At 42.0% G+C, this 139,628-nt stretch overlaps 11 protein-coding genes and 1 long non-coding RNA gene across 19 annotated transcripts; 5 read left to right on the top strand and 7 right to left on the bottom strand.

The window, feature by feature from the left end:
* Positions 1-20,422: 20,422 nt before the first annotated feature.
* LOC110017684 (uncharacterized) lies at positions 20,423-26,964 on the bottom strand. The gene is made up of 2 exons (XR_002293156.2): positions 23,605-26,964; positions 20,423-21,845 (listed from the first exon to the last, which is right to left on the bottom strand). It is a non-coding gene; the product is annotated as an uncharacterized LOC110017684 (long non-coding RNA).
* A 14,367-nt stretch (positions 26,965-41,331) lies between these two features.
* Positions 41,332-46,444, bottom strand: gja1b (gap junction protein alpha 1b). Its single transcript, XM_004083534.4, has 2 exons — positions 46,306-46,444; positions 41,332-44,522 (listed from the first exon to the last, which is right to left on the bottom strand). The coding sequence occupies exon 2, from the start codon at positions 44,504-44,506 to the stop codon at positions 43,328-43,330; it is 1,179 nt and encodes a 392-aa protein (XP_004083582.1). The 5' UTR covers positions 44,507-44,522; positions 46,306-46,444; the 3' UTR covers positions 41,332-43,327.
* A 3,072-nt stretch (positions 46,445-49,516) lies between these two features.
* On the bottom strand, positions 49,517-51,030 carry LOC101173275 (gap junction Cx32.2 protein). Its single transcript, XM_004083627.5, has 2 exons — positions 50,900-51,030; positions 49,517-50,752 (listed from the first exon to the last, which is right to left on the bottom strand). Exon 2 carries the CDS (start codon positions 50,734-50,736, stop codon positions 49,897-49,899), a length of 840 nt encoding a protein of 279 aa, XP_004083675.1. The 5' UTR covers positions 50,737-50,752; positions 50,900-51,030; the 3' UTR covers positions 49,517-49,896.
* Positions 51,031-53,724: 2,694 nt separating this feature from the next.
* LOC101173030 (gap junction Cx32.2 protein) lies at positions 53,725-56,612 on the top strand. The gene is made up of 2 exons (XM_004083626.5): positions 53,725-53,783; positions 55,260-56,612. The coding sequence occupies exon 2, from the start codon at positions 55,269-55,271 to the stop codon at positions 56,034-56,036; it is 768 nt and encodes a 255-aa protein (XP_004083674.1). The 5' UTR covers positions 53,725-53,783; positions 55,260-55,268; the 3' UTR covers positions 56,037-56,612.
* A 329-nt stretch (positions 56,613-56,941) lies between these two features.
* On the bottom strand, positions 56,942-66,400 carry mcm9 (minichromosome maintenance 9 homologous recombination repair factor). Of its 3 annotated transcripts, none has more exons than XM_004083625.5 (15): positions 66,167-66,400; positions 65,554-65,743; positions 64,785-64,944; positions 63,765-63,871; positions 63,359-63,565; positions 63,212-63,293; positions 62,933-63,133; positions 62,732-62,857; positions 61,963-62,082; positions 61,711-61,885; positions 60,719-60,921; positions 60,373-60,576; positions 60,078-60,160; positions 58,868-59,013; positions 56,942-58,782 (listed from the first exon to the last, which is right to left on the bottom strand). In XM_004083625.5, exons 2-15 carry the CDS (start codon positions 65,719-65,721, stop codon positions 57,414-57,416), a joined length of 3,351 nt encoding a protein of 1,116 aa, XP_004083673.1. In that variant the 5' UTR covers positions 65,722-65,743; positions 66,167-66,400; the 3' UTR covers positions 56,942-57,413. The 3 variants fall into 3 exon arrangements, with proteins under 3 accessions (XP_004083673.1, XP_078798730.1, XP_020570181.1); XM_078942604.1 differs by having other exon boundaries at positions 66,066-66,356; XM_020714522.3 differs by having other exon boundaries at positions 65,554-65,738; positions 66,167-66,310.
* Positions 66,401-68,111: 1,711 nt separating this feature from the next.
* Positions 68,112-77,647, top strand: cep85l (centrosomal protein 85L). Of its 2 annotated transcripts, none has more exons than XM_004083624.4 (13): positions 68,112-68,288; positions 69,078-69,212; positions 69,722-70,521; positions 70,911-70,996; positions 71,065-71,182; positions 71,255-71,422; positions 71,496-71,648; positions 72,397-72,551; positions 73,226-73,343; positions 73,422-73,472; positions 74,567-74,677; positions 74,779-74,953; positions 75,204-77,647. In XM_004083624.4, exons 1-13 carry the CDS (start codon positions 68,252-68,254, stop codon positions 75,356-75,358), a joined length of 2,262 nt encoding a protein of 753 aa, XP_004083672.1. In that variant the 5' UTR covers positions 68,112-68,251; the 3' UTR covers positions 75,359-77,647. The 2 variants fall into 2 exon arrangements, with proteins under 2 accessions (XP_004083672.1, XP_011489974.1); XM_011491672.3 differs by having other exon boundaries at positions 72,400-72,551.
* A 320-nt stretch (positions 77,648-77,967) lies between these two features.
* On the bottom strand, positions 77,968-81,395 carry nus1 (NUS1 dehydrodolichyl diphosphate synthase subunit). The gene is made up of 5 exons (XM_004083533.5): positions 80,741-81,395; positions 79,660-79,791; positions 79,401-79,553; positions 78,574-78,673; positions 77,968-78,496 (listed from the first exon to the last, which is right to left on the bottom strand). Exons 1-5 carry the CDS (start codon positions 81,120-81,122, stop codon positions 78,406-78,408), a joined length of 858 nt encoding a protein of 285 aa, XP_004083581.1. The 5' UTR covers positions 81,123-81,395; the 3' UTR covers positions 77,968-78,405.
* Positions 81,396-81,984: 589 nt separating this feature from the next.
* psmc6 (proteasome 26S subunit, ATPase 6) lies at positions 81,985-89,492 on the top strand. Its single transcript, XM_023953327.2, has 14 exons — positions 81,985-82,369; positions 82,854-82,933; positions 84,132-84,171; positions 84,453-84,505; positions 85,165-85,232; positions 85,367-85,481; positions 86,636-86,723; positions 86,823-86,884; positions 86,958-87,081; positions 88,091-88,152; positions 88,389-88,509; positions 88,606-88,686; positions 88,774-88,845; positions 88,915-89,492. The coding sequence occupies exons 1-14, from the start codon at positions 82,285-82,287 to the stop codon at positions 89,031-89,033; spliced, it is 1,170 nt and encodes a 389-aa protein (XP_023809095.1). The 5' UTR covers positions 81,985-82,284; the 3' UTR covers positions 89,034-89,492.
* A 457-nt stretch (positions 89,493-89,949) lies between these two features.
* On the bottom strand, positions 89,950-92,877 carry cgrrf1 (cell growth regulator with ring finger domain 1). 2 transcript variants are annotated; one of them, XM_011491669.4, is made up of 6 exons: positions 92,722-92,877; positions 92,216-92,352; positions 91,950-92,124; positions 91,240-91,387; positions 91,038-91,142; positions 89,950-90,749 (listed from the first exon to the last, which is right to left on the bottom strand). In XM_011491669.4, exons 1-6 carry the CDS (start codon positions 92,823-92,825, stop codon positions 90,477-90,479), a joined length of 942 nt encoding a protein of 313 aa, XP_011489971.1. In that variant the 5' UTR covers positions 92,826-92,877; the 3' UTR covers positions 89,950-90,476. The 2 variants fall into 2 exon arrangements, with proteins under 2 accessions (XP_011489971.1, XP_004083670.1); XM_004083622.5 differs by having other exon boundaries at positions 91,038-91,145.
* A 1,453-nt stretch (positions 92,878-94,330) lies between these two features.
* On the top strand, positions 94,331-106,258 carry ddhd1b (DDHD domain containing 1b). 3 transcript variants are annotated; one of them, XM_011491670.4, is made up of 14 exons: positions 94,331-95,117; positions 95,467-95,643; positions 97,405-97,533; positions 97,813-97,960; positions 98,048-98,157; positions 98,910-99,016; positions 99,514-99,770; positions 100,190-100,265; positions 100,622-100,771; positions 100,856-100,920; positions 101,488-101,666; positions 103,051-103,308; positions 103,881-104,073; positions 104,958-105,171. In XM_011491670.4, the coding sequence occupies exons 1-13, from the start codon at positions 94,514-94,516 to the stop codon at positions 104,063-104,065; spliced, it is 2,445 nt and encodes an 814-aa protein (XP_011489972.1). In that variant the 5' UTR covers positions 94,331-94,513; the 3' UTR covers positions 104,066-104,073; positions 104,958-105,171. The 3 variants fall into 3 exon arrangements, with proteins under 3 accessions (XP_011489972.1, XP_078798732.1, XP_078798731.1); XM_078942606.1 differs by lacking the exon at positions 104,958-105,171 and having other exon boundaries at positions 103,881-103,941; positions 104,017-104,157; XM_078942605.1 differs by having other exon boundaries at positions 103,881-106,258.
* A 573-nt stretch (positions 106,259-106,831) lies between these two features.
* On the top strand, positions 106,832-112,023 carry stxbp6l (syntaxin binding protein 6 (amisyn), like). Its single transcript, XM_004083532.5, has 7 exons — positions 106,832-107,075; positions 108,284-108,451; positions 109,417-109,547; positions 109,621-109,930; positions 110,012-110,110; positions 111,172-111,335; positions 111,446-112,023. The coding sequence occupies exons 2-7, from the start codon at positions 108,292-108,294 to the stop codon at positions 111,467-111,469; spliced, it is 888 nt and encodes a 295-aa protein (XP_004083580.1). The 5' UTR covers positions 106,832-107,075; positions 108,284-108,291; the 3' UTR covers positions 111,470-112,023.
* Positions 112,024-121,894: 9,871 nt separating this feature from the next.
* meis2b (Meis homeobox 2b) lies at positions 121,895-136,202 on the bottom strand. 2 transcript variants are annotated; one of them, XM_023953239.2, is made up of 13 exons: positions 135,816-136,149; positions 135,527-135,717; positions 135,287-135,452; positions 135,103-135,153; positions 134,808-134,858; positions 134,533-134,679; positions 133,388-133,499; positions 127,634-127,773; positions 126,313-126,389; positions 125,288-125,346; positions 125,092-125,181; positions 124,348-124,443; positions 121,895-122,988 (listed from the first exon to the last, which is right to left on the bottom strand). In XM_023953239.2, exons 1-12 carry the CDS (start codon positions 135,831-135,833, stop codon positions 124,385-124,387), a joined length of 1,161 nt encoding a protein of 386 aa, XP_023809007.1. In that variant the 5' UTR covers positions 135,834-136,149; the 3' UTR covers positions 121,895-122,988; positions 124,348-124,384. The 2 variants fall into 2 exon arrangements, with proteins under 2 accessions (XP_023809007.1, XP_023809008.1); XM_023953240.2 differs by having other exon boundaries at positions 121,896-122,988; positions 135,311-135,452; positions 135,816-136,202.
* Between the last annotated feature and the right edge of the window lie 3,426 nt (positions 136,203-139,628).

Here is a 139,628-nt window from a genome sequence, read left to right on the forward strand (position 1 = left end):
AAGTCCGTCTAAACTACGTTCACAATCACACAGCCAGTTTCAATGTTAAGTCAATGTACAGACGCAGATAGACGTCCTGCAGTGCGTTTTAAGCATTATAGCAGTCTAGCAGCAGCTAGAATCTGATCGTTCTCCTCCAGAACTTTAGGATATTTTTATTATTTGCACCGAGACAATAATAAAGAGGTCCTCTTATTACATTACATTTTTCATTTTTTCCTCCTCGGACTACTGAGTGGTCAAACTGGGTCACAGATAGATGAAAGTTCAGCTGAAAGTTTCCGTCAGTCAGATGCAGCTCCTGCAGTAGATAGTGAACGTCACCGTTCGAAAGATCTTATGAACCCAGACATCGGGGTACTGATGTGTTGCAGAGCTCTTCAAAATAAATCAACCTAATCTCTCAAAGTCATTCGTGTCTTTCGTGCATTGGGATAAGGACATGCAGTCGGTGCTTCCATGTAGCAATGAGGCTAAAAACCTTTGACAGTAGCTTCTTCCACATGTGGTGGGAGCATTACGTCTATGAACATATTTTTGGACTTGCATCGAGCAGCAAACAGAGAATATGCCGCTCAAATTGCATTCAGTGTGAATGAGGTGCCAACTTGAGCATTTTTTTGCATCCATTTCCCATGCTTATAACTGCCTGGCAGGTACATATATTTTTATTGCTTGGATTTTTGCAGCGCAGCCGTCTTGTCCAACTTTAGCCCCCTTGCCTGCTCCCCATAATGCAGGGGTGTAGGGATGCAACCTGAGCCCATTCTCCTGACCATCAGAGGTGTGTCTCACTTGGAATCTTGGGTTTGTTGTAAGCCTAAGGCTCTTTTTCTGGGTTACTTATGCTGATTTATCGGAATTAAATGAGGGCTCATCATGTCACACCCCCTGTGAGACCACATAGAATCTAGCAGGTGTGGTAAGAGGTGTTTTAGTGGCAGCCAGAAGCATTTATGTGCAGACAGAAACTGTGGGACGAAAACTCCTGCTCCTGATTATAAAGAGATCTTTTTTAGATGAGATGGCTTCCTCTCACTGAGAGCATCTCTAAGTAACTCCCATGAGTGGAAGTGCAGCAGCTCTGGCTGTCACTGTTCTGCATCACCTTGGAGGATTACCAAGATAACCAAGCAGAAGATTCGGCTCAGTATCCAGTCGCTTTGTGTGCGACCCCACATGACCCTCAACTGCTAGTTAGACGACATCCAGCCGAATGAGTCATCCGAGCCTTTCTGAGTCAGGTTGATCCAGAGAATGACTTCTTCGCTAATCTGGTCTGTGTGTGCTTGTGTGAAGTATGAAGTAAGAGGCTGTGGAGCTGATTGGAAAGAACAGACATTTTCCACTGGATGGAGAACTTGGACATTGGTTTTATAGGTGTTGTTCTCTCTCATTACCTGATTAATATTGAAGTCTAGCAGGACAAAAAAGACTGTGCAGAAATAAAAGAGCGGCGGTGCTGCTGATCTCAGCACATTTATTTTTTAGCCTAATGAATAGAAATGTTTTGGAGTCTGCCAAGCAGGAACTGAGCATCCAGACTGCCAAACGAAAACTTTACTGCACTTTCAAACAATGTTTGATTAGTGTGACTCATCAGGTATAAATCTATGTATTAGGAGGTTTGGTATTTCAATGGTCTTAATCATGAAGTTAACACGGTTGGTGTTCTTTTCCCTTTTTGGAGGCTCCTCTGTTAAAAGAAAGTGGAAGATGAAGCTTCAGAAAAGTTTCTCAGAACAGCCAGTCCTACCTAACACCCAAATCTGACCGTGGGGTCTATGACTCAAGAAATCAGAGCTGTGCTGTCTATGAGGAAGACGATCTAAAGCATAGAAGTAACCAAAAAATATGGAAGGAAAGAAAATGGAAATGTGATGGACAGCTAAGCAGAGACACTCACAAGCCACTTTTTGAATTTTTGAATTTTTAGGTTCAAGTAAAGTTTTAAGCTTTTTACACCAAAGCTGTAGCTACAGTGTTTACATTCTGTCGACTACCGTAACTCTTCAACCGTTTACTTTGTGTCAATATGCAATACTGTATGTCAGTAATGTGTTAGATTTCAGTGAAAAGCCGATATGAAAAGCCGCTTTTTCTGCACGTCAGAATCAGCTGATTGACATTGATAGTGGAAACGCTCAAAGATTTACAGGAGGTCAAAGAGCGTCTTTTATTTAGATGTTGCTGAGCACATTTAAAGTTTCAGGTCAAAGTGAGCATTAGACTCTAGCAAATTATCCACATAAAATGTTTAAAAACCAATAAGTTCAAACTGGGAATGTGAGGTGTGTTAAAGAATGCGCTTTTTTGCGTTTAGTTCACAATGGAAAAGCAGGAAGGAGCATCTTCTTGTACTTTTTCTACTGTTTACTAGAGAATGTCTGCCACCTGTAGTTGGAGGAGGCTGAGTGTGAAAGGTCGAAGAGATGCAAATCTTGTAAATCTTCCTCCCAGCTTTTTCTTTCCCAGCTCTATTCCAATATATGAAAAACTTGGTGTTTTATAATTTCAGCCAAGCACAAACTGTCCTGATCAATTTTAAATTAGTACTTCTGTGAATTAAAAGGAACGCCATATATACATCGCTACCGAATCCGAGTTCCTGAAGTTCAGAGTTCAACCTGGTTTAACTTGCAATGCACGGTCAATATGTAGAGCCCCAAAACGGTCTTAAAATGCCTGACCGCAACTGTTTTGAGCACAGAAGCCCAAAACATGCATTAAAGATGTTTACATAGACTTTCCATTGAAAGTGATAACTTGAGCCCACAACAGTCCTACATCCAGGTGCTGTAACTTCACAGTAATATGAATCCAGGTTTACAACTTCTTGTTTTAAATCTGCCCACAGTTTCTTCTCCTTGTAGCTCTGTCTGGAGTGAATGAGCAGTCCTTTATTGAGTGTGGGAGACAAAATCATAATGCTTAAAAGTGCATTACTTTAGACACGATCAGGACAGAACCATGGCTGCAGACTGGTGGGAGGAGCCAGAGCATCAGTGTTACAGCGGGAGATACCCTTAAGACTTCTTAAATCTGTAGCTTCACATAATATTCTTTACAACAAGTATCTGGCAATGACGCTCAAACTGTGAGGCACAGTTCACATAAACACTAACTATCCTGCTTAAACATGGCAAATTTAGTATTATTACACTGATCTTTGTTTGAACAGAAACACAGATTGACCTGAAGTCAATACAGAAACTGAATCTATAATGAAAGAGTTGTGGTTGTTTCAGCTTTCACTGAGTCCCACAGGTGGTGTGGTATAGAGTTTTATGCCTGATGCCCTTCCTGACACAACCCTGTCTTTTATCTGGACTGGGGACCGCAAAGTAATTAATGATGTTAATTGTCTAAAACTGTTATGATCAAAGATGACAAATCTTGATTTTTGCCGTCTAAATGTGTCGTCTGTGCATTTGCTTCAAGGTCCAAGTTAGGGTTGGATGAATGAAATGAAGAACTAAAGAAAGCAGTGCAGAGACAGAAGGAAGCATAACTCCAAACCCCAGACACAAAAATCTTAAATGTTTAGTTTAACACCCAAGAAAAACTCACTTTAGTTGATCAACCCTTCAAAAGGACAACAGTTGAACATGTTGGAGCGTGTTTTGAAGTTCTTTCACTGCAATGATCCCAATGAATGTGACCTGGTGCCTTGGATTTTCTTCACTGGAAGTTAAAGTGTAGGTTCTTGCCGTCCTTTGAAGAGGGCCCCAAATAATTACCTCTAACTGCAGACCTGTGACTGGATCCATGTCTTGAAAAGTGGAGACGACATGTTGGGTCACTAGGTTCAGTGGAGTTCAGTCAAGCATCTCAGTCTCCCGTTACTAACCAGGTCAAGAGTCACCATCCAAGCTTTTTTCTACCAATCCAGACCTACTCATAATCTTTTAAAATAATCTCTATCTAAAATTTTCTCAGGCTTTCTGAACAAATGTCAAAGTTAATTTTTCCTGTTGTTTATAATTTGGTCACTACTTCATTCACCCTTGTGCTAACGTATGGGGTCCAGATGACCCGATCCTTACATTGACGTGATATCACTACCATGACACGGGTGGATAAAGGTGAAGAGGATTTCATGTAATCCATGGATAAAGGGTGAAGATCACAAATCGTTGAAGAAAAAAGGTTTAGTGCACTGTCTTGTGAGGTCTAGATGACCCCACTCCCAATGTTGCCAAGGATAGCACAAGGGTTACGAAGTTGTATTGTCTCTTTATCTTACCAAAGACAAAGTGGTAACATTTATTTCTCTTCTAAACTTTTCACCTAAAACGGTTTTAAGAAAACACACTAAACTGTTTGGTGGATCAGAGTAGACCAGATTAGACTCGTCTTGACTGGATTTGATTGAAACGAGTCAGTGTGGACCAAGCTTGTGTGTTGACAATACACCACTGGACCAGACTGGACAGGGCTAGAGTAGACTGAGCTAGGCCTAAATTGACTGGATTGAGTTGGCTAGATTGGTTAGGGATGAACAGTAATAGACTGGACTGGATGAGACCATAATAGCATCTATTGTTCTGTACTGGGACTGTTTTCCAGAATTCACACAAACTGGAATCAAGTAACCTGGACGGGAGTGGTTTAACCCTTTAACACTGGAGATGTCACTGGTAACACCTAAATAACAAGCTGTTTGACATACCAAAATAACATCTGATGCAATATCGGCTTTGCACCATTTTCACCACCTCAGAATTAGCTGATTTACACTGATTGTGTAAACGCTCTGCTACTATGAAGTGTTGCATATTAGCACAAAGCTGCTTTTCTCTGCTTAAGAATCCATTGGAAATATGTTAATTGCATAAATGGTTGAATAGTTACATGGTCGAAAGAATGCAACCACTGGAGCTAGATCTCCAGTGTAAAAGGGTTAAATTTGATTTCATTGCTCCTGATGGTTATAGGTTGAGATAGACAGCGGAGCCGCCATCAGTGTGTGAATGTGTGACTATAAAGTACTTCGGGCCTTCTGAGAAGGTAGAACATCTGTATAAAAGTATTTCCATTTACTGAACTGGATTATTCTGGTCTGAATTAAACAGAACCAAAAAAACTGAGATTGGATGTTATTCCTTGGTCCATATTGATCCAAACATACATCAACCCACGTCTGCTCCAAAATTACCCTAATTTAGCATCACTTTGAAATCAAACTCACAGGAGACATTTTCTTTCACAGCTGGAAATAAACTCAGACATCAAGGGGTTATAGGGGACTTACTGCAAATTGAAAATAGGTAAAACAGGGTAGAAAGAAAAGTTTTTAACTGTATTTTTTGGTTTTTTACTAATTTTCTTTAGCTTTGGTGTTTTTTAATGTCTGAACAATTGTCTTTGCTGCCTTTGTTGATGTTCTAATTTTGATACTTTTCTTTCTGGTTTCTAAACTGATTACATGCGCTCATTGTTCCTCTGCAAAGTCTTTCACAGAACAGTTTCTTCTCCTCCTTCATCCAAGTTTTCTGAATCCCAGCAGAGTTTCTGGCTCTCCTGTTCCTGCATGTTTCTCGTGTGTCTCCATCAGCTGCTCTCATGCTGCTTCTCCGGGTTCTTGTTGTTCCTTTAAATATGTTGTGAGGATTACATGCTTGGTTGTGAGAACCTCACACTGCTGAGCCGTAAACAGCTCCTTTGCAGTAAGCAGAGAAAACCATAAGGAATGTTAATCTGTAGCTCCTCCCTCGCGGCGTCTCCCCGCCGTCTGTGATGTGGTCGTAAAGAAGAGCTGCAGGAAGAGAGAAGAACAAGCAGAAGGTGGAGGCAGGGCGGCAGGAGGGCTGACAGCGAGCTGTAATTACATGTTTACTCAGCAGCAGAACTACATGCTCGTTTGGTGGTGGGAGTTTCGGAGTGTGCATGTGTGCAGGGGTGCACGTGTGTGTGCATGTGTGTGGTCAGTCGCTCAGGGTTTGGTCTCCGGCAGAACAGCTCAAGCTGAGCCTGGAACACACTTCCTGTGCAGTCCAGCAAAGGAAGGCTGTAAAAGCTGCAGAGCTGTTGGTTCTGATGGTCCATTTCTGTGTTTGCCACTTGTCAGCCATCAAACACCCAAACTTTCCGATTCTTCCTTGGAGAATAAAAAGGAAACTGCAGACAAACAAACAGACTTCACTTCAAGGTTTCAGAAATAATAATAATTTGAGCAAAGCTCCCTCCTCGCAGATTCTTTCCCATAAAGGGGAGATTTGTTCTCTTTGTGACAGTGTTGCAGTAACGAGCTGCTCCCACAGAAAGCCACTGTGTTGAGTAATTGACTGTAAACACTCAGGGAATGTTAATTAAGCCTCTCAGCAAACCAAACATATTCAGTAGGTCGTACTGTACACACGAGGAAACTTCATGGAAACCTGTCAGAGGGAAGCTGCAGATTTGCTGAAGTCACAACAGGCCTGAGGCTCCTGAGAATCTCCTCCTCGATTGAATGATTGAAGAAGAATTGAACCATTGAATCTCAAAGAGAATTTTCAGGATGAAGATTTCAATGTCAAGACGACGAAACAAAAAGAAATCAAGTTGTAGCTTTGTCGGTCCACTTGTTCACTAATGATACACAAACTCTTCTGAAGCATTCACACTAAAAACTTTAGTCTTGCTTTACTTGTAAAGAACACTTTGTTTGGCAGGTGTGAAAACTCATCTTAACTTTGGTGTCGACCAAACAAGCTGATTCACTTTAAAAAGTGTTGCGAATAAACGCCGGTTTTCAGTGAACCAAAGAATGTAAGCCAATGAAAACGAGCGATCAATTTTGTTGGGAAAAGTTTCCAGAGTGCAAACTGGAAGAAGTGTGACTTGCAAAACAGTTAGAAAATAGATAAAGGTAAAGCACCTTGGGCTTTTTAAGAAGGTAGTAAAGCGCCATACAAGTATACCCCATTTACCATTTTAATAGTCATCATCCCAATTAGAACAAAAGAAAACCTTAAGCTGCACTCATCTCAACTGGAGCAAACCATCTTAGAAATGTTGCGCAGTTCCAACAGCTCGATAGGGGGAGGTGTTGCAGAAAATAAGCTTTAGGCAAGATGGAAAAGAAGTACGAAGAAAAGTTCCAACTTCTGCCCCTCCATCCATCTGTCTTCTTCTGCTCATCCAAGATTGGGTGGCAGGGGCAGCAGTTTAAGTAAACTCTATGTGACTCCTTTACTAGTCCTCTTATGACATTAAGTACTCTCACCTCTGCACAACCCGCACACAAATATTTTCTAACTTTTCTGTAATCTATGCTTTTTTTCCTTTTTTTTACTGCCTTCCTGCTCTTTCTGTGTCCTGCTGAAGAGAGTTTATTTACTATCTTAAAATCCAAGATGCTTATATATTCTCCCTTTTTTTTATTTCTGGAAAGTCTTTGTACATATAGTTAATCTTTTTCTCCCTTTGTTGTGACTTTTAGAAAAGTACACAAACATTGTGTTAGATTTTTTCTTTTGCCAGCTTCCCAACTGCAAAAGTTCTGAAAATAGGGACAGAAGAGGAGTTCTTCATAATTCTGCAGACACAGACTGACTCTTACAAGTCAAACTTCCAGATCGCATGCTACTTAAAAAGATAAGCTCCTCCCACTGGTTGTTATATTTTATTGACAAAAACAAATTATAAATGTAACATAATAAATCTATCTTTTAAACCCACTGAATCCCTTTTGGGGTCAAGGGGTTACTGGACCCTATCCCAGTTTGGGATAATACTCTTATTTTGTCTGTCTATTTTTACATCTGTCTGTACACCCTTACATCTTTTAACCTTTTAGTTTTTAGTTGTTGTGTTTGTGTTTTTATATTTAATTCTTTTTTTTTCTTTCTTTTAGTTAACTTTGGATTTTTGTGGGCAAAAACGTTTGGAGGAGAGGGCAGTGAGGCACTCAGGGGGAATTGCCCCCTGTCGTCTATGTCCACTTTTGGTGAAAGCGCTGAAGAAAACAAGCATTTTCCGTCTAAGAAGAACACAGAAGCATGCCAAAGGTCTAAAAACCGGCTCAACCATGAGAGTCCGATAACGTCATGCAGAAAACTATTACCAGTTTTCTGGTATTTCAGCGTGAGATCAATAAAAATGGCTCAGTGTGATGTGTTGTGTTGCTGTTTATCTCAGTTTGACATCAGTTTAAGATGTGGGAAGAACCAGAGGGTTTTTATTTTATCCTGATGTGTAAAACCTTCTAACAAATGGAAGGTGGATTTTTATTTTATTTCAGAACTTGTTTCAAAGAACATGCTCAACGTTTTTAGTTTGTAGTTCAATGCCCAGAGTCCAAAACATTCCCACCAAAGTCTCTGAACCCCACTGTGATCCTCTCAGAAATGTTATATCCAAAACAATGCTTTCATTTCCTGCTGCATTAAGGCTGTAAAGTCACCAGACAACTTCAATAAAGTCGAACAATTGTTCTGTAAGTTTCTCCCTCTGGGTGGAAACGCGCTGAAGAAAACGTTCTGTTTGACACGAGACAGGATGATCTGTTATTAAGAGCGCCGGTGCGGTCACCTGCAGGAGGTTAGCCGCTTCTTCCATGCCAAACAAAGCAGAAGCATCCAAAGAAAGATGCATTCTAAGCTTGAAGGGGAAAAAAGTATCAGTTGGGCAGACATGCCCCTTCTGGTTTTACAGTAACAAGATATTTTTGTTTTTCCACGAAAATTTCACATTTTTTAAAGAAAAAACAGAAAACTTTCACAATTTAGCTAAAATTTACCATAAAACCTTTAAAATATCCTACAAATACACAAAAAATATTGGAAGTAAAAAAAAAAATTGTAAAATTTTACAAAAAAAATTCCTAGATTAAATGTTTCCTTTAAAATGTCCCCAAAACAACAATGCAGTGGTGAGTGTCTACCAGTTTCTTTTTTGTATGTGTGAGTCTGTGTGGGACCTTATGCAAGTGCATCTTAGTGCTGTCTCAGACACACAAAGCTGTTGCTAAGCTGGACCTTCAGCCTCTGAAGTAATGCAGTGTTTGCTCTCGGTTGTTTGGGTTCCTCCTCTCCGGTGATGGACCGGCACCGGCTCCCTGAGCGGGCCTCCTTTGGCTGCCGCTGCCTGGAGGAGAAGAACAGAATCTTGCATGGTCAGGGTCCAGTAACCACCAGAATGATAATAATATGTACCCTTAATGACGGAGATGGTAAATGTCTCCTTATGTTTTAGAAGCAGCTCAATTTGAGTAATAAAGCTGGAGTTACTTGGTTAATTTGCAGGGTTATAACTGAAAAGTAGTTTTGATGGATGTTGATGTCGACAATACTGTACTAAAATAGGTGCCGGTTCTGTTGTGTCTTCTGCTGCGTGTGGTTCTGCTGGGAGGCCCTGGCTGTTTGTGCCATGAATACTCCTTTATCAGCTTGTCCAAATGATGCAGTGTCCCATGGGTGCCAAGAGTCTGTTCAGAAGAGTCTGATCCGAGGGGCCCAGTTTCACAGGGAGCCCAAACCCATTATGTTCTGGACACGCACACACACAGAGCCCACAAATACCCACACAAACAGGGCCCAAGGATGCACACTCCAACTCTTAATGCAACTGGAGATAATTATTCTTTTGTCACATTAATTTTATTTCGTTTATGTAAGATTCTGAGAGGATTCAAAGGTCCAAGATGAGTCACTGGCTCTGATTGGATGCTGCTAAAGCAGCTCTTTGTGTCACAGATGAGGACTTGGATTTGAGAATCACACTTGACTTGCTTCAGCGATCACAGGCAGACTTGAAACTCAACCTCAAGGATTTGAAACTTGATGATTAGGACATATTCAATGGTTTATTCTTATGTTTACCTGTCAGGTCTAAGGAAAGGTCTCCGTTTTTCACCATTGTTTCATTTGTAGGAAAGCAGAAACACAAATCCAAATAACAGAAACTATTTTTACTAACAGTCACTTGACAGGGTTCATTCATCTCTCTGTCAATGGATATATATATGGACAGACTCTGTGGTCATGCGACCCATTGGTTCAAATTTGGGGCCATTTATAGACAGTTTCTCATCTTCACCATTGTTACCATCGAGGCCTGATGTGACTTCCCCCCTATGCCTACTTTCTAAAAATAAAAATTGTGCAAAATGTTGAAAAAAAGTTAGTTAGTTAGTAAGTAAGTAATTTAAAAGAAAAGTCAAACTTTTCTAATTCTTATGTAACACCTAGCAGGAAGAGAAGAGTACCTGAACCTCTATTCTTTTTGGAAAACTACTCCTTACTCCTCAGAGTCAAAGCAGCAAACACGTTTTCACACCAAACTAACTGATTTACTGGTTTCAAAGTTAATCTGTGAATTTCCTGAAAACATGATTAAATCTGATGTTTAAAAATGTGCAGCCAGCTGCAACAGACATGTGAAGAATTAAGTTCCTGTGAGAAGTGTAAGGTTTTTTTGTATCTGGGAATTGTGACAATCCTTTGAGGCCTGAGAAGGACTGAAACACTTTAAGTCATTATTTACTGAACAAAAAGTCAGATTAAATAAATGAATGAGCAGTGTGAGAAAAACTCAATCTGGTTTATGATAAAGCAGCTTGTAAATCCTCCTTCAGGAACAGCATCTCTCCTCGTGTGTAGAGAATGATGCTATCAGTCTCTCTTATGGTTGTGGAGCAGGTTTGGTTTAGTGACAAAAAAACAAAAACAGGATTATTCAGGGTGTTAAAAACATGTTTTCATTCAACTGTTTAGTCTAAATGAGAAAAAGTTACTAAGATCTGTGGTTCCTAACCTTTTTCAGACCATGGAGAAGTTTAATGTCATTTGGTATTTCTGATAGAAGTTGGTGTCTTTTTAGCTTCTGGTGTTCCTTACGTTTTTAGGGAAAAACAATGTATCCCATCAAAATGGTCCCACATAATATCTAGTGTAAAAGGAAAGTTTGAAACAGTTTGATGAAAATTCAATGAAACAAAGTCTCTGACTTGTGAAAATGTATTTGAGGAAAAGATTACTTTTCATTTTCATAAACTTTTTCATTGTTTTCGTAAAATGTTCATATTTATTACGTTTTTGCAAATGGGTGACGCCATAATTGCCATTAAAAAAAGTAAAGCAGGGAGAATGTATTTAATTTAGCTCAAGAGGGAGTCACAGACCGATTTAGTGGAAAGAATGTGGCAGTTTTTCAAAATTAAATTGTAATTTATGTATTTTGTTCTGTGTGGCCCAGTACCAGGTAACCCATGGACAGTTTCATTGCCCGGGGGCCTGGGGGTTGGGGACCCCCAAACTAGACAATTCCTTAAAAAATGTAAAATGCTCCGTAAAAAACAAGTTCTTGACTTTGAAGCTCAAGATCTATTTTTTTATTTTTGAAACTATCATGCGACAATAACCAACATTAATTGACATTTGTGATTTGAAAACACTACATGTACAGTGTGTGCACACAACTACATACCATCAGAAAACATACAAAACAGAATTTTACAGAGACACGATCCAAAATCACACTGACCCACAACATCACACAGACACACAACATCAAAATGAGACACAAGGAGACACTACCATTACCCTGTTACTTAACACAACAATAAACTGATGCACAACAAAACAACCAACAACTCAACACTGTTGAGTAATCCAACATCCCACTGACACACAACACAAAAACCCACTAATATAGAGACACACTGTCTACAGCACAGCACTGACACACAAACACAACATCCTGCAGCAGAGTGCAGTGAAGGCTTGTGTGAGTTAGAGTCTTTGTGTGCGTGTCAGTCAGTGAGATGACAGGAACTTCTCACCATGGGAACTGTGAGCAGGAAACTCTGGATCCCACCAGAGAGAACTAAACTAACCCACAAACACAAAGGGAAAGAGCCTCCCCCCACTCTGACATACACACACAAACACAGTGTGTCAGAGTGTTTGTGTACAAACAGACCCCCCATCCTCTGTTGGGGTGCAAACATGAAGATCATCCAGAGCTGCTCTCAAGGGGAATCCAGCTAATCACAAGAACATATGTTCCTGTAAAAATGCACCAAAACAATCATTTAGTGTTTTGGGAAAGTTTATTTTTCTACGATACAGTAACTAGACGAATGATAGTTTAGATAATACTTCATCACTTTGGCCGTGGTTTGCTACGTGCTGCTGGGCCCGTTAAGACCAGTGACCCGTCGGACAGAGACCCCTGTTCTCTCAGGCTGTCAAACACATCTGCTGGATGTGCAGACACCATCTGCTACCACCACAACAAGCAGATGTGGAGGCCACCAGAACCACAGGTCCAGATGTGGCAAAGAAACATCCCTGATGGAGAGAATTGTTAGGAGAATTCAAGGAGAACAATACAAGAAATATGACAAAGTGAGGACAACGTATCAGGCAAACAAAGGCTGCATCCACGCAGCTGAAAGCTACATCCGGTCTGACGCCAATAAGTCCTCTGACAGATGTGCAGCTAAGACTGTGACCCGGTTGTGAAGGTCATTATGGCTGACCACGTTCGGAAACCACAAATGATAAACCACAACAGAGCCCTCATGAAGGTCCCTTCATGAGAACGCTCTTTAGAAAGAAAGATTTGTGAATGGTAGTTTGTTAAACTGATAAAAAGTTCTCGTTGGCTGACAAAATCCAAGAGATTGTCACGCTAGCAGCTTCTTGAAGAACTTCTTACATGAATAGAGGAGACTACTTTTAAGTGGAGGAAGGGTCCCTTTGATGTACTTTGTTGGTTTTGGACTCTTCAACTCACAGACAAACCTAATGTTTCTCATGATGTCAAGGCCTCAGAGTAGACGATGAAAGAATAGTAATAATGGAACAGTAATTTGAATAAAGGACCTTTGAAGAACAAAAACTTTTCATTGGTGGTGGTCACTTAAACGCACGCTAACAAGGACGGTCTGAACGTAGCTATGAAACATACATTTAATTTTAATTAATTAGTTTTTGTTGCAAAATAAATCCTTTTTTTGTCTGTAAAATATTTTATTAATATTAATATGTTGATTTGACTGTATATTTGACAAAAGTATTTGGTGAGATTTAGATTTTTTCCTATGAAATTGTCAGGAACTGGTGGTAAAGGACCCAAAATGCTGGAGACTGGGCTCACTAACTACAAAAACAGAACCATGATAAAACCATGGGAGCAGACGGCCTGACATGGTGGAACTGAAAACCAGACACTGTTGATGATCAACATGAACCAGCAGTGACTGATGGAGGAACATCTCAAAACATGATCAAAACCAAGAACACAACTGAAAAGCCAAACCACAGCACAGAATACTTACAGGAATTGAATATTAGAGACTGGAATGTCACTGGATTTATGAATCGGAAAACCTACATTTTTGTGCCTAACATGCCCAATCCGGAGAAGTTGATGCCTGTTCTGATTCTGGATTTGTACATATCTTTTTTTTGTTCTTTTTTTTTAAACAAACTGTAAGGATTTTACCTTTTGAAAGCTTCGTTTCCAACCCTCATTTACACCCCAAGGAGGGCAATGGACCGGTTACCTGCAGGGCAAATCTCTGTCTGAGCTACCAAAACGTTTTTGTTTATATCCTTCACATAGTTTCATTTTTTTCTCTATTTTTTTTTTCTCTTCATCCCAACAAGCACCTCTCTCATGCCATCCAGGAGTTAAAAAACAAGTGGCTCAACAGTTGGTCCTGCTTGAGTTGTGCAATCACAAACAACAAAGGCTCTGTGGGACTTTTATTCTGGATGTGCCTGGGAAAACGTGAAGAGCACACTGAGAAGGCCGGTCTCCACACCGCCTCATTTAAAGCCCACTCGGATGGACGACGTGCCAAAGCCTAAATAAAAAGCTCATTTTGCCTCTTCCTCTGAACAGCCAAGCAGGCAGAAAGCCCTCCGAGGTCTCCTCTTAATCCCAGTACTCTGCTTTATGAAAAGGCAATATGCTTTTAGCACTGCAGGCCTGTTTAGCTCTGAGTTTAACGTTTTTTTGTTTTGCTTTTTTCACGGTTGCTCAGAGCAGCAGCAGGAAATTCTGAAGCATATGTACCGATACATGTTCACTGATCATGTTTTTAAGTGGAATATTACAGCGTTACATGAAACAGCACTGTCTGGTTGTAGGGGGCTGACCTTAACCTTTGTGCTGATTTATGCACAGGCCCAAGCAGGTTGCTCCACTCACATCATTAGAAGTTGGGGGGGCTGGCTCAAAATACCATGCATCTCGTGCAGATCAGGGTGAAGGGGAGAGGTCAAACTGAGATTTGTGAAAAAGTGGGAAGAGGATCTGCTCTTTAAATGTAGATCATCCAAAATGAAAAGATGGTTCCTATGTACAGAAACTCAAAATTCCAACCAGCTAACCACAAAACATGCGAGCACTGAACTGCTCGCATGTGTGGATACAGGCTGTTTGCAGGTTAAAAATGGCTAATCCTGTACGAGACGTGCAGGTGGGCTGCAGGAAATATCAAAGTTGTAGACCGCTTTCTGACCCTGAGGAGAGAAAATGTTCATGCACGTTTTTGTCTGTGGCATGCTCACAGGAGAGCAAATTTTCCAGGCATTTGTTCTGCTTTTATAAAGAGTGCCATGTGAAAATAAACCAAAGCAAAATATAAAACATTATGGCATGACAGGAGAAAGATTGTTTGCCTGTCTTTAGGTGGGAGGAGTCCTCCTGTGCGAGGGGGAAGAGTTTAAGTATCTTGGTCATTGGTGAGGGAAGATCAGAGTGTGGGATTGACAAGTGGATTGGCGTGGCGTCAGCTTTTATGCGGTCGCTGTACCTGCCTGTTGCTGTGAAGAGAGAGCTGAGTCAGAAAGCAAAGGTCTTACAGGTCAGTCTTCGTTCCAACACTATGGTCATGAGGTCTAGATCAGGGCTGGCCAACCCTGGTCCTCAAGACCCACAACACTGCCTGTTTTCCTGCTCTCCCTGGAATGCATAATGCTGGCTACCAAAAATCAGGTGTGTTCAGTCAATCAGGACATAATATCACTTGAGTCAGCTAATCTGGAAAACAGTCAGGGCTGTGGCTCTTGAGGACCAGGGTTGGCCAGCCCTGATCTAGGTCATGACCAAAAAAAAGAAGTCCTAATTACGGGCCGCCGAAATGAGCTTCCTCCTTGGGGCGGCTGGGCGCTCCCTTAGCAATGGGGTGGGAAGCTTGGCCACCTGCAGAGAGCTTGGAATAGAGCCGCTGTTTCTTCCAGATGCCTCAGACGCCCCCTGGGATGAGTCCTCTGGGAAGACCCAGAACAAGGTGGAGAGACTCTGTGTCTCGGCTGGCCTGAACGCCTCCTTCCTTTTCAGGAAGTGGCCGAGGTGAGGGAAGTCTGGACATCTTTGATGGTTCCACGACCCCTTTCCAGATGAATGGAAGAAGGTGGATGAATGGATTATAACACGCCAAGCACAACCAAGCCAAGTTGGCTGGACTTTTATGGTCTAAATACACCGAACTTAGGAAGTGCTCCTGTGGTTCTCCTTTCATCCATATTTCAAACCCACTTTGTCACTTTTGGGGTCACAGGAATGCTGGAGCCTATCCAAGCCACTATTGTGTGAAGACAGAGTTCCCCCCTAATGGTTTGCCAGTCCTATGGTCTCCCATTTTCTGAAGGGATTTTCTTCTTGAGACTCGATCAAGGGTGGGATCAGTTGTACTGTCGCAGCTCAGTGTGAAGGTTTGATGACACACAACTTCTGTGTGTGTGAAGAGTTGTCAGTGTCATTAATATGCGAGGTCTAAACTGCTCTGAGGGGCGAGTCATAAAACAAAACCAAACACGTCAAAGAATAGAGACAGAGAACATATGGACAGACAAAACGAACCAACACTGAAGACAAAGAGTGAGGTCCTTAAACATGTGGCTAATCAGAAAAGTGCAGGCAGCGGTGACAACTCAACAGGATCCACAGGTAAATGGGAGAAATCACAACCGGCCTGCATAGAAACCCAAAGAAAGACAAAATGAGAACAAAAGACAACATTCAAACACTCAAACCATGACACTTGAACCATTCACTTACTTAACGTAATTTCAGTGGATTCTAAAGTGGAGAAAAGCAGCTTTCCACCGATATGCAACACTTTACACTATTATCTAACACAATCAGCGTTAATCAACAGATTTTGACACAGAAAAAACACTTTACATAAGTAAATCAGCTCAAAGTTAGTTTTCTTCACATCAGAATCTGTTGGAATCACGTAAAATGCGTAAACAGTAAAGCCTTTTTTTTACTCACAGGCATTCATGATGTTACGGTGTGGTCTTCAGAGGAACGGCATCTAAAAAACCTGATCATGTGAAAACTGTTCAAACCCCTGAAAACATAGGCACTGGAGCAGTCCAAAGTCCTTACTAATCGGTACACATTCTAATAGGTAAAATCACAAGAAAATTTTAGCTAAGATTACCAGTAAATTATGTTTTTTTTATGTATTGTGAACCCAATACTTGTATCACAACATGGCCTGTTGGTACAGTTATGTCACCTGACAGCATAAGAGCTGTAGAAGTGAATCACAGAAAGGTGGTACAAAGAACGGTGCAGTGATGCATCTGTCATCTGTAGACTTCCAGAAAAGTGACTGATCAGGAAAAGACTGGTGGGAGCTTTTGGATTAGCAGCAGTTACACAATGACTGTTTATGAAAGGGTCACAACCCTACAGGAAACGGGACTTTAACAGGAAGCAGATTATTGACATCATCCTAGTCATTACAGGCATCTGAGTCAATGATGGTCCTGTAACTACAGGAGGCGCTCTAAATGGCACAAACCTGTTCCCGTTTCTGCTGGACCCAACTTCAGTAAATGTCGAGCCAAAGTTAATGAATAGAAAAATTCAACCACACAGTTGTCATAATCAGAAAACATAATGTTCAAAAGGTTACATAAATTTGTTTGTTTTTGTTTATTCCGATATATGAAAGACATCCAGGCATTTTCTCTTTCACGGTCGCTTTTCAAATGATTGGCACTTCTGTGTTTTAAAAAAGGATGCAACCCATAAGTCATTACCAAATCCAAGTCCCTGATTGGACAAAGTTCAACTGGTTTAACTTTTGATGAGCGATCAATTGCAGTGCGCTTTGTACCTCAGTCTGGAACGCAGAAGCCCAAAACACGTAAATAAGTGCGTTTACATTGACTTTTCATTGAAAGAAGTCGTTTTTAGCCCAGTGTCAACACAGCATTATCTTACACCAAATTACCAAAAACATTCTGCATTAAATCTGTCTCGGTCCAAACCAACATTTCATCAGAAGTTCTGTAGCTTAGCAAAGAAGCAGTGACAGCATCTGGCAGTTAGGATGTGTTTTTGTCACGGTCTGGTCTGTGTTGGCAGTTGGGACGGACCTTGGACCTGACAGGCCTCCTTCAGGTTCTCTCTAATAGGTGCTAATTGCATTCCACTGGTGCCGGTCAGCAGCTCCCAGGAATGTGGACGTTACCATGGAGGAGGTGTGGAGCCTCGAGCCATCGGTACATTTCTCTGAGCTCAGTCAGAATTTCTCCTGTACCACCAAGGTGTGAAGCGGGCCGCTTGGAAACCATGTGTTAGATGTCAGCGGCTGAGGAATCAGCTGAATGACTGTTACACCACTGTCTAGGGGCTTGTAAAAGGACCCAGGCTGCAAATAAACTGCAAATATATTTACAGAAAAGCTCAAAACTTAAAAAAAAAAAAAAAGACAAGAACCAAACAAGCAAACAAAGTAAATCTTTACGGCTGCTAGCTGGGAGTGTTCCAACAGATGATGAGGCAGTGTTAAAACCCTAAACTGGACGTCCTCAGCCAATCAGGTGCTCCGGACAATTGGGACTCTAATCGGCAAACAGATATAGGAGGGGGGGAAAAAGAAAGACAGAACCTTCCACTGCAGCAGAAAACAAAAGAAAACAGAGACAGAAAAACTTTCCAAAAGTACAAACAAATCAGTATTACGGCACAGCCATAACAATGACAGTCGTTCAGCCACTCAGAAGGCAAGAGGTCAACCCTGATCCGGTCAAAACCAGCCACAGATCAGCAGCTTAAAAAAGAAACTTACCTGAAACTACACAGTTAAAAGACTGCATGCAAAAAATAATAATAAACAATTTGAATTGTCAGCAAACACCACTAAAAGTCGGCATTTCAGAAAAGAACTGGTTGAAAACAGCCAAAAAAATAGGCAAAAAGCAGTGAATTAGCCTGATACAAAAAGCCTGTTGAAAAGGTGATATGAAAATGTGGTTTGTCAAAAAACACCCTGTCAAAGATCAGCTCTTTAGGACGAGTTGGTTTAAAATCATTTTGTTAAAGAAGAATAATCAAACAGGCTTTCAGAAATCGGTCTGTAAGCAAATAAATCTCGTAAATCTATTCCCATATGTGTTCTTCTTCTGTGAATTAAAGGGGACGTCATCCATATGTCACCACCAAATTCGAGTCACTGATTGGTCAAAGTTCAACTGGTTTAACTTTCAATGCATGTTGATTGGGTACATGTGTGCACGTGGAGCCTAAAAACAGACTTAAAGGTTTTGCATGCGAAAGCCCAAAACGCACATTTATGTGTGTTTACATAGATTTTTCATTGAAAGTGGTGGTTTAAAGGCGCGTTTCTGAGAGCGGTGTGCGTATAGCATAAGAGCAATAAAAAATGTATCTAAACTAATTTACATGATAAAACACAAGTTCTATAAATTGAGTCTCCAAACAGGCAAAGTTGGGAGGCTTGCTCATCATCAGCTTAGCCAACAATGACAGGAAACATCTGAGGAAAGGCAGGAAAGACAGGAGAGCTTTGCTCTTCCTCTTTGTGCGTTTGCTCACAATGAGCCTCTGGAGAGACAGAAAGAGGAGAGACGGAGAGACGGGCACCACCAACGCCAACTTCCTGCTGTGTTCTCACACCCAGCACGGTCCTTCCCACCTCTCTGGACCAACCCCTCAGCTCATAAACACTAGGGAGGCCCTCCGAGTGCATCCTACTGAGGCCAGATGGGTTATGAACTGACTCCTCAGGTGAAAGAGGAGTTCCCACAAGTATTTGCTGCTCTCTTAGTTTATCCACACCGAGTGGGAGAGGGTGTTTTCATATCCTCTGTTCCAGGCTGGCCCGGTTCCAGTCCATCCAAAGCTCCAACACAATGACCTGAAGGTCAGCCAGTGGAAAAGCCAACAGGGCGTCACAGACAGACGAAGTACGCCGATTTGTGTTTTCACAACGCCATCCCTTCCCGCCACTCTTCTATCTGGTTTGCTTTGTGACACACAGGGATGACTCAGTGGAATTCAGAAGTAAAAACTACACGAGTTCGTGTTGACATTCTTCATGGGAGAGATGTTTTACTCAAAGTGAAGGTTTGTCCGAGCGCATCCCTTCCAAGGTTACAGGTTCCCTCACATTCAGATTCAGTCATTTTACTCAGCAGTTGCTGTCGATGAAACACAAAGTTTCTGCAGCTCAACCACGTTCATGGGAACATTTTTATTTAAAGGCTACAGTCAATGTCAAATATTCTCAAAACACTTGAAACTAATAAAAAAGAAAGAGTTAACCCTTCAACACCAGACCTTTAGTTCCAATGTTGGCATTTTTTTGACTACCATTACTCTTCAACCAGTTACGCAATTGATGTAATTCCAATGGATTCTGGAGCGGGGAAAAGCAGCTTCGCACTGTTGTGTAACAGTGTTGTGCTTTACTTACACAACTCAATTTAGCTGCTTCTGTCATGGTAAAAAAGCATCCATTTGCCGTTATGTAACACTTTACATTAGGGATGTGTTGCACATCGGTGCAAAGCTGAGAATAAAAGTCGCTTTTCTGCGAGTCAGAATCATTGGATTCACGGTGTAAAGCTACGCTCAACAGTTCAAGAACATGATAAATGTGCAGTCTTGAACGTGTGTTTTGCCCAGTGTTTCGCAATCTTGGTCCTCGAGGCACACTGTTCTGCATGTTTTCCATGTTACCCTGCTTCTGTACATCTGATTCAGGTCATCATCAATCAGGCTCTGTAGAAGCCTGACAATGACAGTCATCAAAGGCAGGTGTGTTTGAGCAGGGTTAGAATAAAAAAGTGCCTGACTATGAAAGGGCACATAGCAGGGAGGGGCTTCTTTTTTATCTACTAGTGTATGTTCACCACCTACAGTCAGAAGAGGCTTGGTGCAAAATGTTGAAGCAGTGAAAAATTCCAAAATCTTCCTCCAGAATTTTTCTTTCACGGCTCTATTCCAATATATGAAAAACTTGGTGTCATATAATTCTAGCCGGCCACAAACCAAAATTTTTGAAAAGGGACGCCATCCAGCAAAAAGTCCCTGATTGGTCAAAGTTTGACCTTGTTTCACTTTCAACACATGCTCAATGGCCGCACGTTTTGTACGCAGAGCCCAAAAACAGGTTAAAAAATGTGAAATCCGAAGCCCGAACCACACATTTACGCACGTTTACATAGACTTTTCTTTAAAAATGACTGCAAAGTTGCTGACGGCTCTGTGAATGAGCTCAAGCGTTATGGTGTTTACAACAAAGGGTTAAACACTGGAACATTTGAATAAGAAAAACACAATCAGAGTTTTGATCAGTAGAAATTCAGACGGAAACTCGCATATCAGTTGAAACTCAGATAGAATATAGTATGTCAGAGTTTTTAAAACAAGAAATGTAAATATAAAAAAAAACCTCTTTATGTAAGAGTGAAGAATTGCAAATGAAATCTGCAGTGAAGGTTGATTCTGAAATGACTTCTTTAGGATTTTGAAGATCAACACAAACAAATGCACTGCATCTGTCACAGGAAAAATGACTAAACCCATAGATACATATGCACACACAAACTAACACATGGGAACATTTGTCTCACATTTGTCATGTATAAACACTCATTTGGCTCCCTTTAAATCCTTTGTCCCAAGCACACTCAAGTGCACCCCCACTCAAGTCAAATTTACTTAAGTCTTCTCTATTCCTAATTATACAGTTTTTCTACATTTATTGTTGGTGTAAACTGGTTCTGTTCCACAGCCTTACTCTATGTATGGATACACAAAATTGTTCATTGGCTTGTGTGTATAATTTCACTTTTTTCTCCTGAAATTATACTTTTCCTGTCTTTTAATAAACAACTTTTGTAAGTTTATGTCTACAAAAACTATTACTTATCAGAGCATATTCTGATGGATCTGTTTACTCTGAAAACTGAGATTGAAACTCTTTGAGAAACACAAGATGTCAGAGATGATTGAATTTCCCACTTTCAGCTTTCTGAGATTACACGACTTGAGCAGCTTCTGTTTCAGTTCAAAAAACATTGAATCACGATAAGTCTCCTTTAGAACAAAGATCTACTTCTTATGACTGTGTCTGTGCAGCCGCATTGAGGGCTGGACTTAATGTGTGAATGTCTTTTAAATTGTAGTGGTCATGGATCACAGGGAACTGCACACAGTGAACAATATTGTCCTCCACCTCTCTCTGAATGCTATGAAGGGTGGAGCAGCGTGGAGTCGGAGCAGAGAGGACACCGTAGAAACTGAAGGCCCCACCACCAGCTGGTGGAGGCAGTGCAGAGTCAACAAACCGTCTCTGATCCGGGTTGTCGGTTGTTTAAGCAGATGTCCCAGGTCAAACAAACACGAGGGAGAGTCCATTAAATCCAGACTTTCTCAGTCAGCGAGACCCAGAAACTTGTTTTTTTCCTGTTGGAATGTTCTGGGGTCCTGGAGAGATCGATGCAGGAACTGGAGCTGCTCTCGGTCAAACAAGGGATCGGTCTTCATCAAGTGGTTCGAGACTTCCTGCTGCTTCTTCAGGGCTCAGCGCTATAATGAGGAACCAGATCTGCAGGTCAAACTGAGCAGATAACCTGAACGAAAACAGAAAAAGCACAAACAGCGCTCAATGAAATGCACGTTCCGCTAATCATGAACCTCTGTAAGAAGGTTAGTCAAGCTGCATGTGATGCATGTACTCATTCACATAGGAGCACATGCACCATCATTGTGGCATTCTGCAAAAAGTGTCTGCATCTAACTTGTGTTTAATGAACAGAACTGAATTGTTCCTGTTTCATGAAGGTTCTCCCAGCTTAAACTATTATTTTTACATATTTTATAACATCTATTACATTTATTATATGAGACTTTTTCATCACTCGTGTCTGTGTGTGAAGGGATGTCAGTGCAGAAGTTCTGCATAGCAGTGTTTGCCTACCCTGGTCCTCAGGATGCTATACTGCAACTTTTCATTTTGACCCTTCATGCATGCACCTGCATTTAACCCTTTAAAACCGGGGCTTTAGCTCCAGTGTTTACATTATTTTTGTTGTTTACGCTATTATTCTGAAGCGGAAAAAAGCAGCCCTGCAATGATATGCAACATTTTACAGTCGTGTCATAAGTGCTTACGCAAATAACAGAAAACTGCTGATTGTGTCGTGGAGAAAATGCAACACTTTACGTTAGTAATGCAACACAACACTCATGCAACGTTCATAGGGCTTGGAAATGTGTGTTCAAGCGACCGCTTTCAATGAAAAGTCTATGTAAATTCTCGTATGCGTCTTGGTCTTTACTGTTCAAAACTCTCATGTTTACGTGTATCTATGCAATTTTTTGAGCTTGTTTTTTTATAAGACTTACTTCTTACTCTCTTTCAGATACTTCTTGTAATTTTTTTAATCCTGCCCTATCTTTCCTTTAAAATGTGTATCTGCTCTGTATTCACAGTAAAGAAATACTCAGAAATGCAGTTTTCATCTTAATTGTCTTTCTATCTGTCCTCCATCATGAGAAAACCCCCACAAGAACATGTTAAAAAACACCCAAAAAACCTTTTTTCATTCGAGTGGGTCTTTAAATATCAGAATAAACATGGCAAACAGAAAGTGATGAAGTTCTTGAAAAAGTAACAGATAGAAGAAAACTTTAATAATTCCCAACCCAAATCGTATGATATTTTTATGTACACGTTTACATGTTGGACATGTGATAATTATTCACACAAAGTAATTATGTATAAATAAACAATTAGCTGTTACAATTGTATGTAGATTGTCCCATTAAGCTTCTCATTATAAGTTTCCAAAATGTTCATGCTTTAATTTGTGTTACATTTTGACTTATTTTGATACTTTCCTTCATATTACTTCACAACCTTACCCCACAGACAGAAATGCTCATACTTATTAGTGTTGTCCTTACACAAGGTTTGTTTCATTTAATTTTTCTTTCTTAGAAGAAATGTTCCTTCTCTTTCCTGAAACAGTTTTGTATGTTCTGTGGAAGTAGGTTTTTTGTTTTTTTTTATAAAGTTTTGCAGTGTCTTATGTTTTGTTATTTCTGTAACCTTTGGTAATCTGTATTCATAGAATCAAATGGTGTTGTGTTCTCTCTGTGACCAATTTATTCTGCTTTTCAAGACCAAAAATATCCTAAAATAAAATAAAGGATTATCATGGACCTTTTGATGATGGAGCTTTAAATTAATGATGTTAGAACAGGCCAAAGTTTCAGTTAAGATTGGTCATTACAGATGTGTGCTGGTAACAGGGAAGTCTGCTGACGTCAGAATTTCAGGATATTCAGGACTGTCTGTGGAGGTGATGGGTGTATTTGAAGCAGAACCTTCAAACAAAGCCGTGTTCGTCCAGTGCCCGGTCCGTCCCGGTGTTGTTCCAGGGGGAGGGTGTGGAGGGCAGCTTGGGAACGTCTGCACGTCTTTGTTCTCTGCCATTGTTTGTCCTCAGGATGTCCTTCAGGAATGTTTCACAGGAGGTCAGAGGAGCAGTTGTGTGGAAGGAAGCCAGCGGAGCAGCAGGCGCTCACGTCCCGGCACAGATAACAGCAAAGCGGGCTGCGTATTCTGACCGCTCACTATACAGTAAATGCGGAACTTCCCGCATGAGAACCTGTGAATGTTAAATAATTAAAGTTAAATACCCCTCCTTTATGACCACGAGTGTGGTTTCCTTAGGTCGTTTGAGTACTGTATGTCTGTGATGGAACAGAACCATTGTTCATGGAGCTCTGCTCTTACTGGACATCCCTTCTCAAGTAAAGGTTGGAAAAAATACTTTGACTCTGTCCTTTTTTATCACATGCTTTCCTGAAGCTGTAAAACATCACAAAACTATCCTACCACCATAGTCACTTGTCATAAAACCTGTGAGATGGTTGAAGAAATATCCATCGCTGTGATTCCTTTCAGGGCAAAAGAAATGCTGGAGTAAACCAAGCTCCTGTTGAGTGGAGGCAGCTACACCCTGAACAGGTTGCCAATCGGTTGCAGGCCTAAAGAAACATGGTGCAACAGTTGAGTTGAAGCAGTACCTTCTAACCACTGGTCATACATATTGACATCATGTATTAGTTTGAACCACAGGTGTATAAATACTGTATGGATCCTCTTTGAGGTCACCCTTGGAATTCTGGATGTGGAAAATAAACATAGCAGTGTGGTGGACGCTTTGACATAACGTTTCAAAAATGGGCACATGGGGCGTGACAAAATAAAACAAGAGTTTGGTTGAGTCAATATATTGTCCAACTAGAGGCCAGTCAAAAAACTGTTGACTGACCTCCATTGACAATCAATCAATCAATCAATCAATCAATCATGCACACGAGCCAAGAGTCTTGAGATAAGAGATACTGTAGACCCAATCACTCAACAGGTAAACATTTAAGGAGACAGAATAATTTCCTTAAGACAAAAATGTAAATGTAGCAACTTTTTCTTGTTTACATGCATTTAAAAAATTCCAAAAGAGGAAGTTTAAAATAATGCAACACATAAATAAAATTCATCCTTAAAGAAAATCCCTGAAAACTGAACTAATAAATCTTTAAAGATTTCAGGTTTCGCACGGAAAATATTTTGTTCTTTCTTGTCTATGTTTTTGTGCTACGAGTTAATAAACTCTACTTTTTAGCCTCTGAGGTTTAAAACAGTTTTCTGCTGATCAGAAAGTTAGCAGTTGGATACCCAATCTCAACAGTCAGTGTGTAGCTTAAAGTTTAAAAAAAAAAACAACTAAGCACTATAAAGCACTTTGAGGGTCTAATCAGAACCAAAAAAGAGCTGTTTCAGTCAGATTTTGTGAGCATATAACTTTAGTGGGTGCAGACATGACACACAAACACGCCCTCACTCACCCTGGCATCACTTTAGCTGAGCTGTGTGGCAACTCTCCCAGCATGTGAAGGTTGGCTCAGCAGAGAAATGGATCATCAGCTCAGCTGTGGATCATTTTGCAGCATCAGAGCGCTCATTTTCTCTAAGTCCTAAACACCAAACCCTCTGTTTGCCGTCTGGCTGCCTGCTCATCACTCGCTAAATAAAGGCTTCGTCTCTGTATGTTTCGTCTGTCAGTCTGAGGCTGAAGCTGACGTCTGCCAGTCTCAGGTGGAGCTTACATTTCTGACATAATAACTATAATCATCTGCAGCATTGCAGTTGTGTTTAAGTCTCATATCAAGAAGGTTCTGATTTTCTCATCAGACCTGAAGCTAAGACATCACAGAACTCTGAGTCACCTCTTTCAATGACGATATTTACAGCAGCGCGGTCGAGCACTGGATGACTTTATTGAGAAAGACTCGTTTTTTCAGTTTAAATAAAATCACATCGACATCTAGCAATCTTAGAAAATCTTTTTTGCTAAAAAAAAAAGGGAGAGATGCACAAACCAACTGACACAACAGAGAACGTTGCCTAAGTTTAGCTGAAGTTGTATTGGCACTATCCAAACATATTCATAGCTTGCTTTGGTTTGTTAATTCACACAGTTATAGCTGCAATGACAAGTTTAGATTTGGTGTCATTCAACAATTAACTTAATCAATCCATTTTCTGAACCTGCTGAATTCCATTTGGGGCCACAGGGCTGTTGGAACCAACCTAGCTACTTCTAAGCGAGGGCAGGGTACACCCTGGCCCAGTCACCAGTCCGTTGCAGTGCCACCCACTGATACTCATTCATATCTGGAGACAAGTTCAAAGCACCAATTAACCTAAAGAGCATATTTTGAACTGTGGGTGGTAATGGAAGTGGGTATAAGAGCAGGCAAGAAGCACACACTTATCACTTGAACAGACTCATTGCGCAGTCCACAGGATTTGGGAAGAATGGAAACACAACGATGCATCTTACCCCTGCTCCTGTCCATGACCCTCCACAGGCAACCCAAAATCCTGCAGTACCCATACAGGTCAATCCCTGTATATGTGCATGAGACCAAGGCTTTAGCTGTATAAGAGTCAGACAATAAGTTAGACAATATTTAGGTTCTCCAGACATTCCTTTTTTTCAGCAAAACTACATACCTTTTGCTTATTCTTTATTCTCCATTGCATTGATTAAATGTGCACTATTCAAAGTGAATGCTAAATCGTCACTAAATACTGATGTTTGTTACTATTATCACTACCACAGTCGATCTTATTGAATTCTTCAATGAAAAGTGTGTGAATGCAAATTTATGACCTTCTTGTTGGATCTAAGGCAATCAGGCACTTTATTCCATTGGTTTCTATTGTTTTTCTGGCTTTCTCTGTATCGTCTCAAAAAGGCATAAAGAAATGTTTCTGTTTTCTCGAGAGTTCCAAAGCAAACAGATGAGAGAAGACTGTTTGTTCAGAGTCTGAAGATACTGCTGGCAGGCTCACAGAATCTAATGAAATAATGCGATAATAGATTTTTAGAAAACACGTGTCGTAAGTTCTATTAGCCTTGTGGCAACAGATTTTATCTTGTTCTTTCAGACAAAACTGTTGTCATGTCACAAAGGTTGGTGTTCAGTTCAAACAAAAAGTATGTGAGGATTGTCTGTGTGCCTTAACTGTGAGTCTTTGGATCATGCTGGTGTGTTTCTCCAGCACAAGTCAATCTGAGGGTCCTGGAGTTGAGAGGACAAAGGCTAAACTCAACACATCTGTCAGAGGCGATGCAGCTGGACCTTTGATGAACAGCTTTGAACATAAAGACGCATCTTTATTCTAAATCCTTGTCAACCAACCAGAGAGCAGCTCTGGATACCTTCTTTTTGGTAGCCAGTGCATAGTGTGATGGGCAGGGTGTAACGTTTACTGAATGAGGTTATTGTTTTTCAATATGAAAGAACAAAATCATTAATTTACCTGAAACAAACAAAACTTAAAATATGGGAAAACATTAGTAACTAATAAAATTAACTGGACTGAATAAACTGGATCCAACAAGACAGACTGAACTAAACTGGAACAAAATCTAGACTGATTCTAGTAGATTCAACAAGAGTAAACTGGAACAAACAAGTTTAAACTTAATTTAATTTGACGGAAATGCTGAAAAAGGTAGTTTGTCCTCTCTGGGTGGGTGGAGTTTAAATATCTTGGGGTCTGGTACACTGAGCTCTCACCCAAAGTATTTTTTGATGTCTCCAATGTGTTGCACTTCCCTGTACACCCTCAAAACTGTATCATGGCCCAGGTCCAAAACTTCACTTTAGCATCTTAATGTGTGTGGAACTTTGAAGGTACATTCACACAAGCCTTGGCTAGTGAATTCAAGTGACCACTTCCAATGAAAAGTCTATGTAAACACGTGTAATTGTGTGTTTTGGGCTTCTGCGTTCAAAACTCTGGCTCACACATCACTATGACTGTTTTTGGCCTTTAACTACAAAATGCACAGCCACTGAACGCACATTGAAAGTTAAACCAGGTCAAACTTTGATTATTCAGGGACTCTGAATGGGTAGTGACATATAGATGGCAGCAAGTGAATGCTGGAGGTAAATGCCAACATGTATCATGTTCTTATATAAGAATAAGTTCCCCTTTAGTAATTGATATTGGTTTTAGAAATTTAGTTAACAATACAGAATCCCATTTTTCAAAAATACAATTCCTCTATAAAAATGGATGGTCTTCAAAGCAAACCTGAACTTAGCCTGGGTCTAAACTAATGTTTTGGGCAGATGCTCATGCTTCACTCACTCTCCAACCTATGGCACTATAAAAAAAGAAGATTGATTTGATAGCTTGATAGCTCTAGACGTCAACCGGAACTTAGAAAGGTGGCTTGAGCTTCAGTGCTGCTCGTTGCTCTGATTGAACACTTTCTGGTTTCAAACCAGTGTAGTTCCACCTGACTCCACCCAGCTGTTTGGGCTCTGCAGTGACGGGAACCCTCGGGTCTTCATGTCAGTGTCACATGGCTTTAATATCATCTCACACTCTGTTGACAGTATTTGTTGAAATGCCTGGCTGATTACATCCTGTTGCTGCTCTCACCTCTGCAGATCCACACAAAGCTGGTGACACCAGCATCTTCTATTTTCCAACAGAACCATTTAATTCTTTCTCAAGGGTGAGGAGCTTTTTAAAGCTCCCACTCCACTGAACGTCAGGATCCAGTGATTCTATAAAGGCTCATCCCTTCATTGGAAGGTAACCTGTGATTATAGTTCAGGTGGACTTGTGAACTTTTCCCATTAGAAGTCTTATGGTTCGTGACGCTGCCTGACTGTAAGACATCAGTCAGGATTATAAAACTGTTGTAAAGATGTTTCTTAAACACCTTTGACACCAAGAAAACACCCATAAAGCCAAATTAGATTACAGTTAATCAGATTGTGGGACATGAGCTCGTCTTGGATAATTTCCCACGACGATGAGATGCGAATCAGGAACAGATCACTACCCTTCCCTCCCGTCCATTTTATTTTATTTATAATAAGATAAGTTGGTGACGCGTGACCTCTGTTTGGATGTTGGTTTGGAGTCAGAATGCAGCATGCTGGAAATTGCTCCTCCCATTTCCTTATGAAGAGAGTATTAAGCCAAAAAACATGGATGGATGGTTGGATAGTAAATGATGTATACTTGTATTGCGCTTTTCTGACTTTCCTTGAAGGCCCAAAGTACTTTACAGTCACAGCCGCATTCATCCAATCACACCCATTCACACTCCGCTGTCAAACACTGGTGCCAACGTATAACCATCAGAGGCAAGGTGGGGTTCAGTGTCTTGCCCAAGGACACTTCCACACATGGGCGGGTATGGCGGAATCAAACCTGCAATCAGAGGTCTACGGCCCTACATCTGCTCCACGGCTGGATGGATGGAAAGGTGGATGGACTGATAGATGTATGGATGAAAAGATACTGTAGATGGGCAGATGAATGGATAGACAGATGGATGGATGGACAGATTGATGAATACACAGGTGGACAGAAAGATAGATGGATGGATAACCGAATGGACAGATGGATGGATGACTGGACCTCTCGGTACCGGTGGTATCTCTTGATTGGTACCCATTGACCTCTTGACCAGTGGAGGCACTTTCACACATTTGGCAGAATCCAAGGAGATTGTAGTTGTCACTGTGCATTAAGAGCAGACCAAAATGCCTGGAAATGTTATAAAGGTACAACAGCTTCTCATTTGAAGGTGCTATTGCCTAAAATAATCACTTACCAAAAACAAAACAAGACAAAACAGGAATTTAACAGTTGGCTAGTACCATTTCAGTCCTCTGGACTTTCCATCCATCCACATTTCAAACCTGTTGAATCCCATTTAAGGTCATGGGGTTTCTGGAGCCTATCCCAGTCGGCAAAGGTGGGGTACACCCTGGACAGTTTGCCTGTTCATTCCAGGGCACAAAAGACTCAAAGAAGCAAACTTTAGTACGAACCAATGTCCCGGTGTGAAAGCTCTAAAAGAAAAATAAATGGGACTAACTCTGCCTAGCACTCAGCATCAAGGAATGAGGATTTTATGGCCTCATAATTCCAGCATGAACCTGCTCACCTTTCCTTCTGCTACCAGTTAGAGTTCACTCTAAAGGTCAAGTGACTCTAAAGTAACGGAAATTAAGTTGTAGTTCGATTTTTTGTCGCTCATTTTTTTAATCCATTCCTTGTTTGTGATGGAATTCAGATGGATTTCAGTCACTCATGAAATACCAATAAATGACTCAACCCAAAACAACTGAATTGAAATGGAAACATAGATCAGCAAATACCACGTATGGACTAAAAGTGGGAAAAGAAGGCTGTCAATGTCCTTTATGAGGCTACCAGACTCTAGTCTGTGAGATTTGAACATTTTTCTTGTGCAGCCTGTTAATCTTCATCAGTCTATCAGAACTGGGAACCAGTTTAGTCAACTGAGAGGCTGCAACCAAAGCAGGAAAATCCCAAAAAACAAGCAGTGGTAGATCCTGAGGAACAGGGTTGAACAGTCTAATTTTTACCAATCCTAAACAATGAGAAAAATTAGAGCAAGGAAGTTTGGAATATCTCATCATGTGATCAGTAAAACCAGCAGATGTGAGCTTAAAGATCAGACGAGAGCTTAGGCTTCATACAAAGCAGCGAAAAACCCAATTGTTCAAGGAAAAACCAGCACAAACGACAGCGTCTTTGCAATTTCAAAGACTGTTTGAAGAGGACGAGGCTCCTCCTTGAAAGCCCACTCTCCTCTGAACAGAATCAAAGTGGCTTCAAATCAAAGGTGAGAACATTTCTGAGGACAGAACCTGTGGCTTTCGTGGACTTCTTTGTGTTTAAGCAAACAGATCCACCAAGAGTTTTGGGCACAGTCAGCCTGGAAGCAGTGTGTTCTCCTGCAGGAGCAGCACCCGCTCCGCCTGTCTACTGTATAGGGAGTCAAGTGAGGCCACAGCTTCAGCTTTCTCCTCCAGAACTACTGGATGTGTGAGCCTGTATGTGAAAGTCAGTCGGTCTGTGAGGAGAGTCAGGCGAGGCCACGTGCACGCCGAAACTCAGCTTTCTCAACTGCAACTGCTGTGTGTGTGTTGCACAGTATGTGTGTTTGTGGCACACACATGGCGTTTTCTGCAGAGTCAGTGCTGTTCTCGAACATGCCATTGATTGAGCTGCGGCTTTTCCAGCCAAAAGCAGTTAAAAATACTCAAGCCGACCAAATGAGGTGCAATTTGTTTGTTTCTCTTTGAGCCTGTAAAGTGGAACCATGTGAGGCAAAGACTTATATTTCCTCAAGGCCTTTCTTTCTTGTCTTCTTTGGAAATAATTGGAAATCTCGATATTTTTGTTACCACATTTTAAACTTAATTACAAGCTTCAGGCATTGTTCTCTTGTCTTATGTGGTATGATGGCTTTTTTCTTTGGTATAAAAAAGCAAAAGAGGCATTAAGTTTTTTTTTTCCTGCCTCTGTTCTAATTTGTTTCAAAACCACCTTTTTAATGAAGTTCTAAAACGCTAAAACATCTCACATTGATCTAGCTTTTAGAAGCAGAAGGGGAGCATCTTATTGGGGGGAAATAAAAGAAGGAGAAGAGAAAAGTTTCCACACCAAATTTCTACTTTATCTGCACGTCAAAAATAGTAGTGACGTCGAAGTCTGAGGATGGTTCGTGACTTTAGGCAGCTTCAGCAAGCTGGAGGAGCTGAGAGCCAGCTGCTGAAAACTATAATCATCAAAGCTGTAATCCAGGGCTGAGGTCTGGAGCTGGCCTCCCCCTCAGTCAGCCTCTGCCACACCATGAAGGGGGCTAACAGAAGAGGTGGGGGGGGGGGGGGGGGGTCAAGAGACGCACCGCAGATGGACCAATGTAAATAAGTCTTCAGACACTTCGTCAGGTGGTGAGGGGCCAGGATTGGCCTAGGTTGCGCCTTGGCCTTGGGGGTTGAGCTTTTTGGCAGTGGTAGCTCAGATGTGATATGACTGGGGATCCTTTTACATCCGGGGCTCATCCTAGGGTGTGTTTGGCTTTGAACTGGACTCTGGACAGCTGGGAGCCCAACCTCCGCCCTGACTGAGGTACTTCATACTCTTGCCTTCTTGGGAGATACCGATTGACTGTGGAATGAGCTTCATCATTAAACAACATTACTGTTTGACTGTGTCCAGAGTTGCTCCCTTATTGTTGATGAGTCAGCAAATTCTACTATAGGACCCAATATGCAGAAGTCCACACTTGGTGTAAGAAACTTCAATAAATAACCTTTGTCTTGACAAAACCTATGGAGCAACAAAATAGTGAGAAAACAGATAACCTGACAATGAAGAAGTAAAAAATCTGATGCTTATATACACTGAGGGTCATTAACACAAATCAAGACAGCTGTAGATAATGAGCAACATAAACCTGCTGTGACTGACAGAGGACAAACAGCAAACAGTACAAAAGTTACGTATGTAACTACGGTTCTATGAACCCCGGATGACAACCTGGGTTCCAGGTCCCTGGGGTTCCTTTTTTTTTTCGCGAGATGGGTGACTTTTTAGCCTCATGTGGGTCACCGGGAGGTCACAAGTGACTTTGTTGTCAGTAAATTCTCTAATTACGCATGTGCAGGATGGATTATTTAGTGCTTGAAGCACCGCCTCCGGCAGTCAGGAGGGATGAAACTAAAGCGCTCAACCCTCACAGATGTTCCTTTTTTCCACAATTGTTCCAGTTCCTGTTTGTTCAGGGTCACAAGGATCTGCTGGATCCCATCTTTCATTAGATTAGAAAGGATTCACCTGCACAGGTGTCTATAAGATGAAGTGAACCATCACCACAACTTTGAACAAAGCTGGAAATCCTGAGAAGATTCTCAAAGAAAGACCAAAGTTTGGATTCAAAGCACCACCTCTGCAAGCTAAAACACCAACTGTAAGCGCTTATGAAAACCAGGCTGTGAAGTACATATTAGGAAAACAAATAACTGTTATATCTATTGTATCTCTACATTTCACTCCAAGTTTTTTTTGATGGCTTTAAACATGTTAAAAGAGTTACTTTAGCCCAAATTTGAAGGATTAAGGAATTCAAAAAAGAATGAAAAATTTACTTAAACATTTTACTCCAATTTGATAGTATTTCTTTTGCTTTCAAAGTTCCCTTTTCAAATTAAAATATCTTAATTAAAAGAAAAAAATCAAAAAGATAATTATGGTATGTTATATAATGCAAAAAATAATATAAATGCATACAAAACAAATATTTTAAAGTGTTTAATCATATATTTACTAAATTTGACTTAATATGAACACATTTTTTTGCACATCTTTCTACCTGCACTGTCTGTAAATAGCTTTTTAAATTATACCACGTTATTGTTTACATTTATGTTAAAAATTTTTGTTATTATATTGTTCGTATTCTTTTTTTTCTCGTATGTTAATGCTGTCATTTGCTACGGTAACGAGCAAATTTCCCACGTGTGGGATCAATAAAGTAATTCTGATGCTGATTCCAGATTTTCTGCTCCTGCTATAACAGATTTCTCTCAAATAAAAGCCAGAATACTACCCTTTTTTGAGTTTCTGTAAAAAAGGCGACATGGTCAGATGTTTTGTTGCTTTGATCTGCTTGTAAATGCAATTTTAAACGTTTGTTTTCAAATTCTGTCAGAAAACGAGAAAAGAATGAGAACAATGTCCGCCTCTGCAGCAGTTTTAATGACAAGTTTTGTGAAGTGACAGGGTTTTTATGGGTTTTGTTCCACTCCCTCAGAGCTCCCATGTTTGAATCTTTTTCTATAGTTTAACAATGATTGACAGCTTTTCTGTCAAGTATGTATAAAATAATCATCAGAAGAGACACTTTTACCTGAACATGTACAGATGAAGGTGGCTGAACCCCCTTTGATAAATGCAGCTCAGGGTAAACTGAGTGTGGACTGGGTTGGGGAGTGGGGGTTGTCACGGCAGGGGAAGAGGTCGACAGCCAAAAACACTTTGCTATAAAAGGGATAATTTCTTTGTTTCTGCTTCATGCTGACTGCACTGCCTGGAAACCCCAGAGAATGTCAGCAGGCCTTTGAGACGCGGGAACACGATAACTGCAAACCAAATAAATAACCTCAGCCTCTTTTAAGTGACCTCACCTCTCAACCTTTTTTAAGGCGCACACACTTTCCTCAGTGAATGTCAGCACAGGTCTCCTTCTGAACCCTTTTTAAAACGATTACGACCTGGACACTGGTATCTGCAGCAAAGAAATAACTCCCAACATGGAAAAACTGTTGGTTCCAAATATCTCCATCCAGAAGCCACCACTGCTATGACCATGACTTACATGCAGTCTTTTTAAGTAGGAATAAATCACACGTTGTTAGGGTTACAGCTAAATACTCTTTCAAAGTAAAAAGAATGATGTCTCTTGAAGGGGTGTAACGAATAATCAATGAATCAATTTCTATTCATATGATTCAACCAGATTTATCTGTCTGAGGCAATTGAACTATAACATTTTAGATCGCTTCAAAATAAAATTTTAATTTGGAGAATACCATTTGGATTGAGGTACAGTAGGTTTTTTTTTAAATATAACGTGAAAAAGACTAAGTGCATCACAGCGGACAACATACATGTCATATCAGCAAAAACTGATCAGTCCATCATTCCAGTCTAATGTGTGGAAACACTTAGATTTTTGCAAAGACATGTGACCATACAGTGAGCTAGAAAGTTCTAATAATGTTCCCTTTGAATTATTTTTGGTGTGGAAGAACAACAGTGGGTTGAACTTTATGAAACTAAAATGTGAATGGATTTTCCATGAGGTATTTATCTGAGTCACACTGGTTCAAGTTTTAGCTAAAGATGTCCTTGATCGATTTGTGGTCAGTGACTTAGATCAAATCAGATCATTCAAAACGAATGGAAATTGACTGTGAATCGGCTTGGCAACCACAAATTATGATATGAATCAAATTGTTGTTAAAATGAATTGTTATACTCCTATTCTCTTTTGCAATTATCGGCCGATATCAGCAAAGAACTATCACCCATCCTCACCAAAAAAAAGGTTCAAATGTTATTTGCTCTTAGACACATGTCAAAAACTGTGTTCATAAAATAGAAGCTCAGACGTGTGTGGGAGGAGCCACTGTCCAAAGTTTTCCGCCTCATCGCAACACGGAAGCATTGACTGTCTATCTGTGTATCTCACACACAGTCACTGCAAGGAAGGCATGGACGATGCTGAGAGATCAGTTTTATTTATTTTGAAGAGTTCTATAAAAGCATCAGAGATCATGCCTCCATGTCTGGGTTAATGTGATCACTCAGGGACTCTCCCAGTACGGTGAGGTTCATCGTCTACTGCAGGAGTTGCATCTGAAAGACGGATCCTTTTAGCAGCACTTTGGTGTTTCTGGGACCCAGTTTGACCACTTGCTGTCCTGCATTAGTCGGAGGAGGAAAAACATAAAAATAAAAACAAACTTAGAGGACATTTTTATTATTGTCTCTATACAAAGAACACAATATCTTAAAGTTCAGGAGAACAATCAGCTTCTCCTCAATGTTGGTTTTGGACTCCACCGACTCGTCAAGTCATCAACACGTCGGGGCCAAAGCTGAGGTCCTTAATGCTACGCTAAGCATTTTCTTCGCCGAAGTTCAGATATTTGAGCTCTGAACTCGCTGGGACACTCGAAACGCGCAGCTGCCAGACCGCCATTTTGCGACAAACGCTCAAAACGTACTGCAGGACCTCTGATTGCACCTGTACATTGACTTAACGTCGAAACTGGATGCGACGCCACGCGAAGTCAGTGTGAATGCAGCTTTAAGGACACTTTTCTTTTAATCTTTTTTTTTTTTTTTTACACAAAGTTACTTCCATAAATGAAATGGAGTAAAACTACCCAATTACTACTTAAGTTTTTACTTACGGAAGTCCTCCTAACCTGGCAGAATCCTGGAAAAGGAAGGTTGCAGAGGTGAGACTCTTGGAGCCTCATTCAGTCCATGTGCATCCACACTGTTGCTGGGCGATGAGCTAACAAAAGTGCTTCATGCTCTGCTTTTGCAGCTTTTCTCAGTTTAGCTCTTACGAAGAGGGACAAATGACTTGTTTTCAGACTTTACGTGAAAAGCTGAGGCTTTTGACCAGTTCTTCAACATTCAGAACTCAGGTTCCTCTTTTGAGATAAATGTTGCTTTCTCAATTGGATAGTCCACTGAACTCTGAAAAAGTAAAAAAACAAAAAAATAAAATTGTAAATTTTGATCTAGCTTTGTTTGTCTCTTGTTTTCACTCCACAGAGTGAAGCAGTGACGGAAGCAGACTATACCCCAGCTTGAGGGTGGTATTCCCTGGACTAGCTCTGATCTTCATGGAAACAAAAAAGCTCAAGAAGAAACCCGATTAAAAATCTAAACACTTTTACCTCAACTTCCAACTGCTTGGTCTCTGAAAAATCTGTCTGGATTCAAGCAGTTGTTGAGTCTCACCTGGGTTCACAAGCCAAATGATTTGTTCAGTCCATACCAAGGTTCAGATGAGCTTTTAAATCTGTTTAACAAAGGGGAAAACCAGGCAAACCAAGGGGTTTGGACCAAACGGACCAGTGTGAAAGTGCCATCGCAATGTGACAGCCCATTTCCAGTGAACACAGAGTTCTCCACAAACTTTGACGCAAAGAGCTCAGAGGCTATCGGTCTACCATCAATGTGGGGAGTGTTTACATATGTGATCTCCAGAGACCTTTGTTCAGATCTGAATGTTTCCACGTGGTATGTACTGGAACTGAACATAAACGTCGAGCACATTGACGGCAGAATGCCGTCTCGAAGGCCTTTCAAGTTAAATTGTTTGGGAACAGATGGATCTACGTGGTCACTGAGAAGAAACCGAGTCAGCTGATGGTCAACAAGCTCAGACACAGAAAAAAAAGACCCAGCTGCCTTGGAAACATGAAGCTATGAGATTCACTAAACGTTCTCTGTTGTTGTGATGTCAGGAAATGTGGTAAAACTTTATCTGGATCCATCCAAGCTGAAACTTTCAGTCATCACCAGCCTTCACCTTGTCTCAGACTGGCAAAGAAAGAGCCAAGAAACTGGATGCAACCACTATGGAGACTAAAAAAGAGACACTGTCCCTCTGAATTCTTCAGAAGGTCTCTAAGGACACAGAACGCAGTAGAACCTCAGACTTCCTGCTGCTCCCTCTTAGCTCCTGACAAATCCTTCAAGCTCTTGCTGTGTGAACTCCTACAACTCAGTAAAGCTGCTTCATTCAAGCCTCACTATTTATCTGGAGAAAGCCTAATAAATAACGAGCTGAATGTAAAGCATTGAACTCCTTTGGAGATCTCCTTGATGCCTAAATCTTTCTGTTTGCTCCTGTAAAAGACAGGGCTGCAGCTTCAGTCCAGATTTTTATTTGGGTGGAATCCTCCAGGAGGCAGAAAAATGCAGTAATGTTCTCAGCCAGTGTTGTGTGACAAGAAGGTTGACTGTTTGAGTGAAACAGAGATGGATTAGATTAGAAATTGCATAAGGGAAGCATGTTTACATTGACAAGTTTAGTCCCCATTTGGTCCTCATTTATCTTAAATTTATCTGAAAGGCAAACACAATGGAATGTTGGTGGTGAGGTGTTGCCAGCAGAAATTTCTTCCTGAATTATTCCTAAATTTGATCCTGCAATGTACTGGCGACCCGTCCAGGGTGTACATTGCGCCTTTGCCTAACAGTGGATGGGATAGGCTTTATCTGTTCCTTGAAATCCTTGAAAAAAGTTAAGTTATTTAAAAAAAAAAAGATCATCATTTTCTCCTTTTTTCAGTCATGTAGGTATAATTGATTAACTTAACCCTTAAACACCACCGACTTCAATTGAAGTGAACTAAGCAGCATCTGGATGAAAATGATCCCCTGAAATCAGGTTCTCACCTTCCTTTGGCTGCTTCAGTGCTTGACCTCACCAGAGTTCTGCTTTCAGAGCAGAGTTCGGCTGACAGGTTCATTGTTGCAGCTGCAGACATGCTGGACCAGAGCTGCTGTTCACCAGAATGGTATCTTCAGGAGGCGTTAAGACTTGGTGTTTGCAGACATGTGCAGGTGAAACGTCTCAGCAGGCAAACTTGATAAGACGTCTAGCAGGTAAACAGACTCATTCTTTCTCTGAACAGATATTGATATCCAGCTCCTGCTGAACTCTTATGCAATATCAGCTCTCAGTGTCTCAGTGTCCTACTGCAGAGCCTCACATCAACCTGCAGCACTTAACCCTCTGTAGTCCCTGGCCTCCATAGTGAGTTTGCCAATCACATCAGCTGTTCACAGCGATGCTGGAATGACACCCCCATTAGTGATGTTTTCCTTCAAAATTTATCGTAAAGGGCTCAAGAAGCTTTTAGCTTTTATATTTTAGGTTTAAAACAAACATAAGAGTTACGACACATATTTTAAACCCTGTGGAGCTTTGCCAGTTTTTTAGAAAACATTCACATGCTTTTAACCTTGTCTTTGATTTTTTGTGACTTTATACATTTTTATTTTGTGTCTTTATGTTTGATCTTCATTTCATACACACACCTTTGTTAAAAAACATAAAACTTCACTTGCACTGTTTAGTACCCAGGTATTTTCTCTATGAGTCACACTGGTGTACGTTTCGGAGAAAGATGTCCTAAATTTTTATCTCATCTCCAAAATCAACCAACAAAACTGGCAGAGACAGAATACTTAAAACTTCTGAAAATAAATTTTAAAAACGGGTTTTTCCATGACTGAAAAGCTAGTCTGCATTCTGTTGGTGCCTTTGAACATCAAATCAGTCAGTGTGTCTGTTTAATGGGTTGTCAGGTAACAACACCAGCTTATTATTTAGAAACAAAGATGTTTCGGCTAAACATGGACGAAGTTCTGGTTCTGCTTTTCTGCATCTGACACAAAAAGCCTTGAATCTCTGCAAGTTTAATGACATCTCAGTATGATCAAAGAACACTGAAGTCAGAAAGTTTGGTTTTAGTCAAAATTTTTGGATCTTCCAACGGGAAAATGATCTAAAACTCAAAAAGCTTAAAGCGTCCAAGAATGGTTGAAAATAAACCTTGAACTGTTCTCTATCAGCCTTGATCCAACACCTGTTTAACATCTGTGGAAGGAAGAGAAACACGTCATCTGTGGAGGGAACCATCAAAACTGGAGACAAATGGATCCATTTTTGCTCTGGAACGTTGAATTACAGCACCTGCTGACAGGTGTAGAATTCTCACTAACAGTTATAGAAAACACTTGGTTGCAGTGATTTTTCTCAAATATGATTATAAAGGAAGCATCACTTTTGTACAAGCTGTTTCATGAGTTTGTTTTTTCAAATGATTCTACTGAAAAACAGTTCAGATGTGGTTTGGATTGGAAGCTAAAGTTTCTTTTTTGTTGTTGTTTTTTTGTTGTTGTCAGTTTCAAGTTCTTTTAGTGACCTCTGGGTGCTTTTCTTTCATTACCAGGGAACTACCAGGTTGTGATCCTGCTCCAGCAGGCTCTTCGGGTGATCGACCTCTCGCTGTCTATATAAGTAGACTTCACGGAGCAGATCTCTGCCAGAGAATCTTCTCCTTCGCTAGAGCTCTGTTTGTTTCCCGTGTTGTTTTGGGTTCTGGATTCTGATCACACTGCATTCATAACCAGGGATTTACTCCTGCCCCATAACTGTTCTATTTTTCCTCTTATGTACTTTTAGGGTGTTTCTGTCCTGACTGTCATTTGTTGTGATACCCCCAGTAAAGGTTCCAAGCCGAGACACTTGAATACATTAAACATCTTTCCTCAGAATTACTTTTCCTAAGGAGATTTCACCTTTTTGGGTTCTTCTAAAAGATTCTCATTAAATTCAGTTGCATTAATCCTGACCTGTGTAAATTTCTGGGGTCCACTTGCTTTTCACACCCTGACGTAACATTTCTGTCGGTCATCTTTCACATTACTACATTTGTTAAACCTATCTTAACGCTGCACAAAGCAGATGAAACGTTCTCATGTCCAGATGCTCTGCTGACCAGATGTTTGACTGTTCTGATGTCCGCTCTGCAGATGGTGAAAATGAACTCATCTAACCTACTGACGCCCGCCTTCCTCCCACTGCAAAACTTTATTGGTGCGAGCCAGCAGCTGTGGGAGTGCACCTTTAATGTGCTCGACTTACAGGAACCGCAGAAGACGAAATATGGAAACCCTTTTCTTTGAGCAGCAGTCAAACCTTTAAAGACCCACTCTGATGAAAATTTTGTTTTTGGTGTTTTTAACATGTTCCTGTGCCATTTTTCCGATAATAGAAGAAGTATGGAAGGAAAATTAAGTTTAAAATTGCATTTCTGACGTTTATTTAAATCTGACTCAGGAGCAGACGATAAAATATTGTATTAATTACATAGAAAATAGACTGGGTGGGGCACGGAAATCCCTGCTCCGCTCCATTCTGATGTATCCACTTGTAGGGTAAAGAGAGAGCTCTCAGCGATGAGAAAGAGGGGCAAGGTTGATCTGCACCAGTGGTTCCACCCACAACTCAGAGGTGGATTCCTAATGAACTACTGCAGAAACTATGTCCTAGAAAACGACACAGATTATTTGATTTTGGCTAAAAACAACAAGTTGATCATTAAAAGAGCAGATGAACGGAGTCTAGAAGACAGAGAAAACTAACTGAAGGCAGGACTTTGGAGATGTGCCTTTGTGTGTCCGATCAGGGCTGCTGGATACTGATGTGATGAGAGAGCCAGCTCTGTAGTTGCTCAGTCTGCTGGAAGGTCTTCACTCATTAATGAGGCTGAACCCCTCCAACCCCCACCCCACCACTGTGGCTCCGCCCCCTCACTGTAAGCCACATGTGGTCTTCAGGCCTCAGCTCTGCACGTCCTTCAATTAAGAGCTCTTAAACAGTAAACTGGAAGCTTTCACGCAAGCTTTTGACTTGGAAGCTTCGTCAGATCTTCGTAGACCATCATCTACAACGATGTGCAGAATTTGACACACCTCATTGTGCAGAATAACCCACTGCATGCTGAGTTTCTGTTGTCAAACAATAAAACTTCATCAGGAACAACTTGTTACCCAACATGTGGCGGCTCCACATTACAGGCTGATTTTAGGCAAACGGTGTTCTCGGCACAGCGGTCAGTAACAGCAGGTGGCCTGGGAGGAATGTGGCAGCCCAAAGCTCTGCAGTGATGAGACCTCCAGCCTGGATGCTCTGTCAGAGCTGAAGCAGCCAAGCGGGACTCTGTGGTTCAGTGCTTTACTCCAGTTACAGCACTTCCGGGCATCGAGCTGTTGGATGGGATTTTACAGGATGAGGAGGATACAAGGAAGAGGAGCCTGATCCAGACAGCTAGACCTCCAACAAGCACCCAAACAGAAATAGCCTAGCAGGAATTTAAACCAACAACCCAAAACATCTCACCCCACCAGAATAGTTCATTTGTCTTACTCCTTAATGTCAACTTCCAAAAGAACTGTTAGCTTTGAAACACAAACAAGATACCTAGTGATCAGGAAACATCTGGTCTCGTCTGTGAATCCAAATTTTTGGAGAGAAAAAATCAAACTATTGTTTTGTTCAAAAAAAGGTGACACAGTCAGGATTTAAGAAAGAAAACTTTATTGGTTAGAGAAGCATTTCACAGATACAAAGAGCGACTCTGTCTTTTATTATCAGGCACTTTCACTGTACAACAGTGGATCCTCGTGGGTCAGCACCGCGCGACAGACCACTGGTCCGGTTCTGTCACTGGTGTGCGCCACAGCTCCCTGTGAAACCAGGTGATTGACATCGTGTGTGGCTGACTTTTGTGTTGTACAATAAATTAGTAACATGTCTGTAAGAAAACTCGTGCTTCAGAAAACATCTTCTAACACCAAGATCTCAGTGCAAACATCCAAAACATGAGTACCGACAACATGATGAACAGGTCAAGATGAGGACGGGAGGGGAGGGACAGCTGTGGAGCTACCAGGGCAGACGTTAACACACACCACTAAAAATTAGTCTACAAACTCACATTTCATCTGGACAGCTAGTTACAGTTACAGTACTACGTCTCTATGTGTCAGGCAGCAGCGGTTAAACAAACCCTACAATACTCAACATTCAGAGTTCCTGTTCGCCTCAAGAGACGAGCTCAATCCGAGCTTGATCCGAGCGCTAGGTGACGGTGACGCACGGAACAAGAAAGTCGTGAAACAAAAGCACGTCATCACACAGATTCAAAGTCTCTCAGGAATCCACTGTATAGTCGGCTGCGATTGTAAGGCAAACGGTTTGGTTTGGTGTTCAATTAATACGAAAGGGGGTTGGGTGGAAGACGATTGTTTTTTTTATATGGCAGATTCAGGGCAATAATCCTGATCTTCCACATGAGATGAAGACCTGTTTAAGACAAGTACTCAACGAAGAGCATAGAAAAACTTCACCAAACCACGACTCCAGTTTTTTTGACAAAATTCTCAGTTAGAACTCAAGAGGGGTATCGCATGGACTACAGTCCTGTATCCCAACTATATTTGGCACCTGTTCATTGAAACTGCAGTTTTCTACTGCAACCAAAGGTTTGTGCCTCCCTGAAGGTCATGGTTGGTTAGGGAAACCGCTGCTCAGAACGTTTCAAAAAGTTGTTTACAATCAGGTCCTAGAGAGGACTAAATGGTGACTTCTGTCTGTAGCAACGGTAGAACCAGTAAAGGATCAGAATCCATTATCTGGACGTACAACCCTGGAATATCACCACAGGTCCTGGTTGTTCAGGGCTTGTTTGTGGGTCTACTGCATGTTCAAACAATAAACACTATAAGCTTTACTAAGAACTAGATAAACCCCCGTTAGTCGGCAGGTTAGTTTGGAGTTAAAGGTTAAGAAGGCAGCAAAGTCATCAAGGGGGCCAGAATACGAACAAACCCTGACAAACCAAAACCTAGAGTGTTGAACGAGGCTGGTTTCAAAGATCTCAGAGCATTTGAGGACCAACTCCATCAGGGCTGAGTTTTAAAATCAATTCTGTGACAGAGGGGGGTCCTACTCTACAAGACTTATCAATGTGTTTCTCTGGTTAACAAAAGCTGTCTGATGCACCGCCCACCAAGTACAGTGTTTTCACTAAATAGTGCAGGCTACAAATACCAAAGAGACGTGTGTCAATAGGAGGCGGCTCTGCTCAGGTTCCTAAATCCGAGCAGATGGCCCTGCCTCTTGTATGCCCTCCACCTTGTTTGTTGTTCCTTCTCTGTTGCCCCTCGCCGGCTGTAGCTCCACGGCGGTGGTCTAAAGATTTTGAAAACTTATGGGTAAAGGATGAACCGGCTTTCCGTGTTCTGAACCAGCCCTATGGCTGCTGTGTTTTTTAAAGCTGGACTAATGGAACTACAAAGTTACAGTACAGACAAAATAGTTGCGAGTTGTACCTTTTGAAAGTGTTACACTGAAGCTTTAATGTCTCTGACTGACACACAGTCTCTATCGTGAGGACAGTGATTGAGGTTAGTCCCACCTTCTTCATGACCCTTTCTGATCAAGTGTTGCCTGATTGTCCGCCTGCAGCCTCACATCCTGTCGGCCAGGCAGAACGGTAAGGTCGCCAGGGCCCGTTAGACATCCAGGTCATCGGGTCGGGCTCTGCTGCTCATCCTGCTGCTAGCCCGGCTGCACGGCCTGGGGTCCATCAGCGCCAGGGGCTGCAGTTCGTGTCCCGCTGATGATGTGAGTTTCTTGTGCTCATGGGTGTCATCAGGAAAGTCAAAGGCTTGTGCGTGGGAGTTTGAAATGGTACTTCCCGCACCAGTTTGACCCAGCCGGTTCTGCTCCGTAGAGTAGTTGGCCCAGTTCTGCTCATTGGCTTGCTTATTGTAATTCCGGCAGGAGCCGGTTCCACGCTCCCCTGTGGCGAGCTTGTAGCCTGGAGGGGACATGGGTGAGATGGGGGCGGTTGGGGATGAACAGCCGTTGTAGTAAGCGTACTTTGTGGTGGACAGCTCTTTGGGGGTGGGGCTCAAAGTTCCTCCTCCCCCGGGGAAAAGCCCGGCCTGCTGCTGCTGCTGCTTTCCCTTTACGCGGTCTTTGATCCTCTTGAATAAGACGTAGAAAAGCTCGATGACGTTGAGCATCAGAGAGACCAGAGAGACCACCAGCATGAAGATGATGAAGACGGTCTTCTCTGTGGGCCGCGACAGGAAACAGTCCACCCTGTGAGGACACGGGTCCCTCTCGCAAGTGTAGACGGCGTTCAGACTGAAGCCGTAGATGTACCACTGGATCAACAGGAAGCCCACCTCAAACAGAGACTTGAAGAAGATGCTCACAATGTAAGTTCTGAGGAGGCCTCCCTTCATCTTCACTTTTCCGTGCTCCTCAATGCCGTACTTCATTTTTTTTAACTCAATTTGCCTAAGCGGGATGTCAACATCACCCCCATCATTCTGAACGGCTTTAAGCTCCTCCTCCTTTCTGTTGAGTTTCTGTTCCTTCCTGTGCAGATAGAAAACGTGAGCCAGGTAGAGCAGCGTGGGCGTTGATACAAAGATGATCTGCAGCACCCAGAAGCGAACATGGGAGATGGGGAACGATTTGTCGTAGCAGACGTTTTCACAACCAGGCTGCTGGGTGTTACACTTAAAAGCCGACTGCTCGTCACCCCAGGCCGACTCCACTGCGGTACCCAGAACCAGGATCCTAAAGATGAAGAGCACGGACAGCCAGACCTTCCCACCCGCAGTAGAATAGGCCTGGACTTTGTCCAGCAGACGACCCAGAGCACTCCAATCACCCATCGTTGGGGAGTGTTAGCTGGTGGAAGAAGAAAAGAGAGAAGTTGAACTGACAATGTCGTGAAGTCAAACAAACTTTCAGTGTTGGCTGAGTTGCAGCCAGACGTTGGATAAAAGCAAAGGAGAGTGATAAGATCTTACAGGAAACATAACTGAGAGTTATTACTTTGGACGGAAAATTTGTGGCTTCAATTCACTTTTCCACTCACTGTTCTCTCAGTTTGTTCCAACTTCTAGTTTTTGCATAAAATAGTGTTGCATTATAATCCGTTTTCTTAATTTTAGTTGGGTTTTGCTAATTTACAATCATAAATCGGATGTGGAGATCCTCTAAAATTAGGTTTTCTTTTTTGAGAAACATTAATATGTTTGATGGAAACAATTAATTCAATTGAAAGAACTTTAGTTTTTTGTTTGTTTTTTTGAAGGATTATGTAATTAAGGAGAACTTAAGGGGACCAAACGAAATGCTTAATGACGCAACAAGCTAATCCAATTAGTGGAGCAGGGGACAAAGAGCACGTTTTTGTTCTTTTCCTTAAGAGCTTCACTTTAAATCCAGACTGGCTTGGAAAAAAGGAATTAAAATGGAAAACACATTCAGATTCTGCTGAATCAAAGCGCTGTGGAACTACTCTCATCATCTTGTTTTCTATTAGACACTTTTAGCAGAAATGAAGGCGACAAAACTTATAAATTCAGACAGTTGGGTTTTAAAACTGATCAGAACTTTCAATGGTGGAGCCACAAATCAAAAAATAACTCTAACACTGAAGGTTCTGGTTGGTTCCAGCTGACTGGGTCCCTAAAGGTCTTCAGGTCTTCATCCTGTAAAAGTTTTGGCGCTTAATGTGCATTAATCCCTTTGCGCATTTGGGTGCAAATATGCATCAAACCACTTCTGTTACAAAATTACCTTAATAAAAAAAAAACTGGAAAAGAATGTAAGCGTCAAGAGCCAGAATGTGGCCCCAGAGGAAAGACAGAAAGACCAAAAAAGATGCCGACAGCTAACACAAGGAGGCTTGGTTGAGCGCCGCCCGAGCCTCTGTGCTGTGACGGGGTTCAGTCGGGGCATCAAGAGCCCAGGAGAAATCCTGCTGCAATACAGATGCAGAAACAGGAGGCAGAATGTTGTTTTTTCATGTGACTGATACAACAACAGGTCCTTGAAAGGCTTTCAGATACTCTGACTGTCAGACAGAAGCACTGGAGGTGCATCATGTAAAACCCCAGCTGTAAATCATGAAAAAAGAGGATCTGCAGACTTTACTGACCTCATGGAAACATCAGGTCAAAAAAAACAACCCAACAGGACATTAAATGCTGGTGCATGTGACACATAAAAAGATTCTCAGAGTGGGCCTCACAAGAAAGACCTTTGTGGATGAGCAGGAAGCTGCAGGCTGGTTCAATTCTCTGCATGTGCTCTCACTTATCTGGAAGCTCTGCAGGGTCCAACTCCTGAGGAGTCCGGGAGGAGAAGAACAGTTGCTGACTGTTAGGAGACACAATGTCCCGCCACTTTCTGCATGAATGAGTTCAGAGAAAGCAGCACAAAGCGCTACAGAGCTTTGACAAGGTCCTCTGGAGGAGCCCAAGGCTCCTCTCCACCACACAACCCACATCCACTTCAGAGGGAACCACGGAGAAACCCGTCCAGAACCGCTCACCTGAGCGCACACTGAGAGGAGAAAGTGTCCTCCATCTATCTGGTCCTCAACAAGAAGACTGGTGAAGATGTTGCATTAAGAAAGAAAGAAGAGTTGCCTGGTTCTGGTCAGGACTGTAGTAGAACTCACCTGGACGTTCGGAGAGACCGTGTCCGCCGTGTCTCAGTCCTGTGGGGAGGGGTTGGACTCGCGCACCGGCCCCGCAGCCGAACTGAACCAAACTGTCAAAGTTACTCTATAAGAGGAGGTCCAGTCACGTGACCACATCCACGTCAAGAGCCTGTGGGGGGAGGCGCGAGAGTGCGCGCGCGCGCGCGGGGTTGTACGCGCAGCCGCTCACCTAGAAGGTTGGAAGGGCCAGGGCCGGAGTTAGTCTTTTCAGGGACCAAATCAAAACACAGTTACGTTTTTTTTATTTTTCTCTTTTTTCCAGTATTATTTAAACATTAATATAATTTCTGCAGTGATCGAACGTATAAACTTTAGATTTAAACTATTTGTAAGAAGAAAAAAATGCAGGAAGACAAAGCTGACAGGTCCAAAACCACACTGATCCTGTTATTTTTAACATTTAAAAACTTAGGCCAACATAACTGGAGTTGTGATATACTGTAGCAAATATGTGGGTAAAAAAATGTTGTGCCATCCATTATAAAGAATAACTAATAATATAAACTATTAAACTGTGGGCTATAATCATCTCAGTTTCCTCATTGTTTAACAGAAAGTCACTATTGCAGAAGTTGATAGAAAGAAATAATTCCTACATTTGGGCTCATTGACTAGATCTAAACCAAAAGAAAGCATTATTTATTTAACTCTTTTTGAGAATGAATCAAATCAGGAGATTTATGAAGATATTTAAAATAAATATAACTTTTTCCCATTAATTTAAAAAGGGAGGTTGCTAACAAATTGCTAACAATTAAAGAACTTGAAAAATATGTAATCTCTCTCTCCCTCTATCTATCTATCTATCTATCTATCTATCTATCTATCTATCTATCTATCTATCTATCTATCTATCTATCTATCTATCTATCTATCTATCTATCTATCTATCTATCTATCTATCTATCTATCTATCTATCTATCTATCTATCTATCTATCTATCTATCTATCTACCTAATCTTGAACTATTGGAACTGATTTTAATTTCCTTAATCATGATCTATTTCATTTTTATATGGTTTCATTGTTTTTCTTTAAAAAAAAAAAAACTAAAGAAACTACTAAAATGAGCAGCAAAAGGTCTTCCAGATAAACCTTGCAGGTCCTGGAGAACAGAACTGTCTGATAAAAGGTTCCTGATCATGTGATCGGTGTGGTGACATTTACCAACACTGAATGGTCCCTCTGAGAAATCACAGTTAACTGAGTAGCAGTCAATAGCGCCACCTAGTGGTGGAAGTGATTAAAAACAATCAATTGTTAAAGTTTATCCACCAATAGAATAGAATAGAAAGCTTTTCTTGTCACTGTCCACCTGGACAATGAAACTGGAGTAGTCTCCATTTTAGTGCAAAAGCAAATCTAACAAAGTATAATATAAAACATGTCAGTATAAACAATGTAATATAACTATATGTATATTTATATATTTAATATAATTACATTGTAATTTAATTATTATTTTCTTTATAATAATGTGCAGAGTGATATGTACAGATATAAACATGTCAGATGTGCTAAAACAGCATGGAGGGGGGGGAAGTGTTGACCAGTTCACCTAAATAAGCACATGTACATATACACATACATAGACATATACACTGGCAAGTGCTGTGGCAAATTTTATCTGGGTGTTTTGGATTTGAGTATGGTTTTTGCCTTGGGAAAGAAGCTATTTTTGAGTCTGTTTATTTTAAATTGGATGCCTCTGTAGCGCCTCCCAGAGGGCAACAGGTTGAACAAGTCTGAGCCAGGGTGTTTCCTTGATGATGTTTTGAGCCCTGCTGAGGCAGCGTGTGGAGTAGATGTCAGTCAGGGAGAAGGTGTCCCATTTGTCTTCTGAGCTGTCTCTACGACTCTCTGCAGCCTCTCCTTGTCTGCAATGGCAGCTGCCGTAATGTTATGCAGTATGTGAGGAGGCTCTTGATGGATGAGTGGTAGAAGGTCAGGAAGTGTAGACACTGCTGAGCCTTTTTGATGATTGCTGTGATGTTGGCTGTCCAGGAGAGGTCAACAGAGATAATGATCCAGACGAACCTGAAGGTGTGGACCCTCTCCACATTGATATGGAGGGGGGCTGGGTAAGCGCCATGCTTCCTGAAGTCGAGGATGATCTCCATGGTTTTCCTTGTGTTTAGAGTAAGATTTTTCTCTGAAGACCAGGTTGTCAGCTTCAGGACAAGGCAGTAAAAGACAAAATGTAATCTCTGTTCTCGACTCCATTTATAATCTAGAACCTCAAAAGCAGATAAATATTGGAGAAGAGAATTTGAACAAATGCTAAAAAGAGTTAACTAATGACATTTTTTTGCTAAATTCATTCGTACCCAAAATGCGCTTCTTTTACTGAGGCAGATATGTGCCAAAACACGTGTTTAAGTTTTGGCACATATTTGCTTTCAGAAAGATTTCCTGTTGTGGTCAGAAGTTCTGATCTTTATTTCTTTATAGTCGAGGTGAATTGGGTCAAAGTGTGTTTTATCATATTTTGTGCCTTCACCTAAGTTCATTAATGCATTATGTAGGAGCTAAAGGCCTAGAAACTATTTAACTAAGTTCTAGCTCCTTTGATACACTGAGATGTGCGACGCCAGAGTTGATTGACGCCAAGCGGGCTGTCGTTTCCTTATACGACGAAAAGAAATGAGTCTTTTACTCCGATCAACTTTGCATTACTTTGTTTCTTTTATTAATTTACACTACTGAACGGATTGGACTACTCTTTTGCTTCATTTCCCGCACAAGCGGTCAAAAACCATTTCTCCATCTGGCTCATGTACACCTGTGTGTGGTCAGATCATCAACCAATTTATAATTGACAGCAAAACATGAAAACAGCGACACCCACAGGACATTTTTCTCAATAGGGCTCCTACACATTATGTTAATTGTATTGTATTGGTCCATGCAAACCCCCAATATAATTATGTGAATGTATCAAATTTCTTTTTAATATAACCTGTTTTATTTGATTTAACACATTGACCAACTTTTTGTTAAAATAAAATCATTTGTTTTTTGTCAATAATTGAAATTTGTCAATAAATGAAAAACAAAAAAAAGGTTTTCTAATTATTTATATTTTGAAATCAAATAATTTGACTAGAATGTTTTAAAAAAGCATACTTAGATTTAAAGTTTTTAGCTTTCAACTTACATCACAGAGACTTGATTTTCTCATTTTCTTTATTTGCAAAAGCCTTTGATAGACAGCAGTGAAATTGACATTCAGTCAGTGTTCCTATTGTAAAAGCGTTCCCAGTGGTCTTTAATGATGATCATGCTGTTTTTAGCCAAAATAGAAAAACTTATCATTTTCTAAAACATAGTTTCTGCAGCGGCAGGAGTTCATCAGAAATTTTTCTCTGAGTTATGGGCGCAGAGTAAACCTGGCCCAAATTCCCCTCCCAATTACTGAGAGCTCTCTGTTTACATGCTCTCCCTCTAGCTTACAGCCCCTCCCACCCCTAACTTAACAGTAGCAGTGCAACAAAAAGGGTTAGCAAAATTGGAGCTGTCTACTGTCTGCGCTTGATCCACAACAATCATCAGCTCTTCTTCTCCTTGCTGCTTGAGTCCTCTCCTGTGTCATCCATGCCTGACAGAACGTGGGGAGTTGGTCCTGGTAACCCAACGTATAGCCCACCCGCAGACTTCCAAGCAGGGTTGGCTGAGTACTGCTGTGAGCTGAGAGCATACTGCTGCCTCAGAGTCCGTTTTGTGGCTTTTCTCCTCCTGCTGCACAGCAAGTAGATGATCTCAATGATGTTGAGGAGCACGGAGAGGCCCGTAACTCCAAACATGAAGAAGATGAAGAAGGTCTTCTCTGTGGGGCGGGAGATGTAACACTCAACGCCAGTGGATTTTGAGCAAGGCTCAACGTCACAGGGGATATAGAGGGAAATGATTTGTGACTTGTAGATGTAGAGCTGACCCACGGTGAAGCCCACTTCCAAGAGGATCTTGAAGATCAGCTGGGTCATGTAGGTGCAGAACAGGATGCCCTTTATTCTCACTTTCCCTCGATCATCCGTGTACCTTGACTTCTTCAGCGCATCCCCATCCTCCACCATCCTCTTCTCTCTGTGGACGATGAACACAGCATGGCCCAGGTACAACAGGGTGGGCGTGGACACGAAGAGGATCTGTAGGACCCAGTAGCGCACGTGAGATATGGGAAAGCTGTGATTGTAGCAGAGGTAATTACATCCAGGTTCATAAGTGTCGCAGGAAAAGTCAGACGATTCGTCGTCCCACACGTTGTCCGCAGCAGCACCCAGAACGAAGATCCGGAAGAGGAAGAGGACGCTCATCCAGATCTTCCCCACCACTGTGGAGTGGGACTGAACTTTATCCAGCAGCAGAGACAGATAAGACCAGTCCCCCATGGTCTGAGGTTTACACCTGCAAAAAAAACAAATCGAAGCTGCTCACACTTTGCTAAAGTCCTGCCACACCACCTATTAGCTGTAACACAGGTGAAGAAAGCTGAAATCCAGTTTTGATCACAAGAAAAGTTAGTAAAACAGATTTTCTAAACCAAACCCATACCTGTCTTTGAGCTGCAGGTCCCAGCCGTGAGAAGGTCACAGAGAAAGCTGAGCGACCGTCGGCAAGCTGGAAGGGACTTAAATAGCTTAAAGTCAAGGAGATGCGTGGACGACTCCCACTGAAGAAGAATATGCTGACGCGTCTGCTGCGGAGGATGAGCATGTTTCATCATTTTCAGTTCCTCAAAACAAAGTGACTTGATGACCACAGGGATAGTTTCCATTACCAACACCCGGTGAGTCCGACTCTCCCTATTAATGAACCATACAGGAGGAATCTATGTGTCATTAAACTGCTTAGTGACAACAGTTACTTCAAATCAATAATAAATACTGCACTAAAAGCTTTTAACACCCCTGCAAAAACAAAATTGCCTATGAATTGTGGGTGGGACATTGGCGTGAAGCAACCCCCTCCACATTGCTGAGAGCTCGGAGCAGGGAGCTTGTGTGCTCGGCACATTTTCTATGTCACTAATAATCTCTTTTTCATGCATCTCTGATTCTCAATGATTTGAAAAAAGAAAAACCTCAAAAATGCAACTTTAAGCTCAATTTTCTTTCTTCATCATGAGAAAGATGAAACAAGAACATGTTAAAAACACCAAAAATACAGTTTTCATCAGAGTGGGATATAAACCCTATTATGGATTAGCCATTGTTCTTTCATTTTAGGCCAATCAGAACAAACTTTTTTCCCCTAATCTGCTCTTGCTCCTGCATACATTCAGTTATATCAGGTTTGTCTGAGTTCAAATAAACCTTACAATATGATTATTGAGGTCATTCCCTTAGTGGGATCTTGAAAATTGTCCCTTTCAAAAAACCCTCTTATACCTAACAAGACTGTTACATTTAATTTCCTGAAAATGTCCATTTGAACAATTAACTTTCATGTGTCCCTCGCAGAAATAAAGTTAAATAAAAGTACACACATCAAAAACAAACATGAGGTTTTTGTTGTTGTTGTTGTTAACTCTAAAAGCAACAGTGAAATAGTGGATGACTACTTCATGACATGAATTTTCCATTAACTGGTTGCAAGTTTAAGTCCTGGGACCTGCATGATTAACTCTTTACCATCTGAATTTTGGCTCCAGTGTTTTCTTTCTTTCGACTACTTCAACCGTTAATGCAACTGACCTAATTCCAAGGGTTTCTGAAGCGGAGAAAAGCAGCCTTATGCTAATTTGCAAGACTGCACCTCAATAAAGTGTAGTGGAGAAAGTCGCTGCAAAGTCATTTTTCTTTGCATCAGAATCAGCTTGTTGCGTAAACGGATGAAGAATGACAGTAGGTCAAAAAGCGTGTGTTATTTTGGGTGTCACCAATAACATCTCCAGTGTAAAAAGGATGTGTGGGACAAATACCTAGCAGTGTGTCCCTGCTCTTGTTACCCCTCCTTGGGAAACCTCAGGCACTTGTTTCAGTGGAGCTACTGAGTGGCCACAAGGCTACCTGGGCAGCTTCCACAAGTGTGAACTTTTTAACCCTTGTGCTATCTTAGATGACCCCACCCTTACATTGATGTGTTCTCCCTACCATGGCAAAGGTGGATAAAGGTGGAAAGATTTCATGTAATCCATGGACACCAGTGAAGATCACAAATCATTGAAGAAAAAAAGGTTCAGCGCTCTGTCTAATGGGTCTAGATGACCCAACTCTCAACATTAAAGTGCCTAGAATAGCACAAGGGTTACATGTAAACAGGGTGTCCCTTGTAAGAGTTCATGCCTGAATAGTCTTCCCCTGTTAATGTTTTTGTAGGGGCTACATGCATGTTCTGTGTGAGCAAGTGGGAAATGGATTTTCCGTACAAGTGTCTGTATGTTTTGAAGAGGATTTATTTGTACGTAACGGTACAACAGGTACCAGTGTACCACACGTATTAGTATGTATGTTAACAGTTAGGCTACAGTCACAAATACAGTAACTGCCACTGCGCTGTGAGAAGGCATCGGCAGAGTCTTCAAGATTCTACATGCTCTTTAAGATCATGAATGTAGATGGGGGCAGTCAGTCAGGCATCAGTCAGACTTGCAGAATGGCCTGCTTCTGCACCCGCAGACATCTACACGTTGTCCAGTCAGAGCTTCTGCTGTCTGGCTGTCGCAGATTTCGTAATGGCCTCCTCCCCGCCTGTCACAGGACTGCCACCGCACAACTGCAAAATGTTCCCAGTCGACCTTTAGAGAAAAATTGTCCAGTCATCATAAAAAGGTTAATCTTTTTCTAAAAAACTCTGTGTAAAAATGGGACTCCCACCTCCCATTTACAAATGCTGCAGCACGGCCACCCGTGGTAAGATAATGAGAAAGACCTACCTAAAATAATGTCAAAGTGTTATCATATTTGAGCCAAAAGCGGTCAACAATAGGTGAACATCATCTAGTTTTTTTATTTTGGTGTTCACAGATGTATCACCCAAGAGGTACAACCACAGCACCAGTGTAAATAGGAAAAGGCTTTCCTTTAGTTTTGGCACCAACATTTTAGTGTTTTTACACCAAAGTTGACCAAAGGCTGCTCTGCATCAAAGAACATTGGGAGCCTGTTTACTGTGAGCCTGTGATGGACCTTAAAAGCCCCAGCAAGAACCCAGACCGCTGAGGAAACCATCTGTTGGTCAAACATGAATTTGGTTTCACCTCAGCTATGCACTCAGACTCGAGACTTGTGGGAAAGCTGGAACACCTGGACAGCGCTGGCCATTTCCATATCATGTCAACTCCCCACATTGATAGAAAATGACTCAAAGCCGTCATTTCAACATCACGACTGTCACGTAGTGTGGGAGTGTTCGAGGAAAATTGGGCAATTGGGAGGATTTATAAAAAGAGGAAGTGAGAGCAAATGTCCAGAGACGGACAGAGCTCATCGCTGAGGTAAGAGATTTTTCTAAACTCTTACTCTTTATCAAATATTGATCTTATCAGAGAGAAAATCTAACTGGTTATTATTTTCTTTGTAGGTATTAAGTTGTTCAAAGAAACAATCCTATGAAACATTTAACAGAATCACGTCCTGTAAGGACCCAATTTGGGTTTTTGCATGAAGAATAAGGGTGTGAATGTTTCCTGACTTCAACCATTACAGTGAATTTCCATAAAACAATGAAACAAAATCTGCAACATTAACAAGTGTAGTTAGCACTATATTTAAATTAAAGTAATTGAAAATATTTTTTTCAGACACGGGAGAATCAATTAAACATTGATGGATATGTTTTAAATCTGACCAGACGAAATTAATTAAAAAAAAAAACAATAGTTTAGATAGATCCTTAAGCAATTACAAGAAAGGCAGTGTAATAGGGTGCAAAATAAACCGTTTTTTTTTTCATTTATGGATGTGTGTGTGTGTGTGTGTGTAAGTATATTGATCAGATATCTTCCAGATTTCTTATCCATCCGTTTTTTAAACCCCCTATTTCCTGTCAGAGTCATAGGGTTGCTGGAGCCTATCCAAGCCACTGTTGGGTGATGGCAGGTAAACCCTCAGAGGGTTGCTAGTCCAAAACAGGGCTAAAGCAAAAAAAACAAAAATTAATTTTTCCAATATCTGTTGAATTTTGGATTAAACTATTATTATTATTTTGTTCTTATATTTATCAATAGGATGTCAAATACTGTATTGTTTATTTAAAGGACCAAGGTCAAAACAGAACTATAAATATAGCATAGTTTGACAACAAAAGTATGCAGAGGACAGCTAAAGATTTAATAGGAAGGGTGCACTGCAGCAGACTGGCAACCAGGTCAGAGTGTACCCCCCCCCCCCCCCAAGCCCAACAGAAGCAGGGATGGGCTCTAGTGTCCTTATGATGCCAAAAGGATGTATGGATGGTGGAATTTGAGCAGTCAAAGTTCTAACAGGAGAACAAATAAACATACAACATATAGAAATTCAGAAATTTGGGGCAGTGGAGATCTCCTGAATATTAAAACAAAGGTCATCTTAAAATTCTTGCTGCTGCTTGCAGCCCAATCTATTCATCAACTCTCTCTGTTGGTCACATGATATTTGTTCCAGTGTTTTTTTGTGTTCCTTCCTCTCAAAACTCAACCAGTCACAGAAGCGGATCGTTCCTAACTCATTCTGTTGGAGGTTTCTTCTTAGTCTTTCATTCAGAGGGATCTTTTCTCTCCGTTGTCGCCCACTCCTTGCCCAGAACTGGATCAAAAATACTTCAGTGTAATCTCTTGGTTACACTATTTAAAAAAATGTTAGGACAGTCCATTCTATAGGAGTTATCTGGACTGAACTGGAACTGTTTTGGGGTGTTACAAGTATTAGAACAATCCAAAGGTATCCACAGCTGGGAATTCATGGATCATTCTTGTGTTATTTTTTCCCCTCAGGCTGCTAAGATGGGGGAGTGGTCTTTCCTGTCCCAGCTGTTGGACAAGGTCCAGTCCCATTCTACCGTGTTCGGAAAGGTGTGGATGATCATCCTCTTCCTCTTTCGGATCTTCATCCTTGCTGCTGGTGTGGAGAAAGTGTGGAAAGACGAACAGAGTAGCTTTAAATGCAACACAGAAACTGTGGGATGCAGGAATTTATGCTACGATCACAGTTTCCCAATATCCCACACACGGTTCTGGGTCCTGCAGATCCTCACGGTGTCGACGCCAACACTGGTCTACCTGGGACACGTTCTAATAGTGATCCGCAGGGAGAACAAACTGAGGAGGAAACAGAAACTAAAGGGGGACCACATGTCTTTAGTTAAACTACCAAAGTATACAGATGAAAGAGGGAAAGTCCAGCTCAAGGGGGTCCTCATGGTGAGTTACGTGATCCAGCTGGTGGTGAAGATCCTCCTGGAGGTGGCCTTCATCACAGGCCACTTCTATGTGTACGGCTTCTTCCTGATGCCTAAAAAGGTGTCCTGCGATCAATACCCGTGTCGACACATAAACCACTGCTTCATCAGTCGGCCCACAGAGAAGAGCATCTTCATCCTCTTTATGGTAGCGATGGCGGGCCTTTCTGTGATCCTCAACATTGTGGAGCTGCTGCACCTTGTGGTCTCAAAGGCGAGGCAGAGGAGGAGGAGGAAGAGCAGCTTGGAGCCAGTAGAGCTCAACCTGCTCAACAAGCCGAGCTTTGTATCATCTGGAAAACTGTTGTCGTGACGAGAAGAACGACCAAGCAGATCTTGACTTCAACTCCATTAATCTGCTGCTCTGAGAACACCAACTGTCTTTGTAGTGCACAAACCGAGATGCCACATAGATCCTAATCTGCTCAAAAGAAAAAGAAGCAACAAACCTGATGCTACATTCACACCAGGCATGTGATGCCCGTTCATGAATATATTCTTGAACGTGCATGTAGCCCACAGTGTTCGAACTGGACGAGCAGGGAGGAGCGTTTTTTTCTTTTTCTACTGTTTTTTAGCGGATGTCTCCGACTACCCCCCCTTTCTGTCTCAGATCTATATGTATCTATGATCTATATGTACTTTTACTTGAAGCCTCCCTAGTGCTTACTTGATGAACTTACCACTTTTGCTTTTAAACCTGCTTCGAACAGGAAGTCATGCTGTCTCATTTACGATGCCCAAAATTCCTTTTGGCCAGCTGCTAGGTGTGTGCAAGTTTGTTTAGTTTTTGAGCATGGGGTCAGATTTTCGCTCAAAGGGGCAGACAGAAAAAAGCAACGTAATAATGAAATATTCTGATTACAATAAAGACGTTTTTGCAGCCGTATTGAGAGTCTCTGTGTGCTTTCTTTAGTACTTCACTCTGTTGATGTCTGTTTGGGTTTAGTCCTTTTGAGGACTTTTTGTCCCGTTTTTAAATATTTTTTCTGTTGTTGCAAAAACATTATGGTCCTTGCAGTTAGTGACTGCTGCGGGCCATAACTAAAGTTAACTATAAAGAAAAAATGGAACTCTGCTCCTGTTTCAACAACCAAAAAAGAATAAAGGTGCCATTTAAAAAGATCTTTATATAATATAAATGTACGAAGATGGTGGAACCTAGGCACCCCGGTAAAAGCACTAAGGAAAATAGAAAAGAAGAAAAAATACACAAAATACAGAAGTTCAGGCTTTTATGACACAGCAGGTGAGAAAGCTGGAGATTAAACCATTGAAGTTCTTTCCAGAAAAACTAAAAAAACTCATCTGGAGCCACCGCCACTGCTAACTTTATATTCACAAAGGATTTACTGTAGTTAGGGTGAAGGTCAGACAGCTTTCATCATTATTTTTTGGCCCTTTAAGCGCCGTTAAATGAAAAACGTGAAAACAGAAGGTATTAACACATCTTTAGAGATGATAGAAGGTCTGGGTTCTGACTGGCTTATGGTTTTAAGACCTCAGAGCAGAAGTGCAAGCTGCACAGAACTCACACGGTTCCACAGCAGAACCCAAGAACCCTCAAGCAGCAGACATGATCTTTATTTGGCTTTGGATCATTGTGATGCATTAAAAGTCTTTTGTAATCTTAAAGGTTCACTTATATGAGGGTCTGGGTCATCACAGTCTCAGAACCACATAGTTTCTGTTACGGGTTGGTTTTTAGACTGCTGAGCTCCTGGTCCCAGTCTGTGTCCAGAACATCACTAATGTCGACAGACTCGAACAAGGAGGGTCCTGTCAGCGGACAGGGCGAAGGGCCACAGATTTCTGTTGGCCTAAACTGGAAACACTTTCTTTTGCTTGGGTTCAGAGGAGCAACAGCACCAGGACTCTTCACTGCACCCCGCTTCTCTTGGTGTTCAGAATCCACCTCCATGTTTTGGTCAGAGATCCGTCTTCTGATTCCTTCTTTTGGGTGCACAGAGTCAGCTCTCATACAGTCTCTTCTCTCTGGACTCGCTGATGACTTCTGGGCAGCTTTGTGTTCCGTTGAGCCCATGAAAGAGAATCTGCTCAGTTTGGCGAATGCAGACACGGCCACGCTGTTCTTCCTCTGGCCTCCTGAATCACCGCTAGCTGAAACCGGATTACCTAGACCTCTCTCTAGATCAAGAAACTCTGCATCTGTTTTTTTCCTACCATCATCTCCTGATTCTCTATTGTCCTTTCCAGACAAAGTAACATCAAACAGCCTGCCTGATGATGAAGATCTTCCCTCAAGGCTGTCCTTTCTTCTTCTGGTCTGCTCCTCAGAAACTGCGCCCTCTGCTGTCTGTACTCTGCGTTTCTTTGCATTTGTAGGCACACTGCTGGCTTCATCCTCTGAAACAGGTTGTATCCTCTTCATCGTCACTTTTGTCGAGTCTTGGTGAGGAGCAGATTCCTTGAGCATGGAAGTCGTCATCATCTTCTTCGGTTTGAACGTGAAACCCAAAAACCTGCTGTGAAGGTCTGTTGAAGTTTCCGCTGCCATCCTTTCACTGAGCGCAGCGCTGATGCTCTTCGTTTCAGTCCTGTTCTGCTCCTCTTTACCAGAGCCCTGCTCTTCATTATTGCCTTCGTCTCCTCCTCCTCCTCCTCCTCCCTGGTCCTCCTGAAGACTCCGGATCACCTCCTCCGTTCCTTTGGGTTTTTGAATTTTAAAAACCACGCAGCCAATCTCCTCTGGATGTTTTTGGGTTTTGTGTGTGAGAACTTTTGCAGTTTCAGCTGTTTGTTTCAGTTTCTCTGAAGCAACGTTAAAGCTTTCTGATGCCGTCAAAACATCATGATGAAGAAACGTGGAAGCGGGGTCACTCCGAACGCCATCTTCCCCTTGATGGTTGGTAAGATGGGACGAGCCCGACTTCCTGCTTACATCCTGAGTTGACGTGAAAATAGGAGTTCCATGCAGCGGAGGTGAAACACTAAAACAATGAGGCCTGTTTGAGGCGTCGCTTCCCCGGTCCCCGTCGAGGGGAGGGCTCTTTGGTTCGCTGGGGGCGGAGCTTGAAGTTTCTGAGCTGCTCCTCAGTCTGAAAAGGAAATGAAAAGAAAGTGACACCGAAACTCTCAGACTGACACTGCAGAACAAGTGAGCAGCAGAAACAGCGCCCCCACCTGCACAGTCGCCCCATCTCACTGCGAAGAAGCAAAGGCAAGTTTAGACCCTCCAGAACCACCCGGCACTGGGACCGATACTGCTCAACCGGGTCAGCGGGAAAGGAGGTGAGCAAGGCATTGACGTTTCCTAGTAGAGCGCCGCCCTGCAGTATAAAAACAGAACACCAACAGAGACGAAGATAACGTTGATCTTAAGAACTAAACTCAGAACAGCTAAAATAATTACAGTCATGGTTGAAGAGGAGCTGATTAACCTTCTGATTATCAGCAATGCAAGTTTGCAAACCTGAATATCTCCCAACTGATGCGTAGGACTGAATTACCTTCTTTTAGTATCTTCAGAGGACAATTGGGGCTTTTCAATAATGCCAAATATGGGGGGTGGGGGGGCTCTGGGAATACTAGTTTTTGGTAGATTTAAAAAAAAATGTTGACTGGAAAAAAAATTTTTTTCTGTGGAAGTCAGGAGCTAAAGCTGCAAAACAAAAATCTTTATGACAATAACAAAAAAACAACAATCCGCATATGTGCTGCAATATTTGTGTTATTTTTGTGTTACGGTGAAATGTTGCAGGTTTAAGCGTCATCTCAACGTCTCTTTTCCCACACGATTCTATTTCATAAATGCATACAAAAATACATTTAGTGCAGTAAAACCCCTTTCAAAAGGTTACACAAAACAACAATTACTTTCTCTGTATGTGTCATGTTAAAAGCTGCTCACAAAGATTAGCAGATATACTTTGATTTGCAGAAGTTAAAAAGTTACTATAAGCAGATGAAGAAACAAAGAAAGGGGAATCTTTTAGAAGTTAATCATTCAGACGGTCATCATAAGAGCCTTGATGTCCAGCAAAAACGCTCTAAGCACCATCTACACAAAACAAACAAATAAACAAAAAAAAACCTCTAGGATTTAGTTAAAGCAGAAAAACAAATCCATACATCAAAATCCAGAAAAATATGGATGGATAATCTCTGATGACAACAGGAAGAGAAACTGACATTTTCCAGAAACTGCTCATTGACTTCCTGTTGGATTTTATACCTTTGGCCAACATATTTTGTTTGTATCTGTGTTTTTCAACCGATGCTGCAGTTCCTCGATGCTCAGATCCCCTTTTCTATTTGTGTCTGTATCTTTTACATCCCTACTTTTGAAGAGGGGAATCAGTGGTAGAATTCAGAGTGTGGTCCTGCGTCTCACCTGCATGGAGCACTCCATGATGGACACAGCAACGACAGCATCTTCAATGGTTACAGTGTCTCGGAACATGAGCCTGGCGTGAGCTGAGCGTCGGACAAACCGGTGGATGTCAGTGGAAGTAAGACCAAGCAGCTGAATTCTTTCAAGAAGTTAGAGAAGAGGCAACACAGATGCTCTTATCGCAGGAGGCTGTTCTTCAAGTCATCTGAACTTTGAAGGTTCTAGATCGATTTCTAAAGTCCAGTTGTCCTGAATAACAGCGTCCCGTGATAACACGGCCTGGATGCCTGGATACCTTCAGCCAGCCGACTCAGACTCTCCAGCATGCGGATGGTGGTGCGGGCGGCGTTCCGCCCATCGCTTCTGCGCTGCACCTGGTAGTATCGGGTCAGGATGAGGTTGGCCTGGTCACAAACCTGCGGCTGCAGCTGCTTGATCACACAGAAGTAAGCCTTCATCTTCTCCATGGACCACAGAGCAGAGGATTCAGCTGGAAGTCCTGAGAACAGAAAAACAGACTGAGGTGTTTGTGATGTCAACCATCAGTCAGCAGCAAACATCTGGATCATTTCTAAGACGGTTTCAGTCCCTGTTACATGTTTATCTATTCAATTTCCCTGATTATTCCGGTGACTTCTTACCTTGCTCCTCCAGGATAAAGGAGGAGATGACCCTGTCCCACTCTGCATTTCTGTTGTCCAGTAAAACCAGAACCAGGTCGAAGCGACTAAGCAGAGGGCTGGCCAGCGCCACGTTGACAGACAGAGGCTCGTTGGGGTCGTACTGGCCTTTTGGGTTGGTGGCAGCCAGGATGGTGGTTCTGGTGTTCAGCTTACACACGATCCTGTGGACAGAAGAGGAGGAGGAGGAGTTCATAGTCCAGTTTGGGCTTCTATGAGGAGGTGCTAATGTTAGCTACAGAACTACTTTTCCACTTTCAATTTTTTAAATCTAAAATGTGTTAATGACATTTTTGGTAAAGAAGATTGTTAGTCTAATGACCAGCAAGTTTACTGAGAGGACCACTGGTTTAATACCAGGGGATTATTAGGATAGGTTCATCTGCATTAACACTGTGGCTGAACCGCATCATAGTTCACTTGCAAGTTAATCAACCCTCGTTTTAAGGGAACCACTGGGACAAAAGGGCTATTTAGATTGGTCCAATCCAGATTTTACTTGAATTTGTACATTTGCTCAACAAAGCAAACAGTTAAAGAAAAAAACTCTTGTTGAGGGCCAACTGGTTTAATGTAAAGACTCCAGGGGAAAACGGTGATCCTAAACTGTTTAAATTAGCAAATATTTCAATCACCTTTAAATCAAACTTTTAAACTTTTAAAGAGTGTTTATTTAGGACTGTTCCAGTCTCTTTAAGCAGACATTCCACATTCAACATCTACATTTGACCACAACTGGATGCCTCATATTTATTAACATAAATAAAGTTTAGCCTCAAATACTAAGGGGGGCTTATACAAATATACACCCCGTGTGTCCAAAGATTAATAACCCCTATTTTGACAGGAAAATCTGCCCAACACAAGAGGCCTTCAGCTCAGGGATGGATAAACGAGCACAGATCCCAAACTGAAGTGAGCGTCACGACACTCATCCATGCTGGAGGTTGTACCCCGCTTTGGCCACACTGATGGACTGCTGCTCCATGGCCTCGTGGATGCTGATGCGGTCGTGCTCCTTGATGCTGTTGAATTCGTCAATGCAGCACAGACCGCCGTCCGACAGGACCAGAGCCCCCGCCTCCAGGTGCCACTCACCTCCATCCTTCACAGCAGCGACCGTAAGACCTTTGGCACAGAAACAGAGAGGAGTGTAAGGAAAAGGGTGAACCTCCTCATCTTTTAAGTGAAATTTTAATACAGACCAGCATTTGTGGATCCGATCCCAGCAGTGAGAACGGATCGGGGTGTGATCTTAGCTGCATACTTCAGGAATTGGGACTTTCCTGTTCCTGGGTCACCAACCAGCAACATGTGGCACTCTCCTACAGAAGACAAGCACACTTAGGTCTCGAGTCCACTAAAAGTCGCAGCATTCTTAACACACCTGGAGGACCATCTTTCCCTAACCATGAAAACCAGCTGGGTAAACAGGTGACACAAGAGGAACATCGTGACAATAACACAGTGATCACCTCAGGGTCACAGTTTTTCCTTCAACCGAAGAACGTCAGGACTCACTTGTTCTTTTCTCAGAAAAAAGTAAAATGGTAAAGTGAAGCTACCCGATTCTGGTGCTTAAGATCTGTCATATTTGTTTTTGTGGCATCACCGCCCTTTTTGAGTTGTTAACAGCCTGAGAAAAACCTGATCTAGGTGAATCAACGGCGAGTAGATCACAGAAAGATGGAAGAGTTTGAGAACCAAGGTTGGGGAGACCTGCTGTTCAGGTGCTTAGGATTACTGCTGCTGCTGCATTCACTTCATGCTAGGTAATTCCCTCAAATAAATGTAAAAATACTGATATTAGGGGGAAAATTGTGGATCATCAAAGACTTTTGTGTTCGTACGTACGGATCTGGAGCAGGAGGACATTCAGTTCTAACTGTAATCCTTCTCATTCCCAGCTTCACGCTAAGTGAATGGAACACTTTCATGCTGTTGGTGCAACTGCAGAAGAAACCAGACACAAACCTCTGACTCTGGTCCCAGAAGGGTCTATTCTTTGCACCCCGCCCGCCAAAACCATCGCCACGGCCAGTTTGACCACATACATGCCAAAGACCTGCGGGCACAGGCTCAGTAAGATCTGGTTCCGGCCTGCAGAGAACAGAGAAGAAGGGTTCAGTGAGCAGCAAGTTGATGTGAGGGTAAGGCGAGCCAGATAACGGTTACCAGCCATGGGATCGTGTTCGTAACTCCTCCAGAACTCCTCAAACTCCTTTTGAGCGTCGGTAAGAAGCTGAGCAGCAGCCGTCTGTTGGTTGTTCACCTCCAGGTTGTTGGCTCTGAGGACCAGCTCCACCTCACAGCGGGTGCCGTCGTACAGGGGTTTCCAGCGGAGACACATCACCCCATAGATGGTCACATCATCTCCTGCAAGCATCATCAGAGTCAGAGAGAGCTGCAGGAGCATCACAGTGAAGTCAGGTCACTATTTTTGGCCATTCCTACCGGATTTACAACCGTCCACCAGATCATCCTCCAAAATCACAACCAAGGACCGAGGGATGCTGCCCACAGAGAGTCTCTGCACCTGCAAGAACGAGGGCAGACGGTTCCAAAGGTTGTCTGAGCAGAGGAACCTTTAAAAAGCTTTACCTGTTCCTGGATTTTGATCTCCTGGTAGTCCCTGCAGGCAGCAGGTTCTGAGCCTTCAGACAAGCAGCTGAACTTCATGGAGTTGCAGCCAGCCGGGCTAGGGCAGCTAACCGGTGCAGAAAACGTGTAGAACTGGTCAAAGTCGGCATGCACCTTAAAGACGTGTCGACACTTGGTGCACATATAATCCCGCTCATACTCCAGAACCTACGAGTGACGGAAAAAGATCAGTCCAATCAGAACAGTGAGACTTTTGTGATCTGCTTCAGACAGATAACACTGATTTTTCATTCAAATGGTTTGACTCGAGCAACTTTGGAGTTTTTCTCCTGCGTGTTCTGCATATTTTTCTCTTACTGAGGCAACGAACAAATTTCTACTCCGCAGCACTAAACACTGCCGTTACCTTGGCGACGCTGGTCCGTATCACAGTCCCGGTCACAGAAAGGAAGTGTCCGACATCTTTAGATCTGGGGATGGTGTGTCTGGTCAGCTCTGGACACACTGGCAGACCTGTGACAAAGAAACTGTTTAAACAAAAGCAAGAATACAGTCTTCCCTCATTTTATCATGTTTCACCGATTTTTGGTGGGAACATTTGTCCTTTTTTTATTTTATTTTTTATTTTTTTACAATGTCTACTGTGTTCTGCATCCTGATTGGCTTTAGACTATTGTCAATCAATCTCTGTGCCATGTCTACTGTACTAAATACCTTCAGTTTGCCGAATATACATCAATGTTCAATCCTGAGCAGATTGTTCTTTTTATTTTATAATATTGGACTTGTTTTTCTATGAAGGTTTGAACTTTCAGTACCACCTTAAACATAAAGCTGTTGTTAAATAAATACCTGGTTAGATTAGCTATGACATGTCTACTTAAAAAAGAAACATGAACTAAAAGTGTAATGAACCATTTAACACCAGAGCTTTAGTTCCAGTGTCCATATTCATTTGACTGCAGTAACTCTTCAAGCGTCGATGCAATTAGCATCTTTAACATAATTCCAGTGGTTTCTGAAGCAGAGAAAAGCAGCCTTGCGCTGGTACACAACACTTACACACACAGTAGTGAAGTGTGTACACAAACAACAGGAATCTGCTGATTCTTTGTGCCGTTAAGCAACACTGTACACTAGTAAAGCATAACGTGACATAAAGCTGCCTTATTTTGCATCAGAATCGACTGATACACATTGATTCTGTAAACTGTCAAACATTGAAGTAATGTCAAAAAGCGTGTTGTATTTAGGTGTTGCCGGTTACATCTTCGGTGTAAACAGTTAACTCTGAGTCATTTTATAAAAAACTGAAACTGGGTAAAAACCCATTTAGCTTTCACTCCCCCACAGACCAACAGCTTCTATGTTGAAGGTAAAGAATATGACTTCTTCAAACGTTGAACTGTCAGCACTTTAGTAGGACCTGTGATCCGAGCGTGGAGCGTGCATCTGCTTTCTCTGGACTTCTGTCCTCCTTTATGGCCGGACGACGCGTCCTCTGAGATCTGCACAGCTTTCTTCTGCAGAACTTCATCAAACATGGCCAAGACTTTGTCAGGAAACATATTGAAGAAATCCCCGACCTGTGAGGAGATAGAGACGGTGAGCAGGAGTTCCCTCAAGCTCAAACATCCTCAACCAGCAGATGTTTGTCTTCCAGCGTGTATTTATCCTGGGAAAGTATTTTTCAAAGGCAAACTTTCAAAGGAAAGGCTATGAATTCAAACCAACTAACCCCTACACAGCTCCTAATTAACTTATTGACAACTAACTAATATGTGTGCCCTAATGTGGAACACTCCCTGATAGATTTACTGAGTACATTAAAGCTTCCTTCCGTTTTCTTCCCCAGAAAGTCAATTTTTTTGAGAAAACATGAAATTAAAGTCAGCTAAATTATCTAAATTATTATCTTAACATCAAGATCTTGATCTGTTTTTGTTTTTGGGAACCCAAAAGTCCTGAGAGTGTTTTTGTTTTGCTCTCTGTAAAAATGGCACCTCTGCAGGACAGATTTTTGAAGGTGTGGCAGCATGCAGTGTGACAGCAAATACAGGATAACATCAGTGATGTGTAACCCAAAAAACAACACATTATTTAAAATCAACTGTCTGAGATCTTTTAGCAATCAAAATGAGATGCAGATTTAGGGTTTTTCAGCTCTTCTGAGATGTTGTAGGTGCGGCTCTTACCTCCATATTGGCCTCGAAGAGAGTCATTGCGTTTACCACCACCGGGTGATGGGTCTCATCACCATCATCATCAAGAAGGAGCAGGATATCGTCATGGTGATGCTCACTCAGATAGGCATCAAACACGCGACAAATCAGGGCCTCCTGCTCTGGGGTCATCGCCATCATGAGGAGATCATCTGATACTAAACTAAAAAAATAAGCAGGTGATTGTGTCTGTGTTCGCTAATGTGTGGCACTGCTTTCATTTTATTTTGAAAATTTTTCTTTTCTTTTCTTAGAAGTTTTTTCTAGAAACAAAAATAGTACAAAAACAAAATAAAGGATGTAAAACCACAGGAAACTCAAAATTCACAAAAACGTAATCAAATAACAGCAGTTACATAAAATAAGAAAGTAATTATTTCTCATAAAAACTAAAGTGATCTTCATCAACAACATTAAATAATAAAAATAACAACAAAAATAATAATGCTAATAAATCTCCATGGTAACTAAATAGAACTGCATACCTAGCAGCTTGCTTTATTTTAAATCGAAGAAAAATGTTTATGTTTGACAAATCCCGAAGTATCACTTTTCTTGGTTCTTCCGGGTTCACATGTAAACAAACCTGCAGACCGTTACTCTGTCCGTCCGGGCCAGAACCCGCAGAACCTTGTCTCTTCCATGTTCTGTTTACCTCCAGTTCTTCAACTTGTCGACATGTCTAAGAAACAATAACTATTGCAACCACGTCACTGCTTCATGAACATCCTCAGCGCTCGCGCCACTTTTTTTGACAATTCTGTAATTCTTCTTGTAGGTCTGGCTCTTCGCAAACAGCAGAATTGGTCACATCGCCCCCTTGTGGTTTGGAAGTACAACTACAATAAATCTGAAACCCCAAAATACATATAAAGATCTATGGGATTCAACTGATTTTTTTAGATCTATTTTATAGATTTTTTTATTTCTGTGTTATTTATTGAATTAAATTAACTTCCGTTATTATGTCAATTTCCAAACAATTATTTTTCATAACGTTTTGAGCTTATTTATGTCTGCTTTGAACTCTTTTTAAGTGTCTATATTGCAAATCTTTAAGATCCACTCCAATGAAAACTATTTTCGGTGTTTTGACATGTTATTGTGGCATATATCTGATGATAAAGAAGATATATAAAGAAAATTAAGCTCAAACATGCATTTCTGAGTATTTCTTTATTCAAATTGTTGTGCATACCAACGGTCCCACCCACAACTAAGAGGACTTTTTAGTTGTGGGTGGGAAGTCCTCTTAGTTGTGGTTGAGACTTCTAATGAACTACTGCTGCTCTGCAGAAACTATGTTCCAAAAAAATCATTGTTTTTTATTTTTGTTCAAATCTACATATTCATAATCAAAAGAATTCTGGGAATACTTTGAAAGTGAATCAAAAGATGATCAGAGCAAGACTTTAGGCCCGTACACACCGGGACGAACATTCGCCAGGCGTTATTCGCCAGCGTTTTTCGCCACGTTTTTTGTGTTCACACCCAGGCGATTTTCGCTGACGATGAGCCGAGCGAACATGCAATTTCATTTCCTGACGTTAGATGGCGCTTGATGTAAAACAGAAATACTCCTGTACACAAGGTGGCGCTGCGCAACTTTACGCTTCTTAAAGTCGCTTTTCGCTCAGAAGAAGAGAGCAAGTTTTTAAGCGCTTGTCAGATCAAACAAAGAAAACATGAATATTTGGTCCGGGGATATTTTAGAATGTCCGTCATTATTTCTTCGCGGCAGTGTAGACGCTACTTGGCGTCTATCGTCTTCGCTGGTATGTGTGCCCAGCAAGGCAGTTTTGTGTTTGAGCGCCCCCAAGTTGTGTTTTACTGTAACTTCAGAGGCTCCAGACACGTGTGCAAAAGCGCCGTTCTCATTGGTCGAATAGATTTCGACGCGATGCGTCGAAAAAAAAAACGAACCGAGGCGTTTTATTTTTTTGACGCTTTGACGCGTGGCGTTTTTTCGCGTCGGTGTGCACACTAACATTGGTGCGATGTGTTTAGTCACGACGCGTTAAACGTCGGCGAAAATCGCGCGCGAAATTCGTCCCGGTGTGTACGGGCCTTTTAAGTGTCATATATAAAGAAAGGACCTAACTCTTGAAGACTTAGTAGATATTTTTGCTGAAACACAACAGGAGAATAAAATAGTTCCAAAAGCGCATAGATGACAGTCAAAGTGAAGGCATAACCCACTGAAAATAATTTTCTTAAATGTATAAACCTTTCCAAGCTCCCACAGCAAAAAACGACAGAATGCTAAGAGGATCTACAAGAAGGGAGTGCACAAAGTCTGCAATTCTTCTCCGTGTTATTCCGCTTAAATCCTGGAAAAGCTCAAATGAATCACAGTCCTGTCTGAAAATAGTTGTCAAAGCTCTGTTTTTCAGAAAGGGCTGTGATTTATTTTACAGATTCAAAATGTTGGCTAAACATGAAGACTTCAGATGGACCACATGGGGGCGCCCCTGGCATTTTTTTGGTACCCCTCTGCCCCCCCATTACAAATTTCTAGAGGCGCCTCTGCAGGTTGAAGCTCCGGGTCACGTGGTGGAACCGGAAGTTAACTGTAGGCAGATGAAGTCGGTCCAGGTCTCCAGCGGCTCGTCTTTGGCCGGATCCAGCAGCCCGGTGCTGATCCGGTTCTGACGGATCCCCGGTATTTAGCATGTGGGGAAGAAATCAAGACGAGTCCGATAAAACAGGTGGGTTAGGATTCGGTTCGTGAGGCTTCAGCAGAAGTTCTGCTGCTCAGCTGGGCTTAAGATTTAAGGACTTTGGCTTCGTGTTCCGGTTCTGAACGGAGCGAACATAGAGCTTCACCTCAAAACATAATAATAATATTATAATAATAATATAATAATTATTATTATTATTATTATTAAACAAGAATAATTTTTTATTAAAATTTTTTAATGAATCAGAACAAAAACAATCAATTCTGCAAACTGCATAAATTAGATTTACGGTGACTGTGGGAGGAGCTAGAACGCCACCGACCTTTTGTTTCATGTCATTTCCGTAAAGTCTAAAGACTGCCAGGTTAGTTTTTTTTGCAACCGGGTTGGTTTATTGTCACAGCGGGAGAGCGTGTAAACAGAGAGCTCTCAGTGAAACAAATGGTTGGGGGGGGGTTGACCATCAAAAAGAACACTGGAAATAAGTTGGGTTGCTCCAACTCGGAGAACTAATAAACTTTAAGAGAAAATGATGTCCTAGAAAACAGCACAAGTTTATTGATTTTGGCTAAAAACAGTCTAATCATAAATAATTGATGACTGGAAACGCTTTGAAAATAGAGCAAAAGATGATTGGAGTAAGTCTTTAAATTACAGGGAGTGTCTCTGTTTGGACCAAAAGATTCTGCTTTTCATCACCCCTACAGTAGCAACACTATATTGAACTTAACAGAGCTAGAACAGAGCGCAAACAGTCACAATCTGCCCTCAAACCTTTGTGTTTTTCTACGTCTCATTTTTTCCCCTCCTTTCTAGGCTCCCCAGGTTGGGGTTTTGGACCTGACCCGGCCTGGCCCGGTGGTAGTGGGATGTACGGCGGGCGTAGACGAAGTGCAGTGTCTGACAGTGGCGACACTGGTATTGGTACTCTGTGCTCGGATAGTTTGGAAGGTAGGACCTCTTTTAATCATTCTGATGGTTTTACTACTGCATTGTGGATCACAGATCTCCGCCTTTGATGAAGAGATCCTGAAAAAACCCAAAGAGAACAAATAGGAAGTTAGCATGTGATTGCGTTGGGGAAATTCAATTTTTTTTATCTCCAGTATAACAGTATATCAAATGGCATTAACACATGCTTTTATCAAAAGCCCTTGAGGGCAAAGTAAGGTGCATTGGTCAATAGCACGACTGTGAACCCAGACGAACCAACCAGCAGATGGCTGCCTGATCTATCTACCTAGCTGTGTCCAACTTCTTTCGTTGCCATTCAAGAAGTAATGTCCATCACCAGCTCTTTTCCCCCTACAAAAATTTTCAATTGACATAGTCAAGAACATTCATCGCTATGCTGATGACATCAGTACATCCTGAAAAAGTACAGTGTTGTGAAAATTGTTAACGTTTTTGGTTTTGGTGTTGTTTTAATGGTGATATTTTTCCAACCATTTGTTTCACAGACGACTCTGGTTCTGGTACCACCCCCCCGTCCCTCCAGCTGTCTTTGCATCCTCACTCTAGCCGGGATGACGACAGTGTCCCAGTCGTCGCCATTACTCCGTCCTCCTCCTTTTCACCTGGTAGTGGTTGCAGAACCCCAGCTTCACCACACAGTGTTGGACGCTGGAGCCAGTCCTGGTACTCTGCAAAACCCAGGACTTCTCAGATAGGGGCACCCAGTTCTCTGGACCTGCAGGACCCCCAGCCTATCAGGAGGTGGTCCTCTTTTACAAAGCTGTCATCAGGATCTGAGAAGAACCCCACCAGAACATCAAGCTTCCAGTACAGCCCGGATGCTCAAGGCTCTCTGGACCGAGGACTACAGTACGGGTCCAGGAAGGCATGTAGGAGCACCAGTATGGACCTATACCTGCCGCTGTCTTCCATCTCAACGTGCAGCACTACATTGCAGCGCTCCCCCAGTGCCAGCCCTGCTTCCTGGTACCAACACAGCAGTAGATCTATGGGTCTGGACATGGACCGGTTCCCATCCTCAGCTCACTCCTCTCCACTAAAACAGAGTCGTCTGGACATGAAGTACTCTCCATTACCTGAGCCAAACATGGTTGGTGGAGGAGGACAAGGGTTTGGACTGAGCTCAGTAGAACGTTCTCTGGCCCAGAAGGGGGAGAGAACTTCCCCAATCCAGCCGGCTGTTCGAACCCAGATGTGGCTAGCGGAGCAGATGGAGTACAGGCCCAAGTCAGAGCCTGGCTCAGACACAGATGAGCTATCACCGTGGCAACAAAGACTCAACCAGGTAATGGGGATGATCACAGGTATGATGTGAAATGTAGAAAGATGAGGAAAAACACAGTAGACAGCAAGAAGTGAAGGCGGAAACAGTTCTTTATTCTTTGTCTGACCCAATTTGATTTCTTTTTTTCTAGCAGAAATTCGGAAAACATTGTTTTTTTTCCCAATAACATATTGATAAACATTGATACCAAAAATTTTGAGGTGAACACACTAGAAAAGAGACAAAAGGGTTGGTGGGATCATCCTACATTTGGAGTTCTTGCTGTTATTCTCAACTGAAAATCCAACTTTTGGCTAAATTCTATATCCAACAAATTGGGTTCGTTAGCTGCTGAGCAGATCTTTGGTTGTTTAGGTCTTTCTTTGCTTGACGCTTTTGTGTGTCAGCAGACGTTGATGGAGACCCCACTTCCTGTCCACACTCTGATGAAGGTGAAAGAAGAGCTGCTGCGGCAAAGAGAGCTGGAGATCCTCAGGTTTGAGTCTTCCGTTTACCCATTTGCGTTTGTCAATTTTCCCTTTTGATGTTCGTTATGCATTTCAGGCAGAAGCAGCAGATCCTGCAGCTGCACATCCAGATCAGAGAAAATGAGCTGAGAGCTCAGCAGCTCCTTCAGAACCACAGAGGCTGGACAGACGACCCCCTGAGCCGAAACCCAGAGGTAAGATGCATTGTTATTTACCGGTAAGTTTTTACATTGAAAAGATCCAACTGAGTCTCTGCTGTCCTTTAGAAGTCACCAGCCAGGACACTCTGCAAGCAGCCGACTGATTGGTTGTGCTGCCATGAAGAAGTTGGAGGGAAACTGGCGTTGGCAGAACTTGAAGTTCTCCACTTGAACAAGTTCTTCAAACAGGTCACCCAAAAATACACTGAAGACATGAAAAAACTGGAGGAGAAGGTGGGAACCTGACAGAAGTCACCGATGTGGAAGAGCACCCGACAGACAGCTGACAGCTTTGTGCGACCCACAGGTGAAGACAAGGGATCGCTACATCTGCAGCCTGAAGAAGAAGTGTCAGAGGGAGAGTGAGCAGAACCGAGAGAAGCAGCAACGCATTGAGACGCTGGAGAGATACCTGTCTGAGCTGCCCACTGTGGAGCAGGTTCATGAGCGGGCCCAACAGGTACCTCAGGAAAGAGACACCTGAGACACCTGACAACCGGCTGTTCTTTGGTGAATTGAAGGAACGATAGAGGTCAAGTAGGGGTCTTAATAGACCACCTATTGAGACAAGTGGGAATTCATGTCTTAAGACATTGACTGTCACTAAATGTAATCACATATTTGGGCTCCTCAATAAATAAGAAACCAAGGGTCTGGTATTTTAAAGGCGTTCCCAGTGGCCTTTTAATTATGATTCTACTGTTTTTAATCCAAATCCAGATTGTTTTCTAGGACATAGTTTTTGCAGAGCACCAGGAGTCCATTAGAAGTTAGCCCCTGAGTTGTGAGCGGGACTGTTGGCGCGCAGCAACCACATCCCCTCTTCCCATCGCCCATAACTGAGCTATCTGTTTACGGGCTCTCCTGCTGGCTTACAGCCTTTCACACCCCCAACTTAACAATACCGGTGTAACAAATATGGCGAACAGTGTTGGAGCTATCCAGCCGTTTTTTCCGCTCTTTGAATTAAGAAATAGTCAGAAAATGAACATTCAAGCTCAATTTTCTTTATGTCCTCCATCATGAGAAAAATGCCACAAGAACATGTCAAGAGCACCATTTTCATCGGAGTAGATCTTTAATCTTGTAGGATTTGGTTTGCAGCCTCCAAACTCCTCACCTAATGTAGAAAGACAGTTGTGATGCTTTGTAGTCTGCCTGTTGGCTGTGTGACATTCCCAGTGTGTCTTCTTCATCTGCGCGCTCAGCAGGAAGATCTGCACCGGAAAGCCCAGGATCTGCAGAAAACCATTTCAAAGCTCCAGAAGAACCTGGAAGAACGGCAGTCATTGATGAAGGAGAAGGACGCCATGATCGAGTCACAGGCCAAGAGAGAGGAGGAGCTGATGGCATCTGTACTCAGGTGTGTCCTAAAGTCAGCAAAAGCTGTTTGGAGACCTGTCAATCAACAGTGGACCACACCCCCTCCCTCAGTGCGACCCTCAGTGGGTGGAAGAGGGGTCATGGGCCACCCCTGTATCTTTTCTAATCAATTATTTTATTATGAGTAAACCAATACATAATGACTGATGTGCCCACCAATGTCATCTATTTAGGGGAGATCTCTATAGGTACCCAGAATTCCAACCTCCACTGATGGGGGGCAGTAGCTATGAAGATGCATTCAGTTTCTCAAAAGCCATAGAAAAATGCGTGCAGCTCTGAGTCTTAGGGCATCAAGTCTTTTACAAACTAAAAATGTATACAGTATATTAAATAAAAAAGTAAACTGCATCAATTAACTTAGTTGCTACTCTTGTTTTGACTCTGATTTCCTCTCCAGTCTCTTTGTTGCTAGAATCTTCTCTGTGTAGGTCTTTAGTATTGAAAGAAAAAGAGGAAGGGACCTTAATTGTGCAATATATATATTTATATGGGTGTATTTGAATTTGTTTTCTTTTTTCTGGAGGCCCCACTGATACTCATTTATTAAAATTCACTTTATAGAGCTTTCCAGAACTCCTGTTCCACTGATCAATGAGTCCCACATGTTCTGGTCTTTGTCTTGGTGTAAGATGTTTCTCTGATCACTTGCAGCCTGCAGGCTAAGGTGCAGCAGTGCTTCAGTGATGGAGTTAGGTTGCCCGTGCAGGACCTAAAGCAGTTGGAGGGGGAGAACTCTCATCTCCTGCAGCAGCGGAATCACAGCAGCCAGGTAACATCCTCAGTGTTCGGCTGCCTCGCACACGCAGGAATGAAGTCTCAAGCTAACACTTCCTTCTGCTTTCAACAGATTTTTAGGCATCAGAAGGAAGAGATCGATAGACTGAGCCTACTGCTCATGGTAAAGTTATCCCCTCTCAACATGCACATACAGATTCTTACAACACAAAAACAGGTTCAGTCACTGCTGACATGAAGCTGACAGAATAACCTGGTAACCATAAATAACGCCTGTTGTAACTGCATCAAGAAAGCAACTAACATCCTTTTCATAGGTATGTACTTTTACATCAAGCGAATTTGTAAAACTGAGTCAATTTAGCTGGAAAAGCTACCTTCAAAGTTGTAACAACATATTTTACCTTCACACTATTATAGTTACTATATTTTAAAGACACAATCACTGACATGCATGTCTGTCTGGTCTGTCAAATATTCTCATTACGTCACCTTTCTTGCCGGCTTGGGTCATATTTGGCTTTTACTGTGTTCGTTTCTTTTAGCAGACATGATTTTACTGTGTTTAAATTTTAGGAAGGTCTAGCTCAGGGGTCTCCAATCCTGTTCACCTTCTTAGATGACCTTGCTTCAGTAATTGCTTGTCAACCTGGATCAGGTGGATTCAGTCAATCAGAAACTGGGCTCAATCCAGCTAATCAGCAATTGTTGAAGCAGGGTTAGCTGCAAAACAAGCAGGGCAGTAGCTGACACGGAACAGGGCTGAAGATGCCTGGTCTGGCTTATAGCTGAAAACCTAAATAATTTAAAAGACGGCATGTTTTCTTATAGCACAAGTTTGTCAACAATATTTTGTGTTTTGGTGGTTATGGACCTCCATGACATCCCAAACTCATCATGAGAAGAGGGAGTGCGATCTATCAATTTTTAGAGGAGAGTATAAGCCCGGGCAAGCCTCCACATGGTTCATTGTCCTGGATTAAAACACAGATTCGCAAATGGTAATGTTAGTTTATTTATACTAGTACTTAAAGCTGACTAAATATTAAAGAACATACCAAGCATGAAGAACAAACCATGTCAGTATGAAAGAAGCAGCACTCACTTCCTGTTTGGTTCTGAAGAATCCACATTCTGACATGTAGACTTGATCCAGTAAAGCTTAATGAGGATAATAAAGGTCTGTATATTCAATAACTCTACTCTAAGAGTTCCGTTAAAGCAGGTTAAGTTCATCACCACTCTGTTATCGCTCAGGCTGCCAGAGCCAGGCTGCAAGAGAAACAAGGCATTTCCCATCAACACCAGTCACACCAACCAGAGGAAGAAGAAGACAGCCGAGCTCCTTCGTCCAGAGCCGTCCTGCAGGTCTCAGCTCCCTTACATGATCTGCTACAGAGAACAAAGTTCAGCTTTTTCCATTTTCATGTGAATTGAAATTATATTGTGTGTGTGTGTCTTGATTCCAGAACCAAATAGAAGACCCATCTCTGTTTGTGCTATCTGGTCTGGGCAAGTCTGAAGTGGACCGATTGTTGAAAGAGATGTCTTTGTGTCTACTGGACCTCCAGGCTCTTTGCAACATATTGGTTCAGAGAGCTCAGGGCGAAGAGCCCAACCTTTCTTTACTTCTTGGCATAAAGTGTAAGTACATGTAAATATACAGTTCAGAATCATCTTTATACTTTAAGCAACATTTTAAAGAACAGCAGTGTTTAATGTGCAGTTGAAACCCAGGGTTGAAGACCTTGTGGGTTGATGACAGAGTCTTCGATTGCAGGTTGTGGATATTTCAACATTGACTGACACATATTCATAAAGTCCTGTTGAAATCCAAACATGTACTCAGGGGTTACCTGGGTGTCACGCTATAACCTGCCGTTCTGTTTTTCAGCTGAGGAGATTGACTGCAGAGTGGAGGAGGAAGAGGAGTTGAGTGTGAAACTGCTTGAAGTCTGCCGACTAAGGAAAGGCATTGATGAGCTGAGAAGAAACATCTCTGAGCGCTGTGATCATTTCTTGGGTAATGGGAGACCCCCACCACACTGATATGTGACCAAACAATAGATTAAAGTGATGGAAATCCTCAGACCTCACAGAATGCGGACTCATATGATATTCCTTGTAGACACAGCGCAACTTTCTGAGAGATTTTCCTGATGTCTTGGTGGACCATGAAGCTCCCTTCCACTGTTAAAATCATCTCTTCCTGGCTGAACTCAGTCTGTTCAGATCCTGTCACAATTTCTGTTTCTGGTGGGATCTGTTAATCTTTTTTCTTGTGCTCAAATGTTTAGAAAACTAAATATTCAGGTCCACTTTTATGCAGATGACAACTAGCTCTCCAAACCCAAATCTGCTCACTTTACCCTTTCTACTTTAGTTTCCAGAAGTCTTGTTTAGTTTGTCTTTATCAAACTAAACTGGTAAAAAGGAATTAATAGTTTTAAATCAAACACAAACAAATGTGTTCTTCCTCTGGTGTTTGAGGTCTAATAAGCTTTTTCGACAGCACTTTTTTTTTCTAAAGATATTGCCTCTTGGCTGACTTCCATCTTTACAGCAATAACTCTGTCCATTTATAACCAACACCTCAGAAGGGCTGTTACTTTTTGTCGTATTCTTTTCTTTGCACAGGCAGCTTAAACTGCTTCGCCACCTCCAAAAAATTATACTAATGATACAAAAAAACAAGTTTTGATTGATCAACAGAATTTGATTGTGTGTGGTGGAATGCACATTCTTTGGTTTGGCCGGTCCAAACTTTTGTGTGACGGTGCACACAAGTCCACCCAAAGTTATTCTTTGTTCATCCCAGCGTGTGGATCCTCGGTCGGGCAACGTTTTATTAGTTCTTACCGAAAGGCGGCCTCTTGACTTTGTTGTGGAGGCAAGTTTCAAATCCAAAACAACAGGAACCCTGCCAGTTCACCAAGTAACCAGAAAGTTAGTCTACGTATACAAACAGGCACAGTCTGAATCAAAAAGGATCTTCATCTTTGTGGTTAGAATTAAAATCTGAAGTAGATAAACCAGAAGTAAAATTTTACATTTCAAACCAAACTTGTTCTGAATGAGAGTGCAGTATTTTTAAATGACATGCAACAGTTGAATCTTCAGCTCTGAATGGGTTTGTTGGGTGTGTTCCAACAACTGTCTATATACTAAAATGGGCGGCCTTGGTGCAGTGGTCGACCTCTGATCGGAATACTACAGGTTTGATTCCTGCCTTGCCCATCCATGTGTTGAAGTGTGCTTTGGGCTTTTAGGAAGCTAGAATAGCACTAAACTAGTATATGCCATTTACCAAATGTATTCAAATCCGTCCAATGAAACGATGCGTTATTCCAACGCTTTGTCTGCTGTCATTTACAAGTATGAAGCTTTTCCATCCTTCCCTCTTCAGACAGCTAGACTTCCCGTTTATTCTCCTCACTCACAACCATCCATCCTTCATCTCCATTCCTTAAAGTCCCACTCCGATCATCTTTTGAGCTATTTTGAAAGCGTTCCCAGTGTCTTTTAATTTATGATTATGCTCCTCCTTAACCTGATGTGTCAAAAGGGATTTTTCTGCATTTTCATTGTTTTGTCTTAATTTTAAAATGTTTCTTTTTTTATTGTTTTTACTTTATTTAAAAAGTGCTTTTTATAATGTCTATGCATAACAAATATTATTTTTATTGTATATGACCCAACTGCCTGCGTTGTTTTTTTTGCATGTTAACCAAAAATGTAAGTTGGATTATGTTCATACTACAAGTCTTAATCCTTAAATCTTTTTTCTTCTTTTGCTTTTGTTGCTAAATGTTCTTGTTTTTTTTATGCACATTTCATATAATTCTAACGCGAGCGCCATTAGTCCTAAATCGAGAAGATTTGACTTCAGTCATTTCAGAAGTAAACCCATGTGCTACTTACTTAGCACCTTTTTTAATTTTCTCCAGTGCAAAATTGTAATTATTTTTACTATATTTACCTCTGTTGATCCAAGAGAGCCAATAAGGTTAGAGGTCCCTACCTACAACAGAAGAACTCAGCTGAAGTCACCTGATGAAAGACAATCTAGGAAATTGACCTTAAATGTCATTTAAGACAACGTAATTTTTTTTTTACCGGTTAGACTCTTGGGGAAATTATATTAGAGGAAACTTTATTTTTAAGTATGAATGATGTCTTAGCTTTATTTGCATAAACCTGACAGGAAATGTGCTGTCAGGCCATTTTTAGGAACCTTTATCGGTCAGGCACTTTGTCAAATTTACCAGAAAATGTATTAAAACTGTTTTAATGTATCTGGTTTTTTTTATAATTATCAGAATAAAATCAGAAATGGTCGGGGTGAGTGTTTTTGTTCAGTTTGAATTCCTAGATTTTGTCCCAATGAGCTGACATCACAGCAAAGGCACTTTTCTCCGCTTCAGAATTTGGTGGAATTAATTTTATTGCATAAAAAGTTAAAGAGTAATGGTAGTTAAAATAATTTAAACACTGAAGCTTAAGCTCCAGTGTTAAAGGATTAAGTCACCTTGATTAACCGACCCTTACTCAAGTTCATATTTAAATAAGCTTCCATCTGGAAGTAAGAGACCTGCCCTCGACTTTCAGCAGAAAGTAGCGTCATGTGACCAGGAGTCATGTGACATTTGGAGATGGGGACGTGTGGCACTTCTCTTTATTTCAAAAAATCCCTCCAGCAGAAACCAAACAACAGGTCAACACAACAGTCAGTCTTATTTACACACCAAACACACGTCATCTGCTAGTCAGGTGAGTCTGAGTCTTTGTCCCGCTGTGAAGAAGAGGAGGGGGATGGCCACACCTCCTCTACCTTCACGCTCTGCCAAGTCAGCAGCAGATGGACGGATGAAGGCCATGAGGATGACAGCTGGTCTCTGTTGTCAGCAACCTCGCCGATTAACTGAGTGATCTCCAAACATCCCAGGAGGGGAGTCCATTGGACAACAAGAGGCGGAGCCTGCGCCGGCCACACTCACTGGTCACCATGGCTCAAACAGTTGTGGATACACGGTAGATAAAGGACGGCTCAACGTCTATCCAGACTCCTCTTCCTCTACAAAAAACTAAAAGTCTCCTCACTGTCCGAGTCGCTGCTGGCAGACTCCGTAGCGCTGCAGGGCACCATACAAGTCCTCGTACAACACGTTTCTGTGCGATGGCACCGAGCTGAAAAAACACGGGACACAAAGTCAGAGCAGCGCCACCTACAGTCAGTCTTAAGAGACGGAGGGACTGCGGCTTACACAAACTCTGTGAGTCGGATGTGCCAGGGCAGGAAGCCGAGCGTGCTGTTCACCGGACCAAACTTCACCACCAGCTCTGGGTCTGGAATGTTTTTGGATTCTGAAACAAGAGACATGTTTTCAACTCCATCCAGTCAAGGTTGACATAAAAAAAAACCTGAAGTGAAGTGAGCTTAAGGCAAACAGATCAACAAGATCATTAAACAGTGACCTTCATTTAGATGGATTAGCTTTCACACTGCACTTCTGAGAGTGGATCAAACTGTTGTGTTTCCCTAAATTCCCCTTTAGGTGCGAATGTGAGTGTTGGTGGCTTTGTGTGGTCCTGAAATGGTTTGGCGAACAGGGTGGAACCCGCCCTCACCCTTTTGAGGTTGGGATAGGCTCCAGCCTCCCTGGGACCCTGAAGAAGACTATAGAGGGTTTAGAAGAAGGAGGCTTTTTCTTTGGTACCTATGTTACTTTCTATGTCTGGTTTACCGGATTGCCCTTCACAGCTGCTAAATTTGCCCGCATTATCAGTCCTCCACCGCCGTGCCTTACAGTTAGCATGAGAAGTTTGATTCATTTCATCTCTGATCTGATCTCACATGTCTACAAGACAAAGTTTCATTCGTCATTTTGACTTTGATGTTATTTTGAATTATAGTTGAGCTTCTTTGTTATTTTAGGAAAACTGATTCATTTTTTTCAACTTGTCCAAAGAATGTCCTCATCTCATCCAATCTTTAACATCCAACATGCTAAATGAGGCCTTCTGGGTCTACAAAGCCGACTTCGCATTCCGTCCGTGATCATATCTTCTAATTTGAAGCAGGACCGAGTACCTCTAAGCATGACGTCCAGCATGGACACATTAATGTCTCTGGAGCTCCTCTCCTTGTTCTCCACTGCATGGCAGAGCTTCCTGGCCGCCTGAACGATGCTGTGCTTCCCGTCTTCAGGAGACAAGACTTTCACCGTGGGTCTGCAGGACACAACTGACACACGAGATACAGTCACCCCACACGGTGAGCATCTCAGCCATCTTTACAGAGAAAGAAATGTCAAGAAAAACTGAGATTCAGGAGATCAGGGCGGTCTCACCACAGTGCTGGTGTTCGTCACCGCCGTTACTCAGAACCTCCACGTTGTATTTGGACCCGTCCAGTCCCAGCAGGTTCTGTTGCTGCCTCATGATCTCCTCCTGCAGATGGGAGTTGTTTTTCTGGAAGATACCTGAGGGACACAAAGACGAGAAAAGTTCAGGTATCGTCAGAGACAAAAATCGGACTTTCTGCATGTCGAGAGAACAGTTTGACTTCATAGGCTAGGATCTGGATATAGAAGAACCCCCCAAAAAGAAAAATAGCACTTTTTTAAACTGATAAACACTTCAGAAGCAACACAAACTGTCAAACTTTATTTAACCCATTTAGAAACAGCTGAAGGAAAGTATGTATCAAACCAAAACAGGTTGACAGAAAAATAAGTTTTTATATTTTCTACAATAGTAACAATAACAAAAGTAAATCAGTGTTTTCTTTTTCAAGTAAATCAAGTAAGACTTCAACCCAAAGGCTCTTGATTTGTTGAAGGTTGTAGACCCCAGTGCTGCAGGATAATGGAAACCAATGATTCTCAACAGATCCTTAGTAACAGTTAGGATTTAGAGCCAAATAAAATAAATCAATAAAGCTTTGTTTTAAAAAAGGACCAACTGTTTCATTGTGGCATACTGTTTGAAAATAATGTTTATATTTTGGAGTTAGACCATCTTTCTTGTGAATATAAAATTTGGCTGAAACCTAAAATAAGTTTGGTTTAATAATGAATTTTTGTTGTGTGCGCCCGAAAAAACTGGATCGCTCTGATCTGAGTCTGATGTCACAGTCAGATCATCACGGATCTGAACCAATCACAGAGGAACAGATCTCAGACCCAGATCATCTTAATTCTTGTGATCAAAACACATTTTGTACTCTTTTACGGTTCAAAACTACCAACATCTTATGCATGTCACTTAAACTTTCGTGTATTACATTTTCTACCGGGGATAAACTAATGTTAACCACAGGCGGTCACGTGACTGGACTTTTTGATTCATCCAAAGTGTGTGTAAGTAATTTAAAAGGGGTGCGCCATGACAGTGCATCATCCGCAGGTGTACTGATCGGGGACAGATTACCGTGATGATCGTAGACGCTGACGTAGGACACACCAACGGCCATGCACCACACCACCAGGTTTGCGATGTCCGTAAAGCTGGGCTCCTCCTCGGCTACCATCAACCCGACGTGCACCGGCAACTTCTCAAGAGCTTTGCCATCCGCCAGCCACTGCGCGCGGCGGCTGCCAGTGTCAGCGCGGCTCCCGCTCACGGGGCTCCGCTCCAGCTTCTTCTGAGAGTCCGTCGGCAGAGCCGCGGGCAGGAGGAGCGCCGCCGCCATCCGCTCCCACAAGCTACCGCCGCGGTTCCGCAGGCGGCCTCGAAGCCACGACATGAGGGCTCTCTTGACGCGAAGCAGAGCGAGCAGGAGCCGCCAAAGCAGGCCGTACAGCAGCGCCATGAGTGCAGCTCCTACTCTGGAGAAATCAGGGAGAAGATTGATTTGCGTGGCTCCGCCGCACTGGAGCGACTCTCAGCTCCCCGCTTTCACTACAGCTGCTGGTTCCACTTCAGCAAACGGTGCTCCACTCCTCGGCTGGTTCCGATAGGCCAACTGGTTCTGTGTGTTAGGTTGTTTCTGTTCGAATCACCTCAGCCCCGCCAATGTATCACCACCTCCACCATAACCCTGCCTGTCAACCTCCGAACTCTGACCTGCGGTGCTGCGTGATACACGGAGCTCTCTGATTGGTCGATACCACAGTGACGGAAACGAGGCCCGCCCAACAATTCAGGGTAGTGTCCCCAGTGGTCAGCGTGCGTATTGCAGGCAATGCTTATTTTTACATGCTTTATGTCTTGAATACTTTCTTTACATTCAAGTAGCAATTCTCAATTTATATCTAACACAGATCTGCTACTTATTTAATATATAAATGTATTAAATAAAATCAAAATGTATTGACTTTATTTCAACAAGGCAACTTTCCATTTGTGGGATAAATAAAGCGTTATTCTAAATTAAATACATTCATTAATTCATCTTCTTCCGTTTATTCCCTTTCGGGGTCATGGAGCTGCTGGAGCCTATCCCGGCCGCTTGTGGGCGAAGGCAGGGGACACCCTGGACAGGTCGCCAGTCTCTGTCACACAAGTAGAGAATCACACACCCACGCAGTCTCACATTCACTCCAATGGACACTTTAGATTAACCAATTAACCTATGAAGCATGTTTTTGGTCGGTAGAAGGAAGCCGGAGTCCCCAGAAAAAACCCACGCATGCACGTGGCGAACATGGAAACTCCACACAGAGAGGTCCCCCATTGATGTTCCGGTTCTTCAGGTCCCCCAGCCAGGACTTGAATCGGGGGCCTTCTTGCTATGAGGCAAGAGCGCCAACCACTGCCCCAATACATTTAAATAAAAATGCCTATTAACAGTAATGTGTTTTACCAAACATCGATTTTCCTTATGTTTATTTGACCTAATGGAAAAATTGACCATTTTAAAAAGAGAGAACGTGGTTATTGCACACATCTTACCGCTAGGCGGCAGTAGCGCGCCCAGCAGTTGCCGCTGATCCATAAAAGAAGTATCGCTCCCCCCTCATTCAGGCAGCGTCATGGCGGACACAAGAGAAAAAGCTTTGCAAGATTACAGAAAGAAACTTTTGGAGCATAAGGAGGTTGACGGACGGCTCAAAGAATGTGAGAACGTGTCTATATCAGTTTGGTGAAAAATAGACAGCAATTTAGCTTGAACTGTTTGCGTTTTCATTTCGATAATCGATAGCCGCGTCTCTCTGATGTTCCTGCTGTGTCATGTAGTTAGCATGTCAGTCTGTGGCCTCAGCCGGGTAAACACACCTTGAACCCAGTTTGCGACTGGATCCCATTTAAGTGGGACCCTTGTGGGTCTTACTAATATAGTCTACTTTGAATCTGGGATTGTTACACCCAAAATTGGACGTTTTTTTGGTGCTATGCTAGCTCCAGCAGCTAACATACAAAACTCAAGCTATGGAAATCTGCAGTGAGACCGCTCAGAGAGCAGAGTCACAGAAGAACCACACCGATTTCTTCTTTAATAAATTGACTACACGGTTACCAGCGGTTTTCAGCGTCTATTTCTGTTGTGTTTTTTAATTCTTTAAAATTGTAACGATAACAAAAACACTGTCCTTTGTGTTAGTGAGGGAGCAGCTCAGAGACCAAACAAAACAATATGAGAAGTCAGAGAACGACCTGAAGGCTTTGCAGAGTGTTGGCCAGGTAAGAACCCAACCTGTCACCGTTTTACAGCCATATATACCTGCTTCATTCTTGCTTATCCACAAAAGTTATAAGTAAAAAAAAAAAGAATAATGAAATCAGTCTTTTCTTTGAAAATGTAATTTTGAAAACTCAAATTCATGGTTAACTTTGTCATTATAGCCATATCCTGTAATGTGCTTTCCAAAAAAATAGTTTTAGTTACAGGTTGACTGTAATCATTAGCATTTATTTGAACCAGAACTTTACCCCTTTTTCTATGCAAGTCACAGATTAAATTGTGGAAATTGTTTTTTATTAACAGCTGAAATGTAAAAAAAGAAAGGTGAAGCAATATTAAATGAATGACTGGAAAAGCTGTGAAAATTAATAGAAAAACATTTGAAGCCAGAAATAACCCCCCCCCCCCCCCCCCCCCCCCCCCCCCCCGTGGTCCCTGAACTCACCGGTGAGTCTGCCAATCACATCAGCCGTTTACAATAATACAGGAATGATACAGACCCCCCCCCTCCTATCAGCATTGTTCCCATTCAAAATTTAACATGGTTTCAAAGAATTCTTAGCCATGAAATTGTTCTTTTAAAATAAACTTTATCACAAATCTTGATGATACCCCTTGAATAACCCCCCCCCCCCCCCCCCCCCAATACCTTTTCCTCATTGTTTGGACCTTGTCTTTGCTTTCTTTTTAGATTTATACATGTTTAATCTTTTTGTTATAAAACGTAAACCGGTTTGATCTCATGTTTTATAATCAAGAATCAAGGAAAATTGTACAACTTGGAATTGAGTTTTTTCTTTTTTTCTTTTATTTTGGGGGGGGGGGGGGTCGGGTTCATTGTGGAATTATGATATAATAAAATCAAAAATACAGCTAAGTAGAACCTAGGGTTGTACTTGCAAGATGGATATCAAGGATTGCCACAAAACGCATTCTTTGATATTAAGGTTAATTGGATCAATGACAAAAACTGTAGCATTCAGTTTCTGCCTCTAGAAATCATTACTAATTTCACATACGATCTATCTAGTATGCACATGCAATATTTTCAGTCACATGGAGTCTCATTGAAGGGACAATAGGAAATGCCAGGCTTACTGTACTACATTCAGGCATGTCAGGTAAACTGAAGTTTATTTAAGGCTGCGTATTGATTTTTTTTTTTTTTTTTTTTTGGTCTGTGACGTCTTCTTACAGATTGTTGGAGAGGTGCTGAAACAGCTCACAGAGGAAAAATGTAAGTTTATTGAATATTTGCTCCAAATAAGAGGGTATGAATACCTTAGGTTGGAGCTTTGTCAACCTGCTGAGATAAGATTTGTTTTCTTTGGCGTTCTCGCTTGTGTTCTGTTGACGACAGTTGTGTGAAACCTGAAGCTTTGTGTTCTTTACTTTGGGTTTCCGCATCACAGCAGACAAAAACAGACAAATGAAAACGTTTGTGCTTTCCCCCTGAGATCAGCTTCATCTAACGTTTGTATCTGTGACGTTTATTCCTTCCTCCTCTCTTTCTTCCAGTCATCGTGAAGGCCACCAACGGCCCACGCTATGTGGTTGGATGTCGCAGGCAGGTGGGGGCTGCTCCTGTTCCGACTCAGATCTATTTTCACCTGATGATTCTGCTGCAGATTCTAACGTCAGTCTGTTCCTGTTCCATTGAACTGTTCTGGTCATTTCAGTCCTTAAAGCTTTTTAGAACATTTTATTCCCATGTTGTTTTAAAGGTATCGTTTCGTCCTCCAAAGACGTTTGAATCATTGATTTCTGCTCACAGGCTCTGTTGTGTTTCACCTCACCTTAAACTCGCTTTTCTGATCCGCTTGAGCTGAAAAAGTCACCTTTTGATTTGTGCTGATTCCTTTTAAAAATGTAATTTAAGAAAAAATGGTTTTTGACTTTTAGAATTTATAAATTCTCCTGAAAAATCTGGTCATGAATGATGACCAAACAAGTCTCAACTTGCAGAAAAATAATCGTCTTTGTTTGAAGTAAAATCTGAATATTTTAACCTTTTATTTTCCTTTTTAATTATTTGTTGAAAGTTTGATTAAATATGATCAGAAACATTCAACCATCATAGAAAAATCTGCCGTTCAGAGTTTAATCCAGAACATTCTCTCTCTTTCGAACACGGTGTGTCCCCCCCCCTTATCTCTGAAGATGAGGGGGGGAGCCGTCGCACTTCCTGTCCCCTTAAGCGTTGGCGCTCATCCGCCGCGTCTCTTTGCAGTTGGACAAATCGCAGCTGAAGCCTGGAACCAGGGTGGCTCTGGACATGACCACACTCACCATCATGAGGTAGGTAATGTTCCAGAGGGCCCTCCAGATGGGGGAATTTCATCGTATGAATTTAAATAATAGTTGGTTCATTTTGGGGCTTGTCAGTCATCACATGTGCTGTCAGCTGACCACATCTCCATGGTGTCCTACAGGTACCTGCCCCGAGAGGTGGACCCTCTGGTCTACAACATGTCCCACGAGGACCCGGGCAGCGTCTCCTACTCGGAGATCGGAGGATTGTCTGAACAGATCCGTGAGCTCAGAGAGGTACAAACGGTTTTTGAAGGATTCCGAACAAAAAGGTCTTTCTGGATGGCAGATTTTGAACGGATGCTTTGGAGGAGCACATTTTTCCAGAGAAATGCCATAAAAAAGGTCAATCTGAGTTCAAACTCAATCAGGAGATCAAATCAGATCGATTTTACTCTATAAAACTCAAATAGATTCATTTTTAAACTAAAAAAAAACTTTTTTATCCCCAAACTGTGTGTAAAATGCAAAGGCGCTAAGGCTGTTCAGTTGAAACGGGAAGCATTAAAATAGTCATTTAAATTTATTACATAAAGGAAAATGATCAGTATTTGCTGAGTTCTAATCCTGAATTTGTAACAAATGGTAATCCTGGCCTACATGCTAGTTTAGATTAAAATCTATGTTGATGGGGAAATTATTTCTGATAATATATAAACATAAAAAAAGGAAAATACTGCTGATGTTAAAACTAACATGCTATGGGTCCTAATGGCTAAATCAGCTAAAGAAACTAATGCTGCTAATGCAAAAACTGAACTTTTAGAATTGAATGTCCCAATGTTGCCAGAAAACGTCCAAAACAGAAAACATAAAAAGCTAAGTTAACCGCATTAGTACCAGAAGCAGCTGCATAATAATAATTGTTGAAGTCTTAAATTAAAATAGATAATGTAAAAAGAATAGAATCTGAAAAGAGAAAATCTGCAACACGCTCAATCAGAACGGCTTCTGTACGTCTATTTAGACTGACGTGACTGGGTTTCCATGACTACACCTGAGCATTAATGATAGAGGTCATATACTAAGAAAATGAAGCTTGAAATTGCATTTCTGAGTTTGTCTTTAATTACATCATAGTGAATCAAGAGCAAAGAATGTCGTTTGAAAAGCTTGTAGCTCTGACGTAGAAGCTGCATAGGCGAGTCACAAGCTCCCTGCTCCATTTCATAAACCTTTTTTTCTTTAACCATGTTATTCAGGACTTACAATTGTAGATTTTTAAAATTTACCTAAAAGTAAAATCATAAATGTCCTGAAACTAATGAAGTTAAGAGTAGGGTAATGTATTTTTTGTAGCATAACTTGCTGTGGAGTTTGGATGTCACTCTGTCTGTTTACACATCCTTCCTGCTGAGTCTGAACCATGGTGGGTTTTCTGTTCATGGCAGGTGATTGAACTTCCTCTGACCAACCCCGAGCTCTTCCAGAGGGTGGGCATCATTCCTCCCAAAGGCTGTCTGCTGTACGGACCTCCAGGTGAGCCTCTTGTCACTCATCCAATGAAGCAGACGTTCTGTTTCTGGACTGCAGGCTTTTCATCTGTACGTCAACTGTTGATGTTTCTTCTTGAAACAGGCACAGGGAAGACTCTGCTGGCCCGGGCTGTGGCCAGCCAGCTGGACTGCAACTTTCTAAAGGCGAGTGTTGCTGCCACCTTCAGGTGTGAACCTGCTCTGCCTGGCAGTTTTGGTGACCCTCTGTGTGCTGCAGGTGGTTTCCAGCTCCATCGTGGACAAATACATCGGGGAAAGTGCCCGGCTCATCAGAGAGATGTTCAATTACGCCAGAGACCACCAGCCGTGCATCATCTTCATGGATGAGATCGACGCCATCGGTGAGTTCTGCAGCTCTTACAGTGAAGGACTACAACAACACACAGACAGCAGCAATGTGCAAAAGCACTAAGTAGGTCAAAGAAAGATTAAACGGGATCACATGGAGAGAATTTGAAACAAACTTAATCTCAGATTCTACAAGCTTCAGCCTAAACCATTGACTGAGTGAGGGTGACGTCACTCATGGAAAATGGCTTGCTTCCAGCTCCAACCAAATGAAGTCAAATCAGTTGCCGTTATTTTGCTAAACAAATGTTGGAGTGGCACGTTGTCAGTGAGCAGTGATTGGTCCAAGTTGGTCTGAGTCAGCATTTCTATGGCAACAACTCTTTTGCTAATTAGACGTGAGCTTGTTGAAAGTCCACATCCCTACCACTGAAAGCGAGCTCAGGAGAATCTGTCAATGAAACCCTTCAAACCTGAGACCACATGTTTTTATCAAGACATCTGATTGGTCAGTTTATAACATGAGTAATTGAACTACCGTACGTTAAAAAAAAGCACCAAAAAAACAAAGGATTTACAAGAACATGTTAAAATTGCATCGTAGCAGGAATAGTTTTTCTGACCAATAGAATGACTGACTGAGCAGTAGCTGTTTGTTTCTCTATGAAAGTCTATGGGATTTTGGCCTCTTGGAGCCGGCGGGTACTTCCTGTTTGGATCCCGTCATTCAAGTCCTAAAGGACATTGTACTCTGTGGCTGTGAGTTTGCTCAGAATGGCTGCCAAGTGTAGCTGCACTAAGAACAGACGTGGATTGTATTCTATTGAGCAGGAGCTGCTGCACCATTTTAATTTAGACTAGATGGTCAAGCAGGAAAAGGGGAGAAAAAACATTCCTGCAGTAAGAATCGACTTAGATTTCACAATAAAACTGTTTTTTTTTTAATATATATTTTCTTAATGTTTGATTTTTGTTTTGATGAGCTGGCATCCAGATACTCTAGGTCCACCAGTGTTCGATGACATGACAGTAAATTGACATGAACGATGTTGTTTTGTGAAGGTGGCCGACGGTTTTCAGAGGGAACCTCCGCTGACAGAGAAATCCAGCGAACCCTTATGGAGGTAAGAGAATGCTTTTGGTTTCCCAGGTTGATGACACTTACAGTCCCACTCTGATCATCTTTTAAACTGTTTTTAAAGCATTCCCAGTGGTCTTTTACTTATAACTATGCCATTTTAGCCAAACAAACCGTTTTTCAGGACCTAGTTTCTGCAGAGCGGCAGGAGTCGAGTGAACGTGGTGATAAAACCCAGCTGTTCAGCAGACGGGCATTGATTTGTGTCGTGTGTTCTGTCAGCTGCTGAACCAGATGGACGGCTTTGACACGCTGCACAGAGTCAAGATGATCATGGCCACAAACAGACCCGACACTCTGGACCCGGCCCTGCTGCGGCCCGGAAGACTGGACCGCAAAATCCGTAAGATCCCCTCCAGCTCCTCCACCTCCTCTTCCTCTCTCTGCCCCCGTTTGTCTTCTCTGCTCACATCAACGCCTCGGGTGTGATTCTCCTCAGACATCGAGCTCCCCAATGAGCAGGCCCGCTTGGACATCCTGAAGATCCACTCCAGTCCCATCACCAAGCACGGAGAAATAGGTGAGACCGCCGGCACGCCACACGACTGATGCTGTTTAATTTCCCCCATTTGTTCATTAAAAGCCCCGTTCCTCTGCCTGGTTTCAGACTATGAAGCAATTGTTAAGCTGTCAGATGGTTTCAACGGGGCTGACCTAAGGAACGTGTGCACAGAAGCAGGTCGGTCTCTTCATCAGCTCCTCCTCTTCATCAGCTGATCTCTCTGCTGACATAAGTTTTTGTTTTCAGGACTGTTCGCCATCCGCTCAGACAGAGAGTATGTAACCCAGGAAGACTTCATGAAAGCTGTGAGGAAGGTGGCCGACTCCAAGAAGCTGGAGTCCAAGCTGGACTACAAGCCTGTTTAAATCCTCTAGCCCCCCACCCCCCACCCATAAGTTTTCATTGTCTCCGATTTGTTTTGAACTAATGGTCGTGTCCGAGCAGTCACCCTCAAAGAAGCTAAAGACATTGAGAATAGAGGCGGGCTCCAGGCGTTAGTCTGAGCCGCTCTGTCTGCCCATCATTTTTCATCACACATGTTCAGAAATATGTTTTGGTTTACACATCGATGTGCGACTGTGTGGATCTGAGACAGGCAGGCAGGTTTTAGAGAAGCCAAGGGGATCCACAGCAGAAAAAATGGCTCGCTCACATTTAAGACCACAGATTCTGAGATCTGGTCCCAGCAGGAGGTCCTTTGACTTCCAGGTTGAGGCTCATTCAGAAAACTACTTAGTGTTTGCTACACAGGCAAGTCAGTTCAGTTCATTGTTAAACGGGCCAACTTAAAGAAAATAAAGATACTTCAGACTGGTTTTTACAAATGTCCTCCGTCTTTGTGAAATACTTTATACCTCACGCATTACATGGTCTATTTTATTTTGAAAAATCCTTCAAACAGCCTCTTAAGGAAATGTATAAAAAAGGCCTGCAATGTTGCCTGGACAGACTCAGTCTGGAAACGGTAGATTTCTGATTCCCTTAAAAAAATCAACTGGAATCAAATCAAGTCAGCCAGTTACCTTTTGTAGGTTGCTTTTAATTAAGACAATCCCATTTTATCTTGTTTCAATATAAGAGCCTTGAAATTGCCCTTAAAGGGATTTGGCTTTCTGACTGACACGAAGCTGTCTAATCCTAATCTCTAGAACAGCTTTATTTTCTTTCTTGCCTGATAAATTGGTTTGAGGAAAGATCAGATTTGGTTACTTAACGTATGTCAACAACCATCGAGCATAAAATAACCCGTTAAAACTGCCCTTTACAAACGTCTACAGAAACTAGTGGGTCAAACTTTTTATTCTGTTTTTATGTTGGAGCTGCTTGACCTTCAGAACCACTCTTAAGATCTGCTGCATGAACCAACTTCTTGATTAGCTATGATCATCACCTTGCTGGTGAACGAATCAGTAGTACAGAAAACGATGAAGGTTCAGACTTCCTGCTTAAACCTGACTGGATCACCTTTGATCAGTTTTTATTCTGCTACTGTTGACCTCTTTTTGTGATTTAAGGATCCATGAAACTCGCGTTTCAAGGCTCTAGTGATTCACCTCCTCTAGACTAGAGAACAATCACACTTGTTTACAAAACCAATGGAGAATGTCCTCTACATGCACAAATACCGAGTCCAAAGGTCCGGTTCCTCTATGCTGCTGCGTCATGTGATCCCTGTCCTCTCAGGATCGGTCGGTGGACTTCTGCATCACAGAATCCAACGTCGGAGCATGCAGCAGGATCAGGCCTCTTGATTCTAGGTCTAGCCTTGACGGCGGGAAGCTGCTGTTCTTTGAATTGTACGGCATGCATCAGCGATCAGACGCCGTTCCCAGAACGAAAGACTCCAGGACGAAGGCCCTGCAGATGGGACAGTGCTGGAACCGCGGCAGACAGCTGCCGCACACGCAGGCGTGTCTACAGGGGAGCAGCACACGGCTCACTGCCGCGTTCTGACAGACCACGCAGTCCCGACCCCGCCCCTCCGACCAGCTGTCCTCCTCGTTGGGCTCATCCCGCTGGTCGCTGTGTTGCTGCTCAGGAGGTCCTGGCTCTGCTGTGCCATCAGCGGACATGAAGAGAGGCTGCAACGAACAGAAGGGGCTGGTTATCACAGAGCCTGACACAGATGAAGCCTGCAGAGGGCGCTGCTGAGTCACATCTCTACTGCTAAAGGAAAATAGAGGAGCTTGATGTCAGGAAGCATTTTGAGGTCTTTAGCTTTTCTTTATTGTAATTTCTTTTTAAATTTCCAACCCAAAGGCTAAAACACTCAAATTTTTAGTTTTGGCAGGAATGATGTGTAGAAATCCTTGATCAGGAATGAGAGTTCCTAAAGAGCACGGTCCCAGGATTAACAAATCTCAGTCTACCTTCAGCTCATAGACACTTCCCACGGAGGTCAGCAGGTACTGAAACAGGATCCGAGCAGACAAGTTGTATTTGTCGTCAGGAACGTGGACGACTGTCACACTGGCCTTCTGGGAGGAGACAAAAGGTGCAATGAAGATGAGGACAGAGACCTTAGGTCACCTTTAACTCAGCAGGAAACTGCAATTGACGAAATGCGCTCACAATGTCATACATATTCTCTGCCTCGTCCTCTGCCAGGGTCAGTACTGCCACCAGGGGGTAGCGGTCCCTGGGGAGGGGCCCAAAGTCTGTGATGCCGAGATGGGCAGGGATGACCGTGTGTTGTTCCTGTCTGTCCACACAGCCGACGCTGGACGGGTGGGGTCAAAAAGTCAACGCTCACTGATAGACGGTAGGTTGATAACAGGTGTTTAAGCTCAAGTCACATGACTTTGGATCATCTAGCAGAAAGGGAGAGCTCTCAGTAACGGGGAGTGACGCTGCACCAACTGTCCCACCCAAAACTAAGAGAGACTTTCTAAAGAACTACTGCTGCTCTGCAGAAACTATGTCCTTGATTTTGGCTAAAACTGCATAATCATAATTAGAAGACCACTGGGAGCACTTTGAAAATAAAAGATTATTGGAGTGGGACTTTTAACAGCTCGTATGCATCGCCCCCCGGTCAATCAAAAGAGAACATGTCATCAGTGATGTACCAATTTAAAACAACTAATGGAAAGAAAGACCCTGCTTTCAGATTATTCAAGAACACGTCACAGTCAAGTCTCACATAGAGAGACTTGAAACTTGACTTTAGATTTGACCTCAAGGACTTGAGATTGAGGATTTCAGAGGGTTCTCTGCTAGACGGGTCACTTCTGTTTACCAGGATCACTGATCTGAACATTATTGTGAGACATAAAGGATACTGGAAGCTGTGGGAGAAGAGGCAGCGCTGCTTAAGAGCCTCCAGGAGGAGGCTGCTGCTGAAACGCTGGTGGCTCTGATGGGTCTGCAGCGCTCCCTGCAGGGCCCAGATCTCACAGCCCCAGAAGCAGCTCAGGCTGCAGGGTTCCAGGCAAACGGGTTTCAGAGTCACGCCGCCTAAAGGTGAAGCAGTAAAGGGCAAATGGGGACACATTTTAAGAAATCTTGCACAAAAAGTTTAGTCATGAGCTGAAGCGTCAGTTCTCACCTGTGACACATGCAGAACCAGATCCAACCTCTAGAGCAAAAGGGTTAGTCACCTGGACCATGCGTTTCTCAGGTGCTGGCGTGATGGATTCTCCATCGTCAGAGCTGCGGAGGATGACTGGGACATCAAACCCGAACCTACAGAATCGTCACATAGTGGGAGGTCATCAAAAGGGAATCCATTTTTGCCCAATCAAATCCCACCTATGTTTGTTGTTTTACCCGTTTTGCATCACTAAGGACGTTGCTGATTGTATGGCTATGCTATATGTGCTTAGTATGTTTATTTTAAAAAAATGACTAAAATATTATATCACATTCAAATCTTTTATTTTGAAAGTATTGAAAACAGGATATTGATTTGCTATCAGCAAAGCTCTGGTGAAATGATAACAAGAGTCAGCTTTCTCCCTGAATCATCTGTTCGTGACTGACACAGCTGATCTGGGCGGATCGCTCTGCGCAGTCTAAAGGTAGCGGCTTGGTGGTTCCGCTCGGTCCACTTACCATCCCAGCACCATGGCGGCGGTTACAATGAAGCAGAGCGACACCACGGCGATGTAGAAGAGAGGAGAGTATTCAAACAGGGTGACAAGGAACACGGCCGCCATGCCGAACTTCTGCCTGACGTCATGAACTGTAACTCTGGCTCATATGTCACTTATACGGTGGCTTGCATAGGCCAAAAAGCTTAAAAAGTCGCGTTTGTTTTCTAGAAGCTAAACCGAAACTAGACCAATGGAAGTCAGGCTAGACCGAACTGCATCAAACACAACAAATAAAAAAAATACAGAAAGTTACATTTGTACATGTTTGTTTCTTTATTTTTTTTAAATATTTTATTTTATTTATTTGAAAAGGTCCCCAGCTTCATAAATACATTACATAATACATACATAACACATACATACATAAAAGCTAGTTTTTTTAATGAATTCCAAAAATAAGTTTTTCTCAAATTTTTTTTATAAATATGAAGTAAAAAAAAACAAGCAATCAACTGTTTCAATTTCACATTTACCAAGGGCAAAGTACTTCTGCCTTTGCCCTTGCTGCCATCCACTGGTTCTGAGCTTTATTTTTTCACTGTGGATGAAAATCATCCAAATCAATCAGGTATTCACAGCAGATCTCTAATGTTTTTGTAAATCACTTGACACTTGTAGGTTTTTAAATCAGAATTCTAATTAAATTACATCCCTGGGCTCCTAGACTTTAAAGACAGTCTGTTCATCAATCTAAAAAAAATAAAGCTAAGTAAAGTTTGAAATATGCAACCCAATCTCAGTCAAATGTGTATGTATTCCATGACATTGTACTCTGAAATACTGTGCTGTTTGTGCGTGCATAATATAATGTGAATCCTGCTTCAATAATGGCATAATAACAGCACTATAACAGCGCACATATGTACGGTTTGCAGTTTCCTTCTCTACTTGGCTTTGATCATAATAAACTAAATTAAAGTCACAATTTGGAGTTGAATCCTCTACTGCTTCTGTTGAGCTAGCGTTGGTTAGTTTGTCACAAATAACTAACTCTGAGGACATGGTGTTTGCTTCATTTACAAATTGTAGACTTTGTGCTGCAAAAGTGAACTTTTACTAAATAAAACAAATATGTTATTATTAAGCTCTTGTTAAACATAGAGAAAATGACAATATTAGTCTCCTAAGACCATTGACCTGAACCTTAGATTTTTGACCAAAGACTTCTAATGTCTCTCCCCGATTTAACTTCTGGTGCCAGCCCCCAGTGGTAATTTGAGGAACAGCAAAATTTGGTGCCTCCAAGTCAATATCAGTTTGATATGCATTTGGACTTTTGACTAGCAAAAGTAGATACACGTAATAAAAAATATGAATAAAACAAATTTGGAAGGAATAAGTAAGATTAAACTAAGTTATTCAATTTTTATGTTTATTTCCAAATTTCTTCCTAAATATTTATATTTTCCTGATTATTATTTCCAAATTATTTCTAATTATTCTTAATTATATATATAATTTCCCAAGTGTTTGTTAATCCTCATTTCTATAATTTTATTCATTTTAAGTTTCGGGTTTGCCACAGTCGTTTCCGGTTTTATTTTGATAGTTTGAGCGGAAGTGGACTCAAATCCACTTGACTTGATGAAAAGGCTGGTTCTCCATCCTATCCATCCGCGCCGGGTCAGAGAATCAGGCTGGCTGGTGTCAGAACATGCTGGCTGACAGATGGTACCATTTGTTCGTCTCCTTACTGGGTCGGACCGTTCAGTGATCATCATCCAGGTTCGGAGCGGTTCTGTCTTTGCAGCATGAATGACAGGACGGTTCGGCAGCAGAGTTCGGGCAGCAGCAGTGAGTGGGACATGGCCAACGACGTCTTCGTGACCGGCTACGACGACCACGCTTCAGGAGAGGTGTTCGATTCTGGGCTCTGCTCGGATGGACACCTCCCTCTCAGGAGAGCGGACTCGGAACCGCTGTCCCAGGACTGCTTGATGCTGGGCCTGCCTGGGCCGGATTATCCTGACCCATCGTTCCTGAACATCGAACCAGACTTCACGGATGCCGAGCGGAACCTGTCGGAGAGGCGGATTCTGTCCAACAGCTCCAGACACCGCGGGGAGATCGTCACGGAACTGGGACCGGAGGAGATCCGCTGGTTCTACAAAGAGGACAAACGAACCTGGAAGCCGTTTGCTGGAACCGACTCTTTAAAAATCGAGCGGCTCTACCGGAGACGGACAGAACAGCTGGATCCAGGATCGGACCCGGCGGGAGGTGATGGGGAGCAGAACCCGGTACCAGAGGAGGTGAAAAGTCCGAGTGATGTGAAGGCGGAGGCGGTCTGTGTTCGGGGAGGACTGTATGAGGTCCACATCCGGGAGAAGGAGTGCTGCCCTGTTTACTGGAACCGTGAGCATCCTCATCCTCATCAGAACCACCAATAAGACAGAACCGAGCCGAACCTGTCAAAGGAAGATGTTTAATCCAAAATCAAATCTTAGTGATTCTTTTGTTTACACTGATTTTTACATCAAACACCGAAATCATTTCAATGTAATTTGTATTTTCCTGAAATGACAACAGTTTTGGAATATTACCATATTATATACAGAACCGCAACAGAATCAGAGACCCTTTTTTTAAGTAAATAGTCCAGTTTATCTGAAACTTTTATTAAGCTGCAACCTTATTTGTTTAGTGACTGACGCGCGGGCGCCCCCTGTCGGTGTCTTTCATGTTAAACATCTTGTTTCCTCAGAGCAAGAAAGCATCCCAGTGATGAGAGGACAGTGGTTTGTTGATGGAACGTGGCTCCCCCTAGAGGAGGAAGACAGTAACCCCATCGAGATGGAGCACCTGTCACATTTCAGGGGGCAACAGATGAGGGATGTCAGTGAAGTGGAGACAGCGCCCTCTACAGTGGACAGCAAGGATGGTAAGATGATGACGAGGAAGATGGGTGTCGCTCAGTCACTGTGTGAAGAGCTGGATGAGGCGGGCGGGCGATGAAATCACCAATTGGATAGGTTCACATTGGGCAGATTTTCACCACGTTCAAGTCCCAAAAAGGGCAGTCAGGTGGAGAACAAGACTTATCTTTGTTAAAACCAAAGAAGTATCTTAGCCATTACATCCTTAATGACCTTGTGGTAGTGTCTGTCCTGAAACTGGTAGATAGTGGCTTTAAATGTACAGCCAAGTCATACCAAACACTCTAAGAATATGGTACTCCTTGGCCCTCAGCATTAAAGCTTAGATTGGGGCTAAATCAACCAAATGTTCACGGTTATCCCAGGAAATAGACCAGATCTAGAAAACAAATTTCACACTTCCAGGTGTGTGACAAGGGAGACTTTGGCTGAATCCAAACTGCTACGGCTTCTCCCTTTCCCTACATTTATCCCTCCAAGGAGAGCGATATGGAAAAATAGTGACTTCTAAGTTGGATGTCACACCTGCTTGATGACATCATCAATAGCTAATGGTGATCTACGTTAACGCGTAGCTGCCAGCTCTTGCAAGAACAAAAAACAAAAATTCAACACTTACATTTAAGTGTAAACTTTTGTGCTTCAGAGCACACCAATGTGAAGAAATGTGTTTCTCCTCTGCACAACAGCGTGACGCAAATCACCCTACCGGTGGAGGGATAGCCAGCCCAAAGTTGCTATGGCCCCTCCCCCTTAAAAACACCCTTTTGGAGACCGCTACAGTTTCAAATGCCTCTACAAGTGGAGCAATAGAGAGGAGCCAGAGGGGTAGGGAAGCAATTCGGATTTGGCCTTCAACTCTGTTCCTGAAATCATGGTCAATTGAAAAATACCAAAAGTTGCAGTTCCTTTAATCACCACTAAAGGCTGGTTTCAAAATGGTCTCCCATGTTAAATAGTCCTCCTGTACACCAAAAGTATACGTCTGGCTAGAAAATACTTTTTTGTTGTTTTTGTTTATTTTCTAATCATTTTGTGTGCGAGGAGAGTATTTTTAATGAGCACTTTTAATAAAATGAATGCTCAAAGTGGTGCAAAACTATGTATTGTATTTTTGATTAGTAGGTGAATAAACCCAACAAAACTCCAACTTTACCCTCACTCCACTTGATTGTACTGATTAACTGCCCATCTTTGGAATATTGTTTAGTTGGACTAAACATCTTTCAGAATCCTATTGGACGTCGCTGATGAGTAACCCATGACCCCCATTTTAAAGTCATAATAAAAAGAAGTAACTGGAGCCCATTTAGTAACCAAAGTAACCACCAGGGGGCTTACACGCAAGTAATTCTGTCTCCATTCACTCCAATATAAACAGTCTAACTGGATGACATACATGAACCCACATTTAGTCTGGTTTCAAAGGATTTTGATCACAGTGGATAGATTTTACAGCCATTGCAAGTGTTTAAATATCAACTTTCATCTCTAAGCAGTCATTGTTTAGTCTAGAAAAGTTATCTGGTTTCAAAGTGTGAGTGTAATTAAAGTAAAGTTTCATTGTTTTATGTTGGAATAAAAGAGGACAAATTGGTTTATATTGTAAACCACCTAGTGTTTGCTTGGTGAACTGACGTGGCTCTTGTTACTTTTGTTCTGAACCCAGCTTCAAACAGGAAGTCACAGGGTTGATGTGGTGTTAAGAGATGACACATGACGATGGTCGTAAATGTAGTGAAGGAACTGATCGTCCTTTCTCCTAGCGGTTTACAGTCTGAAGCTGAGCAGGAGTCACGTGGACTGGCACAGCGTGGATGAGGTGTACCTGTACAGCGATGCCACCACCTCCAAGATTGCCCGTACTGTCACCCAAAAGCTGGGTTTCTCCAAAGGTACCCGCTTTGTTTGTCTGTTTCAAGAGATATTTTCATAAATAGTGATGTGTCTGAGATAAAGAAACATTGTTTATTAAAGATAAAATTACTGAAGTAATTCCGACCTTGGGGTTAGAGTTTCATGCTTTTGTGTAAAATAATACACTGGATAGAAATATTCTCTGTTGTGGGTTGTCCTGCCCCTGTGGGACTTATTCTGTTTACAAATCTCAGGAAACCGCTTTGTCTGCTGTTTACCAGTCAAAAATAAATGCTCAGCACTGTTTTTGTCAACAGCCTCCAGCAGTGGAACTCGTCTCCGTCGAGGATATTTTGAAGAAGCAGTGCCTGAGGAAACCCCCTCTGAAACCACCCACATTGTCTTTGTGGTGCACGGCATTGGCCAAAAGATGGACCAGGGCCGCATCATCAGGAACACCAGCATGTGAGGACATTTGTGTGTGTCTGAACGAGTTGTCTAGACGTAGTTCTGGATCAGTCCTGAACTGGGGGTTTGTTGGGTGATGAACAGGATGAGAGACGCTGCCAGAAAGATGGAGGAGAGACATTTTCCTGATCGCACCACAGAGCATGTGGAGTTCCTTCCTGTGGAATGGAGGTCAAAACTGTATCTGGATGGGGGTAAGGTGTACCTCAGTTAACTGTATGACCTCAAGACCCGCTCTAATGAAAATGGTGTTTTTGGTGTTTTTAACATGTTCCATTTTTCTGATGATGGAGGACCTTTATAAAGAAAATTAAGCTCAAAATTGCGTTTGTGAGTATTTCTTTATTGAAATCATAGTGGATTTGGAGCAGATGAAGAAATGCTGTTGGATAAAGATTACAACACCTAGAAAATGTAGAAAATGCCTTGGGTGGGTCAAAAGCTCCCTGCTTTGCTCCATTCTGATATATCTTCTTGTCACACAATTAAATAACTGTTCATTTCTTCTCCAATTTCTTCTCCATGCTCAACTTTCAAACAGTTGGCACTTTCGTGAGTGAAAAAAGACACTATCCAGATGTCACTACCAAGTCTGAGTCCCTGATTGGTCAAAGTTCAATCTGTCTTACCTTTCAACGTGCATTCAACGGCCACACATTTTTCTAACATAGAGCCCAAAAACAGTCGTAGAAACTTTCAAAGGAATGCAAAGTTGCGAGAGTTTGACGCAGAAGCTCCAAATGTGCACATCAACATGAGTTTACCTAACATTTTCCTTTAAAGTGGTCGTTTGAACGTGCGTTGCTGATGCGGTGTGAACGTAGCTTTGGGCTTCATACAGTCAGGTAGATGATCAAAGCCTTGTGTTGGGTCATTCCTACTGTTCAGAATAACTTGGAAAATTTGTAGAAATGTTAATTTGAAAAATGATGTGCTTTTTCTTCAGATACAGTGGACTCTATCACTCCTGACAAAGTACGAGGTATCAGAGACATGCTGAACAGCAGTGCCATGGACATCATGTACTATACCAGTCCTCTGTACAGAGATGAAGTGAGCCTCTAGATTCCTTTAAGAAAGCACGAGTTGAAACATCAAAATAGTGTCTGGAATTTGAATCAAGACATCTTGTAGTGACTTCATCAGACTGATGATTCAATGTCAAGTCATGACCTGGATGAATGAGAACCTTTACGAACATTTATCTAGAAGTTTGGACATCTAGCTAGACATTGGGCATCTAGTTCTACAATGGACATTTAGCTAGACATTGGGCATCTTGTTCTACAATGGACATTTATCTAGACGTTGGTGCAAGACTGAAACTTTGGAACTTCATTAAAGAGCTTCGTTTACAAATAAATCTTGAGTCTCATTCTCCAAAACTGACTGATAGTCAAGAGTATAACCCCATCCTACTGTTACTCCTTAAGTCAAATAATTGAGAGACAGAATTAAGGCATCAGATGCCCAAGTATGATACATTTCCCTGATCTGAATGTGTTTCTCATGACTGCAGATGTGTTCAACGTTTTTTTGTGTGTCTGCAGATCACCAGGGGTTTGACTCAGGAATTGAACCGCCTCTATTCGCTCTTCTGCTCGCGGAATCCAGACTTTGAGAAAAACGGAAAGGTGTCCATCGTGGCGCACTCACTGGGCTGCGTCATCACTTTCGACATCATGACTGGCTGGGACCCGGTCCGCTTTCATCATCAACAAATGCTGGATCCGGAGAAGACGAAGATCCGCTGGCCTAGTGAAGAGGAGCGCCAACTTCAGGAGCAGCTCAGGGTCCTGCGTCTCAGGTGATGCATAGAGAAAGTTAGGGGTTCAGGTCCACATCTGTAAAATGTTATCCAAAGTTTCATTTTAAGCCGTAAACTGGAGCTTTCCCATTATTCTTCTTTATTGATTTTTTTTCTGGAAGGTAAATATTTATAATCCTATCCAGCCTATCATCCTGCATCCAGCCATTCATACATGCAACCATTGCTCTGTTTATCACTCCTTGTATCTATCCATTTATCTATCTATCTATACCTACATCCACCCATTCATTCCTCCCTTCATCTGTCCATCCACCCTTTGTACCTAAATCTATTTATCCATCCATTTATACACACCTACTGTACATCCATCCATACACGCTTTATACCTCCATCCATCCATCCATCCATCCATCCACCCAGTGATGAAATATCTTATGGTGTATTCTGCCTGTCAGGTTGAGGGACTTGGAAGATCAGTTCCGAGGTCTCCAGACCTCATCTTCTGTTGCAGTGCCAGCCTTAAAATTCAAGGTACTGTTCAGTCCATTAACTGTTATGATGATCACTGATCAAACCCAGTGCTGAATATCAGCTCTTAAAATGACAAAAACACTGAGATACACAGTAGAAATGGTTGAACTTGAGGGAATTAAAGGTTGTATTCCTCTTTTTTGAAGTATTTTGTGACATTTTGGATCATCTAGCTGTTTTGTTGTGATCTGTTGATACACCTAAACAGCAAGATGAACTTTTCCAAGATGGATGTCCTCTCATCACTCCATTGTTTCTCTGTCAGACTTCATTTTTTTTAAATAAACCTAAGGTCTGGAGCTCTTAGTAGTTCCTTGTGGTCTCATGGTGACTTAGGCCTCCTTTTTGTGTATAAGGTTGAAAACTTCTTCTGCATGGGCTCTCCTTTGGCTGTTTTCTTGGCACTTCGCGGGATCCGGCCCGGAAATAACACCATGCAGGACCACATCCTCTCCACGTCTATCTGTAAACGCCTCTTCAACCTGTTCCACCCCACAGACCCGGTGGTAAGCGACAGCTCTGTAAAACACTCAGAAACAACAGATGCTACTGGATGTCCTCATGAGCTCAGGTATTTGTGTGTATTGTAGGCATACAGGCTGGAGCCACTCATCCTGAAACATTACAGCAACATCGCTCCTGTTCAGATCGACTGGTGAGTCATGTCAAGCTAATGTTCACACTGGACATGCTACACGCTAAACGCACATTCTTGACACATTCAGCCCAGGTTGAACAAACTGGATAAGCAGGGATTTTTCTTTTTTTCTCTAGTGTTCACTAGCACATGTCTGTCACTTACAGCTGAAAAAAACGCGAAATGTCGAAGCGACGAAAATCTGGATTTTTCTTTTAGAGCTCTATTCCAATACATGAAAGACTTGGTCTAATTATTCTGGCCGGGCACAAATCGTAATTATTCATTTCTCCTAAATGTTCCATTTTCAAACAGTTAGCTCTTCCGTGAATTAAAATTGACGTCATCTAAACGTGAAATCCATTTCCCTGATTGGTCAAAGTTCTACCTGGTTTAACTTTCATTGAAAGCGGTCGCTTGAACGCACATTGCTGAGGGCGGTGTGAAACTAGCTTCAGATGTTCTATGATCACCTCCAGGACTCTTAGACGTTCAGTTGGTAGAGCATCCTCTGCATTACTATACGTCTGACCATCTCAGTCTGACCGCTTCATTGACCAAAGGTCCATGTCTTGCGACGTGCAGGTACAACACCACAAGCCCGACCCTTTACAACCAGATCCGTCCCACTCGTCTGAACCTGATGAAGGACACCAGCTTCGTCTCAGAGGCAGAACTCATCACCAGCCCATGCACCTCCCCGCCACAAACCAAACGACCCTACGGAGAGTCTATCACCAGCCTGGGCAAGGCCAGCATCATGGGTAAGCACCAAAGCCTGTGTAAAGGTAGATGTATGATGTCCTCTTTGGAAAAGAAGACAGTTTTCCAGCTTTGTGTTTGTAAACAACTCCCTCCCTTTCTGAAAAGAGAAGCATTTGTTAAAACACTGAGGTAGGTTTAGAGCTCATGGTGGGATATTTCTGTCTTCCATCACGTTTATTTTAATGTAACAAATTTTAAATCAATAATAGGAAAAGTAAATAAAAAAAACGTCACCTCTCACACAATTGTCTCCAATAAAACATCTGACCACAAAAATTAAAATAAAAAATAAAAAGTTGCATTCAAAGTGTGTTTATTTCTGTTCCTAAGGGACATGTTTTTGCATTGAAGTGACAGGGGAAGGGCTATGTTTTGTTTTTGAGCCACCCAGTGGTTCCTTTCTGAAGTGTGTTGGCTTCACTTACTTTCCATTTCAAACCAATCTCACAGAGGAAATGAAAGGGTCGCCCTTTGGTGAACATGCAGGTTCATCCTGAGTAAGAAACAGGTGAGTCACAGGTAAGTGAGTGTGTCTGTGCTGCATGCAGGTGACTTATGATGAAACCAAAAAAGCCCTGCAGTGATCAAAACATTCACTCAGTCGATCACTTACAGTTTGCTGATGCTGACACAAGCAGGGAAAGCTGCTGGTTTTGCTGACTCTTAACCGGGTCAGCACCAAAGAGCAAAAATGGCCGAAATGATCAATATCAGCACATCGCCCCGGCGAGATATTGACATTTTCAAGACTGCACAACAAGATTTGTGTGTCAAAGTAAGAATCCTTCAAAATGTTACTAGCATCAGTCTAGCATTCAAATAGAATGTTGATGTCAACAACCAGGAGGCTTCACTGTGTGCCTCTGAAGGTTCTGCAGTATTGAGAGCCAAGATGCAAGCCACATCTTTCCATAAAAGACTTTTCCTTGCATCTACTCTGCAAAGCAGAGAGGGGTTTCCATCAGGATTAGAACAATCTGGGACTATGATTTGGGTAGCGTTCATTCAAAACCAAAAAGTGCCAATTGCTTGAAAATCAACCAATCTTGATATTTCATGCGGGCCTCCTGTGTGCAGTTTTACCCATTTTTCACGCATAACCACAGTGAAGGCAGTTGTGACTACGACCTTAAGAATTAAACTGGAAAGGTCCCCAGTTTATCCAAAGACGTCTGTACACAGCATTTTGTTTTGAAAGTCAAATAAATTCTTGCGTGATTGGTGCCTTTAGTTTTCTCTTTCCTTGAAAGGCTTCCATTCTGTTCACTTGTGTTTGTCTAAGTTGATTTGCAGTGTGACAGATTGAATTCTGTCTTCTTTTTTTTTTTAGCACAGTTGCATGGCTGAACTTAGAACTAAGATGAAGTTCCACTTCTTTCCCAGGTGCTGCCAGTATTGGAAAAGGAATCGGTGGAATCCTGTTTTCCCGCTTTTCCCGCTCCAGTGGCCAGGTTGGGGGTGTAGAGGAGGAGCCATCAGACTCGGAGGGAGGAGTCTGTGAGGTGGAAAACCTGGTATCAGGAGAAAACGGGGAGGTGGCGGTTGAGAGTGGGGAAACAGAGAAGCAGGCAGAGGAGGAGGTGGAGGACGGTGAGCCCAGCATCCCTCAGTCTACTTCGGTTGCAGTGGACAACAGCTCCTGTAAGTCATGAACTAATACGGAGCAGTATTTTAAAAATGACTGCTTTCGCTTTTTTCATGGTCTGTGTATGATGACAATAAAACGTTCTATTCTATTCTTTTCTAAACAATAAATTCAACCACAAAGTTAAAGAACTAGATTTACACTAAGTACATCTAAGTAAATAAGTTGATTCATTTGTGTAATGTTGGTCTAATTTCTGTGTAATTTTTAAAGGAATTTACCGTACTTGCCTTAATGAATGACCTTGTGGTCAGATAGTGAACTGACCTGTAGTACTGTACAGACCAAATGTTTGGTCTGAACTGTAGTTACTTCCAGTCTCAGGCAAGCTTCAAACAGGAAGTCAAAGGGATACAGTTCAACAGGTTTAGTTCCAAACAGTACAAACTCTACATGCCGTTATGTTTGCCTTGTGGCTCCATTTAATTTAGATGTGAGCCGAACATTAAAAATTTGCTGCTAGTTTTTATGATGTTCAACGTTTGAATCCCAAATCAAGTCTCAATTGTGAGGCCAAGTAAGATGAAATCTCTTATTTAAAGACCTGAATTCACGTTTTTGGTTTCAGTGGAGCTGGAGAGACGCATCGACTTTGAGCTTCGGGAAGGTCTGGTGGAGAACCGCTATTGGTCAGCAGTGACGTCCCATACAGCCTATTGGTGCTCGTACGACGTGGCTTTATTTCTCCTCACCTTCATGTACAGACCTCAAGAGCTACCTGAATCTGTAGAAGACCACCAGGATGCCTCATAGCTGCATTGGTGAGCTCAGTGTTCTCCATTTTGATGTCTGAAGAGAGAAATGTTAAAGGAAGTGCCAACAGCCAACAAACAAAAGGACAAGCTCTTTGCTTTTTGGTCTACACTTCTTCAAGCGTATGTCTGTTAGTTCTGTAGGTCAGTTTGCTGCTGAAACTGCAGAGAAGTTTTGGTTCTGGGTCCAAACTGTGAACACTATGACACGTTTTCTATGAATTTTTGAAGAAGGATGAACTGTGTACTAAACAAAAATGTAATATTGACTATTGCACAGACAAAACCGTGCCGTAACGACAAGGATCCTCCTCTACATTTGGTTTTAAAACCTCCTTGTTAAACTGAAAGGTGTGGGACAGATAGTCCAGCCAAAAACTCCTCTGATGTGACAAGATTTATCATGTCCTACAAGACAGGATCAGAGACTTTTTGATCTGGGGTCAGATTGGCATGAAGTGTCTAAAAGCCATGGAGAGCTGCTCTGTGACCCAATAAACTCACTGATCCATCAAGAATGAGTCATCCACCAACAAAGTGAGGAGACCCAGCTTCAATCATACAAAAAAACGGATTCCAGCCCAGAAACACTGATCTCCAGGTCACAGTTAGGGCTTGTTTGTTGACCTTTGTGATTGTAGATTGTTTAGACAATCCATTGACTTGATCCTGATCATCTCCACGTTTTTGTACCTTTGAATAAACATGAGGATTCTGCTGGTGTGCCGCTTGGATGAGGGCTAGACGTTTTTCTACATGACATCCAGGAAACATCTCTAAAGAAAAGTGTTAAAACTTCTATCAGCCTTCTTAAATGTGGAAGTTAGCTTCGTATGAACAACAGAAACCAGATTTTCTATTGATGTGTTCATTTCTGTAATCCAATTCTGCAGGTCACATGATCCCCACTCAACAGCTTTCAGCTTCACCTCAAAGGGGTTCAGTCCAATTGGTTTTGGAACAGTCGTCATGATTTACAAGATCAGACCATGAAGAACAGCTGTGGTCTTTGCGGTTTTTAACTGTATAACCCAAAATTAAACTGACCAACCAACACAATTCTGTAAAAAGCTACTCCCCAACTGTAGTGGTGGCCCTGGTTTCTGGAGTCTACATCAGAGATTGTGGACTGAACTGGATGAAACTGGACCAAATTGACCTCAAATGGACTGAAAGAATCTGAAAAGTGAGTGCAGTGGTTCGTTCCTGCATGAAGAAATAATGTTTGGGCTGCACCATTACTGTGACCTCATACAGTAAGAGATGTACTGAGGTTTTTTAAAAGTAATTCAGCGATCGTTGCCATTTTGGTCAAAAGGAAAATCACCAAAAAGGAATTGAAACAAGTTTGAGGACTGTTGAAAACCAACCATTTAAGCCAATATTTAATATTAAATATATCATAAAAATAATAAGGATGATAAAATCCATCCATCTTCTTAACCCACTTAATCCCTTTCGGTGTCACTAGGTTGCTGGAGCCTATCCCAGCTACTGTACACCCTGGACTGGATGGCAATCTGTTGCAGGACGCTTTTAATAAAATGCTGTGGATATTTTATTAAACCACAGATGTAAATAAAGAATACAACAGGTAGAAACTTTATTATATTTGGAGCAAACTGAGACTGGCTTGCCCCTTACTGGTGAACAGACTTGCTTGTAGCTACTTTCTATTCTAACTGAGCTTCAAACCGGAAGTCAAAGAACCTCCCCTTGGCAGTGATACAGGTACACAGGTTTGGCTTCAAACAGATGAGGCTTCATAGGGCGGACTTTTTTCTGGTTTGATGAAAGCTGATCTCCAAACATGTTCTCAACTCAGAGAATAACATCACTTCACCATCCAGCAACCGGCCTGCTTCATTTCTTGATGATTGTTTCAGGTAAAAATGTCAAATAGCATCTAATCTGTAGACTTTTATATCCACTTTTCCCTAAAACTTTCATCTCTTTTGTGTTTCACTTTGCAATCCTTTGACTTTCTCCTGTCATTGTAGAGGCTGGAACCTTTGGTCAGTCTTCTTCACATTTGATGATGTTTGTACAAAAACAATAGAAATCTGTGAATTTTCATTTGTTCTTGGTGTTATTTGTAGTTATCCAACCTCTGTGCATTTTTCTGTCATTTTGTGTATGAATAAGGAAGCATTTGAAGATATTGTGGCACATAAAAGGGTAAAAACACAAACAACCCACGCTCCTGATTTTTAAACATCTGGTTCAGATTTTATTGAAAATTCTGATTAGTTTTTATGATTTCCTGTTGTTTTTGCACTGCAAAAACAGACCCCTTAGAAATAAGTCAAAAATTATTCAACTTTAAAATATTTTCTTCATTTAAAAAAAAATCTGCCAATGGAGTTTTCTAAAACCAAAGATCATTTTGCAGTTAAAAAACTTTCACAATAAGATTTTTTTTCTTGCAAGACGTTTTTCTTGAAACAAGGGTCTTTTTACTTAAGTTTCAACTTTTGCAATGTAAATCTTTTTTTTTGGTCATCTTCTATTTCTGTAGTGGCTCATTAGAGTCACTAGGTGTCCTCAGTTCCCCGCCGCTTCATCCTCATGGTCAGTATCAGTCAAACAGTTTGGTGTCTTTTTTCTGGGGTCCAGTGCATTGTTTAAAGCTCCTGATCTTTCTGAAGTGTTTGTGAATGTTCCCCTTTGTTCCTGCTTCTTCCTTCAGGGAATGAAACACAAATAATTGCTCAGATTATATAGGCAGCTCCCTGTGTGGTCCTTCATCCGTGCACAGAGTTCAGTCACAGACAGCTGCTGTTCTCCAGCTTCACCACGTGTCTGTCAGCCTCCTGAAATGGGGAGGATGGGAGGATTTGAGCCTTAAGGCGAGGCACGCCGTCCGGTGTGCCGGATATAAATTCACTACTGAATCCTTTCAGATTTAGTTTATTTTTTCGGATAGAACATCAAGCCAGGACTGACATGACGGAGGTACTGAAGTAGATTCCATCAGACCTGCGTTTGTTTGGAGAAACGGACCAGAGCAGGTGGGTTCAGCTTTTTTCAGCAGGTTTAAAGATGTTCCTCTAAACAGATAAAAACCAGGGATTCTCCAAAAGATTAAAATTCTTCCAACCATTTTTTGGTACAAAACATCTTAGCCAATTTCAGTAATTCAAATACACTTTGAACCACAGGGAGGATTTTTCTTGTTTCCAAAAAAATGAATTTTTGGAAAACATAAACTGTATTGAAAAATGTTCCCCTTAAAATAACCATATCCAAAAGTTTAGAATTTTTTAAGAAGTTCAAAAAGTCTCATTCTAATGTAAGTCAAAAGAAAAGCTGCCTGAATCACGATAACATTTTTCCATTATTCTCTGACAGGAGACACTGAGGCTTCTATGAGTAAATGACAGGATTTGGCGATGTCATCAGAAAAGTAAAGATTTATCACATAATATTGATTGAATTAAAAAATATTAACTGGTTTTTGCACATGTACATTTATTTTAAAGGTGGACTCTTCATGGAATTCTGTTTTTTTTTCTTCAATAGTTTACTAATTTATTTAAAAAATCTATGGGGAAAAGCACCTGAAAAGTTTAAATTTATATATTAAAAAAACAACAACATTAAGATAATAACTTGTCATATTTGTACTCAGAACTCACTTCAATGAAATTCATGTTTTTAACAGGTTCTTGTGGCTTTTTTCTAATGATGGAGGACAAGTATATGAGTATTTCCCTATTCAAATTGTTGTGAATCAGGAGCAGATGAAAAAATGTGGTTTGAAAAAGAGCTTTTATCGTTATGATATAGAAAACATACTGGGCACAAGCTTTCTGCTCCTCTCCCTTCTGATGCATCCACTTATAGACGATCCATGTACGTCTAGATAGCTCCAGTAGTGCTCGCCATTATTGTTGCGTCTGTGATGTTAGGTTGGGGTCGTGAGGGGCTGTAAGCTAACGGGAGATCGCGTAAACAGATAGGTGACAGGAATGGGTTGCTCTGTGCCAACAGTCGCGCTCACAACTGAGAGACGAATTCTTAATGACTTCCCTACTGCTCTGCAGAAACTATGTCCTAGAAATAAACAGAGGTTTTTGGATTTTGACATATACATAATTGAAAGACTTCTTGGAACGCTTTTACAATAGTTTAAAAGATGACCATAGTGGGTCTTTAAACTGCCTCCTTGCTAACTGATGTTTAAATGGCTCCAATCTCAAACCACCCACTGGTGCAGGTGTCAGGATGACCATGAACATCGAGTCAGAAATCAACAAGGAGCTCTTCGTCCCTCAAAATGAACGTCTGCTGGTGGCACTGGAAGTTCAGAGGAGACAGAAGAAAAGGAGATCCTTTCTGCCCACCTCTTCCAGAGAGGATTACACAACCTTCATCTGTGTTTCAGGTAAAAACTTCCTCACTCATGGGAGCGGGAGTAATCCTAAAGCAGCCAGGATGAATGAGCTGTTGTTTCTGGTGCATCTGGTTGTATCACAAATGATTCTGGTTTGGTCCCGTTTCTTTAAATGACTCTTCCCTGTAAACCTTTTTAAAGCTTGTTGGTTTTTGTGCTCTTTGGATTCCTCAGTTCATCTATAATTGTATTTAATTTGATGTTGCTTCAGGCTTTAATGAGTTTATGGTTCAGTTTTATGTCAGTTTGACTTCTTGATTTATTTTAAAAGGGTTTTCCTTTCTTATCCCCTGCTGAGAATCACCTAAGAGTGTAAAAAACTCAAAGAAAAACCATTCTACTTCCCACTTCTACCCTGAAGTGCAAAACTCTGCTATGCTTCAATAAACCACTAGGAGATGGTTGTTACTCTCTAAGGACCTGATATCGGCCTGAAACATTTACAAAATGAGCAACATTTTCTTACCTGCATAGCAGAATCAGGGACTCAGAACTATCAAATCAGATGTTGTACGGCCTCTGCATCGTTAGGAACCAACACATTGATTCTACTGAACAGGGCTGCACACTGGTGTAGTGGTTTGCAATCTTGCCTAACAGCAAATGGAACTTACATGTTTTCCTCATGCATTTTTTCGGTCCAAAACCATGCTTCCTTGGTTAATTGGTGATTCTAAAGGTGTGAATGTGTGGCCCTGCAACAGACTGGCAACTTGTTCTGGCTAAACCCTACATTACCAAGGATAGGCTCCAGCACCCCCTTCACCCCAAAAGAGAATCAGCGGGTCCTGAAGATGGATGATAGGTCCAGCTGAACATGTCACATATGTGCTGTTTCCATTTTGATGCATAGGTCATGGTAGCCTGCTGTCCATGTGATCCATCCACATGATCAGCATTCACATTTCTGCTTGGTTCAGTTTCACAATATTTTCTGATGCTTTCTTTTCTCAAAGTGACCAACACCACCCCCCAGCAGCTGCTCATTACCAAGGTGAAGCAGTTTGCTGGCTCCCCCCTCTTCACCAGAAGATCTCAGTGGACGGTGGAACAGCTCAAACAGGTCAATGGCATCAATCCCAACAAGGTAAGAAGCTCCTGGGACCACTGCATTTTCAGAGATGATCCTTAGTTGTTGGTTTTTTATTGTTCTCTCTCAGGACACCCCAGAACTTGACCTGGTGTTTGACAACACGGTGGACCAGTGGGTGGCCAGCTCATCTCCAGAGAAGTGTATCTTCATCCAGGTCCTGTACCGTGCCTGCCAGACTCACTGGGAGGGCAAAGCAGGAAGCCTGGTAAACCTTGGGAAGCTAGCCAAGGCCAGCCAACAGAAAACAACAAACCAGCCTGAAGCTGGCGCTGGCTCCAGGGAGCTCACAGTACCCAGATCCCTGCAGGCCCGACGGAAAAGCATGGCCCCTCCCAGGCAGACGGAGTTCATCAACTGCCAGTCCAAGCTGACTCGAGGTAGAGTTGAGTTCTGGTGTTGATTCCACCATGGTGACTCTGAGCTTCATGAGTCCAGTTTGCAACTGGTTGTTGTTTCAGATGCCAGCAGCATGAATCTGGTCATCTATCGCTGCAAAGCATTCCTAGGTCGTGTGAAGAAGCTGATGGTTGCGAGACAGAAAGGTCCACTTCGTCCAGGTAGGAAGAGATGAAAACAAACTCATGAGGTCACTTAGCTCATGTGTATTAGCATGAAGCCTTTTATAGCTCTGATGGAGCTTTGAGATCTAGGCTTTTATAAAAACGACCAGGTTCAGCTCTGAATCCAACTTTTCACATTCAGTGCTTGTATAGAGCAAATTTTAAAAGGTTGTAGAGCTGCAGCCTCCCCAGCATCAAGATGATGGATGAAGCGGCTGACCCGAGAGGATGCTCGGTGAAGGATGGGTGGTAGTCATTTCCCCTACTGTCTGCTTGTCCATTGTGCTCTCCGAGCTGCACTTCTGGGCTGCAGCAGAAAGCTCTCTGTGTGATGAGGCCGTTAGCTAAGAGCTCCCTTTGTTTGCTCACGGAGCTCGATACAATGAGCAGTCTTTTGGGGACCGCAGATAAGGGAGGGAGTGCACAACGCTGTTGAACCTGCTGACATTGGCAGTGTAATGGATGGGAGGCATGCCAAACTGCAGCAGCTCCGCCTGCAACAAACACAAACAAGGGTGGAGGTGTGTCTCTGTCTGGAGTTGGGAACCATTTCTTCACTTTCTGCAGAAATTCCTGCTAATGTTCAATCACGTCTGATTATCCTTTGATCTATTTCAAAAGTGTTCCCAGTGGTCTTTCAATTGTGATTATGCAGTTTTTAGCTCAATTTTAAAAAATGTCGTTTTCTAGGACATAGATTCTGCAGACCGGCATTAGTTCATTAGAAATTCAAATCTGAGTTGTGGGTGGGACCTTTGGCCCCCTTCCCCTTTTTGTTGCTGAGACCTCGAAACAAAGACCTTTTGGACTACCCAGCGTATTTTCTAAGCTCTTAAGCTTAATTTTCTTTATGTCCTCCATCATGAGAAAAATGCCACAAAAATATGTTAAAAACACCAAAAAACACTATTTTTATTGGGGGTGGGTCTTTAAATACCTGTCCTCTCACTCCTCATCAGTTGGATCAGTTGAATGATCAGCACACGTAGTGTTGACCCTTAAACCTGTACGGTGGAAATAAATGTCTGTCTTTAAAGCTCTCCTTGTTCTTTCTGCAGACAAAGGTCAGACGGGGTCTCGTGGAGCACAAAGAACTGTGGGTAATGTAGTCCAGAGGATGACAGTGGCTCTGGGGGAGCGAGGAGGCAGACTTACCCGTGCTGAAGACCGCACCGTGAGGCTGATGCACAAAGCTCAGCAGATTGCCGACACGGCTCACAAGGTAACATCCTGTCCACGATGAAGAATGTGAGGAAGACAAAGCTCTGAACTTGGAGACTCGTTAATAACGATTGGTCTTTCTGTTTGTTTGTTTGTTTGTTTTTTTAACAGCTGGCACTGAAAAGTACCAAGTAAAGTTTGCAGGACAATAACACAGATGACCAGCAGGAGGCGCTCTCTGCTCATAAAGGCTGTTGTGGAAAGCCGGTTTCACTAACATAAGAACTTTTGACACTTTGGCTTTGGGAGTGATTCAAAACAAATTCTCCTAAGAACTAATATCTAACACATTACTTTGAAAAATTACTAACAGGAAGTCCTGATGTTCTTCGTGTGATCATGTGACCACAGGTGGTCTGCAGTTTTTGTACCTGATCTGCTGCAAGTGTCTGTTTGTCTGTCATCTCTGCTGTTTGTCTTCTGTGTCGTCCGTCCAGTCGCATCTGAGCTCCAGTTGAGCTGAAAATGTGGCTTCAGAGGAAGCTCCTTCAGATCTGCGTCTAATCTGTCTTCTAATCTAGTTTGAATCTGAAACAATAATACAATATGTCATTTAATTAAATGGGTTCTAAACCCAAACATCCTATCCTGTCACGTGAATGTGTCTCGTGTATTAAAGCAGCAAAGCTAAGTAAAGCACCGTCTGTCTTCTGTACATTACTGAATAAAACGTACCGTGTCAAGCTTCACTTTTTTCCTTTTTTGGGTATTGGATCATCATCATGTTAAGCAATAAAGGAACAATTTGACTCAAAAGTCAGATAAAATGTTTACCTTCTGTTTTGGCCTTTAACCTTTCAGTGTAAACTGCTGTTTTTAGTGTGGCCAGCAGGGGGAGCATGTCATCCAATTTCAATCAGAAGAATCAAGCGGGTAAACACCCCCCTCCAAAATACTTCTCAGTTACTGAACTATTGAAAGATCTCATCAATTTTTGTCAGCAACACTATAAACCCATAAAGTCCATCAATGAATAGATAGAAAACTTCAATTTCATTTAATTAAGAGGTTTTTAAACCCTTTGATGAAATCCACAAAAACTGCTCAGTCGTTTTTAATGAGATAGTGATAGTGTCAATTATGATTTATTAGGTGATTTGGTAAGATTTTGCTCACAACAATGTTAGTTTAAGATACAAAAATATTGAAAATTGTGTTTAGGAAAAAAGTACCTTATTTACCCCCTGTCTCAAATTTGATTCACACATTTAAGACATGGTGTAACTGTATTTTAAAGTATTAATTAACTAGTTTTGCATTCTTTATATATAACAAGTAGTCGCTTGTTAAAAAATGAATAAGAATCGATGAGTTATTCTCACCATAGTTTTTACAATAAGCAAAACTTTTCCCACCAAAATTGTTTCGGAGATTTTAAAATGAGCAGGAAAGTTCTTAAACTACTGCCCCTAGTGGAATGATGATGAACTTCAGAGGAGAAAACATGAAGCAAGTTAAACACAATGGTTGGATCATGCAATGAGATAGGGGAAATGTGTGTATCAAATATGAGACGAGTGGTTATATGGGGTTAAAGAAAAAAAATTTGGTTCTGTAATTCTGGTTTGAAGTGTTTAAATTAAGTCAGATGAGCTGTCATCTTTGGGTTGCTCCCAGGAACATCAAAGAGAATCATCTGAATCCATTTGACTCTATCTTCTGCATCCTCCCCACTCACACCTTCATGTCCTCCTTCACTCCATCCACAAACCTCATCGTTGCTCTTCCTCTTGACCTTTTTCCTGGCAGCTGCAACCTCAGCCTCTTTTTACCAACATCATCATCACTGTTCCTCCTCTCAATGTGTCCAAACCATCTTAAGGCCCGTACACACCGGGACGAATATTCGCCAGGCGTTATTCGCCAGCGTTTTTCGCCACGTTTTTTGTGTTCACACCCAGGCGATTTTCGCTGAGGACGAGCCGAGCGAACATGCAATTTCATTCCCTGACATTAGATGGCGCTTAATGTAAAACAGAAATACTCCTTCTTAAAGTCGCTTTTCACTCAGAAGAAGAGAGCAAGTATTTACGCGATTGTCAGAATCATACAAAGAAAACATGAATATTTCCATCACCAGTAGCTCCAGCTCCAGCTCCAGTTCCAGAGATGAAGAAGTTATTGTTCTGCTGAATGATGAAAGACGCCAGAAAAGACGTCGATTTTGGATACATCCCATAGTTACGAGAAGAGAAGAACATGGGGAGTTTTATCGACTGGTACAAGAGCTGAGTTTTCGTGGATATTTTAGAATGTCCGTCATTATTTCTTCGCGGCAGTGTAGACGCTACTTGGCGTCTATCTTCTTCGCTGGTATGTGTGCTCAGCAAGACAGTTTTGTTCTTGAGCGCCCCCAAGTTGTGTGTTACTGTAACTTCAGAAGCTCCAGACACGTGTGCAAAAGCGCCATTCTCATTGGTCGTATAGTTTTTGACGCGGCGGATCAAACCAAAAAAACGAACCTGATGCGTTTTTTAAAAAGTGACGCTTTGACACGTGGCGTTTTTTCGTGTCGGTGTGCACACTCACATTGGTGCCTTTTATTTAGTCACGAGGCGTTAAACGTCAGCGAATATCGCGCGTGAAATTCGTCCCGGTGTGTACGGGCCTTTAGTCTGTTTTGCTGCATTTATCTCCAAAACATCTTACTAAAGAAGCTATTGTTCTGATGGAACCATTCCTAAACATATCCATCCTGGTCTCTCTCAAAGATGACCTCAACATCTTCATCTCTGCCTCCTGTCTCTTTCTCAGAGCGACTGTCTCTGAAGTTACTTTCATTTGATAACTTGGTGATAGGCTCCGCCTCTAAACTCTGACCAAGATCAAACAAAGAGACTAGTTCTAGATGGGACGAAGAGTTTTTATTTTTTTAAGGTTCTTTTTGAATGCAGCACTGCAGTAACAATCATTAAAACTAACAGAAAAAAGTCTTAAAAACTGTTAAAACAGCAGTCAGGACTGAGAGTGAAGCTATGATGAGAAGGAGGTTCATCATACTGCTCATCTCCGCCTGGGCTGCTGCACAATCAATCAGGCAGTCGATGTAAGGAGACATTTCTGTTTGCTGAATTTTCCAGAATCTTCTCTTAATCACTTTGGAAAACTTTACTTTAATAAACTGTAGAAATAGAGGGATGGATTCATGGATGAATGAATGAAGACAGGGATAAATAAACAATAGACACCATTGACGATTCAACAGTAGAGGCATGGATGAAAGACAATAGATGAAGGATGCAGGAATAGATAAACAGTCAGATTATAGATAAACGGATTATGGATGATGAATTTATGGATGAATAAGAGATGAATGTATAGATAAATGATGACATATTGATGGATGGAGTGCTGTAACCTTTGTGCTATCCTAGGCACTTTAACATTGGGAGTTGGGTCATCTAGACCCACTAGACAGTGCGCTGAACCTTTTTTCTTCGATGATTTGTGATCTTCACTGGTGTCCATGGATTACATGAAATCTTTCCACCTTTATCCACCTTTGTCATGGTAGGGAGAACACGTCGATGTAAGGGTGGGGTCATCTGAGATAGCACAAGGGTTAAAATATATACATGACTCTCATAGATCAGCTGATGTAGTCTGGGACTCATCCTGTGGATGGAGGGTCAGCTGGGAGCCTAAACCCTTCTAGACTTTTTCCTCTTCATCAAAAACCTTCTCCTGTGACTCCACCCACTGCTGTCCCTGCCTGTCGTCTGTCCTTTCAGTTTGTCCCGAGCAGCCAGCATCTCATCTTGTGGACGGGGACGGGGCTGCCGTGATGGATTTGAGATTAACAGGAAATGAAGCTGGGGGAATGCACAGAGGTGCTTGTCAGTGCCCGGCTCGTGTAGAGCGGACCGCTCAGAGCCTTCGACTGAGATAAACGATGACGGAGGAGCAGTGTTTATCTCCGCTGTCCTAAAGCACAATGTAGCTTACTGCTCCTGAAGTTTGACCCATGATGTTGCTCTAAAGTGACCAGCAAGAAGAGGCGCAGATTCTGACGGTAGTAAAGAAATGTAATGACCTTTAGCGTCCTACATCGCTGCACACAAAATGTTTTGATCTGACAGATGGAGGAGATGTGGAGGCTCATGTGGGTGGAGAATTGGGACAATTTTAGAGGATGTTCAGGGAGGCAGCACAGCCCATGGTCATCTATCTTTCCCTGACAGATCCACTTACATCCGCACGGAGCAGACGGACAGATGTAATCCTGTGCTGGATCAGCAGTCAGAGAGCTGCTGCAGCAGAACTCTGTACATGTGTGCACATGAATGTCTGACACAAGAGCAATAAACAGACAGATCAGATAAACTGATGATGATGGTGCTGTAGAACGTGGTTTAATATGCATATCTGCTGCCTGTCCAATGTAAGATGTCTTCAAAATGAATTTGAAAAAAACTGTGTCATGGTGCAGCTTCAGTTCTTTGTACAGGATGATGAGCAAAACATCCATGCATCTATTTATCTATATAGTGTAATTCCATCCATTTAACTATCAATCTATAAATTAATCCATCTATTTATTCCTTAAACTATGCATTAATCTTTACATTTATCCATCTGCCTGTCCATTCCACCCTCTATATATTCATCGTCTGAGAGTCGCAGAGTTCTGTGTTTGCGTTTAGACCAGAGTTCCGGTGAGCTTTCATAGCTGCCAAACGAAGCAGAATGCAAAAGAAAACCAACCCTCTTTTGGACCAAACAACCCAGAGTGAATAACAAGTCTTTAGTTACCTTCTTTTAATAGGAAGGGAGCAGAATGAACACTTTCAGTTCTTGACATAGGTTAGAATGGAACAGAATAAAACAAAAGGCAGATTCTGTGGTGAAATAATTACAGCTGTTACAGCAACAATAACATCTTCTTATCTGAATTCCTATTCTTTGCCCAGAACTCCTTGGACCTCACAGGCACTCTGATTTTCTGTGCTGTGCATCCCGATCCCACCTTGTTCTTCCAGGTCCGTCTCTGAGCATCCCTTAGTTCCGGATGCTGGCTCACGCTGAGACCTCTGAGTGTCTGGACAGGTGTCTAACTGGATGATAAATGACCCTCATCCTCACATAATTGGCTGCTGGCTGTTTGGCCTCAGACCGGCTTCGTGTCTGCTGGGCAGCGGCCTCGCTCTGTCAGTCAGCGTCCAGCTGCACCTCTGATAGCGATGCTAATGCAGAGTCCTGCAGCAGCTCATTGGCTGAGTGCGCACGGCTCCAGATAATCCATTACAGCGGTGACAGTAATGATGCCTTCTGAACACAGACTCCTCCGCGTGCTAAACACTGTTTGAGCGTTGGTGTCACGTAGGAGCAGTCAGGTGGGGGGTGTTGGGTGATGGATGAGTCTGGCCTCAGCCCCTCATCCATCACCTGCAGCCTGGCGTTTGTGCGCTGTATCGATAACTTGAAGGCTTCTGTGAGTTTTGATTATTCGACTGTCAGCTGATAATAACATTAGCTCATCGTTGACCATGCACAGGAGACACTGTTGCTGCCACAGCAGATGTTGGGGACCCAAACATGAACTAGATCAGATGTTCTCATGATGGATGGACTGGATGAAGAGGCTAACGTTCAAACATGTAGGTCAAATTTTTTTCTATGTTTTGTACGTAGAGCCCGAAAAGGGACTTAAAAAATTGATATAATTAGGACCACATAAGACCCAAATGCACAAATAGGAGCGTTTACAGGGACTTTTCATTGAAAGTGGTCAACTGAGCCCAATTAAATGTAGTATTAGTCTTCGGTGTCAGTGTGTTTTGTCTCTGTGTTTCTCTAGTCTTTTTCAGTTTCAGGTATTTTGTGTTAGTTTTGTTTTATATTTTGGCCTAATTATGTGCCAATTTTTTGTTAATAAACCTATTGGACCAACTTTCTGGTTTTCACTGAACGACTTACTGCTCCTGTGTTCCTGCCAGTTAGCCTAGTTCTTACATTCAGAGGAGGGGAATTGATGGTTGGGATAGAGAATAAAAACATTGCCTGCATCACAACACAGTCTGCATTATTCTGAAATATCTCCTCATAAATTATTTAGTTTTGTCCCTAGCTTTTTCTTTGAAATAGATTTGCTCAATGGCTCTGAAAAGTTGTAACTTCAGAACAGAAGCACCCAGTTTGATTGGCCAGCTAGAAGGAGAAGAGGGTCACTGTTTTTGAAAATTTGCAAAAGTGGGAAAATACCATAAAGATTGATATCAGAAAGTAACTTACACATTTTATGAACAAATGGTTTATGTTCATCCTGATATTCCAAGCAAGTGTTTTGCTGTCAGTGAGTACTTAAGACTTTAGGAGGGTCACTTTTGTGGAGTCATTGCTCTCCAGTGTGGTATCATGCCTTCTTGTTTGAGATAAGTTTCAAAATGACAGGATTTGGAGCCAGGTTAGTTCATCATGTAGCCACTAGTTTGATTTTTACAATGGTAAAACAGCTTTTTTTAGCACAACAACAGCTTTCTTAGACAAATTTGTAAAACTGTTTGTCACAAGTTTATACTTTTTTGGAAAGCCCGGGGCTAAGTGTTCATATCAAGATTAGCTTCAGTTCAACAAATCTTTTGATGACATCAGCTGGAAGATCGCAGGCTCGGTTCATGGTTTGCTTGTTCATGTGTCGAAGCGTCCTTGGGCAAGATACTGAACCTCACGTGTTTCCTGGTGGTTATAGGTCGGCGCCAGTGTTTGGCAGCGGAGTCGTCACCAGTGTGTGAATGTATGTGTGTGTATGGGTGAGTAGTACTATGACTGTAAAGCGCTTTGGGCCTTCTAAGAAGGTAGTGAAGCGTTACACAAGTATGGGCCATTTACAATCAGCCCATCCACTGTCCATTATGTCCATATGACATCTGTTGTTCTGCTGGAACATCTAAATCAATGACATTTGGGTTCTCTCTTTAACAAAATGGTTTTGTTGCTCATGAAAATCCCCTCCTGCTGTGCCAGAAATGATCCAGAAGAGATGTCTACCATGTGGTTTGATAGGCTGTGAAGTTCTATTGGTGATGCTCAGCTATCACCTTTGGAAAAGACTCTAGAATTCTCAACCAGGTTTCCGTTCCAAAGAGGCAGGACTTTCCATCGGATCTTCCCAAAACCTGCAGAAGAAGCTCAAGGCAACAGAGCCTGTCAGTTCACTGCAGCACATCCCCGCCTCCCTCTGACGGTCAGTGTCCCCCTCCCTCACAATAACAGAGAAATTGGTATCTTTTGTCAGGCGAGCCGTTCCCCTCCCCTGGAGCTCTGTCCGTCTGTCCGAGTGTTTCCCTTCAGATCAGAGGATGGACGAGGATTCGCAGAGGCTCGCTGGACGTTGGAGTTGCAGCACCGGCCCCCGCTCTAGAATCAAAGTGACACATGTCGCTGCAGATTTTTCACCTGACATTTCTGTTGCCACTTTTGTCAGGCTTGTGTAACAACCCCCCCCCCCCCCCCCAACATTTTTCCATCTCTGCAGCAATTTTTCTTTTCAAATTTTTTTAAAAAGAGAAGTAGAAAAACAAAACCAAATAAAGTTCAAATCTAATTATAATTTATAAACAAGATTTTTGTAGTTTTAAGCAGGAAAAAAACTGTATTGAGAAAATTCTAGTGCAACAACGTACACTCACTGCCCACTTTATTAAGCACACCTGTCCAACTGTGCCTTAACACACATTTCTAATCATCCAATCAGATGGCAGCAACTCAATGCATTTAGGCCAATTCATACAGACTCACCAAAACTGGACAATAAATGACTGGAAAGACATTCTCTGGTTTGGTGAGTCTCCACTTCTGCTGCAACTTTTGGTGTGTAGGGTCAGAATTTTTCATCAACAACATGAAGGCATGGATCCATCCTGATTTGTATCAACAGTTCAGGCTGCTGGTGGTGGTGTAATGATGTGGGGGATATTTTCTTGGCACACTTTGGACCCCTTAGTACCACCAGAGCATGGTGACAATGCCACAGCCTATCTGAGTACTATTGCTGATCAAGTCCATCCCTTGATGATCACAGTGTACCTCCCTTCTACTGGAAAAGGCGCCATGTCATAAAGCTGGAATCATCTGGTTTCTTAAACAGAACAATGAGTTCACTGGACACAAATGGCCTCCAAAGTCACCAGATCTCAACCCAATAGATCACCTTTGGGATGTGGTGGAACGGGAGATCAGCATCATGGATGTGTAGCTGACAAATCTGCAGCAAATGTGTGATGCTATCATGTCAATATGGAGCAAACTCTCTGAGAAATGTTTCCAGTACCTTGCTGAATCTATGCCAATTCTGAAGACAAAAGAGGTTCAACCCGGAACTAGCAAGTTGTGCCTAAAAAATTGGCCGGGTTAGTGTAGTTTGTTACAAACCTGTGAAAAATCAACAGTTGTGAATTTCTTTGTCTAGATCTTATTTTTTTGGATTCTAAGTTGTGTTATCTAAGTGAAACTGCTTTTCTTTGTGTTTTTTTCTATTTTTTATCAACAGAAGAAAAGTAATATTTAGATCTAAATTTGAGGTAATAGATCCTCAGTGTTGTCAAACGTGCAGTCGTGGGCTTATTGAGGTCTTGGTTCAACATGTTTTAGGCTGAACGTCATTTTGTGAACCGAGAGGGATTTCTGTGCTGAATGCAAAACATTTGTCAGGTTTTAGGAAAATATGATCACAGTTTTGCTCAGGTCTTACTTGTGGGTCTGAAAATGAGTGTGAAGATGTTTTGCTTACAATGTGAGCTCATGTGTTTGGACTAGTTCAAGAGCTGTGTGCTGTAAAAGCATTGTGACACATTTCAATAGAAACACATTTTGAAAACGGCCCTGCAACAGACTAGCAACCTGTTCAGGGTGTACATTGGCTTCACCCAACATTAACTGGGATAGGCTCCAGCAACCCCAAAGCATTTAGCAGGTTCAGAAAATGGCTGTCTACATGTTGAGAAATAATCCCAGATGTCATAACCAAACCCCCCAATGATTAAAGCAAACCAGGAAGTACCCAATTGAACTTTTTCTATATCTCCACTAATTCCCCGTTTTTGGAACTTTCTTGAGTTGGACGGAGTTTGGTCTACACCAAACAGACGTAACATTCATTCCTTTTCAATACCCTTTTATTTCCATATGGGTTCACAAGCATGCTGGACCTACCCGCCTACTGTAAGGTGAAGGACCCACAGTAGACAGTTTGCCAGTCCATTTCGGGGCAACACAGAGACAACAACCACACACACTCACATAACAATCTAGTTATTAAACTGTGCAGTTGATGTCAAGTATTCTCTGTCTTTGAGTCTGATGCAGAGGTTGAAGTCTTAGCCTAAATGAGTTGTGCCTAAAATTTTTATTTGTGTCTGAAAAACATCCTGTAGACCGTGTTGTCCGCAGAACTTGATGGAGGTTGTTGCACAACTTGAGTCATGTTTTGACTCCAGCAGCATGGATGACGCAGCATTTTCTTTTCACCCAACATTTACCCCACAGATGTTTGTAGGCTTTTAAAAAATTCATTGGTGGGAACACTGTGGTAAACTGTTGCTCTTGTGGCTTCTTTTCCAGATAAAAAGAACTTTGTCATTTGTACGAAAACAATCAAAGCAATTTACCATAATGTTGACCAGAGGCTTTGCTTCATACATGTTTTCCTGGTCTGCAATCATCTTTTGTGGGTAATTTCCACCTGTGGCTCCTTCCATGAAGACGTTGGCTATTCCAAGTTTGCCCTATCAATATCTTAGCGAAATAACTCATCTTTTGTTGTACAATAAACAGAACCTATACTGATATAATTTATTGCTAGCACCTACATGTTTAAATGGAGCTACCAGGGAATCATCAGCACTTTATGTACAACACTGGTTTTGGAGAACTTTCACCTTCATGCTGATGTGGACCAAAGAGGCTGCAGCTGTTCCATGTATTTCTGCAGCCAAAAGTTTAAGGCTCTCAGTTAACATACAAGTGAACTTTGATGCAGTTTGCGCAACACAAAATACTCGTCTTTGCAATAAAATGAGTTAAAACTAACAATTTTGCAAGAAATCCGTTTGGTGTGCAAGTCCAGTCAACAAAACAATCAATTGAAGATCGCAACAATAATTAAAAAAGCTAAATGAATTTGAAAAACAACATTGCTTTTTAGAAATAAAACAAAATTCCAGAAACCAAATTGTAAAAAAAAAAACATTTCCTGAAACAAAACTAATTTCCAGAATCAAAAACGATATGTTAAAATAGAAAGAAAATAAAAAAAGGTTGGTATTTCAGGGCATCACTGATTGGATGATGACGTTTGAGCTTTAAAGATGAGGGAAAGTAGAATAATGTTGTGCCCAAAATGCAGTAAGGACTTAATCAAACTATCTCTACAGTGGCTGCGGTCAGAAGCCTAAAGAAATGTTTTCTTCAGAAGATATTTCCATGTCAAATAACTTTAGGTCGAAAAGAATAATAAACATCATCGCCCAATCAGTGACGTCCCATGGTACCTATTTCCGTTTTTTTCATATTTCATCTTTTTTAACATTTCAATTTCATTTCTGGAGATGGCTTTTCAGTTGATCTTGTTTTGTTTTTTTTCTTAATTTTTTTTTTTACTTTTGGAATTGTGTTTTTTTGTTTTTGGAATTGTGTGTGTGTGTGGGGGGGGGGGGGGGGGGGGGGTTGTTGTTTTTTTGGATTTGTGCAACAAATCGAGTTATTTGTTGGTGTGATTTGCCCTCCATAGTTTTCAGTGCTTTTTAAACAATTAGTGCAGCTGCCACTTTTATTCCGAGAACACTGATGGATTACAAAACACAGATTCATAGCATTAGATCCTGTCACAATGTGATTAGTGTGTCTCATTCTTCCCCACATCAATTAACTCTTCCCTTAAAGGTTATGACCGTAAAGAATTGTGAGGAATTTTTATTTTACAAAGTTCCATAGATCTCTTGCGCTTTCCTAAATATTTTTGGCCAATTAGCTTCTCTGATCTGGTGTTTCTTCTGCTAAAGAGGATAATAAAAAAGCAGTAGACTTCATTTGCTTTTCAATTTGCTGAATTTGAACCTCTTTTTTTAATTAGGGAAATTGTAATTTCGGGGTTGTTTCCCTTTTTTACAACCACTTCTGGTACAGAACCAGAACTGGTAGAAGAACTGAAAGACAGTCAAATAAAGAAGAAAAAGTGACAACATTATTTTTTTAAGAAAACCTTGTTATTTTCATGGAGATCAAAGGCAGACACAGGTAGAACGTGGTCACATGACCACAGGTGAAGGACAGAAACACAAACTGAAGAACATATTTACAACACAACTTAGTTCTCTGCTGGTTCTACAAGTGCTCAGTAATCTGAGAGGTCCAACCGAGGATGAAGAGGGGGCGTGGTCTTCATCTGGAGCAGAGGGAGCCAAAACACTCAGGTGATTTGAACTTGTAGAAAAAGAAAGGAGGAGTTGAAAGGAGGTGAAGTAGGGCTCTGCTTCTCCTCACTGCGGAGTCCATGTTCTTCCAGTCCCCTGAGGATCACAGGTGAGGCGTTTCCGTGGAGACCTGAGCTTCTGTGAGCAGGAAGGGACTAGGTGGTCCACATGGAGAGGACAGGTGGGGTATGGGCTGGACCTCTGCAGCATCAGGCAGAATGAGATCCCTGAGCCCACATGGAGGCGCTGCACACACAGTTCACATCCAAATCAGACAAATAAAGACTAAAACTGAGACTAATAACCTTCTAGAAAAACTAAATAGGTGATCATCTTTCTCAGTCTCATGTAGAATAAGACAAAAGCACCTTTTTGGAAGAACTGGAGATTTGTAGAAGTTTTAAAGGCTGAAATTTCTTGTTTTGATTACAAATTTTGGACATTAACTCCACATTTTCCTGTTTATATTTCTGTGCAGATTCTTGATTCTTTGGAGATTCTGTGTTTTCCATCCATTAATCTCCATCTGCCTCTTCATCATCAAAGCTGTGAAGATGAGGAGACTGACTGGAGTGAATGTGTGCTCCGCGACAGAGTACATGTTTGCATGCGTGGGATTCCTTTCATAAAGCTCTGTGTCATTAGAGCGCCCTATGTGCAGAGCGGCTGTTAAATAAAAGTCAGAGCCTCTGGAGGGCGATGCGTCTTCATTTACAAACCTGTCACTAGAGTGGGAGGCTGGTGGAGGGGGTGGGTAGGTTACCCCCATATTAGAATCAGTAAAAGCTTAATTCACACTGGAGGCCTTAATCCACAATTTAAATTTGACAGATTAGTTTTGAGTTCACTTTTTCAATTTCAGGTCTGATATAAATTTTAAATAATGAAATCTCAAACATCCTTGAAGAACCTAGACTCTCGTTGGTTCTTTGGACTTCCTGCTTGGCTTTCAAAGAGGTCATAATTTGTTGTTTTAAAGTCATCTAATCCTAATCATCCACCGTTGCCTGATATGAATATTCTTATAGGAACAAGAAACATCTTAATGTTAGAGCTAAAATTGACAATTTGAGAATCTGTTAACCAAAGAAATCACAAGACAATTTTTTCAAAACAGCCCAAAAACCCCACAGTGTTACTTAAATGCTAAAACAGCTACTTCTGCTGTTTCATGACTCAGCATAATCCAAGATTACTTGAATTAGAAAATTGAGAATATCCCTCAGTAATCCTGGTAGCAACTTGCTTTCATTTTCACAAACAAAACAAACTCAGATTTTTACCATTTAGACTCTATTTATCACAAATAAATAACTTTTTAGCAAAATACTTGGCAAAAAACCCCAAAGTCTTCATAAAACTCTTTAAAATGTTTTCATAAAGATTGGAGACTTCTTCCACTTTCTTGATTAGTTTTTTGGCACTAATTGTTTTTTAAATCAATTCTTCAGTTTAGGTTTCACCTTCTCTCGTGTTTTCTCTCAGATGAAACTAAACTACTGTCAGAAAATGGTTTGGATCCTTGGAAGAGAAATGTGAGAACTGGAGCAGAACTTTGAGTAGAACAGAGTCATAAAGGTCAAAAGGGGGGGGGGCAAATCTCACCTGGCCTGGTTGGTTCGGCTGGCCTCAGTGGAGTGGATTACATGTAGTGCCACTGCCCGTCCATCCCCATGTTCATGCCCATCCCACCCAAAGGGCCTAACAAAGGAGAAGGAGACCATGATGAAGATACACCCCTTCCACCAGGAGTGGCTCGGGAGAATCTGTCAATCAAACTTTCAAGGTGGGGGGCCTTTTACTGAAGCATCTGATTGGTCAATTTATAACTTGGATAACTTGGATAAAAAAAACATATCTTTAAAATAATTCGGATTAAAAGAAGATGTTGGGAAGTCTTAGATTTAGCTGCTTTGTTGCACTGAGTTCGGAGAATGAGACTGGTGATACGATCACTTAAACCAGGACGTGTTTGTCCGAAGCTTAGATGAAACGTTTGAATTCCAGGACGTGTTTGTCCGAAGCTTAGATGAAACGTTTGAATTCCAGGACGTGTTTGTCCGAAGCTTAGATGAAACGTTTGAATTCTAAGGAGACCATGATGAAGATGCAACACATCTTAATCATCTTTAGTTCTATCTGTTGTCTGGATTTGTGTTTTTTTTTGGTTTTCATGTTTTCCACCAAACAAACTGAATCACTAGTTTTCTGTTTTTCACCAGGTTATCAACAACTTTTCATCAATGTTTTGGCCAAATCTGTTGTCATGTTTTTTCCCAGTACAGGTCAAACTGTACCAACCACAAACCGCCTATGAGCGATTCTGCCGAGACTCTGAAGGTTCCTCACCTCCAGGACGTAGACCCATGTGCTGCTGCCCGTCAAGAACAAAGCCTCCCATTGGCTGACCGTCTGGGCTGTAGGCTGCTCCCTGACTCACTGTGGAGCACAAAGTTTGGTCAGTCTGTCTATTCTTTTTTTGGTCCGACACCAGAAGAGGATCAGAGCAGTTAATCAAGAGAACCCAGAAGAACCGGACCTTTACCTGCTCGATTGGACTGGTCGATCATGGGCTGGACTATTCTCCTTCTTGCATTGATGAACCTGAAAAAAGGAGAAAAGTGAGATTTTTTGAAAGAAAAAAACAAAATAAAACTCTTAACCAGGAGAAAATCTTCCTGTTTAAAGCTAACATGAAAACAAAACTACTTGACCCACAGTCCGTTCACGAATTAACCACTCAGAGACTTGTTATTTTACCACATACACATATGGCATGAGGCTTATGTCCTCGTTCTAAGGGTGAGTTTTTTTATTAACCACATCTTATTGAATATTTTACATCAAAATCATGATCATATGTTTGAGTGGCTTAAAATTAGCTTTAGAATGGCTTACTGTTCAATTTACAATTTTTTTTAAAGTCAAAATTTGATGATGATCCAGCAGGAAAACACTCTAAATCTCACGAGTAATGCCACAACAAGTGCCTAAAATCACTGCTCTGAAAACCACAAACATGATTCAGCTGTGTCCAAACTATTGAAAAAACATTCAGGATATATTAATTTATGAAAAGTAACTCAACAAATTTGAGAGTAATTTTTCTTAACCTACCAGAATAAATGCAAGACTTTATTTATAAAACCCTTAATGTTGGAATTTTAAAAACCTTGTCTGAAAGAAACCTTTAAAAAAATAAATTATTTTAATAGAACAAACTGATTATTTATATAGCCCAGAAACATCACTTAGTAACGTCACTGTTAATCAGAGCATCCTGGGTGGTTTTCCTGCTTATTTTTTTGTGTTTCTTTTAGACCTTATTGATTTCAAAAATGTTTTAAAGTTTTGCAGAGATTTGTTTCCATGTTCAAACTATCAAGGCGGTCCCCTTGTTTTGTACTTTGAAAAAGCAAAAAAAAAGTAACATTTTGGTCCCAAAACACCACATTTAACTGAGGACTTTATACCAACCTTCAGCTGTATGACTTACATCTTGACGAATAAAAAGTCCCCTGACAGACCTTACTTTCTAAGATTTGTAAATGTACATATGGGACCACTCACCAGTTGTTCACCTGGAGTATGGTGAGCCCTGTGTCCTGTGCGAGCTGCTTTTTTTGTTCTTCTGAGGGGTATGGGTGCTGCGGACAACACAAACAACAAATAAGTCACAAAGAAAAGCTTAAACTTCAAATTCTCCTGAGTGTCCTGTGTTGTTCTGGTTTATGATACATTTTCAATCTGCAATGTTTTTAAAATTTGTAAAAAAAATTCCAACACATTGTATCTTCTGTAAACGGCTAAGATCAGTTCTGAAAAAGCCCCCACCTTCTGTTCCCAAATTCAAAGCAAACCCAACAAAACCAAATGATGCAGCTTGAGGCAGGTTTCCGACTTTATACCACAAGTAAACAGATGCACAGCCTGGTTTTACAAATCTTTTCAATGGTTATCACTTTACGTTCTGTCAGGAGGTGATTTGGTTTTAATCAGCTGATTCGATGCTGTTGGAGCTCCTGCTATTATTATATTAAAACATTTTCTTTAAGTTCAAGTTTTCTTCACCTTCTTCGCCCATGTCATGTTTTTGGTGTTTTTGACATGTTTTTGTGGCATTTTTCTGTTGATGGAGGACACATATAAGGAAATTAAGATCAAAACTTCATTTCTGTGTATTTCTTTATTCAAATCGTTGTGAATTAGGAGCAGATGAAAAATTCTGTTTGAAAAAGAGCTAATTTTCCATATGTAGAAAAAACACAGGCCGGACCACAAGCTCCCAGCTCCGCAACGAGGAGGGACGGATTTGCTCTGCGCCAACAGTCCCACCCCCAATTCAGACACGGATTTCTAATGAACTACTGCGGAAACTATGTCCTGGAAAACTGCATAATCATAATTAAAAGACCACTGGAAATTATTTTGCAATATTTTAAAAGATGGCTGAAGTGGGACTTTAAGGTTTGAAGTCCGCAGATCAAAGGAAAACTGTTAGTAGTGAACGAAAAGTCACCGATGGATCCTGAAGATGGAGGCTTGACTGGAGCCGGATCTGAACGGTCTGGTTGCAAACCATCTGAATCTGGATATTCTGAATGGACTGGAGGGAAATTTCTATTTGAAAAGTGAGATTGTGGTCTGTCCAAATCTAAATGTCTCAAATCTGGGTAAAGACCTTTTGAATCTGAAAAGTCTGGATCTGGAACTGAATGTTCCTAATCTGGACTTTCTAGGCTTTCATCTGAGTGAGAACCTTCTGGATGACTGAAGTCATGTGTATTTACAAGAACTGCCTGGAGCTGGACTGTGTGGATGTGAACTGCCTGGATCTGGAGGCTAATTGCCTAGATGTGGGCTGTGTGGACCAGAACTTGGATTTTCTCACTGTGAGGTGCTGAAACAGCCACGCTCTCATGATGTTTGTGGCCACTTTGGGGAAGATGCCTCGTTTTTTCTGCCTCTTCTTGTCGTGCTCGTCCTCGTCTCCTGTCCCCGGCGATGCCAGGCTGTTGTCAAGGCCATCTCCTGAAATCAGACACAGCGGTCCCGCCATGAGAAGACCTTAATGTGACAGCTTTGCCTTTATCTTGGGCTCTTGATCCTCCCTCTCACCTCCGCGCGACTCCCAGCTTTCTGGATAATGAAGACTGTTTTCAAAGGGGGGGGGGCTTAGGAAATGAGAGTTATTAATTCAATGTGAGGCCGGCAGTTGACATGAAGCACCGATTGGGCGTGACGCAGAGATAACGACCTCCAGAGCGCCGCTCAGACTGAGAAATGAGAGCAGCGAACTTCATTTGAGGGCAAGGGAAAGCCCTTAGTCGTAGCTCTCATTTTTTAAGAGCAGGGAGGGCGTGGACACACCCACCCCAATCCAAAAACCAGCACTTCCTTGAGCAGAATCCTCCTTCAACCGGCTTCATCTTCAAACACAGGGGGCGCCACCACCCTCTTACTTCTCTGCCATTAAGTGCACGTCAGCTGAGTCGATTTGCTTTTAGCGGCGCTTCTTTTCCTTGGCCTGGGGGCAGAGCAGCCATGAAAGCCTGCCTGCAGGGCATGTGAATAATGCATCTGAGAGAACCCCCCCTCAAAGTGGGACAGCAATCCCACTTTTCTTAAGATGCGCCCTGACGTGTCTCCTTGTTTTTGCAGATGCATCAATCAAACGCACCAACACGAGCCTCGTTTATGAATAAATATTGCAGTTAATGACCCCCTCTGTGATGGGGGTGGGGCTTTTGGGCCTTGGACGCTAACGCTCCCTCTCCTCTTTGTTCTGACGGGCTAATCGGGTTATGTGTTCTGGGTGAAATGATGTTTCCCGGGTGCACCTGAACCCAACTCTTCATTTCTTAATCGGTTAAAACAAAAGAAAAATCCAACTCAAGTGTATTTTTTGAAGCTTTTGTGACAAAAGGAAAACCAAAAACTATTATGGGATTTAACTTAAACCAAAACTATAACTCTCTAGATGTTTAGTCCTATTAACTATGTAAAGTAAACTACATCATAGAATTGACAGAAAAGTCCGTTTTTGGAATAAGGAAGTTTTCTAAAATCCTTTGATAACACGCACAAAAAATTGCAATATTATTATTATTCTTTTAAGTAGATACTTTTTATGTTAATTATGATACGTTTGCCGATTTGGTGTTTGTTCACAACCATGTTAGTTCAAGATGCAAAAATATTGAAAGGAGTGTTCAGAAAACAAAACACCTTATTTGCAGTATTTTCTTCACTATAAGGCGCTCGTAAAAGAATGAATTATTTTCAAAAAGACACATTGTGCCTTAAAATCTGGAGCGCCTTATAAAGATTAATTCTGGTTGCATTTGCTGATGTTGAAGCGATTTTGGGAAATTGAAAACAAGGTTGGGAACATTAAGGCGCCTAATTTCCACCAGTGTTGGACAGTGTTTTTTTTAATGTGTTAATAACAAGGCTGGGAGTTAGTGTAGTCACAGTAAAGTTGGTTTTAGAGGGGTTTTTTACATTTTGCAAACAACACTGCGAGTTTAAGGTATTTTAAACACTCTATCGTGGCTAACATGTTGTTACAAAGAAGTTCTAGAGTTACTATAACTACAGAACGCAGTTAATAAACTTTGACTGGTCTTATTACGGTCTTATCTCTGACTTTTGCTTTGATAAATGCACCTTATATTTCAGTGTGGCTTAAATATGACATAAGTGTTAAAATAGACAATTCGCTGGCAGTGTGCCTTACATTTTATTTATATGCAAAGTGTCTCTTTTATTTAAAAAAAAGTAAGAATTAAAAACAAATTTGCCTTTACTGAATTAGGTTTAAACATCTTTTATTTTTGAGATGCTAATTGAAGACAAACGCCAAGTTCTTGTTGATTTCTAAGGAGGGCATCCTCCTCCTCTTCCTCACCTTGTGGTCCCTCCTCTCTCTCGTTTGTCCTGCCGCGGCACAGAAAGCCCAGATCTGCCTCTCAGAGCCGCAGGGCAGATCCTCGGCTGCAGTAATCCTTTCTGACTGCTCCCCGGCAGCTCGGCCCATCCAACCCGAGTGTGACACAATCAAACTTGCACAGCCACGGAAGCTGCCTTCCTCTTCCTCATCCCCTTCTCCTCCTTGTTCTCTTTTCACCTCCTACTCCTCTCTTTCTACACTTTGTTGTTGGAAACTTGTTAATTAGATCAAAGGCTGTCAGATGTTTGCACTCAGAGAAAAACAGTGATTGCTGTATATTGGACTTGGTTTGCTTCTTTTCATAGTTTCATAAACAGTTATTGAGTTATCTAAAACTCTTATCTTCAGCTTGGAACCACCTTCTAGCTGCAATTAAGCTTATTTTAGTGTGGAAAAAAAAAAAGAAGTCCGCAGGAATCAGGAGATGCAGCTGCTCCGATCTGGGAATGTTGCATGACGGGATGAAGAAGTGGCTGGATTCCTAAGACAGAGTGAGGAGCAGCCAGCAGAACTGATTGCCGCATCTGTGAATACAGAGCAAGCACGGACCGCCTAATGAGCCGAGCACGGAGCTGATCCATCACCAGTGACACCCCTCGATGCCTACCAGGGTGATTCACTGACGCTAATAACAACACTGTGGAAGGTTTGCAACGAGGAGAGGCACGAGGGCCAATCCTGTTTTCTGCTCACTAAGAGTTCAGATGGAAAGACGCAAATACTTTATGACAGCAGAGTGCAGAGAAGGTTGAGTAAACCTGAGATATTTCTGGATATGACTGTTCTTATTTTTTAATCCTAAAATATCACTTCATCATCTGCAAACCTGATCATCTTGCTGTATAATTCCTTTCACAATATTTCATGTAGTAAAACACAAATCGCACATATTTATTTAAAATCTTTCAGATTGTCTTTAATACTCAGTTCCTTCAGAAAATAATCACCTTCATGAAGTTTGCCTTCTCTGACTAAACAGGATCGGAAGATTTCGCTGCCCGTTTCTGTTATGACAGTTTTTCTAAGAAAGTTTAACTAAGAGAACAGCGGTGAACTTTTAACACCGGCCAAACAAAGCAAGCTGGGGAAAGCAATCTAGGGACCAAACAGCCCAGAGGTAAAGTTCATAGCGATCAGTCATTGCATCAATTGTATCGCGTCCCTACAGTTGTGAGGTCTAGTTCATACTAAGGTTGGCTGGTTTAGCCATACTTTTCAAGAATCATGACATGATGGTCTCCAGTGTTTCAGGCATTTTAATTAAAGTGATAAATATGGATCTTTAAGATTCTTTTTTTTAAAGTTGTGTTCTTTATTAGCAACGTTTTTCCTGAATATGCTTACATCTAAATAAATAGGTTGTGGTTAATTAATGGTGCAGACAAGACAAGGTAGGGAGTGCATGAAGTTCTACTTTAAAACCGTACTTAAATACAATCAAGAGAGTTAAATTTGAAATGGTTGGCCACCTGCTCCATGTTTAATTGAAATAGCTGAAGTTATATTTGCATTAGAAAGTCAATATGCAGTAAAAAATATAACTTTTTTTTAAATGCAGAAATAGCGGCCTTGTTTTCGGGATGTGGAAAAAGCGATATTATAGATGGAGTTTGCTTCGCCATCGTGTATTCTATCCGCCCAAATGAGTATCAGTTAATTGGACATGGACGTGATTGTACTTCAGGCGTAAATTTTCAATCACGGATGATGTCATCAGCTTGTGTCACATTTTTGGCAGTGACTGGGGAAACTCCTTTCTGATGGGACCAATGCAATTGGAGCAATTACAAATTGCTATGAAGTAAAAACCGGGCATTAGATATGTAATAGGTTTCATAAAAGGTTCTATAAACCTTTCTAAAAACCTAAAAGGTGATTTGGTCTTGTCATTCTATGTTCCAACATGAGAAAGTATTCAGTCAGTGGAAGCAACAAGAATCTTCTGGATCGAGGCGACGTTTGTTTCCTAAAATGATCCACAACCAAAAACTGCAGGTCTTTGTTTATTTCTAAGTGAATCCTGGTGCGGTTTGCGACAGTACGAATGCTAATAGGCTATTAAGCAAAACAAAAGAGCAGCTGTTTCCTCATCAGAGTGAATTTGGCCACAATGCCCTCAAATAAGCATCTGTAGTTACTGATATTTGTCAAGAGTGCAGTGTAAAGGTGAACAAACCAAACAAATGAGTAGAATCTTACCACCTCTTTTTGAATTGAATCCATATAAAAGCATCAACATTTTAGTCATTTCTCAAACAACTTTATCAGAATTCAAGATGCTCTGGACTTCCCCAAACGTGGTTACTCCAAAATTGACGCTTAGGTTGTGCAGCTGTGATCTTGTTACAACATTTTCCCATATTTCACTAAAACAATCAACAAAACTCTAACATCTTGGGGAAGTTCTGGAGGTTCTGAGCTGCACATCTGTTGTGACAATGCTCCTCAGCTCAGCTGCATTCCTTCATGAAAAAACGGAACATTTCCTTTTCCTCGCATTCCTGCTGTCACTGGAAGACCCCCCCCCCCTCCTCCTCCATCCATGAGCTTTTGTTGAGTTTGGGTCTTTGTAGGAAACAACTCCACCCCCCTTTCTTCCAAAAAAATTCTTCAAATAGCTCCACCTCCTTCAAATGTGTTCACCACGAGCCCCCCAGGGATTAAGGTATCAGTGACAGGCTCCCCTGCAGGTCACACTGAGCAGAGGAGGGAGACAAACCGCAACCACAGGGGGGAGGAACCATCCTCCCGCGCTCCGCGGTCAGACCACTCCAAGTCAAATAAGATCCGCTGACTGATGGTGACATCTGGACCAGACAGAATTTTCCTGACCCAGAAAAACCAATTCTCGTCGTTCTTTTTTCTAAAATTTTGAGCTTTCTTTTAGGAATTTTTGACATAGCTCGTCACTCAATAGGTGAATGTGGGTGTTCGGGTGTCCTGACTCTGTTAGACACCCCCCACCACCACCACCACCCCCTATCAGGATTTATCAGCATCACTCCTCCTGTCATCTTGTTTCTTTGTTTATCTCCATAGGAGGCGCTCTGCTCATCCTTCCTCCATCACAACTCCTGAGGTTGAAAAGTCCGCGTGTCTTTTTTTTTTTTTTTTTAAATCAAGCCTCCAGGATTTAAACAGCTCATGGCTCTAACTGATGAAGATCAACCAAATCACAACATTGACTCTGAGGTCATCTGCAGAGTTGGACCATGAAACCCCAAAGCCTTCTCTTATTGTCGTACTCGGACATCACAGCATGAAGAGGAGCCGCTCTCACGTACTTCTGTTTTTACTGCAGCCGAGCAGAGACCAAACAACCCAAAACGAAGCAAACCGGACCAGAACCCTAACACAGAGATGCTAGAATATCTGCTTCTTGAAGCCTGACTCCATGATGACTGGACTCTCATCCTCCTTTTACTGTATAGGAGGTGACGGACCAGAATATCACAGAGAACAAGACTCAAACTTGCTGCTCCCATGGAGCAGAGGCTGGTCAGGGTCAAAAACCTGTTTCCAGCAGAGGTCAGACCAAACATGCCAAGATCCACATCTTTTTTACATCTACAGCCGAGCATCAAAACTCAGTTTATGTCTAATTTTTTTTAAGATCCGAAGAAAAAACATGCTGGATCCACAATGACGAGGACTAGAGAACAGCAGGAGGAGGTGAGCGAGTCGGGGTCTTACCAAGGTCACTGGTGCTGTCACCCTGGGAGATGTGTCCCCCGCTGGAGGGCCCCGGAGTCCCCACAGAGGGCGCAGAGTGGACGTCATCCATGTCTCTCCAGGACGCCGGGTTCTGGTCAGAACAGCAGGGGGACGAGGAGGGAAAGCAGCAGGCAAAAGATGAGGAGGAGCAAAACGTGAGGAAATCCACCGTTTTCCACAGAAACCAAACACTGAGCCCACAGGCAGAACCTCCAGCGCCAGAACCGAGTCTGCGACTGAGCTCTGGAGTAGCTGCTATTTAACAGGCGAGGCTGGTGCCGGTCCAGACATGGGAGATCTGAGCGTCAGCTGTTTGCAGCAGAACTGTGGGGGGAACGGAGCTCTTCTCCTGTCCGGCACATGTTGATGACACATCCCCCACTGCCCCCCACCCTGAAGAGGCCGCCTGCTTTCATGCCCAGCAGGATGATTAAGGTCCAACTGTTGTTCAGGTGCTTCTGCCCGCCACTTCAAACGGTCAGCTGCTCCAGAGCTACAGCAAAACTCCTCAAAATGTTTTTTTTTAAAGATTATAGCTGCAAAATACTTTAATCACTTCTAAAAGATACTCAAACTCCACTTTTTAAATTTAGAACAAAAATGAATGTTAGTTTTAACTTAGAATAATTGAAAATGTTCTGAGGGATCCCTACATTTTACAAAATGTCAAATATAAAACAAAAAGTATTTATACGGGATAAATATTTTCACTTTACATTCCTGAGTGATCCACAAATGTCAAGTATTCTGCAAGTTTGTAAAAAAAATAAAAATCTAAACACTAAACACTTTAGTTTTTGAAATTAACAGTCTATATTTTATATTTCCATCAGCAGTTTCCTTTGCCTCTGCTGCTTCTGTAAATGGATTTAATTCGTTTAAATTAGATTTTATTGTAAAATAAAGATAAGAATGAACTTTTTTTTATTACTTTGGTGAAATAATGATGAATTAAAAAAGATAATTATATTTATTACAATAAAAACCCTTTGTCCCTTTGTCTTTAAAAAAAAACTTTTTTTTTTCTTTAAATGAGAAATAAAAAAGGATCCATCATGATTTTACGCATCCACGCAGGTCCACTACCATGACGCGGCTCGGCTGGACGGGTATCGAACACTCACGAGGTCCGCCAGGTTCGTGGAGGAGCCGGTCAGGTCGTCGAAGTCCTGCTTGCAGATGTCCCGCTCCTCGATGACCAGGTCGATGGGCATCTTCCCCTTCAGACAGCTGATGTACCGGTGACAGAAGTTATCACAGAGCTCATGGACCTGCCGAACCGAACCATCCACAACACATTTCACCAAATAAAAAACCTAAAATAATTATAGTAATAACAAAGAAAACAACAATAATAATAATAATAATGATAACAGTATGTATTATAAGAAAAAAAGACCTTCTCTAACTCCAAGAGGTGAAACCGCAGAACCTGAATGGCCTGAATCATCTGAAACATATACATTTTCAAAAAGATGAATATAAAAAGTCAAAATAAAATAATCAATTTACTCTCTTTTTTATTTAACAACGAAAATGTGATTGCCGCATCACAAAATGACATAAATGGTTACTTGAGCATTTCTTTTCGTTTATTTTTATACTTTTAAGGAAAGGAATAATAATAATAATAATAATAATAATAATAATAATAATAATAATAATAATAATAATAATAATAATAATAGACGCACCAGGTTGTCGAGCTCTGGATTGGAGGAAAATATCGGTTTTTCCACGCGGATCTGAAAATAAAATTAAAATAAATTAATCCTGAAACTGGACTTTGCTGTTGCTTGTCCCGACTCTCACCCGAACCTCTCAGTTTTTTACTTTTTCTGGTTCTTAGACCTGACCGCGCGGCCTCGCGCTCCTCACCTGGCCACGTGCTCCTGAACGCACCTGCTTGGAAAACACGCAGATGTCCTCGCTGAACGAGTCGGAGGAGCAGACGTCTCCCCCCGCCGCGCCTGGCTCGCGGGGCGTGCAGGTCGCGAGCTCGCACTTCTCGAAGACGAGCGCCAGGAGCGGGAATAACGGATGTCTGGAACGGAGAAGCAGGCGCTTGAGTGCGGGCCGAACCGGTCCAAATGCAGTGACTGACAGCGCCCCACCCACCCGTAAATCTGATCCTTGTCTCTCTTCAGCCCGTCGGGCACGAGACTGTGCGCGTGGGCCCCGTAGTGGTGTGGGGGCGCGTGGGTCAAGTGATGCAGGGGAGCCAGGGTGCGCATCGCGTGCGGCTCTCCGTACATGGAAGATGGGGGTCCTGCAGCATCCATGGGTCCATATGGACCAAGCTCTTCATACTGAGGGGAGAGGAAGAGGAGAAAACTGGGCTGATGGTTCTGGTTCGGTTCTCCTGGACCGACCGATGGCTGAGATGCAGACGCACGAGAGCACTCACCCTTTGAGCCATCTTCATCAACAAGTTCTGATGTAGATCTACTGTCAGGTCCAAATAGGGACGATTCTGGGGAATGAACCCACTCTAGACACGCAGCAGTACCAGAACCAGAAAGGTTTCTGTCACATTCCGCTGCACGGAACTTATCAGGAGGATGGGTTCGGCTTGAATCTTCAACGCCTGATGTGTCAGATGTGAAAGTTGAGCAGCCTCAGTGGATCAGTCCCGAACTCTCATCCCAGGTTCGGCCCGTCCTGCGGTGACATGCTGGGAGCACCAGAAGAACCCCCCGGTTCTGCTGACGGACAGGAGCGACCAGGACCGAGTCAGCACAGCCGGAGGTGCATGATAAAGATGAAGGTCCGGTCATTCCGAGGTTCTCCTCCCGCCGGGAACGGTGGGGGGGGGGGGGAACCAATGGACAAGGAGCTCGAATCCTATTGGAGGAACAATCAAGACGCACAGGAGGGAGGAGCAGGAGCTGAGAGGAACAGCCGCGCGCGCAGGGCGCGAGGACATTAAAAGGATGAGCGCCAAGGCCGCAAAAGGCGAAGAAAGGAAAAGAAGACACAAAGTAGATGCATATTTGCAAAAAAGTACGAACTTTTTGCAAACGTTTCACGCTTTTTGACGCAAAACTTTTTCTTTGAGCAACAAATCTAACAAAGAAAAGCAGGTTTTCTGAGCATTACATCATTTGAGTTTGACAACATGCCGGTCTGTTTTTCCCTTTACTGCTTTTTAAAAATTAATAGTGTAAACATGTCTTTTCTTGTCTGAAAGGAAAATTACTTTGGTCTTTTTGTTTTTTGTAAAATGCCTGTCTGCTGTGTAGTGTTTTGTTTTTTGTATTTTAATTTATTTATTTTTTAAACTAAAAAAACACACACAAATTTGACTCTGCAAAATGTTGGTATAACTTCCCATAATCTGAAGATAAACTCAGTTTGGAGCATGAGGAGATTCTGGGGAACTTCATGAGGAGATCCTCCTCCAAACCTTCAGTCCTTCTTCTTCATTCCAGCAAATGCTTTTAATCTGAAATGTTCTCACATTTTGCTTTAATGTGTCAGATCTCCCCTCGGGCCTCTAATCATCCCACTCATGTCCATGTCATCTCTGTGTCTCCTCCCCTCCCCCTTAAGCTCCTCCTCCTCGCCTCCCACTCAAGGAGCAGCGTGATCAGAGTTGAGGTTGATTCAGGCTGTCAGCTGTTGTCCTAAACCACATATCACTACAGAAAGATAAAGTGTATGTGTGTGTATGTGTGAGTAAGAAGGGATATTTGCTTATATTTTGTCAGGGAGGGAGCCCCCAACCCCACCAGACCTGATGCAGCCCCCCCCCCCCCCCCCCCTTATATTTAAGAACGTACTACACTCTCAGGGTCACACAATCACTCCCACATGCACATCTATAGCTGATGACCGTAACAATGACTTACATTTAAAAGTTAGATTTAACCCTTACCCCATGACACTAACACACATGATACATACGATACACAAGGTAAGGGATAATGGCTGACGAACTGTGCATCATCAGTAATGAATGCCTGCAGAAATGAAGCCTAAACCATCCGACACATTGTTTCCGCAAAGTGCCTTAATTCTGATAATACACACTTTGAAGACCATGGTCACTTACAGAAGAAATAAATATTCAATCTGTTTTTAGAACTTTATTTTTTTTTTGGTTTAGAACGTTTTCTTTTTTTTTCACAAAAAGCTGACGGTTTGTTACATGGTTGTCATCTTACCGTGACATGCGCTCAGCCGCCCCGACCTCGACTGCAGCAGTAAAGGAAAGCGATAAATATGCTGATTGTCACCATGGGTTAAATAAAGCATCTGTTCAGAGGGAAAGTTCACCTCTTACCGCTTGGGGGTAGAATTGCCTTTTTTCACCTGCGGAATATTGCCAAGATCATAAATATACTTTCTAAGAGTGATGCTGAAAAACTCATCCATGCATTTGTTACGTCGAGGCTGGATTTCTGTAACTCTTTGTTAGCAGCGTGTCCTAAGAGTTCCTTAAGAAGTCTCCAGCTTGTTCAGAATGCAGCAGCTAGATTGTTAGCTGGAATTAGCAGAAGAGATCACATCACTCCTGTGTTGGTTTCGCTCCATTGGCTCCCAGTTGATTCTAGAATCAAGTTCAAGATCCTCCTGTTAACCTATAAGGCCTTACATGGAATGGCCCCGTCCTATTAGGACCTCATAGTCCCTTACCGTCCAATAAGAACACTTCGCTCGCAAAATGCAGGACTGCTTGTGGTTCCTAGAATTAGTAAAAGTACAGTTGGAGGTAGAGCGTTTAGCCACCAAGCCCCTGTTTTATGGAATAAACTCCCAGCTCACGTAAGAGAGGCCGACTCAGTTTCTACATAGACTGAAAACATTCCTCTTTGGACAGGCTTATTGTCAGACTAGATAGTATTCTGAGATTACTTAATTTAATGTTAATGTGTTTAAATTAAACTTAATAACAATAACTTCTTTCTCTTTCGGCTTTTCCCATCAGGGGTCGCCACAGCGAATCATCCTTTTCCACCTCACTCTATCATGAACATCTTCTACCCTAACATTAGCCAACTTCATGTCCTCTGTTAAGACATCCATGTATCTCCTCTTTGGCCGTCCTCTTGCCCTCCTGCCAGGCAGCTCCATCTCCAACATCCTTCTACCAATATATCCACTATCCCTCCTCTGAACAAGTCCAAACCATCTCAGTCTGGCTTCTCTGACTTTGTCGCTAACACAGGCAACATGAGCCGTCCCTCTGATGTACTCGTTCCTTATCCTGTCTAACCTGGTCACTCCTAAGGAGAACCTCAACATCTTCATCTCTGCTACCTCCATCTCAGCCTCTTGTCTCTGTCTCACTGCTACCGTCTCTAACCTATAGAGCAGAGCTGGTCTCACCACTGTCTTGTACACCTTTCCTTTGAGTCTTGCTGACACTCTTCTGTCACACAATACTCCTGACACTTTCCTCCACCCGCTCCAACCTGCCTGCACTCGCCTCTTCACCTCTTTTCCACAATCCCCATCACACTGAACTGTTGACCCCAAGTACTTAAACTCCTGCACCTTTTTCACCTCAGCCCCCTGTAACCTAACGCTTCTACCTTGATCCCTCTCATTCAGACACATGTATTCTGTCTTACTACGACTGACCTTCATGCCTCTTCTTTCCAGAGCAAACCTCCACCTCTCTAGCTGTTCCTCCACCTGCTCTCTACTCTCACTGCAAATTACAATGTCATCCGCAAACATCATTGTCCAGGGAGATTCCTGTCTTACCTCGTCTGTCAGCCTGTCCATCAGCATAGCAAACAAAAAAGGACTCAAAGCTGATCCTTGGTGTAGTCCCACCTCCACCTTGAACTCCTCTGTCTGACCTACAGCACATCTCACCACCGTCATACTTCTTTCATACATGTCCTGAACTACTCTGACATACTTCTCTGCCACTCCAGACGACCTCATACAGTACCACAGCTCCTCCCTCGGCACCCTGTCATACGCCTTCTCTAAATCTACGAACACACAATGCAGCTCCTTCTGACCTTCTCTGTACTTTTCCATCAACATTCTCAAAGCAAAAATGGCATCAGTGGTGCTCTTACGGGGCATGAAACCATACTGCTGCTCACAAATCTCCACCTTCTTCCTAAGCCTGGCTTCCACTACTCTTTCCCACAGCTTCATTGTGTGGCTCATCAACTTTATTCCTCTATAGTTGCTGCAGTTCTGCGTGTCACCCTTGTTCTTAAAGATTGGAACCAGAACGCTCTTCCTCCATTCCTCA

This window comes from Oryzias latipes, chromosome 24 (genome assembly GCF_053564925.1).
Source record: "Oryzias latipes strain Hd-rR chromosome 24, Olatipes_Hd-rR_3.1".
Taxonomy (NCBI): domain Eukaryota; kingdom Metazoa; phylum Chordata; class Actinopteri; order Beloniformes; family Adrianichthyidae; genus Oryzias; species Oryzias latipes.

Excerpts from the sequence above, each read along its gene's own strand:
- gja1b (XM_004083534.4), bottom strand. The coding sequence starts at position 44,506 with ATGGGTGATTGGAGTGCTCTGGGTCGTCTGCTGGACAAAGTCCAGGCC.
- LOC101173275 (XM_004083627.5), bottom strand. The coding sequence starts at position 50,736 with ATGGGGGACTGGTCTTATCTGTCTCTGCTGCTGGATAAAGTTCAGTCC.
- LOC101173030 (XM_004083626.5), top strand. The coding sequence starts at position 55,269 with ATGGGGGAGTGGTCTTTCCTGTCCCAGCTGTTGGACAAGGTCCAGTCC.
- mcm9 (XM_004083625.5), bottom strand. The coding sequence starts at position 65,721 with ATGATGGCGATGACCCCAGAGCAGGAGGCCCTGATTTGTCGCGTGTTT. Across the intron at positions 63,566-63,764 it reads TACGGACCAGCGTCGCCAAG|GTTCTGGAGTATGAGCGGGA; the intron begins GTAACGGCAGTG and ends CGTCACTCGTAG. Across the intron at positions 60,161-60,372 it reads TCTGAGTCGGCTGGCTGAAG|CTCACGCCAGGCTCATGTTC; the intron begins GTATCCAGGCAT and ends TCCGACGCTCAG.
- cep85l (XM_004083624.4), top strand. The coding sequence starts at position 68,252 with ATGTGGGGAAGAAATCAAGACGAGTCCGATAAAACAG. Across the intron at positions 70,997-71,064 it reads AGAGAGCTGGAGATCCTCAG|GCAGAAGCAGCAGATCCTGC; the intron begins GTTTGAGTCTTC and ends TATGCATTTCAG. Across the intron at positions 71,423-71,495 it reads TGAAAAAACTGGAGGAGAAG|GTGAAGACAAGGGATCGCTA; the intron begins GTGGGAACCTGA and ends TGCGACCCACAG.
- nus1 (XM_004083533.5), bottom strand. The coding sequence starts at position 81,122 with ATGGCGCTGCTGTACGGCCTGCTTTGGCGGCTCCTGCTCGCTCTGCTT. Across the intron at positions 79,554-79,659 it reads TGACGAACACCAGCACTGTG|TTGTGTCCTGCAGACCCACG; the intron begins GTGAGACCGCCC and ends CTCGTGTGTCAG. Across the intron at positions 78,497-78,573 it reads ATCCGACTCACAGAGTTTGT|CTCGGTGCCATCGCACAGAA; the intron begins GTAAGCCGCAGT and ends GTGTTTTTTCAG.
- psmc6 (XM_023953327.2), top strand. The coding sequence starts at position 82,285 with ATGGCGGACACAAGAGAAAAAGCTTTGCAAGATTACAGAAAGAAACTT. Across the intron at positions 82,934-84,131 it reads CTTTGCAGAGTGTTGGCCAG|ATTGTTGGAGAGGTGCTGAA; the intron begins GTAAGAACCCAA and ends GTCTTCTTACAG. Across the intron at positions 88,687-88,773 it reads CACCAAGCACGGAGAAATAG|ACTATGAAGCAATTGTTAAG; the intron begins GTGAGACCGCCG and ends GCCTGGTTTCAG.
- cgrrf1 (XM_004083622.5), bottom strand. The coding sequence starts at position 92,825 with ATGGCGGCCGTGTTCCTTGTCACCCTGTTTGAATACTCTCCTCTCTTC. Across the intron at positions 92,125-92,215 it reads TGGTTCTGCATGTGTCACAG|GCGGCGTGACTCTGAAACCC; the intron begins GTGAGAACTGAC and ends CTTCACCTTTAG. Across the intron at positions 90,750-91,037 it reads GAAGTGTCTATGAGCTGAAG|CCTCTCTTCATGTCCGCTGA; the intron begins GTAGACTGAGAT and ends TGTTCGTTGCAG.
- ddhd1b (XM_078942605.1), top strand. The coding sequence starts at position 94,514 with ATGAATGACAGGACGGTTCGGCAGCAGAGTTCGGGCAGCAGCAGTGAG. Across the intron at positions 97,961-98,047 it reads ATCATCAGGAACACCAGCAT|GATGAGAGACGCTGCCAGAA; the intron begins GTGAGGACATTT and ends GGTGATGAACAG. Across the intron at positions 100,921-101,487 it reads GCTCCTGTTCAGATCGACTG|GTACAACACCACAAGCCCGA; the intron begins GTGAGTCATGTC and ends TGCGACGTGCAG.
- stxbp6l (XM_004083532.5), top strand. The coding sequence starts at position 108,292 with ATGACCATGAACATCGAGTCAGAAATCAACAAGGAGCTCTTCGTCCCT. Across the intron at positions 108,452-109,416 it reads AACCTTCATCTGTGTTTCAG|TGACCAACACCACCCCCCAG; the intron begins GTAAAAACTTCC and ends CTTTTCTCAAAG. Across the intron at positions 110,111-111,171 it reads GAAAGGTCCACTTCGTCCAG|ACAAAGGTCAGACGGGGTCT; the intron begins GTAGGAAGAGAT and ends TTCTTTCTGCAG.
- meis2b (XM_023953239.2), bottom strand. Across the intron at positions 125,347-126,312 it reads ATACTCCAGGTGAACAACTG|GTTCATCAATGCAAGAAGGA; the intron begins GTGAGTGGTCCC and ends TCCTTTTTTCAG. Across the intron at positions 124,444-125,091 it reads CATGGGTCTACGTCCTGGAG|GCCCTTTGGGTGGGATGGGC; the intron begins GTGAGGAACCTT and ends CTCCTTTGTTAG.